The sequence below is a fragment of the Gouania willdenowi genome, chromosome 3 (assembly GCF_900634775.1).
Source record: "Gouania willdenowi chromosome 3, fGouWil2.1, whole genome shotgun sequence".
NCBI lineage: Eukaryota > Metazoa > Chordata > Actinopteri > Blenniiformes > Gobiesocidae > Gouania > Gouania willdenowi.
In genome coordinates this window covers 6,732,298-6,854,587 of record NC_041046.1, presented here as the reverse complement: position 1 = coordinate 6,854,587, position 122,290 = coordinate 6,732,298, and the positions used below count along the sequence as shown (strand labels likewise).

General features: G+C 37.8%; 7 protein-coding genes across 17 annotated transcripts in view; 6 read left to right on the top strand and 1 right to left on the bottom strand.

Annotated features, from left to right (window-relative positions):
* The window catches only part of LOC114459032 (mucin-5AC-like), a 30,000-nt gene extending 29,812 nt beyond the window's left edge, over positions 1-188 (top strand). The window contains exon 29 of the mRNA XM_028441412.1: positions 103-188. Coding sequence (XP_028297213.1) covers positions 103-188 — 86 coding nt within the window. The remainder of the gene's footprint in view (positions 1-102) is intronic.
* A 1,004-nt stretch (positions 189-1,192) lies between these two features.
* Positions 1,193-2,281, top strand: LOC114459009 (mucin-5AC-like; the record flags this gene model as incomplete). Its single annotated transcript, XM_028441402.1, has 1 exon — positions 1,193-2,281. A coding segment is annotated over one exon (1,089 nt), but the record flags the coding sequence as incomplete, so codon positions are not given.
* Positions 2,282-5,543: 3,262 nt separating this feature from the next.
* On the top strand, positions 5,544-27,678 carry LOC114461201 (intestinal mucin-like protein). The gene is made up of 19 exons (XM_028443107.1): positions 5,544-6,643; positions 6,798-7,024; positions 9,164-9,335; positions 9,594-9,838; positions 10,718-10,901; positions 11,614-11,827; positions 13,635-13,807; positions 13,892-13,961; positions 15,560-15,678; positions 15,783-15,814; positions 16,902-17,070; positions 19,586-19,681; positions 19,822-19,862; positions 21,253-21,432; positions 22,833-22,931; positions 24,419-24,547; positions 24,623-24,662; positions 26,899-27,019; positions 27,271-27,678. The coding sequence occupies exons 1-19, from the start codon at positions 5,749-5,751 to the stop codon at positions 27,470-27,472; spliced, it is 3,408 nt and encodes a 1,135-aa protein (XP_028298908.1). The 5' UTR covers positions 5,544-5,748; the 3' UTR covers positions 27,473-27,678.
* A 5,706-nt stretch (positions 27,679-33,384) lies between these two features.
* Positions 33,385-47,940, bottom strand: tollip (toll interacting protein). The gene is made up of 6 exons (XM_028437088.1): positions 47,751-47,940; positions 44,737-44,886; positions 43,350-43,532; positions 36,939-37,091; positions 35,076-35,160; positions 33,385-33,782 (listed from the first exon to the last, which is right to left on the bottom strand). The coding sequence occupies exons 1-6, from the start codon at positions 47,781-47,783 to the stop codon at positions 33,556-33,558; spliced, it is 831 nt and encodes a 276-aa protein (XP_028292889.1). The 5' UTR covers positions 47,784-47,940; the 3' UTR covers positions 33,385-33,555.
* Positions 47,941-49,196: 1,256 nt separating this feature from the next.
* Positions 49,197-58,611, top strand: mtfmt (mitochondrial methionyl-tRNA formyltransferase). 2 transcript variants are annotated; one of them, XM_028440559.1, is made up of 9 exons: positions 49,197-49,504; positions 51,517-51,714; positions 53,708-53,830; positions 55,408-55,510; positions 55,591-55,666; positions 55,750-55,841; positions 55,915-55,993; positions 56,583-56,656; positions 58,271-58,611. In XM_028440559.1, exons 1-9 carry the CDS (start codon positions 49,335-49,337, stop codon positions 58,478-58,480), a joined length of 1,125 nt encoding a protein of 374 aa, XP_028296360.1. In that variant the 5' UTR covers positions 49,197-49,334; the 3' UTR covers positions 58,481-58,611. The 2 variants fall into 2 exon arrangements, with proteins under 2 accessions (XP_028296360.1, XP_028296368.1); XM_028440567.1 differs by having other exon boundaries at positions 56,583-56,651; positions 58,271-58,408.
* A 2,828-nt stretch (positions 58,612-61,439) lies between these two features.
* celf1 (cugbp, Elav-like family member 1) lies at positions 61,440-100,511 on the top strand. Of its 10 annotated transcripts, none has more exons than XM_028476977.1 (17): positions 61,440-61,701; positions 63,489-63,599; positions 68,285-68,472; positions 71,733-71,765; positions 73,467-73,549; positions 75,462-75,510; positions 75,589-75,720; positions 77,901-77,980; positions 79,377-79,538; positions 79,618-79,687; positions 81,045-81,167; positions 81,349-81,465; positions 82,854-83,039; positions 85,406-85,426; positions 88,295-88,438; positions 93,779-93,940; positions 99,757-100,511. In XM_028476977.1, exons 2-16 carry the CDS (start codon positions 63,496-63,498, stop codon positions 93,904-93,906), a joined length of 1,620 nt encoding a protein of 539 aa, XP_028332778.1. In that variant the 5' UTR covers positions 61,440-61,701; positions 63,489-63,495; the 3' UTR covers positions 93,907-93,940; positions 99,757-100,511. The 10 variants fall into 10 exon arrangements, with proteins under 10 accessions (XP_028332778.1, XP_028332765.1, XP_028332771.1 ...); XM_028476964.1 differs by having other exon boundaries at positions 61,444-61,701; positions 75,589-75,723; XM_028476970.1 differs by having other exon boundaries at positions 61,445-61,701; positions 75,589-75,723; positions 81,352-81,465.
* An 11,614-nt stretch (positions 100,512-112,125) lies between these two features.
* On the top strand, positions 112,126-113,485 carry LOC114460208 (gastrula zinc finger protein XlCGF8.2DB-like). Its single transcript, XM_028442221.1, has one exon. The coding sequence runs from the start codon at positions 112,376-112,378 to the stop codon at positions 113,483-113,485; it is 1,110 nt and encodes a 369-aa protein (XP_028298022.1). The 5' UTR covers positions 112,126-112,375.
* Positions 113,486-122,290: the final 8,805 nt, after the last annotated feature.

Sequence of the window (122,290 nt, the reverse complement as noted above, 5' to 3'; positions counted from 1 at the left end):
CAGGAAACAACTGTTGAGTCCAAAACAACACAACCTCATACAGAATTACGACAGGCCCTGTAACAACCTCGACAACTTCTGTTGTTGAAACAACAACTACAGCACCTGGAAGCACAACAACCATAAATAACAGTGACATCAACACCATCAGTCAGCACTACCACAAACTAGCGGACTTCCACTACTAGAGGAACCAAGCTAAACCTGAAGGGACCACAACTTCAGGAAACAACTGTTGAGTCCAAAACAACACAACCTCTTACAGAAATTACGACAGGCCCTGTAAACAACCTCGACAACTCTGTTGTTGAAACAACAACTACAGACCTGGAAGCCACAACAACATTAAACCAGTGACATCAACACCATCAGTCAGCACTACCACAAACTAGAGGACCTTCCACTACTAAAGGAACCACAGCTCAAACTGAAGGGACCACAACTTCAGGAACAACTGTTGAGTCCACAACACACCAAACCTCTTACAGAAATACGACAGGCCCTGTAACAACCTCGACAACTTCTGTTGTTGAAACAACCAACTACAGCTCCTGGAAGCACAACAACCAGCAACTAGCCACATCAACACCATTGTTAGCACTACCACAACTAGAAGACCCTCCACTACAAAGAAATTACGGCTAACCTGAAGGGACCACAACTTCAGGAACAACTGTTGAGTCCAAAACAACACAACCTCTGAAGGAAATTTCCGACGGCCCTGTAAAACAACCTCGACAACTTCTGTTGTTGAAAAAAAAACAATACAGCCCTGGAAGCACAACAACCAGCAAACTAGCCAATCAACACCATCAGTCAGCACTACCACAACTAGAGGGACCCTCCACTACAAAGAAACTACGGCTAAACCTGAACGGGACCACAACTTCAGGAACAACTGTTGAGTCCAAAACAACACAACTCTTACAGAAATTACGACAGGCCCTGTAACAACCTCGACAACTTCTGTTGTTGAAAAAACAACTACAGCTCCTGGAACGCACAACAACCAGCAAACTAGCCACATCAACACCATCTGTTAGCACTACCACAACTAGACCCTCCACTACAAAAGAAACTACGGCTAAACCTGAAGGGACCACAACTTCAGGAACAACTGTTGAGTCCAAAACAACAAACCTCTTACGAAATTTTACGACAGGCCCTGTAACAACCTCGACAACTTCTGTTGTTGAAACAACAACTACAGCCCTGTGAAGCACAACAACCATTAAACCAGTCCACATCAACACCATCTGTTAGCACTACCACAACTAGAAGACCCTCCACTACAAAAGAAACTACGGCTAAACCTGAAGGGACCACAACTTCAGGAACAACTGTTGAGTCCAAAACAACACAACCTCCTAAAGAAATTACGACAGGCCCTGTAACAACCTCGACAATTTCTGTTGTTGAAACAACAACTACAGCACCTGGAAGCACAACAACCATTAAACCAGTGACATCAACACCATCAGTCAGCACTACCACAACTAGAGGACCTTCCACTACTAAAGGAACCACAGCTCAACCTGAAGGGACCACAACTTCAGGAACAACTGTTGAGTCCACAACAACACAACCTCTTACAGAAATTACGACAGGCCCTGTAACAACCTCGACAACTTCTGTTGTTGAAACAACAACTACAGCACCTGGAAGCACAACAACCATTAAACCAGTGACATCAACACCATCAGTCAGCACTACCACAACTAGAGGACCCTCTACTACACAAGAAACTACGGCTGAAACTGAAGGGACCACAACCTCAGGAACAACTGTTGAGTCCAAAACAACACAACCTCCTGAAGAAAGTACTACAGGCCCTGTAACAACCTCGACAACTTCTGTTGTTGAAAAAACAACTACAGCACCTGGAAGCACAACAACCAGCAAACTAGCCACATCAACACCATCTGTTAGCACTACCACAACTAGAAGACCCTCCACTACAAAAGAAACTACGGCTAAAACTGAAGGGACCACAACCTCAGGAACAACTGTTGAGTCCAAAACAACACAACCTCTTACAGAAATTACGACAGGCCCTGTAACAACCTCGACAACTTCTGTTGTTGAAACAACAACTACAGCACCTGGAAGCACAACAACCATTAAACCTAGGACATCAACACCATCAGTCAGCACTACCACAACGAGAGGACCCTCCACTACAAAAGAACTACGGCTAAACCTGAAGGGACCACAACTTCAGGAACAACTGTTGAGTCCAAAACAACACAACCTCTTACAGAAATTACGACAGGCCCTGTAACAACCTCGACAACTTCTGTTGTTGAAACAACAACTACAGCTCCTGGAAGCACAACAACCAGCAAACTAGCCACATCAACACCATCTGTTAGCACTACCACAACTAGAAGACCCTCCACTACAAAAGAAACTACGGCTAAACCTGAAGGGACCACAACTTCAGGAACAACTGTTGAGTCCAAAACAACACAACCTCTTACAGAAATTACGACAGGCCCTGTAACAACCTCGACAACTTCTGTTGTTGAAACAACAACTACAGCACCTGGAAGCACAACAACCATTAAACCAGTGACATCAACACCATCAGTCAGCACTACCACAACTAGAGGACCTTCCACTACTAAAGGAACCACAGCTCAACCTGAAGGGACCACAACTTCAGGAACAACTGTTGAGTCCACAACAACACAACCTCTTACAGAAATTACGACAGGCCCTGTAACAACCTCGACAACTTCTGTTGTTGAAACAACAACTACAGCTCCTGGAAGCACAACAACCAGCAAACTAGCCACATCAACACCATCTGTTAGCACTACCACAACTAGAAGACCCTCCACTACAAAAGAAACTACGGCTAAAACTGAAGGGACCACAACCTTAGGAACAACTGTTGAGTCCAAAACAACACAACCTCATACAGAAATTCCGACAGGCCCTGTAACAACCTCGACAACTTCTGTTGTTGAAACAACAACTACAGCACCTGGAAGCACAACAACCATTAAACCAGTGACATCAACACCATCAGTCAGCACTACCACAACTAGAGGACCCTCCACTACACAAGAAACTACGGCTGAAACTGAAGGGACCACAACCTCAGGAACAACTGTTGAGTCCAAAACAACACAACCTCTTACAGAAATTACGACAGGCCCTGTAACAACCTCGACAACTTCTGTTGTTGAAACAACAACTACAGCTCCTGGAAGCACAACAACCAGCAAACTAGCCACATCAACACCATCTGTTAGCACTACCACAACTAGAAGACCCTCCACTACAAAAGAAACTACGGCTAAACCTGAAGGGACCACAACCTCAGGAACAACTGTTGAGTCCAAAACAACACAACCTCTTACAGAAATTACGACAGGCCCTGTAACAACCTCGACAACTTCTGTTGTTGAAACAACAACTACAGCTCCTGGAAGCACAACAACCATTAAACTAGCCACATCAACACCATCTGTTAGCACTACCACAACTAGAGGACCCTCCACTACAAAAGAAACTACGGCTAAACCTGAAGGGACCACAACTTCAGGAACAACTGTTGAGTCCAAAACAACACAACCTCTTACAGAAATTACGACAGGCCCTGTAACAACCTCGACAACTTCTGTTGTTGAAACAACAACTACAGCACCTGGAAGCACAACAACCATTAAACCAGTGACATCAACACCATCAGTCAGCACTACCACAACTAGAGGACCCTCCACTACAAAAGAAACTACGGCTAAACCTGAAGGGACCACAACTTCAGGAACAACTGTTGAGTCCAAAACAACACAACCTCCTAAAGAAATTACGACAGGCCCTGTAACAACCTCGACAACTTCTGTTGTTGAAACAACAACTACAGCACCTGGAAGCACAACAACCATTAAACTAGTGCACATCAACACCATCAGTCAGCACTACCACAACTAGAGGACCCTCCACTACAAAAGAAACTACGGCTAAACCTGAAGGGACCACAACCTCAGGAACAACTGTTGAGTCCAAAACAACACAACCTCCTGAAGAAATTCCGACAGGCCCTGTAACAACCTCGACAACTTCTGTTGTTGAAAAAACAACTACAGCACCTGAAGCACAACAACCAGCAAAACTAGCCACATCAACACCATCATGTAGCACTACCACAACTAGAAGACCCTCCACTACAAAAGAAACTACGGCTAAACTGAAGGGACCACAACCTCAGGAACAACTGTTGAGTCCAAAACAACACAACCTCTTACAGAAATTACGACAGGCCCTGTAACAACCTCGACAACTTCTGTTGTTGAAACAACAACTACAGCACCTGGAAGCACAACAACCATTAAACTAGTGCACATCAACACCATCAGTCAGCACTACCACAACTAGAGGACCTCCACTACACAAGAAACTACGGCTGAAACTGAAGGGACCACAACCTCAGGAACAACTGTTGAGTCCAAAACAACACAACCTCTTACAGAAATTACGACAGGCCCTGTAACAACCTCGACAACTTCTGTTGTTGAAACAACAGACTACAGCTCCTGGAAGCACAACAACCAGCAAACTAGCCACATCAACACCATCTGTTAGCACTACCACAACTAGAAGGACCCTCCACTACAAAAGAACTACGGCTTAAACCTGAAGGGACCACAACCTTCAGGAACAACTGTTGAGTCCAAAACAACACAACCTCTTACAGAAATTACGACAGGCCCTGTAACAACCTCGACAACTTCTGTTGTTGAAACAACAACTACAGCACCTGGAAGCACAACAACCAGCAAACTAGCCACATCAACACCATCTGTTAGCACTACCACAACTAGAAGACCCTCCACTACAAAAGAAACTACGGCTAAACCTGAAGGGACCACAACTTCAGGAACAACTGTTGAGTCCAAAACAACACAACCTCTTACAGAAATTACGACAGGCCCTGTAACAACCTCGACAACTTCTGTTGTTGTTTCAACAACAACTACAGCACCTGGAAGCACAACAACCATTAAACCAGTGACATCAACACCATCAGTCAGCACTACCACAACTAGAGGACCCTCCACTACACAAGAACTACGGCTGAAACCTGAAGGGACCACAACCTCAGGAACAACTGTTGAGTCCAAAACAACACAACCTCTTACAGAAATTACGACAGGCCCTGTAACAACCTCGACAACTTCTGTTGTTGAAACAACAACTACAGCACCTGGAAGCACAACAACCAGCAAACTAGCCACATCAACACCATCTGTTAGCACTACCACAACTAGAAGACCCTCCACTACAAAAGAAACTACGGCTAAGCTGAAGGGACCACAACCTCAGGAACAACTGTTGAGTCCAAAACAACACAACCTCTTACAGAAATTACGACAGGCCCTGTAACAACCTCGACAACTTCTGTTGTTGAAACAACAACTACAGCACCTGGAAGCACAACAACCATTAAACCAGTGACATCAACACCATCAGTCAGCACTACCACAACTAGAGGACCCTCCACTACACAAGGAAACTACAGGCTAAAACTGAAGGGACCACAACCTCAGAACAACTGTTGAGTCCAAAACAACACAACCTCCTACAGAAATTACGACAGGCCCTGTAACAACCTCGACAACTTCTGTTGTTGAAACAACAACTACAGCTCCTGGAAGCACAACAACCAGCAAACTAGCCACATCAACACCATCTGTTAGCACTACCACAACTAGAAGACCCTCCACTACAAAAGAAACTATGGCTAAACCTGAAGGGACCACAACTTCAGGAACAACTGTTGAGTCCAAAACAACACAACCTCTTACAGAAATTACGACAGGCCCTGTAACAACCTCGACAACTTCTGTTGTTGAAAAAACAACTACAGCACTTGGAAGCACAACAACCATTAAACCAGTGACATCAACACCATCAGTCAGCACTACCACATCTAAAGGACCCTCCACTACTAAAGGAACCACAGCTAAAACTGGAGAGACCACAACTTCAGAAACAACCATTGAGTCCAAAACAACACAACCTCCTAAAGAAATTACTACAGGTCCTGTAACAACCTCGACAACTTCTGTTGTTGAAAAAACAACTACAGTACCTGGAAGCACAACAACCAGCAAACTTGGCACATCAACACCATCTGTTCGCACTACCACAACTAGAGGACCCTCCACTACAAAAAGAACAAAGGCTAAAACTGAAGGGACCACAACCTCAGAAACAACTGTTGAGTCCAAAACAACACAGCCTCCTAAAGAAATTACGACAGGCCCTGTAACAACCTCGACAACTTCTGTGGTTGAAACAACCACTACAGCACCTAGAAGCACCATTGAGTTAAAAACAACAGAGTTGTCAAGTACAATTACACCCTACACAAAAGGATCAACTACCACTACTACACTTGTTACAGAAACAAGCTCAGAAACAACTTTGGGGGTTTTCACGGGCTCTTTGCAGTCATCAACCAGGTTTGCTTTGCCATTAGTAAATGAAACTTCTACTACAGCTACAACCTCGGCCAACAAAACAACTGGTACAACTGTGATTCGTCCTCTTACTAGGATTGTTTTTCCAACCACTGTATCATCATCCACAACCTGTTTCTGTATTGCTAACGGGACATCTCATCATTCTGGTAAGTGAATTTTTTTCTTTTTTTTTAATCTTAAAATATTGTGATAATGAATGCTAAGTATATTATTATCTTAGAACAAAATATTAATTTTAATAATACAATTTATTTTTATTGAATTGTTTTTCTTTTTTTTTTAATTTAATGTTTATCACAGGGGACCTGATATACAACGTCACCGATACCTATGGATGGTGTTACTTTGCATATTGCAATGCATCTTGTCAGACTGAGACAGACCATGGTCCATGCCAAACGATACCAGCAACCACTGCAGGTTCTACAACTACAGTTTTCAGGACTACCACAAAAGTTCCTCTATCAATCCCAGCTCGCCCCCCCACATTTTCCCAAGATTGTAATGATTTGACTCCTCCAAGAAAGGTAATGAATGAATGATATACATTTGTGTGCTTTTTTGCATTAGATTTGTAAAAAAATAAGGAACAATGATTCAAAATCAGTCATCCATAAAACTCTATCAGCAACATTTTGCCCCTGTATAGGTTTATTGTATTATGACTTTTTAATTAAAAAAACCCAGCATGTTTAACAAACACAATTTGTTTTGTTTATTTTATTGTTATTAGAATTTATGTTTTTGTAATTGTTTCTATAGTCATGTTAGGTATAATTATTTGGGTTGCAACATTAGTGGACGTAGTTTTCTATGGTCAACTATAAACAGTTACGTCACATGTGTTAAACTTAAGGGCCGTGGGCCATTCTGGCCCTTTAGAGCATCTATTTTTAACTGCTGGAGAAAGTTTAAAAAAATAAAAAAAGACAAAAACATGAATCAATGTGTAAATGTCCAACTAATTCAACCGTAGATGTCGCAGTCCTTCAAAATACACAAATTGAATGAAACTTATCAAACAGCTCCGTATTTGGCCCCTGAACTAAAATTAGTTTGACACTCTTGAGTTAAGTAAATGTTTTATTAAAAATATATTTAGGCAGCTTTTTTTGAACAGTGACAAGACAAAATCCCAATCCCATGGAATAGTATAAAAGAAACAAAACAAAACAATTACAAAAATACAACTTAAAAACAAAAGCCTCAATTAAAACTGCATTCTAATAGATTTGTTTTGAAGATAATGAGAGAATCCAGGACCTACTTCTAATAAAACAGGTGTTAAGGTACAGGTCAACATTGGAGGCTCCATTTCTGCAAAAACTGGAGGATCCTGAAATGAATATTTTGAAACAATCAGATGTTTTAAACTTAAGGAGTGAGTTTGTGGATGGCCTTAAATGCTTACAGAAATCTTTTGCATTTGATGCAGTGTTTGATTGGGAGCTAGTGTAGTTCCTTGGATAGTGTGGTTTTAGTTCCAATGAGGAGGAGTTGGTTTTATACCTGTGATGTGCACATCTTTATTTGTTTAGACATGAGGTCCCAGAGCAGCCGATTGAATCGAGATTATGATCTTTTGTGTGGGTGAGAAAACAAAAAACCTGAAAGAGTTTATAACAAGGCAAGAAAAATAGTCTCTAGTGAGGGTTAGGCCATAGATTTTCACAATATGTCAACGTCTCCAAGTATTATAGCGGATAACTGTGTGAGAAGAGTGGGCACGCTATGCTTGGAGAAACTGTAGATTGACGTAATGATGGTGGGATTGGTTTCTGGCAGCTGACATACTATACACTTAACCACCCCGGTGTAGTACAATTGTGACTAAGGTGGCGGAGGGGGTCATTTTCTGATTGGGTTTGAACCCAAGGCTATACCTGTCTATGTGTCAAAGGGTTCTTGGGCAAGACACTGAATGGTAGGTTGCTCCCAATAGTCGACTACCGCCCTGCATGCGTTAGCCAACCGAGCCAGGTTGGCTAACGCATGGAGATCCCTTAAGATATTATGTCAAATCATCTGTGACACGTATCCCATTTTGGCCAGGTGTGGACACAAGGTTTATTTGGTCAATGGGCTTTGGAAGCAAACTGGTCTGGTATTCAGAGGTTTCAGTGTGTGTCCCAATGACTCTGTCCTTGTTCTGAGCTCTCAAGTTTTGTATGTTGCTGATAGTGTAGTATTCATAACAATGACAGAGCCTCTGAGAAGAGACCTTGGTAAATGCTATCAGTGTACAATGGTGTCTGGCCTGCTTAGGGCAGTCTGACCAGAACTGACCAGGAGAGATTCTGTAATCACATATCAAAAGGGCTTGGGGAACAGACCGGTCTGGGACTTGGAGGTAAACAAGCCTTCAGTGTGTGTGCCTGAGTGCATCTGCTGCTGTTCAGTGCTCTCAGGGTTATGTATGTAGCTGATAGCGGTAGTCATAACATAGTGGAGCCTCCTCAGGCATAGACCTTGGTGAATGCTATCAGTGTACAATGGTATCCGGCCTGCTTAGGGCAGTCTGACCAGAACTGACCAGGAGAGAGTTCTGTAATTACATATCAATAGTGTTTAATATTGTAATCTTTTTTCTTTTTTACAAAATTGGTTGTAGAAATGTGAAGTATTTCAAACTGAACTTACTACTTGACCCCTATATTCCTTTTCAGAATGGAGAGACCTGGATGATTGATAACTGCACCTCAGCTACATGCCTCAGTGGCAAAGTCAGCATGTTTAATGTTTCCTGTCCCACCACCACTAAACCTATCTGTACCAATGGACGACAACCAGTCGAGGTTACAGATGATAGTGGATGTTGCTCTCGGTATGAATGTGAATGTAAGTAAAAACAAAACAACAACATAGCCTTACATTAACATGCCATTTTGTCTGGAGAAAATTTAGTTTAAAATTTTGGAGAATTTAGTTTAAAAAGGTGTTGTATCAAAGTAATCTGTAATATTGTATCTAATGTGCATTACATTTGAGAATATTGTTACAAATGTGATTCTTTCTTAGATTGTGTTAATATTCAGTGGTACAGTTTTAAGTAACATGTTAAATGTTTCATCACATCCATTTCTTTCTGTCCCATAGGTGTTTGCAGTGTCTGGAGTAAATCCCACTTCTTGACATTTGATGGAAAGACTTACACATTTTCTGAGACCTGCTCTTACTACTTAGTGAAGGAGATTATCACAAAGTATAACCTGACTATAATAGTAAATCATAACTGTGATACTTCAGAGAGCTCCTTCTGCTCCATGGATCTCATTGTTGTGTATAAATCCAGCACCATCAGGTTTAGCCAAATAAAGACTTCAGGAACCGTGGCCAATGCGGTAAGCCAGAGCAAATATGCATTTATTTATTAAAGTGACATGATCGCAAGGCTTAAAGTTACTGTGTTTAAGATTTAGATTCATTAGCGCTATGAACAAGTTGCCGTAGTTACAAAATAGAGCAAATGTAGATTGTAGTTATACCAATAAATGTTAGCATTAATGTAAAACATCATATTGATTAATGAAATATTCCTAGAATTATTGATGATAATGGAATTAACCTGATCTACTATTTGTTTACATTATAAAAATGGATATATATTTATATATCAAAATATATTTTATTAAGTGTGGATTAAAACATGATAAGCCAATGTTATTGTTATTTAGTTATTGTGACATATCCACTATCTTAAACTGAGTAAAATATTTGTTTGTTACAGATACAATTGTTATTACTACTAATTGGTAACTGCACAAAATTTGGATAAACAGACCTAATTATATTTAAAATGGAGTCAACCATTTCTTGAAGTTGGGGTTTTAATAAAAGGCTTATTGTCTATTTGTGAGAGAAATACTGCTAATGTACTGCTGAAATACTGCTGTTATACAGTATATATATATATATATACTACTGCTATACACACACATATATGCATATGTGTATATGTAAATGTATAGACAGTATATCTATATATGTATTATATACAATTTATATAAATTTGTGCTGTACCTTTAGAATTCAAATTTGCAGTCGACTTTTTTGTCAACTGCAAATGTCCTAATTTAAAGGACATCTCAATAAATCTTACTGTTTTTTGTTTTCTGAATAACAACAGAAGGTAATTTGATTAATTTTGATGAAAGAAAAAATAAAATCATATGGTTTAGACTGGTTTAGTTTCTGAATTATTTTGTCTCCATGTCTGGCAGGTCTTTTTGAGTCAAAAACGTATCTACTCTGCAATGGTGAATCCCAACTTCATCTTCACCAGCACCAACTTGGTGATGAACTTGCAGATACCAGAGTTAAACGTTAAAGTAGTCTACCAGGGTTCTTCTTTTAGCATTGATTTACCCTACTCACTCTTCAAAGGAAACACAGAGGGGCAGTGTGGTAAGTTCAAAGAACAACTGGCTCTACATTTTACCCCAATCTCATAAAGAAGCTCAGCAAAGATGAGGATAAACCTGTGATTGGTTGGGAACTAATTTAAAGGACATCTCAATATCTTCAAAGGACGTCTCAATAGCTTGAAAGGACATCTTCATAACTTCAGTAGCACTATTTACTTATTTCCATTACTAACTGTTAATTCATAGAATGTAGGAAATATGTTTTAAAATCAATATCGCAAATGTTAAAAATGGCCAAAAGAAATGTATGTATGTATGTAAGTATGTAAGTATATATATATTAATAGAACTGTGAAGGCTTTAAGGAGGAGTATAATTTATTCAATATCTTAGTTTTCACTTTGTGTTTGAGCAAAACAATTGGAGTTGTACTCTATTACTGCCGACCTATTACCTACAAATTAATAAATTCATTAATCAACAAAATAATTACTTAATTAATCAAATTGCTGTTTTGGATCCTTTGAGTATATTTTCTATTTGTTCTGTATTTTAACAAGATTAAATGCACAGTAAAAAACATAAAATAAAATCGGTTACAGACATACTGTATTTACACGTTACACTGAATGAGTGGTATACAAGAGCAGCTAGTGCACATATTGTGTGAACTTTGCTTGAAAGCTCGATGGTTCACTTCACAGTTCCAAGTTGGTCTCAGAAAGCAGCACTTTCTCCTCTTTCTATTCCAGGCACATGTGACAACTCTCAAGCCAATGACTGCCGTGCTCCAAATGGCCAACTTCAAGACTGTACAGATTCTGCTGGTCAGTGGAAAGTCCCAGATACTTCCTGTGTCATGCCCACAACCGTACCGACTACAGTGGCTTCCAGAACCACCAGTCCACTTCCCTCAACAACACAGACAAGCTGTAAACCAGCTATCTGTGATCTCCTGACCAGCAGGTACACAACATTTACAGAGTGATTGTAAAGAGATTTCATGATCAGAGGCAGGGGGCCTCCGATTTTCTTTCATCTCTGTAAGAAGACGGAAAAAAACAACAAAATGCACATTTTTAAACAAAAAAAAAAGCAATATGACCTGGAAAGGCTGCACATGCATGTGCACAATATAGTGACAATATAACGCATTTACCAGATATTGTTCACCAGAAAAAAAGTGACTGAATGTCTAGAAAGTGTGGCAAACGGACCAATATGTCCAATTTCATCAATAATCTCCAAATCTCGCACTGTGTTACGATTCGAATAGTGATCATGTTATCCTGTGACTGAAAGTGACTGAAGTGTGTTTTTAATGCGTTGTTATGAACAAGCGGTTCAGATCATTATGACTGCATTCAAATCTAAAAAGGCTTTGGTACAAAGACAGGTTTACCTAATGGTTTATCAGTTCAACTCATGGTGATGATTTTACCTGGTAAGAACTGGAAATTAAAGGATACAAATATAATATTTTGGGGCTATATCACACATTTCTATGGTATTCTATCTATAAACAGATAGCTAAGGGTCTAGCATTGTGGCTAACGTTAAGCTCTTATCATTGATGGTTGTAACTTAGTTACTTAGTAATGCATTACTCTGATATGAAGCACTTTTTTCAGTAACGAGCAATCTATTTCGTTAATTTTCCAAACCAGTAATTAAAGTAAAGTTACTTATACAAGTCACTGTGAGTTACAATTTATGTCATTTTCCTATGCGCCATATGTGTCGGGTCAAAAAAGACTGTCTTTATTTCCTATTCTATTAAAAAAAAAGTGTTTATGTTCTTTATTTTTAAAAAAACATGTATGTTATTCAGATAATAGTTTGTCACAAGATCCTTTGTTGACGTTACTGTTAAAAAGGCACTTCCATTAAAGTGAGTTTCAGCAAAACCGGTTCTCATTTTTATGTTGAGGTGGTGGGGGGTAAGGTCGGCAGCTGCTGAGTATAACTAATAAAGTAACTCGTAATCTAAGTGAGTTACTTTTAGAATCATCTAATCAGTAAAGTAGTTGACCCTATTTAAATGTGCCAGAACATGTTTGATTCGATTTCAGGAGGTTTAATAGCCAGTAAAGTCATCTAACAGCAAAAGGTGATGCAAACATGACACAGAAATTGATAAACCCTAAAAAAGGAATTGGGGAACATTTGAAACAGAAAATCGGAACCCCTAGAGCACATGTCAAACTCAAGACCCGAGGGCCAAAGCCGGCCCGCAAGGAGCATCCAATTCAGCCCGCACGAAAACATGAATCATTGTATAATGAAACTCAACAATATTTGCAGGTGCTCAGTTTTCCAAGTGATTATATTGTATGATTGCAGTCATTTCTAATGTTAAACTGTTGAAAAAACTTAAAATCCTTACAAAATCTTTAAATTTTCCTCAAATTATAACATAGTAATTACCTTAATTTAATAGAAATTTATCAAAAGTGAAGCTGTTGGGAGTGATGTGTGTCACTTATTGCTTGGATGTTGTCGGTTTCTTACATTTTTTGTATTTTATGTATATGTAGAAGTGTAAACTTGGGCACAATAATGTTGAAATTACTAATTTTCCCGCATAAAACTTTTGGTCCACATGGGATCAAACTGCTCCGTATTTGGCTCCTGAACTTAAAATGAGTGTGACAGCCCTACCCTACAGGCATATTATGCAATACGCTTTGTTTTTCTCTTTCACCAGGTCAGTGTGTGTGTGCAGGGTTGATGCTTTTCCTGACTTGCTCTTCTTGCTCTTCCTTCCCTTCAGTGTATTTGCACCATGCAATAACGTCATACCTCCAGCACCCTGGATAAAGACCTGTGTATCAGACAGTTGTGACAGCGGTGAGAACTCATGCTCGAGTCTGGAGGCGTATGCCACTCAGTGTTCTTTAGCTGGCATCTGCATTGACTGGAGGAATTCAACCAATGGGTTGTGTGGTGAGATACATCAAATCAATCTGTACAGTTCAGCAGATTTTTAATTCGGGAGAATGGAGATGTAACCGTTCTACTGGTTTTCAGAACACAAATGTCCGGACAACAAAGAGTACAGGGCCTGTGGTCCAACTGTGGAGCCCACATGCAATAACAGGTAAAGTCAATTTTAGTCCTCCATCTACACCTAGAACAGAGGTCACCAACCTTTATCAGTCAAAGAACCATTTGGACCCGTTTCAGGGTTCCTACAGCTTTAGTGAAAATAAATTCAAGACTTTTTATCACCATTTAAAATGACATTTTAAGACCAACTTCACAGTAAACATAATTGTGGGAGAAAAAAATGCCACATCAATTACATAGGGTTAGTGTAATTTTTTTCTAGTGTCTAGTGCAGACGTGCAACTGGCTGCCCCCAAAATAAACACACAAAAATACACAAAACGACAGTAAAATACACAAAAAATAGACTAAAATCCTCAAAATCACTCCAAAAGCAAAAGATGACGACAGAAATAGCCAGAAATCTATGAAACAACAAAAATAAAAATAAAAAATAGAAACCATTAAGAAAAGACAGTCAATTTTTCTTACATTTATGTATTCCCAAGTTGTTTATACATTAAAAAAAGTTACCATTTATTTTGAAATGTGAGACTAATTACAATCATAAAATCATACTTATATGTTAAAATATAAGACTTTTGAAACATTGATTTCAGACATTTTAATGACAATTAAGGCCATATTTTTAGATTCATTAATTTTAATGTCTGTTAAGACTTTTTAGATCCACGGGAACCCTGCATTTCCCACAGAAAAGAAAGCATTAGGAGCCACAAACCCTTTTAACATTTAAAATGAAGATAAAACTGCATTCATTTTTTTTTTTTTACTTTTATACTGTATATAAACAAACAATTGTGTGTTAACTGCTACAGAAAAAAAAATATATGTATATTTTGAACTCCGGAAAAAAAGACTTTCTCCTTCAATAAAATCTGTGTCATTCTTGTATTTAAGAACAAAAAGCCAAACTCCAGTTTTATGGTCACTTAGCAAAAATGTGTGGGTTCGATCCCTGCAACGATACTTTTCTTGAAAATGTTTTGACACCTACTTGAGCTTCAGTATAAAAAAGTAGCCAAAGCTCCTTCATGGGGTATGGGCAGGTGATTCAGTGAGGTTTAGGTTATAAAGACAGTGTTGGAGTCCTACCCGATACACTCTGGATTCCTCTCCAAGTTAAAGTCTGAATTCCCCAAGATGAATAAATACACACACTGCCACAGCAGAGGAATAAAAGAGCCACACGTGGCTCCTGAGCCAAGGGTTGCAGACCTTTGACCTAGAAGATCAGAAACACGCATGCGCACACACACAGACACTAATGGAGAGATATCCCGGATATACTTATCCAGCTTCGGAGTACAGGCCCTTGGAGTCATTTTTGTTCTTGTTTGATTTATTTTAATGTTTTTATTTTCTATATCTGTTGTTGTCTTATGTGTTTTGAGGACATTTGTGTAATTTTGTTCTCCTTTCGTGCAATTTTTTCAATTTTTTTTTTTTTGGGGGGGGGGATAATTTTGTTTCTACTTTGGTCATTTTGTATGTTTACTTTGTGGGCCACACAAGTTTAAACCAAGGGTAGCTTGAATGAAAGTTGTGATCTGTCGTACATGTTGTCAATTCATCATCTTTAATTTGAACCTTGCTCTAATAACCTGTAAATTGTGTTTCTGGAATTAGATACAACACCAAATTCCAGGAGATGTCACAAAAATTCAACGTTAAAGCGGAGGGATGCTTCTGCCCTCAAGGCACTACCCTTTTCAACACGGTCTACGACACATGCGTTACCACTTGTGGTGAGAAAAATTCCACATTTGTGGTAACCAAGAAAAAGTTGTACGACAGGAAACAATTGCCATGTTTTTTTTATACTAACACTCATCCATATGTTGCATTTCAGACTGTGTTGGTCCTGATGGAAAACCCAAACAGGTAAGAACTTTATGCGATGCAGCTCGTCTGTGATGTAAACTAGTGTTTCCAAACCTTTTTTTGCCCCATGTACCCCTTATCCTTTTTTTCATATCATAAATTAGCTCATGTTATTAATTTGGTCTGGTCCAACATTAACCTCACATTCAAGTCTTTTATTTGTTTATTTCAGATGATTTCCCATTTCAAATGATAAACTTCACCATTTTTTACTATTTTTAAGATTTGTGCCACAATATCTAATCGTTAGATGAGGAAAATGTCTGTATATGTACAAAACTTGTCCTAGATTTTTAAAGATTAAATTGACAAATGTTTTTATATACTCTCTAAGATGTGTTCATGTCAGGGTTGAGGTCAATTTAATTTTGCAATTACAATTACGCATTCAATTATCCATGTTCAATTACAACTCACTTATGATTACGGTGACCGGCATTTTTTCCAATTCGATTGAAATTACAATTATTATTTTTCCCCTGAAAGTCGATGACAATTATGTTCTCAATTACTAAAGGTAAACTACAATTCATCACAATTACTGAGCCTTTAATAAATAAGCCTATAAAATGTGACCTTCCTCTTGTGTTAGCTTTCTGTTAGCATCTCTTATGATTACGGGTCAGTTTTGACCCATGTCTTAAATCAGCTGTAAAATACACTAAACATTATCTATCTCTTTGTTTCTCATCTATTGGTTGCCTTGTTAGGCTTCCTAATCAATGAAAATATAGATTTATTATTTTTGGTGTGGACGTCTGAGCCTTTTTTGTGTCAGTATAGCCCTAGATTTCAAATTATTTTTCAAATATTAAAATGTTCCTCATAAAAAAAGCTGAACTACAAATGAAAAAGTCCATTATCTGAACTCAATTACAATTCACTTATGATTACAAGAGCAACAGATTTTTTTAAACTATAATTTCAATTATAATTACGTCATAATTGTAATTAATTATCAGTTACACAATTACAATTATTATTGACCCCAAGCCTGGTTCTAGTACCTCTGGTTTGGAACCACTGGAGTAAATTATGAAAACATGGGCCCTGTGTCTCCATTTTTGTTGTTTTTTCCTGTAACCAGCCTGGTGACCAATGGATGAGTGGTTGTAACAACTGCATATGTGACCAAGATTCCATGAGCGTCCAGTGTAATCCTGTCCAGTGTTCCTCAGTGACCAGCCCTGACTGCAGCCAGCCTGGCCAGCAGCTCGTCAACACAACAAAAGACTGCTGCCCAACACAGACATGTGGTCAGTTCTATGGACACTAATCACATCATAGTAAAGTGATTTTTAACCAGAATTGTTGAGTTGGTGGTACAAGCATGAAATATGAGATGTATGGAGTACCGATATCTCCTACTCAAGTAGAAGTACTGTTACTGGATTGGAATTGTACTCAAGTACAAGTACAAGTAAGACCTACATGCAGTGACGTGCTGTGAGCCCTAGGGTTGGGTAGGCAGGGCGTTGCAAATTGAGACCACCAGTGTCAACACCAATGACAATGTCATATGTTTCTGCTGGCAAGTGTTATTCTAACAAAATCAACATCCTAAACACCATTAAAGAAACATAAACAATTATTTAATATAGCCTCCATACTCTCCCAACAAGATATATCTCCTGACACGGCAGCGCATCCGTTGTTTGTGTTGGAAACACAGAAACACGGAGAAAATGACAACAACAACTCAGAACAGCCTCAGTGAGGAGCATCCACAAAGCCAATCCTTCTTTTCACTGTGAAAAGTACGAAACATTTTCTGACCTTTCCTTTGCTGAAGGTCTGGTAACTCAGGTGTTGGTCTCCCATCTTTTAAAAGCTGTTGTTTTTTCTCAAAAGAAAGTTCCTATATTATCTCTAGCGCTGTCATCCTGCCTGTAGCGTGATCCCACTTCGAGCTAAAGAACGTACAGCGCCCACACTGTATCAATTCACCAATGCACTCTGAACTTACGTATAGCATGTAGCATAGTGCGGTTACATCCAAAGGCAGCGTAGAGAGCTGCCTTTTTACATAAATGATTTCCATATTGGGGAAATTACTGTGCATGCGCAAACACATATAAGCACAGGCTATGGGGCCAGAGGCAGAGCAGCAATATGCCTTTGGGAGGGGGTGTGGCCTCCTCCTGCCTTACTCAGTGCAGTAGTGAAACTTGTGCAGGGTCTCTGCCGTACTAGGAAATAGCGATGTTTAGCCATTTGGGCTATGAAAATCACTGCCTACCTTGGCTACCCTGACTGCAGGTCACTGACAACATGAAATACTGAAGTACAAGTAAAAAATAGCTCAATTAAATAGTACTCAAAATAAAAATTACTAGTTACATATCCCCCCCACCCCCCACCCCCCCTACCACATTTATTTTTGGTAATAAATCTTGCCACTGTTCCCTTGCATACAGTAAACATCTCATGTATAAACTTAAAAAGGAAAAGATCAAATCTCACACAATTGGAACTTAATTTATTCTCCACAAAGGTATCTGTATAAAATAAAAAGTTTGTTAAAATGTACAATTATTTAAAAAAATAAAATGTCACCAATTAATTCAATTAAAAATAAAATAAATTCATGCTCTAAGTATAGCTACATTTATGAACTCTAAAAATGAGGAAAATAACCTCCATTCAACGATGTTTAGGCTCTGTGCATTACATTTAATCTGGTTGGTCGGCTATGATATGATGCATTTGATTGTTGTCTGGTCATTTCATTTTTTTTTTTTTGTTGTTTTACAATGTCTGTCGATCATTTTAAAACAGGAAAAAAAGTAAAATCACAGTTTTAGAAATATAATAAATATACAAGTACCCATAAAAGCAACTCAATTACAATAACATGAGTACTTGTAATCCATTACTTTCACCTCTGGGTATGAATATACTGCAATTCTAATCCTTAAATTTGTCTTTTTATACCAAAAAATATTCGGGGTTTTCATCTTAAGCATTAAATGACAGTGATTGTCCACCTTGTCTGATTCCTTAAAAGCCGGAACTGTTATCTAAAATAAATTCAAATTTTTTGGTAAATAATGATACAATTCTTAGCATTTCATATAGAAATGTATTGGTATTATTTCATGGCGGCAGTCTTGTAAAAATAGCTGTTATGTTAGATTCCTGAAAAGCTAGAAAAGTTTTTGAAATTTAATCAGGAAGGCTTTGCCAAAGAAAAACTAAATGTTCATTCATTAACTGCTCTGCCGCTGCTTGTACAGGAATTTAATCATTATATTGCTGCTGTTTTGGAAAATGTCTGTCATATACATTTTCAGGTGGCTACCACTTTTTTTCTAAAATTGTACTCATTCATAAACATTCATGCAAAATGTCTTGATTGTAAAATCTAATGAACAGTTGTTCAGGCTCATCTGCTCCACTATCATACAGGTATATTATAAGAGGCTACAGCCACAGGAGATTTCTACACCTCAAACTTGTGTCTATTTCTCATTAAAACAATCCTTATTGGAAATGCTTTAACTTTATTGAGGAAGTTTGGGGTCATTATTCTTACTGTCCCAGTCTCACTTCAGTTTACATCATCCTCTCACTGTGAGAAAGCTGAATTTACAGCCTGAACTTAAACAATCATTTAGAAAGTTCTAAACTGTCTTTAATTACAAGTCCTAACTTGTCAGAACCAATTATTCAAACCTTTAAAACAATCAATACTTGCACTTTTTAATATTCTTTGTACTTTTCAAAACTAATCACCCCCATAAAATCACTCCATCTTCTCTTCCTTGTCAGAATGCAACACTGACTTGTGTCCTGGTCCTGTTGTCTGCTCGCTGGGCTTTCAACTCAACATCACCATGGGGGTCTGCTGTCCCACCTATGAGTGCAGTATGTGTGTCCACTCCATTCTGTTGAAGATTAAACATTAAATCTGGAGTTGTTTGTATCTTTGTTCCTATGAGAGTGAGGGATACCTCCACTTACTGATCAAATATCCAATAATAAATGACGTGTTTTTCTTCCTTTAGTTCCAAAACATGTGTGCGTGTGGAATACGACTGAGATTCAGGTAAGCCTAAATTATCCGTCCATGTGTAATGAAATGCGATTATATTGATATGCTATCAATTATATATAACAGGGGTCACCAACCCATCTGAGACTGTGAGCTACTTTAAAGCTACTGAATAGTCCGACGGGCAACCAGTCTAAAAAGCAATTATTAAATATTAAATTCATGTTCCTATTTTACTAGCTCCTAACTCACAACTTTAAATAATTGTAAAACATGTAACATATTTGTAAAATTTTACCATTATGTAATATTTTGCAAAAATCCACAAAAAACCATCTTATCCAATTGTGTGACACCTAAAAACATTTGGCACAATGTTTGAATTGAATTGAATTGAATCCAAAAACATCTAAAGTTCAGCAGTTTGTTATACTACTAAGGCTCTGACTACATGTATCATCTGTATTTATCTGTGTGGGTTTGGTGACGAGAGCTCCTAAAGAGGCCTGAGGGCCCCTCACATGGTCCATATGGGCTACCTGGTGCCCATGGGCAGCATGTTGGAGACCCCTGTTATACAATATCTATATTGTTTTTCTGTTTTTTTTTGTCTGAAAACAAAAATAGAGTCTGACTCAAACTCCTCCCAGTCTTTTAAGAATATATTTTGCTACTGTAATACCCATAGGGATGGGTTAAAGCAGAGAACACATTTTGTGTGGACAAAATTTTCATTAAAGGCACATTTGGAAAAAAAATATCACCAATTTCCTGTTCCTTTCCACTCCATTATCATCAACTGTATCCATGGAAACCCCAGAACAACATTTTTGATGTCAATTCTCTTAAAAAGTCAATGAAGAACATTAGGTATCAGAACAGGAACCATTGAGTTGTAGCTCAGTGTGTGATGGCTGTGAGCAACTTTCATGTTGTCCACTCCACTCCGTTACCACAAAAAGGTAACGGAGTGGAAAGACCTTCATCATTCAACCCCATGTTAAACAAACATTAGGAAGAATTCTGCACTGCTGCTATACTGCTGATACAGCACCGCTAACGTGGAAAATTAAGTGAGCTACTGCAACTTTTAAATTCCAGGATTTTCAACATCCCAAATGTGACCCCTTTTACAAAAATAACAAAGTTGATCTATCTCCCGTTATCCTCCTTATAGTTATTTAAATATATCACCTGCTTACAATAGCTTATTGTAAACAAAACAGAACAATTACATTGTCAAAGTTAGAAAAGCAGTAAAAAACAAAACACTGTGATGATTATTGGAGCTTTAGTCTAAGGCCTTTCAGACAAGTTTCTAAACTATTGTGTAGGTTTCTCTATCAGCTTCCTGCATTCTTTCCCTATTTTCTTGCAAGTAAAGGACTAAATGTATTGGTGCGATTATGTTGTTAAAGTGACTCAGAAAGTGTTTTTTCTGTAGCCCGGGCAGGTGATTCCAACACCAGAAATACCTGTTGGAGGAGTAAAACTATCAAGGATGTCCATAGTTAATGAGCCCAAACCCTGCCACAACTGTCATTGTGGTTCTGAAGTTGATCCAGCCACAAAGCTGAACATCATTGTCAACATTCCAATGGAGTGCAAAACCGACTGCTCTGAAGTAAGTTCATACTGTGTTTAAAAGGATCAAACTTACCTAAACCTATTTTTGTTTCAAAAACACGGTGGCCCGTTAAGTCAAATAAATGTATGTCTTTTGTTTTCTGTCTGCATGTATTGTCAAATCCTTAGTCAGGATAAATGGTACCACAGTGTTTGATGTAGAGTAAATAAGGAATAACAACACATTACATGGACCAAAAAATAGCAGTGCTGTTGCTGCAATAAATAATAAACTGATAGCAAAACATGCAAAAAGTATTATAAAACAAATTTCTTTGACGGTCACTGTAGTGGACAGCTACTAAAAAGTCATTTTCTCTTAACCCTCCTATTATCCTCAAATATTACGAATACATTTTACCCTTGGGGTTAATTTGACCCTTGGGATATTTGCCTCCAGAAAATTATTTTCAGAAAATTGTTGATCAAGTTTTTCTGTCAGACACTTTGTTTATTTGTTGAATACCTTAATAATGAAACTGTGACCTGTTCTCTAGCGCCATCATCAGGCCAATCTTTTCAATTAGAATTAATTTATCTTGAATAGTTTTCATCCAAATCTTCTCAAATGTATTCACACCAACACACAATGAACCATATTGATTGATGTTTCCATTCATAAACATATTTAATTACTTATTTTTATCTCCTTATTGTAACATATTTGGGGATGTTCACTATAAGGTTTCAGACACATTCTCCTCTACGTCACTTTCACTGTGAAAGAGCTGTTCCAAAACCTAATTGAAAGTAAAACTTTACCTTGAGGACATTTTAAAGAGAGAAAGAGACAGCGTGCAGATTGCAATACACAGGCAGACAAGTTTTACACAGCTAAAACAGCTTGGAGTCAAATTGACCCCAGAGGAACACTGATGTGTTCAGCACATTGGAAAAATATAATCATGTTAATGTTAAGCTTAATCAAGTGTACCTATCAAATTAGGAAAAGTCATGAAATGTGAAGCAAATAATAAAGAGTCAACTATTATTTGTTTGAATGATAAACATTAAAAGTGTAAGTAAGTAAAAAATGAGTGTGGATGGCAGATATCCCATAGATTTCTCCACAAATCTGTTTCCAGCAGATCTATTTTGATGATACAGTGCAAAACACACCAAGATTTTCACTCTCCAGAAAGGATGATGCTGGACACATGTGGAAAATCAAATTCTGTTTGGTTTTTTAGTCCATTTGCTGCCATCCACCGATAATGATGTAGACGTATTTACCTTAGAAATTTTAATATATGATCCACCTGCGCATTGAGAGCTGGAGCTCTCTTCAAACAAACACAACAGTTATGCAGATTAATCTGGCCAACACATAAACACTGAAGCTTTAGTTGAATCAGTTCTACTGAGGATGACTTAGTATTATTCTCACTGTGATCGCAGGGCTTTGAATATGTGACGTCACCAGACAAGTGCTGTGGAACGTGTGTTCAGAAGAGCTGTGTTTTTACCGCACCTGACAACAAGACAGTGGTTATCCAGGTCAGTACTGAACCCCTCTAGGATTGGTCATTTACTGCCTAATGTTTGTGTGTAAGTCACATGTGTTTGTGTTGGACTATGGGAGGAAGAAGCTCTGGTAGAATGTGATCTCTGCATAGTAAGACATTCAGTCATTGTTTTTGTTTTGGTGTGATGTCATTGAAACTATGTTTATGTAGGTATGCATGTATTTTAGACGCACGTTACTGTAATTAAGCTGCTTTTTTGGGTACTTGTACTTTTTAAAGTATATTTCTGAATCACTAATTGTACTTGTACTCAAGTACGTTTTTAAAAAAGTAATGTAATTCATTACATTTCTACACCCAACCGTTACTGAGTAAATTATTATTATTATTATTTTGTTTTAAAATGATCAACGGACATTGTGAAACTACAAATAATGAAATATACCTCACAGCAATCAAATGCATTACATCATAGCCGACCAATCAGATTAAACGTAACGCACGGCGCCAAAACATCATTGAATGCTGGTTATTTTCTCAGTTTTAGAGTTCATAAATGTAGCTATACTTAGAACCTGATAATGTATTTATTTGTTCGTTTGTTCTTTTATTTTTTTAAATAATTTAACATTTTGACAAACCTCTTATTTTATACACATGCCTTTGTGGAAAATAAGTTTATACATGTTTACTGTATGCCAGGGAACAGTGGCAAGATTTATTTCCAAAAAATAAATGTGGGGTTGAAAGTAACTAGAAACTTATTTTATTTTATTTATTTTATTGGTTTATTTAACAGGAATAGTGTAATTCAGAAATTTAGAAAATTTACCAGATTTAGCCGGAAGGCTATTTTTCAGGCTACTTTTACTTTGAGTGCTATTTATTTAAGCTACTTTTTACTTGTACTCAGAGGTGAAAGTAACACATTGCTAGTACACATGTTACTGTAATTGAGCTGCTTTTATGGGTACTTGTACTTTTTTTTAGTGTATTTTTAAATCAGTCGTTTTACTTGTACTTAAGTATGTTTTAAAATAAGTGAAGTAATTCATTACATTTCTACACCCTACTGTTACTGAGTAAATTATTTTTTTTGGTTATTAAAAATAATAACGGACATTGAGAAAGTACAAAAAAATGAAATGACCAGACAACAATCAAATGGATCACATCGTAGCCGACCAATCAGATTAAATGTAATGTACGGTACCGAAACAGCATTGAATGGAGGTTATTTTGTCTGTTTTAGAGTTCATAGCTATACTTAGAACATGAGAATTTTTAATTTTGAAATGAATTTGTTGGTGTTATTTTATTTAAAAAATAATTGTACATTTTGATAAACTTTTATTTATACAGATGACTTTGTAGAAAAAAAGTTTATAGATGAGATGTTTACTGTTTACTGATTTATTACCAAAAAACAGTAACTTTCACTTTGAGTAATAGTTATTTCAGCTACTTTTACAGACGGACTGTGTGAGTTGATTTGCTTTGCTTATTTTGTCAAACAAGGTCAACCACACACACAGGTTTCCCACTGACCCATGTGTGGAATACACCTGTGAGAAGGTGGGCATGTCCTTCATCACCAGAGAGATCGTAACTACTTGTCCTGCCTTTCATCCTCTGGACTGTGAGCCTGTGAGTTTACACACACACACACGCACACACACACACACACACACACAGTAATGGGATCCTTCCTTCCCTCTGCAGGGCACTGAGACCACTGATGCCCGGGGTTGCTGCAAGACCTGTGAGTGAAAAAAAACCACCAATAGGAACTCATTTTAGTCAGTGTTCATGATTTGATCAAAGTGTTTCTCTGGGCTCAGATGTTCAAAATCTGATTGGATTTTGGATTATGGAATGGATCAAATCTTAAAAATGGTGTTTCAAAACCAAAAATAGATTCTGATTAAATTACATCAAGTTTTGGTTTTAACATCTAATTCCAATTGGTCAAAGAACATTTATCATGCAGTAAATACACATTTATTTATTGATTGACATTTTTTCAACTGATTTTCAAACCATGAAGTTGAAATTATAGATTACTTCACACTACAGACCAGAGGGGTATTCCATAAAGTGGTTTATGTTCAAACTCTGAGTATGTTCAGGCTCAAATGAGGGAAACTCTGAGTATCTCATTCCTAAACGCCAGGTATGTTCTTCTCTGAGTCTGTTACCCGGGCAACATTGTCCGTGAACTAAACCTGGTCACTGGCAGGTTTTACCAAAGAAACCCTGGGTTTCTACCTGGCTCCGCCCACCTGAACACCATTTCTTAAGACTTTAATAAACCGTAACCACTTTTCTCTGAAACACATTAGTAACATCACACACCACAGACGTGCTCACATCATTACTAATATTATGTTGCTTTACGTTTTTTTTTTTTTTTTTGTGATAAGGGTAATTTTCTTTATAACATTGTAGATGTAGATCATTAAGTGAAAGTCACTGAGAGGTTGATCTGCATTAAAACATTTACTGACGTCTGTAGTAAAGTTCTCTGGATACAAACCTGTGGATAGTATAAAGGAGGAGATGATCATTTAAATAAATCCACTTTTAAGGCTCGATTGTTGTTTTATATTGTTATACAGTTAAATCTGTAGATCACGTATCTTTGAAGGTGTGATGGCGCAGTGAATTGTGATGCTGCTCTTAGAAGCGATGGATCGCGGGTTGGTGTCCTGCTTCAGTGTTTTTTTTATGACATTTTTTAGGACGTTGAGATGACTCTACCAACAATATTACATTAAATATCAATATAATTGATTCGATATCAAGCGGCATTTACTGTCTTCATATCCAGTGTAACAGGAGGACTCTCTATGCAGACATCCTATGCTGCTGACACGTCTCCTCAGACACATTTTATTCATATTATTCACCACTCGTCACGTCACTGAAGAGAGAAAGTGATGAAGTGACCAAAAAGTGTGACTAATTATGGGTGATTTAAGCCACTATAGTCATTGAAGACTGAACACACCTTTAGAACAGGCTCACATTCATCAAACACCGGCTTTTTTCACCCATCAGGGTGAATAATTCACTCTCTTCCGTTTGGTTGTCATGGCAGCTCGAGTAATCTGTGATCCATTGATGATGGCTTACATAAGTAACCCAAGGTTTACATACTCAGGGTTGATTGACCCACTTCATACCAGCTGTAATGGAATCAGATACCCAGAGTTTCCCATCGTGGGGTATGTTGACCCAGAGTTTATGGATAGACTCAGAGTTTGTTAACCCTCCTTTATGGAATACCCTTCAGTAAGGTAGAAACAAAATAATCCTCCCAATTATATCCAAATTAAACAATCAAGTATTAAAATCTAATTAGAAACTTGATATTTACACACATCAAAAAAAAAATCTAAATTAATTTCTGACAATAGCATCCCATACTGCTTGTCCAGTCACTCTCTCATCCTGGTAGAAAGTTAACCCTCATCACAGAGATGGACATTCTGCTTTGTAGCAACATTCAGAAGAAATTGTGTCATTTTTTTATTTTCAAGGTTGAAATTTTAGGTTTGAATTTGAATCACGTGGAATGTGTATTTACATTTTTATTATAATTATAATAATAATTATTTTTATTAATATTATGGGGTAGATATGGTCAAAACATGTGGGAAATGGGGTAAAAAAAAATTTTGTTTCTTCAAATAATTACACTTTCAGTGACTATTCTATCAATTGTAGTTGTTTTTTTTACACACATAGTAGCCTTCAGTGTCATATACTGTACAGTCTAATTTAGAGCACACGTTATCAGCATTCAGTTATCTTGAAAAGTTTGGATTTGGATCGGACTGATCCAATCAGACTTTGCTGAGAACAAATGGGATAAAGGAGGTAACACTGATTACATGTTGCTGAATAGCAAAAGAAGTGATCCATGTTCCACCTGTTGAACAACTGGGCCCTGGTGTTATTTAACACGTGTGTGTGTGTGTGTGTGTTTGTTTCAGGCACTGTGCGGAGTGTGTGTGAGGTGCAGTCGGCGCTGACGGACATTGTTGTGGGAAACTGCAAGAGCAGAAAGAAGGTCAACCTAACATCCTGTGCTGGACACTGTGGAAGTTTGTCCATGTGAGTTTATCACTCCTTCATTTACAGTCAGCACAGAAAGAAAACACAAACTAAATACTGAGCACAACAGAATCTACTGTGTGATAAAATTCATAAAATGTGTAGTTACTGATGCGTCCTATCAGAACCTGCAAAAGGTGATTGGTCAGATTCACCCCAATGGTGAAATTTGTTAAGTAATATTTGAGGATAATAGGATGTTAAATACTTCCTGCTTACAAAGTTCTAACACTCAGCTGATGTCCTTGCAGTTATTCTGCCACAGCCAACGCCATTTTGCATCAATGCGACTGTTGCCAGGAGGACACCACCACCCAGAAGAAGGTGGAGCTATTGTGCAGCGATGGTTCAACCATGCAACATTCCTACATAGCGGTGCAGACCTGCAGATGCATCAAATCTAAATGTGAGTCTGGCACGACGTCCAAACCGTCGCGTAGAAGGAGACGCTGAACAGCTCCACACAGCACCAGCACCAGCCTTGATCCTGACCTGATCCTGACCTGATCCTGACCTGATATTGACCTGATCTTACACCCATCTGTATTTTATAATCCAGTGTCATTTTATATGTCACATTATAGTACTTTGATTCAAACTTTTTTCTCTGCTTAATTTTTCCTGTGATCATAATAAATTAAATATCTGAGCATTACAAATATTTGTGTTAAAGTGTCTTCTCTGTGGGGAATAAAGGACAGAACACAAAGTTTAACTCTGACAAACAATGGTCTAATAATGATAAAAATAATGAAAATAATATTAACTTCTATAACTTTTTTAGCTCGAGTTCCCCTTTCTCTTATTTCTGAATCCAAGCTATCATCTAATGCCTGTCCTATCTATTGGTTACATTATTAGACTTCCTAAACAATGAAAATATAGGTTTTAATATTTTTGATGTGGGCGTCTGAGCCTTTTTTTGTGTCAGTATACCCCTAGATTTCTTTCTTTTTTTAATGGTAAAATGTGTGAAAGCTTGATATAAAACATATTTTAATAATTAACTACGCTACATATGTGTAGAACTGCACATAGAACTGTAACATGGTTCCCCAGTTTTACGTTAAATAATAATTGACAATTTTTTATGGAATTTTCATACTAATTACAATTACAAAATGAATGTTCTAAACTCAATTACAATTTAATTACTATAACGACAGCAACAGATCAACAATTACATTCATGATTATGCCATAATTGTAATTAGTATTAATTACGCAATTACAATTATAATTGACCCCAACCCTGAATAATGATAACATTTTTCAATATTATAATTTGGTAAATAAGTGTTATTAAACGGTATTTAGTGGTTCCCAACCTTTTTTGGATTGTGACCCCATTTTGATATAAAAGATTTCAGGCAGCTCCAAAGACACTTTTGTCTTCTAGAATTAGTTTTTGTTTTACTACGTTACAAATACAGAGCAGCCAGTATTAGTGACAAGCTACACCAGCTCAGATATACAGTATAGAGCATTTTATTCTAAATAGATTTATATTTGAGAACGTGAAAGTATAGTATACATTTAAGATTGTGTTGTTTTAAATCTAAATAATATATTTTTAATCAGCTAATATTTATATTATTATTTTTGATCAATTATTAGATATTTCAGGTGACCCCATTTAAATTCCAGACAACCCCAGATGGGTCACGACCTGAGGGTTGTAAAACACTGATTTATTGCCTCCAGAATAGATTTATTTCTATAGTTTTCATCATTTCCCGCCTGGTGTGGGACCAAACCTGACCTTTGTATTTTCATTTCGTGTTCTCATCAAGATCATTTACATCATCATTATTATGATTATTATTTTTAACTAAACATAAACAATGTTACAATATGTTTCATGCTCACATTTGTTAATTTTCCACTTTCTCTCTCTCTCTCTCTCAAGTACCCCCTGTAGTGCCATTGCGTACCCCTGAGGGTACACTTACCCCCATTTGAGTAACACTGGTCTATTCTACGCATATGGTCAAACAGACTGTATGAATTTCCATAAAAACACTAAGAGAGTATTTCATTTATTGGTGATGTTACCTTTTATTTCTTCATTAAAGAGGCAAATATATAAAATGAGTGGAATATTTGGGAAAAACAATTAAATGGAAAAATAATAATAAAATAACAGAAACAAATTGTTTTTTCAATATACAAGAAAAGCCATCAGTTTTTTCTTCTATAAGTGATAAAATTTAAATTTAATTACAATAACTCCATGATAGATTGGTTGTGTTTTAGGTCGTCAAACATCATTTTAGTTCATTAGTGTCTTGTTTGTATTGTTTTCCATTGATACATCAGAAAAGTGGGAACCCGCAGTTCAGCAGGTGATGGTGAGTCATGAAGCCCCAACAGTTGAGAACCATTAGTCCACTTCATTAAATCAACAATCACACGGCTGCAGTCCAACCATCTCATTAGCAATCTGTTTGAAATTAAAAATATATAAAGTATATGACCTATGGCTGAGAGCAAACTTTGTGAATGACAACAGGAGGAAGGAATAGATGATGGTGAGAGTGCAGTGGAGGAGCATCCATGTTCACCTGGAGGGACCACTGCATGTAGGACCTCATGTTGACCATGGAAAGCTCTACATGACCATGGACCAGCTTTTGACACATTGCATGCTGCATATTTGAGGAAAAACTATGGTTTCCCATTTTCCAAAAACAACTCTAAATCAGTTTGTGAGCAAAAATGTCCAGATGAGTAAAGTTCATTAATCACAAGGTTTCATTTATTCAGGCTTTTTTCAGGAAATTTATTTTGATTTCCTGACATGTTTTGACAGTCAGAAGTGTAAAGTGTACTGATCTATTCTACTCTATAGATGTACTGTTACATGCTCAAGTACAAGTAAGTTACATTAAATAATCAAGTACAAGTAAAAAGTAGCTCCATTAAACAGTACTCAAAGTATAGTTACTTTCACTTCCCACGTTTATTTTTGGTAATAAATCTTGTCACGGTTCCCCTTACATACAGTAAATATCTCATGTAAATTTCAAAAGGAAGAGATGAAATCTACCATGATTGGAACTTTAATTTATTTTTAACACAGACATCTGTATAAAATAAAAGGTTTGTCAAAATGAACAATTCTTTCAAAAAAATAAAATATATAAAATAACACCAATGACTTAAATTAAAATAAATAAATAAAAACTTGCAGGCTATAGCTTTCATTTATTCATTCTAAAACTGAGGAAATAATCTTCATTCAAAGCTGTTTTTGGTGGTTTAATCTGACTGGTCGGCTATGATGTGATGCATTTATTGTCTAGTATATTTAATTTTTTGTAGTTTCACAATGTTTTAAATATTTTAAAACAAGAAAAATAATATTTTACTCAGTAACGGTTGGGTGTAGAAATGTAACAAACTTATTTTACTTTTTTAAATACATACTCAAGTACAAGTAAAATTAATCATTTAGAAATATAGTCAAAAAAGTACAAGTACAGCAACGTGAATACTTATAATCCGGTACACCTCTGTCAACTGCCAATCTTCCTCAGAGGCATCTGCTGATCGCTGTCACTTCTCCTTTTGAATTTTTTGGCCACGCCCCCTGTCGCCCGATGGTCTCTGGAGGAGAGAGGTTAGGGTAACCCTACGACAACCAGAAAGAACTCATAAAGATACATCAAAGCGATCAGCAGACACCTCTGAAGAAGACTGGCAGTTGACAGTCAAAACATGTCAGGAGAGGAATGTAAATTTCCTGAAAGAAGTTGTCTGAATGAATGAAACCATAACATTTTATTCAAAAAAGAAGACAAATGGAAGTTGCTGGAATTAATCACAGATCTGTTTTAATATGTAATGATACACTCCATTGACTGTAATGGGAACAAAGCTTTGTAGCATTATTATGATGCTTTTCTATGTGTTTTGTCTACATCTCTCCTGTTACTGCCAACATTAATTCTCCATTTCCATTTGGACTGCAACAATTCTCCTAAAACAGGATAGTTAGTTACAGAGAAGTTTAACAAATACCTGAACCACTTCAACTTTAAAGTCACGTTTATTTACAAGCTCCTCTGATTAATGGGTTCTTATTTCTCACAAAAGAAAGAATATGTGCTACTAAAACCAACTCTCCTGACTCATAGACAAATAGATTTATATATATATATATTATATACTGTATCACTTTAAACTAGTTTTCCTGCGTGTGCTAACCCAGACTAAATAAACCCCGATGGATCCACTTCTCCAGAAGTCAAACCTGGTTCTCCAGTCCAGACTCGGCTAGTCTGAGTTACACTTTAAACTGAGGCTTAAATAATCCTGCTGTGAGAAATCAGATCTTGGTCCTTTAAACGTTTTATAATAATTTATATAAGCAATGTGACGTTCAATGACAATCATTCATTTCAACACATTTCTAAATATCAAAACCCAGCTTCAATAATTTAGTTTTAATTATACTCAACACTTAGTAATCAATCTAAGGTGGTTCACTCACTGAAAGTTCCTAGAAAACAAAAAACGTAAATCAGTGGAGATCATATACTGTGTGACTAAAGGAAAATAAGTGCCTTAAAAACATTTTTATGACGGGTCACCTTAAATAATGTGATCTTAAACCATATTTTCTTCTTTCCATTACTGTGGTGTGCGTGTGAGCAACGCTTCTTGTTAAAGAATCCTTCACTGTTTTCACAAATGTGGCCTAAAACCTTTGAAATGTACTTATTAGATTTATTTTGCACCATATTCATTTTATTTCCTTTTAAAAATAGGTCTACTTTACAGTTTTAGAGCCTGTGTTCCTCCATCTTGAAATCACATGATTGATGATGTCACACGGCCCCACTGCCTGTAAACGTCCCATTGTTTTCTATTGAAATGAAACGTTCAGCCGGATTTCAGTCAAAATTATAACTGCTGCTGCTTTTGGTTAATCTAAAAAAACAGGAAAAGTTAAAGATGCCAATGTAAACCTCTTATTTACCAAAAAGTTTGCAAGAAAATCACAGACTGCTGAAGGACTCCCACCCAAAATGACTTCCATCTTCAGGATTTGTGTCTCCAACAGTCTGTGATTACTCGCTAACTTCAGCCACCTGAGCGTGTCAGCGCTTTGTTTAGGGAAAGTAGAGGTCCCTTAGAAGAGCTCTTCTTCTCTGCTACATTGTCAACTACTCTCTAAAAAGAGGTTTACATCGGCATCTTTAACTTTTCTTTAATTATTTAGAGCAACCAAAAGCAGCACGAGTTATCATTGTGACTGAAAAAGCTGCTAAATGATCTAAAAAGCTAAATGATCTACAAAGCTGCTAAATGATCTAAAACGCTAAATGATCTACAAAGCTGCTAAATGATCTAAAAAGCTGCTAAATGATCTAAAACGCAGGCTGAATGCTTCACTCCAATAGAAAACAATGGGATGTTTACAGGCAGCAACATAATCAATCACGTGATTTCAAAATAGAGGAACACAGGCCCTAAAAGTGTAAAGTAGTCCCATTTTTAAAAGTTAAATAAATTAATATGGTGCATAATAATGTGTCTTGTTGGACATAGATCTTTTAAAAGGTACATTTCAAAGATTGTATGCCAAACTGTTTAAAACAGTGGAGAATCCATTTGATCAAGTGTGGACTAGAAATGCCAAAACTGACATTCTCAACTAAAACACACTTGTTAATACAATAACATTTATTCACCTCATTCCTGGAGGTGCTGCTGCTGTATATATACACTCACGAGCACAACTTCCTGCAGATCATCAACCATGCTTTACTTTCTAAAACAAGTGTTAGTGGTTATTGATCGTGATAGTAAAGAGGAGAAGTGTACAGCTCATAAATTACAAGCATCTATAATCAGAATAATCGGCTTTAGAAATGATACGATAAAGCCCGACATTTGGATACATTTCTGGCCTTTTCTGGCTAGTGCCATTATTACTTATAAAACTATGGCACGCTGCATTAAAACCACACGTCTCCTTAGCTGAGCTTGTTGTCAAATGTTCCAGGTTAGAAACATCTCACGTAGCCACTGTGAGCAGCTTCTGATTGTGTTTCGTCATCTCACAAATAAGTCTTCTTTTCTCCCTCAGGGGGTCAGTAGCTTCACAAGACGCTAAATAGACATTGACAATAGATGAGCAGGAAGTAACTCAGGATTAGTGCCCCTTCAAAATAAAGGTGCATGAAAAAAAAAAACTTTTAGCATCAACTGTCAGGTGCCACTCAGCAGCTTTAACTGTTGTGTTTATAGATTTTAAAGCAGATAATTTGGTGTGTATTTAAAGGTGAATCAGGTGAAGAATGCTATGGTTCACATATCACAAGCCTACAAGTACTTTTTGTTGGATTATTTTGTTTGTTTCTTGCTTGAAGCACAGGCTGAATGTGAGGAGGTGCCTTTGGCTGCACACACAGAACTTCATCCAAAGTCAGTGGAGGAACGTGTGGATTAGTGATGTTATTCAGTTATTCAGTCTCTGAGAGCAAGCCCGTCATCTTTCAGCGTGCACGTGTATATCTGTGTGTATGTTTACAGCTCCTCTGCCATCTGCAGCAGAGAGTTGATGGCAGCATCTTTGTTGCCCTGTTGAGCCTCCAGCACGGTGTGCACCACTTCCTGGTCCAGGTTGGGGAACATGTCCTGCAGAGCCTTCAGGTCGTCCTCGCTGCACACCTGAGCCTGACCCGCCATAGTAGGCATGGCCATGGGAGGCATCGCCATGGGAACCATGCCCTGGTTATAGACCGCAGGCACTCCTACAAACACAGCAGGACACAGCGCCAGGGTTGGGGTCAATTACAATTATGCCTTCAATTATCCATGTTCAATTACAACTCAATTACAATTACAGTGACCAGCATTTTTCAAAAATATTCACAATATCTGTGGATATCATGAAATAAACTGAGCAACTATGAAGCTGATGAATTTAGTTTGAAATAGTCTTTCTATAAAGCAGTTGATAAGTTGGGTCAGACGATGGAATTTGTAGCAGCGCTTCTAGCCCCGCCTACATCCTGTACCACAGAGAGTGGTTGACTGTCCACTACAATTATTTATCCACTGACTTTGTTCATTTGTCACTCATGGATTTATTCATTTTGTCTCTGAACCCTGTCTGAGTGTCCAGTGTAGACAAGGACTGTTGTCCCTGCTAGCTGCTAGCATTGAGGTGTTAGCTGCTACATGTTTAGCATTGAGTTGCTAGCTGCTACATGTTAGCATTAAAGTTCTAGCTGCTACATGTTTAGCATTGAGGCGCTAGCTGCTACATGTTTAGCATAGAGGCGCTAGCTGCTACATGTTTAGCATTGAGGCGCTAGCTGCTACATGTTTTGCATTGAGGCGCTAGCTGCTACATGTTAACTTTAAAGTGCTAGCTGCTACATGTTTAGCATTGGGGTGCTAGCTGCTACATGTTTAACATTGAGGTGCTAGCTGCTACATGTTTAGCATTGGGGTGCTAGCTGCTACATGTTTAGCATTTAGGTGCTAGGTGCTACATGTTTTGCATTGAGGCGCTAGCTGCTACAGGTTTAGCACTGAAGTGCTAAATGCTACATGTTTAGCATTGAGGCGCTAGCTGAGGCTAGAAAAGCTCTGGTGATCGACAAACTTTCTCTTGCACAATTTGCACTAATGTTGTGCCAATATCAATACTAGTATCGGTAGGGGCCCAATACGGCACTAAAAAGTTCGGTATCGGCACAAGCCGATGCCATTTGCAGCATCAAATTCTTCTTATTTCAAACACAGCGCCTTGTGTTTATCTCTCCCGACTCTCACTGCTGCCCTGATCATCAACAAAATTATTTGCAATTAACACGATACATTCCTAGCCCTAATAAAAATGTTTTTTAGTGTCCAAAACAACAAATTGCTTTTATTAAATCCTTAACTACTCACTGACTAGATATTTTTGCTCATTTAAAAAATGCTGTGGGACTGTGGGTTGACTAAACTAGACTTTTCGGTTAAAAAGAGTTTTATTAGACTTTATTTTTTTAAATCAACATTTTGTGTTATTTGTTAGGTGACCCCGGTCTCACCTGCAATGGGCATGTAGCCAACACCTTGCTGGTAGACAGAGGGCATGAGGACGACAGGCTGAGTCATCATTCCTGCAGGTAGAGACTGACAAAACCACAGAAACAACATGATGGACATCACGTCTCCAAACCTCTGAGCTCTGCTGGTGCTGCTGGAAACACACTTCTTTCCTAATAATATCGTGACGTTTTGTGTTTGTTAATGACAAAGCTTCGTAGTTTCAGACCAACACTAAGATTGAGTTAGTTTTTTAAACCTGGGAGCAGACAGCAGATAATTCCTCCTAATGGAACAATTTGATTTAATGTTCACACATACTAATCACTAATTTGATAATGTCTCTTTTTGAAAAACTACATGATTAAGCTCTTCTACAGTTGGTATTCTATTTCTATTGTTTGTCATTGATACATTAACTACCGATACCTAATGATGTTCTACCGGATTATGTATATATTATTAAACTTAAAGAATACAGATTTAAAAAAGCATCAAATGTTTAATCAGGATGATAAAAAAGAGGATCATTTTAAAGAGATTGCAATGCAATTATGATGGTGACTTCTTTATATGCCTGCTGTGTTTTCTGACTTTGTTTTACAACTAGCATTCATTTCATTAACAGTACGAGCTAAGCCTGTGACAATAACAATTTCTGGACCATAAATTGTCCCACAAATCATAACAAAGCAAGCACACCCTTTCGAATGAAACAAGAACTTTCAGGAATCCCAAATAAATAAACAAAGCAAAAAACTATAAAAACACAGGTCACTACATGAAGTTTAGCGGATGCCCACAAGGCTTCACGGCCGTTGCCGAGTCAGTTCAATGTTTTTATCCTCTAAAGGAAGGGTGTCCAACTCATTTAAGGGCCACATATGACCCAGTTTGACCTTAAGTGGACCGGACCAGAAGAATCCATGTTTTTGTGAAGGAAAAAAGCAACAAATTCAAACAAAATCTTGAATGTTAAGCAATTGGTAAAAATTCCTTGAGTATGCAACAAATTTTCTCAAAATTTGCCAGAATTCTGTGGGAAAATTTAAGGGAATTTTCCAGGTTTTTAAAAATCATTGCAATTTAATATCACTGTAAATAATCAGTGAAGTGCCGTCAGGGTAGGCAAGGTAGGCAGTGCCGACCTAGCCCTAGTGGTCACGGCACGTCACTGTAAATAATATAGCCCTGCAACCCTCATCGTGTTTTATCTGCAACTTTGAGATTTACAGTTTTATTTTGAAAAAATTGCAAATGCAATAATACAAGAAACAATAGATTTGATGCAGATGGTTTCCCTCAAGAAAAAAAGTAAAAAACAGTAATTCCATATATAACTTTATACACACACTTTTTGTGTTTGAAAGGGAGTGGGTCGAAGTATCAACTTTATTATTTATTCTTGGCCTTAAATACAACTTTGGTTTGGTTTGGTATTTTTTCACTTTGAAAATAATCTTCCTGCGGGCTGGACTAGATGCTCTGGTGGGCCGAATTTGGTCCACGGGCCTTGGGTTTGACACATTCTGTATGCTCTGAAGCAGGGCTGTCTAATTTGAGGCCCGCAGGCCAAAATTGGTCCGCAAGTGATTAGTTTTGGCCTGCTGCCCATATTTGAAACTGTTATTTTGATTTTTTGATTTTTAAAAAAGGGTTTATTTTGTAAAGTTATGTTATTGGCATATTTAATTTCATGCTTTGGCCCACGGCCGTCCACCGCGATACATTTCTGACCCTTCAATGAAAAGAATTTGGGCACCTCTGCTCTAAAGTAACATGAGAAGAAGTACATGTGGCTACTGTAAACCATACTGTTCCTGGGGGGGTGCAAAGCAGTGGTCTGTGTGTGTGTGTGTACTCACAGCAAATGACATCACCAGGTTAATCATGCCCTCCTTGTCGTCGCCCTGCCTTCCACTCAGAGTGAACCACTCGTCCACCACGTTGCCCTCTCTCAGACCCTCAGGGATGGCGACATGTGTCCACGCTATCCGATCATCCATGGAGAACGCTCTCTACGCACGCACACAGACATACACACACACGCATACACACACACAAAGTAAAGCTTCTCGTCGGCGTTGCATAGCAGTTGGTAATGCTTACCCTGATCCTCTCTCAATAAGTGAATGGATAGACACAGCGAATGAAATACCTCAAATGGAATACATACTTATTCACTTAATTTACAAATGAATACATTTACAAGGATGTGGACAAAATAGGTCTCCTTTATGGATAAAATGAAAATGACTGAGAATAGCACCAACTGACAAGTAGTTCAGGTTGTCACCCACCATCATTAGATATAGAAAACAGTGAACCTGCCTGTTATTTTGGAATGAATTAATCACCTTAAATCTATCAGAATACCTCTCTATAAAAGTGTAGAATTTTTTTTTTTCTATTCTATTTGTATTTCTTATTTTATACATCCTTGTTTTTTTAAAAAAAAAAAAAAACAACAAGAGGAGTATTGAGGTCTTGTTGAATTTAAAATAGATCAATTTTGTTATGATTGTTTTATGACCAATATGTACAGCAACGAATACAGATGTGAAATGTATGTGTGCACAGTAATAAAAGACGTTGGTAATGCTTAAAGGAGCATAGGGCAGGATCTTGAAATCAGACTCCATAGTGACACCACGGTGGTTAGTGTAACTGCAGTCATCAGCCAAGCCACCGCGGGGGCGCACATCAACTGTATACAGCTGATACTAGAGGATGGATACCCAATCAAACCCTGTCAAGACCCGCGACACCGAACGGGTTGGGTTCAGACAGATATTTAAAACTGGTGGTCGGGTTTGGTCACATAGTGTCATCTGTGCGCAGCGTTCTTCCTTTCCTGCTGCAGCTGCTACAGAGTGCAGCTTAAACTGTAACGGTGAGAGCAGTGATCCGCGGGGCAGGGAGAATAGAGCACAGGACAATTATAAAGGAATGCACCATTGAAACATTCCTTTTTCTACACAATAACATGGATTATCTTTATCTTTGATACATTGATTATGTAAATAGATCCGATGGGTCTCTTGCGTGCACTGCGCCCCTGTTTGTGTTTCACTTTCTCTCGTTACCCGTGCGCTGATCTGATGTTGACATTAATAGTTGTTTGTTAATAAAATCGGTGCTTACTAGGGATGTAAAGATTAATCATAAGGCAGTTAAAAATCGATTCATAGGTATCACGGTTGATATCGATTTTCTGAAAATTGAATCGCAGTACTTTTTTTAACCAGCAGAGGGCGCTTTCCACAAGTGTAGGAGGCGGGCGGAGTCTGCTAATACTTTCTTTCTGGCCGCCTTCTACTCTTAAATATGTTAATAAATGATTCATTACCCCTTTAGCACTGAAAGAATATCTGTAATATTACTTGAATATCTGTAAAAGTCACGTTTTTCTATTAGCTCTGTCTGCTAGCATAGCTTCTCTTCTTCACTGCAAGATAGCTGCATGTCAACCGACCACTGGGTTACCAGCGCCCTCTGCTGGTCCGAACAAATATGACGTAAATTAGTGCAATCACGGTTTTTTTTTTTTAAGTCCAATTGTTAAGGCACAAAATACATTTTCAGTTGCACTTTTAAAAGAAAAAGAACTATTATTCAGTTTTGCATTGTTTATTTTAGAACCAGAATTTAAATTAATAGGCTTAATTTTCATTTGTATTATTCCTTTATTTATTTTATTCAAGATTTATTTTTAGTTAAATTGCATTGTTTTGAATAGTTTATCAAGGAATTCGTTTGACAATGAAAAATAAAAGGAAAATAATACAGTATTTTCTAGTTTTTTTCCCAAAAAAATTTTTGTCTACAGTCTCATTTTGTAAAATAAATCGTGAGGGAATCGTATCGTGAACCCAGTATCGTGAATTGAATCGTATCAGGAGTTGAGTGAATCGTTACATCCCTAGTGCTTACCACTAAAACAAACAAATATGTAATTTTTTTTTAAATTAAAAAAAGAGGTTTTAACTGTCAGGTTGAACTCGGATGAGAAAATGCGGCCCGATCCGGACGCCAACTGTGAAACGGTTATTTATTTACTTGCCATTCATGTGACTGTTTACTGTATGACCTGTGCACAAGCCTCTGCGTACATCTGTGGAACCAAACAGTAATTTATTCCACTGTGCTTGTCATCTTTAAGTCTCTAAACCATCTTCTCATTCTTCTTCATTTCCGGTTTATTTCCAAGCAGTCAAGAATGCACACCAGCATCATTTGCCGTCACATCCGCAAAACTGCGCTGCAGCGCTTGTGGCCACTAGGAGCGCTTAACGTGAAAGTTATAGGTCTAGTGCCCCTAGTGGCCAAAAGTTACACAGTGTGTCTTTAATTCAGCTACTTTTTATTTGTACTTGAGTATTTTATGTGTGAATTACTTGTACTTGAATACAATTCCAGTTTGGTAACATTACTTCTACTTGAGTATTCTGTATATCAGTAGGGGTGTCCCGATCCAATATCAAATATCGGTCTGATATTAACCTGAAAACAAATATCGGATTCAAATTTCCGAAATCTCAGATTTTTTTTTCCCCCCTTAATTTATTTTTAATTTATTTTATTCAATTGTAGAATACTGTAGATATTATGTTCAAGGTTAAAGGTTATGTAACTAATTAGTTAAAAATAAATGGGTCAGTTTTTCTCATACCTACTGTTGCTGACTATTGTTCTCTGTTTGAGTAACATCACTTGATCAAGCCTTTTCTAACATTCCACACTACAAAATAAGTATTATTTCAGAATCAGAATCAGAATCAGAATCAGAAATGTTTTATTTGCCATGTACAGTTTTGAGGACAGTACAAGGAATTTGACTTGGTGGTTGGTGCACAAAACAAGCAACAAAAAGAAATAAAAGAAATAAAAACAGAACAACAAAGCACAACCCAGCAACAATAATAATAATAATAATGATAAATATAAAGGATGAGGGATAAATAAAGGATAGATAGAGAATAAAGGATAAATAGGATAAATATAAATATAAATATATATATATACAGTGCAGCAGGTATCAAGCTGGTGGAGGTGGTGATCGGGTGGGGGGGGGGGGGGTTCAGTGGGTGACTTGGGGTGTGTTCATGTGGATGGTGGCAGAGGGAAAGAAGCTGTTTTTGTGTCTGGAGGTTCTGGTCCTGATGGACCGAAACCTCCTACCAGAAGGGAGAGATTGAAACAGTTTATGACCGGGGTGGGAGGGGTCGGCCACAATCTTTCCTGCACGCCTCAAAATCCTGGAGGCGTACAGGTCCTGGAGGGAGGGCAGATTGCAGCCGATGACCTTCTCTGCAGAGTGGATGATACGCTGCAGTCTGGCCTTGTCCTTGGCCGTAGCTGCAGCGTACCAGATGGTGATGGAGGAGCAGAGGATGGACTGGATGATGGAGCTGTAGAAGTTCACCATCATCTTTGTTGGCAGACTGAACTTCTTCAGCTGCCGCAAAAAGTACATCCTCTGCTGAGCTTTTTTGATAAGGGAGCTGATGTTCAGCTCCCACTTGAGGTCCTGAGTGATGATGGTCCCCAGGAAGCAGAAGTACTCTACAGAGCTCACTGTAGAGTCTCCCAGGGTGAGGGGGGTGAGGGGGGCTGGGTTCTTCCTGAAGTCTGCTATCATCTCCACTGTCTTTAAAGCATTGAGCTCCAGGTTGTTCTGGCTGCACCAGGACACCAGCCGGTCTGTCTCCCACCTGTAGTCGGACTCGTCTCCATCAGCGATGAGACCGATGATGGTCGTGTCGTCTGCAAACTTCAGGAGTTTGACCGACTGGTGAGAGGAGGTGCAGCTGTTGGTGTACAGGGAGAAGAGCAGAGGAGAAAGAACACAGCCCTGAGGAGATCCAGTGCTGATGGTCCGGGGAGCAGAGATGGTTTTTCCCAGCTTCACGTGCTGCTTCCTGTCAGACAGGAAGTCTGTGATCCACCTGCAGGTGGAGTCTGGCACGTTCAGCTGGGAAAGCTTGTCCTGAAGGAGAGCTGGGATTATTGTATTAAAAGCAGAGCTGAAGTCCACAAACAGGATCCTGGCGTAGGAGCCTGGGGAGTCCAGGTGCTGGAGGATGAAGTGGAGAGCCAGGTTTACAGCATCGTCTACTGACCTGTTGGATCTATAGGCAAACTGCAGGGGGTCCAGGTGGGGGTCGGTGATGTCCTTGATGTGGGAGAGCATGAGGCGTTCAAAGGACTTCATGACCACAGATGTCAGAGCGATGGGTCTGTAGTCATTAAGTCCTGTGATCCTCAGCTTTTTAGGGACAGGAACGATGGTGGAGGCCTTAAAACAGGCTGGTACGGTGCATGTCTCCAGTGAGGTGTTAAAAATGTCTGTGAACACTGGAGACAGCTGATCAGCACAGTGCTTCAAGGTAGAGGGAGAGACAGAGTCCGGTCCACAAGCCTTACGGGGGTTTTGTCTCCTGAAAAGTCTATTCACATCTCTCTCTTTGATGGAGAAAGGTGTCTCTGTAGGAGGGGGGGAGGAGGGGGGGAAGATAGGGGAGAGAGCCTCTGTAGGCAGCTGGGGTGAAACTGTAGCTTTGATGTGGGGGGTGAAGGTGTTGGAGTGAGGCTGGTCAGAGGTGTGAGGGGGGTTGGAGTCAGGTCTGTCCCATTGTCTGTCAAATCTACAATAGAACTCATTCAGACTGTTGGCCAGGCAGAGGTCGTTAGCAGCAGCAGGGGCTCTGGGCTTGTAGTTTGTAATTTGCCTGAGCCCTCTCCAGACAGAAGCCGAGTCATTTGCAGAGAACTGATATTGTAGCTTCTCTGAGTACAAACGTTTGGCTTTTCTCACCTCCTTTTCAAACGTGTACTTCGACTCTCTGTACCTGGCTCTGTCTCCACTCCTGAAAGCGACCTCTTTGTCTGTCCTCAGCCCTCTGAGCTTAGCTGTGAACCAGGGTTTGTCATTGTTATAACTCACCCTGGTCTTTGATGGAATACAGCTGTCCTCACAGAAGCTGATGTAGGACGTCACAGCGTCTGTAAACTCATCCAGAGAACTGTTCGCAGACCTGAAAACATCCCAGTCAGTCCAGTCCAAACACTCCTGGAGTTTCTCCACTGCTTCACTGGTCCATTGTTTAGATTCCTTCACCACAGGTTTACAGAGCTTCAGCCTCTGTCTGTATGAAGGAATCAGATGGACCATCAAATGGTCCGATTGGCCCAGTGCAGCACGGGAAACGGCGTGATAAGCACTGCTTAGTGTGGTGTAACAGTGATCCAGTGTCTTCTCCTCTCTGGTCGGACATTTAATTAATTGTCTATATTTGGGGAGCTGGTGTGAGAGGTCCCCTTTATTAAAGTCACCAAGCACAATGATAAAAGAGTCCGGGTAGGTCCGCTCCATGCACAGGATCTGGTCGGCGAGTGTGCGCTGTGCCTCGCGCACATCAGCTGACGGTGGGATGTACACGCCAACCAGGATGAATGAAGCGAACTCACGGGGAGAATAGAAGGGTTTGCTGTTGATAATAAAGGATTCCAGGTGAGGAGAGCAGTGCTGGAGGATCACTGTCACGTCGTTACACCAGTTACTGTTCACATAAAAGCAGATTCCTCCACCTTTCTTCTTCCCGGTGAGCTCCGCGTCTCGGTCCGCTCTGTGAAGTTGGAAGCCGGCCAACTGCAGCGCAGAGTCCGGTACCGCTCCACACAGCCACGTTTCCGTGAAGCACAGAACAGAAGATGAGGAGAAGTCTCTGTTTCTACCCAACAGCAGCTGGAGTTCGTCCACTTTGTTACACAGTGAGCGCACGTTAGAGAGGAATATCCCCGGTAACGGTGTGCGTCGGCCGCGCTGGCGGAGGCGCACAAGCGCACCGGCTCTTTTTCCTCTCCTCCGGCGCTTCACTGCGTGAGCAAAGGTGAGCGCACCTTTGAGTAAAATGTCCAGTAAATCCACAGAGGAAGCGATGAAAGTGGGGAATAAATCTCTCGGGGTTGTTATAGTTATTATTATTATAGTTATTATTATTATTATTTTTTAAAAAGTATATATAATTCATGCTGATATCAGATCAATATCAGTATCGGCCGATACGCAAGGCTGCAATATCGGTATCATATCGGAAATGAAAAAGTTATACCGGGACATCCCTATACATCAGTACTCTTTACACATCCTCTGGATGTTATTGCTCTGTGATTGGTCCAGAAACACAATCTACCAAATCAAATAACGTTAAAATAATCTGAGCAAACAACAGCTGGATTTTTACTTAACACCAATTTAATGAACGACCTCTGACCTCGTCAAAGATCTCCAGGTAGAAGGAGTCCACGCCCGGCGGCACGGTGCACTGGATGACTTTGTTCCAGCGAGGGTTCTTGGCTCCGTTGTGGGCGGTGGGCGTCTCGTAGACGGCATAGCCCAGTCGGATCCTGCAGTACGGATCCATCCGAGTCATGCCGTAGTTCTTCGCCAGTTTAGCCTTCAGAGAAATGCGACAAAGCATTATTCACATGTTGATAACATCTGTCAATCTTTGACAAAATGAGAGTTTCAAACACAACGTAGGATAGAAACCCAAAATAATAAATGATTAAAAAACTTAGTTCCTCATTGTACTTATGTCTACAGTGAAGACAAGGTAGAAAACACAGGCTGAGGCTGTTTCGTAAATGTCATACTAACGTACTACTCACACTAACATACGACTCATACAAACTTTTTATTTATACTAACGCACGACTCGCACTAACGCACGACTCGCACTAACGCACAACTCGCACTAACGTACGACTCATACAAACTTTTTATTTATACTAACGCACAACTCGCACTAACGCACAACTCGCACTAACGCACGACTCGCACTAACGCACGACTCGCACTAACGCACGACTCGCACTAACGTATGACTCGTACAAACTTTTTATTTATACTAACGCACGACTCGCGCTAACGCACGACTCATACAAACTTTTTATTTATACTAACGCACAACTCGCACTAACGCACGACTCGCACTAACGCACGACTCGCACTAACGCACGACTCGCACTAACGTATGACTCGTACAAACTTTTTATTTATACTAACGCACGACTCGCGCTAACGCACGACTCATACAAACTTTTTATTTATACTAACGCGCGACTCGCACTAACGCGCGACTCGCACTAACGCGCGACTCGCAATAACGCACGACTCGCAATAACGCACGACTCGCAATAACGCACGACTCGCAATAACGCACGACTCGCAATAACGCACGACTCGCAATAACGCACGACTCGCAATAACACACGACTCGCAATAACACACGACTCGCAATAACGTACTACGCACACTAACATACTACTCATACTAGGTCTGGTGTCAAAATGAGTATGTAGTGCATTCACATTATGAAAAGATTGAGTATGTAAGCAATACCCAGATGTATACTATATGGGGACATTTTTTTAAGTGTGCACGGTGGGCACACTAGTCATACTCAACTGTCCCATGATGCATTGTGAGCGGAATGTAAAATTATCCTGTGACTGGCTTCAAGCTAAAAATCAGACATCCCTCTTTCAAAATAAAAGCATCTCTTCTTGTCTTCCATTATACACTATTAGTATATAGCAGACAGTATATACTCATTGGGTACTGTAGTGATGTGTGACAGTGAGACTGAGTCTGCAGACCTGGACCACAGTAATGCTGAGTCGGCCCATTGTACCCATGGCTCCTCCGTACTGCAGCTGTCGAGCTGCCTGGGCGTCCATCTGGACCTGCTGCTGCTGGTGGGTGGGAGTGATCCGCAGGAAGTCCTGGGGCAGCTCCCCAATATACACCTGGACACACACACAAATACACACAGTTATGCAAGACTGTCTATGAAACAAAACACAACGTTGGGCGTTTCTACCTTTAGAACTCATGAGACTGTGTAAAAGAGACAATATTTTTCACTCTCTGCACAATTACTTATTAGTTACTTCATATTTTATAAAAATCCCCCCATTAGCCTCATTGGGGGTCCCTGCAAGAACAGTCTATTAGCAAAATAAAACACTTGTACGGTATTGAGAAAAAAAACGTTTAAAAAAATTAAATATAAACATACTTGATTTGTAGTCAAAACAGGTGCAATGACACAAGGTCACAGGTTCAGGATTCAAAAGCATTGGGTTGAACAGCGTTGTTAATCAAATATGTGTCACACTGAACACTGTCATCAGTTCCACACAATCGCACAAGTTTCAAAGCACATTTTGTGAGACGGATATTGAGATTTTGGATCATTTATTTTTTTAATGTAATGTGATAAGTGCATTCTGGACTGAGCCGGCTGCAGTTTATGGAGATTCACATCTTAAACATCAGTGAAAGATGTTAAGTTCAAAATGTAATTTTAAATATAAGTAATACTTAAGTAATTTAAACATACATTTGTATTTGTGATGGAAACTTGGAGCTCCTCAGTAACACTTATGTATTCACAAGTGCAGGTATTTTAAAACTAAACCAACTCTAAGCTAATGGAAGAATGAGTTAAAAATGTTTAGTAAATCTAAGTGAAAGATGTAAAAGCCTGAAATGTATATGTTTCACTATGTAGCTTTTATTTGAATTAATATAACCTTTATTTGTTTGTTTGTTTCTTCATTTTCTTCTTAAAATCTAGTTAGCTTATGACTTATTTATGGTTGACAGTTTGAATGTCCTTACTGTTGTCACTTACATTCATGGTTGAGATTCCCCAGTGTTTCTTTTTTCATTTGTTCAACATGATACCAGTGTGTATTTTGATTTTTTCTGTTGTTTGTATTGAAACAAAGTATAAAAAAACATTGAGGAAATATAAAAAGCACTGGTTTTGAGAAGTAAAAATGAGTGAAAAGAGCAGCAGGAGGAGGTTGTGCTCACTCATGTTCAGAGGTGACAATTACCCAAGTAGTTGGTACTGAACCCAGATGACCATGGTCCCATTGAGGTGTTGTGTGACTGCTTAGAAAAAGTAAACTGCTGGATGGGTGAAAACTTCCTTCAACAAAATCATGACAAGATGGAGGTGATTGTCTTTGGTAACAAGGAAAACAGGACTGCTGTCAGCAAGTATCTTGAGTCTGGATCTTTAAAAGCTAAAGACCAAGTCAAAAACCTTGGTGTTCTGATTGACTCAGATCTTACATTCAGCATCAGATCAAATCTATCACAAAAACATCTTCTACCACCTAAAGAACATCTCCAGAGTGAAAGGTTTAATGGCTCAGAAAGATCAGGAGAAACTGGTCCATGCTTTTATATCCAGCAGACTGGACTATTGTAATGGTCTTCTGACAGGAATCCCCCAAAAGATCATCAAACATCTACAGCTGGTTCAGAACGCTGCAGCTCAGGTCTGAACCAGAACAAAGAGGTCAGAACACATTACTCCAGTTTTAAAATATTTACACTGGCTCCCAGTCAGTCTCAGAATAGACTTTAAGGTTATGCTGCTGGTGTATAAATCTGTGAATGGGTTTGGTCCAGAATACATCAGTGAGATGTTAGTCAGGTATGAACCCAGCAGGTCTCTCAGATCTATGGACACAGGTCAGATAGTGGAGCCCAGAGCTCACAGTAACCATGGTGATGCTGTGTTTAGTTGTTATGCTGCAAAGAAGTGGAACAAACTGCCAGCAGAGCTGAAGTCAGCATCTAATGTGAACATTTTTAAATCAACGTTAAAGGCACTTTTTTCTCTACTGCATATGATTGAGAGGGAGATTTTTGGTCATGTTGTTGATATAAAGTGTTTGTTGTTGATTTTAAATGTTCTTTTTAATTTTAAACAGTTGAATGTTTTATCATGTAAAGCACATTGAGTTGCCCTGTGTATGAAATGCGCTATACAAATAAATTTGCCTTGCCTTAAATAGTTTTATCTGGTAGCTGTACTTTATTTGAGTATTTTGTTTTTTTTTTTGTTTGCCAACTTCTTACTTATTTAAACAAATACCTGTACTTTCTACTCCTTACATTTTTAACATGAACTCGTTACTTTTACCACCTTCACCGATGGCGACACATCGTAAAAAGACGCAAAACGTTGGTAGTTTGAGCTTTTTCCTGTTAGGCAGGTCCTTTCGTTTTATGGTTAACATTTTCAAGTTTTTAAAAATGTTAAACTTAAAGATGCTCTGGGTTTAATTGAGCATTTGCATATGGAATTTGCAGGTTTAAAAGCCTTGTCTTATTATTGAAGGGACATTTGCTTTACTTTTTATACTTACAGTAAGTACATTTAGTAGCATATACTATTTTACTTTTATTCAAGTAAAGGAGCAACTTCAATACTTTTACTTTCACCAGAGTCATTTTTTTTATTCACTTTTACTCTAGTACTGAAGACTAGTCATTTTGCCATCTTTTCTCAGGTTCTGTGTGAGCAAAGACGATCAAATCTAATGGTATAGTATCTAATCAATTCATCCATAACATGTGTTAGCAGGAAGCTAACCTGTCAACCTAACATTTAGCCTCTTATCACGTGTTTACTCAGGGTGTGGTTGTAGAAGGAGGCTGTGTAAAGAGTGAGACAAACTCAGCTGTGTAGGAGCAATGTTACGATTATTAACCAACACAGAGACAAACTATGTGCGTTTATTCCAGTGATGTGTCACTACGGGCAGATCGAACTGTTAACAGCAGCTTGGTTAGCGGAGCTCCTTACCTGTCCTCTCTGAGTGCTGATGGTAGTCGCCATGTCTGTCTGTATGTCTGTCTGTCTGTTGACTTTAATCACAGACGATCACAAACTGAGAGGTTGATGATCGATCCGACACAAATCCAGGAAGTGTTCACGTTTCTCTCTTCTTCTTTTTTTTTTCCTTCTTCTTCTTCTTCTGCTGCTGCTGACTACTTGTTTTCATTCTATCAAACTAATGTAGCACCACCGCCATCTGTTGGTTGTCGCTGCGCCGTTTGATCCAAAAATAAAATACATTTTTACTAAGTGAATTTACTGAAATTATCTGTTAAAAGAGTAGGTTTAAAATGCAAATGGTATATACAACAGCGTATTAGGCAACATTAAAAAAATCGTAATATTTAGAAAATAAAGTTGTAATTAACACTAATATACTGTCAATCTATCCGTACGCAGCGCCCCTCATTGGCCAGTTTAGGTCACGTGAAATGTCAGTCATTGGCCAGTTTAGGTCACGTGACTAAATCTAACCGTAAACCTAACCCTACGTACGTGTTCTTCGGTAAACGTACCAATAGCACCGGGGGTTGTCCGTACGAATCGACACTTTCTTAATTTTATGAGAATAAAGTCGCATTTTAATAAAATCGTAATTTTATGAGATTAAAGTTTTATTATCATAAAAATACAGCTATAATCCTGAAATATTATGACTTTAATCTTGAAATGTTATTTTAATCTCGTAAAAATCAGAATTTTTTTTAGATACAATCAACTTTATTTTCATAAAACTACAACTTTAATGACTTTAATCTCATAATTGTGATTTTAGCGAAATATGACTTCATAATCATGAAATTAAAAATTTATTCTCGAAATGTCATGATTTTAATCTCATAAAATTACGATTTTATTAAAATCCGACTTTTATTCTCATAAAATTACGATTTTACTAAAATACAACTTAATTCTCATAAAAATTACAACTTCATTCTTGAAAGGTTACGACTTGAAATTTGAAATGTTATGACTATAATCTCATAAAATTACGATTTTTTGAGATACAGCTTTTTAAAGAACGACAACTTTAATCTTGAAATGTTATGATTTTAATCTCATAATATTACGATTTTATCAAAATATGACATTTCTTTCATAAATCTACAGCCAATTATTCTCTAAATACTACGACTTTATTCTTAAAATGTTATGTTTTTTTTATTTTTATTTTGAAATGTCATGTTATGACTTAATGCTCGTAAAATTGCGAATTTATTAAAATATGATTTTATTCTCATAAAATTACATCTTCATTTCATTTTTTTATGTGGCCCTAATTCGCCATCATAGATATAGGCCTACTGAGATACATTAAACTTACTATGATCGATTAAAATAACAATGAATTTTTAGCAGTTTTTTTAATGTTCCACTAGGTGGCAGTGTGGTGACCTCACGTGTTTTCGGGTCTGAACGAAGAAGATCCAGTTTGACCTAAACAGAAAAGATGGCGATGCCCGGTGCTTACACCGTGCTTGTGTCAGAGCGACAGCAGCTCCTGGGCTGTTAGCAGAGTTATAAAGTGGACTGTGTGTTGCTAGGACCAGTATGTGGTCCGGTAGCTGGGCGATGAGGGCCTGTGTGAAGGCTCATGGCCGCTTTGGGACGCTGTGCCCGGCCATGAGCTGCAGGAGGATGTCATCTAAAGCCTGGAGGATGTTGTTCTTTGGGACCGATCAGTTTGCTGTGGAGTCTCTGAAGCAGCTCACAGCTAACAGGTAACACACACACACACACACAAACACACACACACACACACACACACACACACACACACACACTCACTCACTCACTCACTCACTCACTCACTCACTCACTCACTCACTCACTCACTCACTCACTCACTCACTCACTCACTAACTAGGGCTGGGCAATATGGACCAAAACATAAGCTCGATACTTTGGGTCAATTTTATTTTTCAGTTAGAATTCAATTATTATACTGACCAGCATTTTTCCAATTACAATTTAAATTACAATAGTTTTTTTATCCTCAGGAATTCAATTGCAATTACATTTTCAGTTACTAAAGCTCAATTACAATGAATCACAATTTCTGAACCTATAATAAATAACCTAATGAAAGCTTTCCTTCCTCTTGTTAGCTTTCTGTTAGCATCTCTCATGATAACGAGTCCTAAATCAGCTGTAAAATACACTACAAACAAATGTATATAATCTAATTTATTTCCTATCTAATGGTTATCTTGGTAGGCTTCCTAATGAATGAAAATATAGGTTTTATATTTTTGTTGTGGACATCCTAACCTTTTTTGAGTCAGTATAGTCCTAGATTAATTTTTTTGAAACAGTATTTTAATAATTGTTAATTACATATGCATAGAACTGTACATAGAACTGTGTAACATGGTTCTCAAGTTTTGTGTTAAATTATAATTGATAATTTTTATAGAATTTTCATGGCATTTACAATTGCAAAGTCAATGGTTTAAACTCAATTACAATTTAATTTTTGATTACAACAGCAACCGATTTAAATTACAATTATAATAAGGCCATAATTGTAATTCATTACGCGATTACAATTATAATTGACCCCAACCCTGGATACTTTTTTCTCAAAATGGCAATATACTATATGAATCTTGATCATTTTAAATCAAAAAAAGTTTTATCAGAAAGACAATACAGGGTTAAATGTGCTGATGATTACTGTTTGTTTGGTTAGCAGAGGAACTGTGAACATTTTAAAAATCTAAAACAATGCTGGATGGATTTGTTTCTCAAAGCATTATATCACATTATGTCACTATTATTTGACAAGTACTGTATATACTCTTTTCTTGTAATTCATTGTTTATAGCAGTTGATTAAGGGCTAGGGCTGGCCGATATGGACCAAAATTCATATCTTGATGTTTTTCTCAAAATACTTTTCTTTTACTAAGAAAGACAATTGTAGGTAAAATCTGCTGAATGAAAATACCACACAGACACATTTATTAACAAACAGCTGCATAATATGTGCCACAGCTTTTTCTCCTTTAAGGGACAGCACGTGCGAGTGAGTTCTGTAGTGTGGCTTGTTTAGGGGAAGTTCTGGGTTAGGATGCAATCAGAAATTAATCTTTTCATGCTGTTCTGAGAACTAGTGAAAGCAGCAACTCCTAAAATGAGTATTTTAATACAAAATAAGCTCTCTCTCTCTCTCTCTCTTTTTCTCTCTCTCTCTCTCTCTCTCTCTCTCTCTCTCTCTCTCTCTCCCTCTCTCTCTCTCTCTCTCTATATATATATATATATATATATATATATATATAGGTGACATTGTAAATATTTTGAATGAAGTTGGACATATTCGTGCAGTTGTTACACTTTGCACACTTACACTTTGTAGACATTCAGTCAACCATTTTTCAGTGAAAACTAGCGTGTAAATACCTGATAATGTCCTAAAACATGCAATAGAGGTTTGTCTGTGTCATGTTGGAAGAGAGAGAGAGAGAGATACCATGAGATCAGCTTTTTTCTGTCCGTTTTCTGCGATCATGGAAAATCCGAGGTTGGAACAAGTTAAGAGTTTCTGCCATGTTCTGATTGCCATTAGCATTGGAGTTTCAGACAGGCCCTAAGGAATGTCACATGACCTTCCTGATGTCTAGCCTAAGATGGATTTATTGTTGCCTTCCTGCTTGTGTCTTTCAGAATAAATCAGTTCCAGTCTTGATTCCATGACTCAGCCTCAGATGAACTATGTTGTTCTTTTGCTGCAGGAACTCCAGTGAGGGACTGGTGGAGACCATTGAAGTGGTCACGCTGTCTGGCGACGTCCCAGTGAAGAGGTTTGCTCTGCAGAACCACCTCCCCCTCCATCGCTGGCCTCTGGGTGACATCACTGGACAGTTTGACGTGGGAGTGGTCGTTTCCTTTGGCTGTTTGCTGCATCAGAGTCTCATCACCAAGTTTCCATTGTAAGAACCTCTCATTGATCTCTAGTGGGGAGATGTAATGGTTCCAGTGTAACCTGTCAGTGCTGGGACAAAAGGAAGCTTTGAAAAACACAGACTTTATTTTACTGATCCACTGTTTTTGATGATGGGATCAAACTACCAACCCCCAACAGCCTAGAAATGACGTAAAAACATGCTCATGTTTTAAAGTCGTCTTTACAGATGATTGATGCAACAAATCTCAGGTGTGTGTGTGTGTGTGTGTGTGTGTGCAGGTGTAGACTCGAGTCACAAATTTGATGAGTTTAGACTCGACTCGACAAAATCAGGAAGAACTTGCAACTCGACTTATACTTGAAAACAAACAAATAATAATAATGACTTAGATTGATATCACACTTTCATTGAGGAGACTCAAAGCGTGTTACAGAAACCATTATTCATTCACACCAGTCACTCACATCCGTCTTACCAGTGATGGTAAGCTACAATGTAGCCACAGCTGCCCTGCAGCAAACTGACAGAAGCGTGGCTGCCATTTTGCACCTACGACCCATTCATATGAGCCAATGTGGGTAAAGTGCCTTGCCCACAACAACAATGACTTGGATAGAGCAGGATTCGAACGTTTAACTCTTCGTTTATTGGATGACCCACTGAGCCAAGTCGCCACAAATGACTCGTGACTTGTGTGTATATATATATATATATATATATAAATAAATAACTAAATGTGCTTTTCATGTTCTGAGAAGTAGTGAAAGCAGCAACTCCTAAAACATGTATTTTAAAACAAAATGAGCTATATATTTATTTATTTATTTTGATGTAGGCGATATTGTCATTTTCTATATCCCCAAAATTGTTGGCTGCTTCGTCTATAAATGCACGGTGAAAATGTAGAGTGAAGTAGACAGTACTGTGACTCAGAGACAGGGGGCAGTGTTCAGCACTAAGGAGACTAGCATTGAGTAAGTGAGAACAAGTAAATGGTAACTAACTGTAATTCAAATACCAACATCATTAACAAGTGGTATGTTTAACAAACTGTCAAATTAAATACTATTTGAAAGATTCTGATTCTAAGTTCTTAAATCCTTAAAAAAGAAAAGAAAAAGTAAGCACATCCATAAAAGTGTCCAGTATGTTTTATGAAAAATAGAGTGCAATCAACGTCCAAGCGATAATGCATTGAGAAGTTAGTAGTTTAACAAGGTCTGATGTAGAGCTGGATGATATATCGAGATTCAAAATATAGTGAGTCTTCTTTTTTGGCGATATAGAAAATTACAGTATTGGCTATGTCATTATATCTAATACATATACATATATATATATATATATATATATATATATATATATATATAGTAGCTCATTTTCTATTAAAATACTTGTTTTAGGAGTTGCTGTTTTCACTACTTTTCAGAACAGCATGAAAAAACACAGTTAGATGAATTTCTGAGTGCAGCCTAACCTAGAGCTTCCCTTAAACAAGACTCACTAGGGAACTCACTCACACGTGCTGTCCTTTACAGGAAAAAAAGCCAAAACTGCAGCTGTTTGTTAATAAATGTGCCTCTGTGGCATGTTTGCATCAGCAAATTTAACCCTGAATTGTCTTTCTGGTCAGATTTCATTTGAATTTGAATTATTGAGATTTATATCTTGTATCACCATTTAATAAAGAAAAATATTGCCCAGCCCTAGTCTGATGTGGTTCACTAACACCTATTGATCAGGCGTTTACGTTCACTGCTATACATATGTTAGCGCAAATAAAGGTTTTTTTTGTTAACAAACATGAGTTAAAAAAAAATGGATTTGGACATTTTTTGGATCAATACAATAATTGCGTGGTGAAATATTTCGATACATCACCGAATTGATTTTTTTCTTACACCCTTACTGTCCACACTTCCTGACACAGTATGCTGCTATGTGATTCTATCCTTTCAGCTGTGTTTCAGTGGAGAATCCTTCTTGTTTAAACACCATCTGTTCTTCTCCTGTGCAGTGGCGTTTTGAATGTCCACCCCAGCCTGCTGCCGCGGTGGCGGGGCCCTGCACCCATCTTTCACACCATCCTTCATGGGGACAGTGTGACGGGCGTCTCCATCATGCTCATCCGTCCCCACAGGTAAACGGAGGGAATAAGTCTCTGTGTTGGTTTGGTGTTATTTTTTTCACTGATACACAGCAGGGTTGAGGTCAATTATAATTGTAATCATGTAATTGATAATTAATTACATGTATGCCATAATTATAATTGTAATTGAAAAAAACCTGTTGCTGTGGTAATCATAATTGGATTGTAATTGAGTTCAGATAATGTACTTTGTAATTGTAATTGGCATGGAAATTCTATTACAACTGTCAATTACAATTGAATTAAGCACAAACCTCTTGAACCATGTTACCGTTTTATGTCTTACACATACGTAGTTAACAATTATTAAAATATGTTTCATAACACGTTTACCTCTCAGTTCTCTTGAGGATCATTTTTACATTTAAAAAATATAAATTCATGGCTATCCTCAGACCCCCACACCAAAAATATTAATATCAATAAGTTTCATTGATTAGGAAGCCTAACAAGGTAACCAAGAGATGAGAATCAAATGACTGTAGATGATAATATATGTATACAATAATATTTTTAATTTATTTTACAACTGATTTAAGACGGGTGAAAACCGACCCGTTATCATAAGACAGAGGTAGGCAACTTTTATCACAGCAAGGCCACAAAAATGTGTTTGTTTGATCGAAGGGTCACATGATCAACATTCATGTCAGCATTTAGAATAATGAGCAATCTGAGCATTAATACAATAAAGAACATAGTTCAACAGAACAACAGTTTTTATAGTAATTTTGTGTATTTTTCTCTCATTCTGTGAATGTTTGTTGTTGTCTTGCTCGTTGTGAGGCATTTTGTGCATTTCTGTGGTCCTTTTGTGTTATTTATGAGTCATATTGTGTATTTGTGCTATCATTTTGAGTTTTTGGGAGTAATGTTTGTGTATTTCTATTATTGTTTTTGCTTGTTTGTTAGTACTGTTGGTTAGTGAAGTCATTTTTCATGTTTTTCTTGCCTTTTGGTGTACTTTTGTTGTCATTTTCTGTAGTAATTTTGTACATTTTTCGGAGTAATTTTGTGTATTGTTGTCGTTTTGTTCATTTTTGTAGTAGTTTTCTGTTTTTCTCTTGTCTTTTACTGTATTTTCCTGCAATGTTTTAATTCTTTATTGTATATTCTTGCTCTTGTTTTGTGTAATTTTCTGTCTTTTTGTACATTTACTTTGGGGGCCGCATAAAATTAGACGGAGGGCCGAATGTGCTCCCCGGGCCGCCAGTTGGCTATGTCTGTCATAAGAGATGCTAACAGAAAGCTAACACAAGAGGAAGGTTATGTTTTATGGGCTTTCTTATTAAAGGCTCAGTAATTGTTATTAAAGGCTCAGTAATTCTGATTAATTGTAATTAAACTTTAGTAATTGAGAACGTAATTGTCATTGACTTTCAGGGGAAAAATAATAATTGTAATTTTAATGGTCATTGGATGAAATGCTGATCACCGTAATCGTAACTGAGTTGTTATTGAATATGGATAATTGAAGGTGTAATTGTAATTGAAAAATGTAATTGACCCCAACCCTAAATCGCACAGACATGAAGAAGTGAACATGGGCTGTCTCTCTCTCTGTGTAGGTTTGACGTGGGTCCCATCCTCAACCAGGAGCTCCATCAGGTCCCACAGAGGTGCACTTCTGAGGAGCTGGGGGCAGTCCTAGCCACTAAGGGGGCCCATCTGGTGAGCCGTGGAAAAAGCAGAGAATTGTGCCCTCAACCTCACACAAACAAGATGCTGATGTGAAACGTGTGTTTTTGCAGCTGATTGATACGCTGAGGACGTTACCTGAGAGAATAGCCAATAAAAGGGAGCAAACACACACACATGCAACATTTGGTTTGTTCGTCTTACACATTAAACACAGTTTTGTCCAACAGTTGTTTTTCCAACTGACCCTTTGATTGTTTTTTGTCCATTAGCTCCAAAGATCAACGATACTCTGAGCTGGGTGGTATGGGAGGAGCAGTCATGTGATCAGATCGATCGTCTTTATCGTGCCATTGGCTTCAGGGTACGGAGTGGAAAACTGATGAACGACTGCTGAATGTAATATAATAAACAACCTCTGTTCTTTGTGTCATCAGTCACCACTGAGGACAACGTGGATGGGAAAGACCATCAAACTTCTGGATTTTGTAGGAAAATGTCACATCTCATTATCAGGTGGATTTTTTATTTTGTAGCGATAACTCTTTGGCATATCTACTTATTTGTATTGCATAATACATCCGAGCAGAGACTTTCTTGCTTCTGAGAAAAGTTAATCAACCATTGTTATGCAATCAATTATTCTTTGAGCTGTCATTCATGCAGTGGTTCTCAAACTTTTTTGCTTTTTAATTTTCAAGCCCCACCTATGCCCATTGCCCCCCAAATAATCCTGAAAAATATCACTTTTTCAAAAGTATTAAACTAATGGAACAAGTAACATAATGTTTCATAATCAAAAAGTAAATTAAACTAATCACCTGCATAAAAAACAAATGTGAAAGTTTGTTTCTTGTTCCGCTCCATGTCACATGTTGCATTTATAATGTCATCTAATAACTTAATGCTCTTTTAATATCTGCTACATTTTTAGAATATTCATTAATATTTTCTTTGTGTGTGGGTGTTTTGTTTAGTGTTAATGATCTTTATTGTCAATGAAAAAAGGCATTTAAGAAGACTGGTATAAAATTGAAAATGTCCTCCTGTTTACTCCGTCCCACACTTTGAGAAGCGCTGCATTAATGACTTCCACTGTGTGCAGATGAGAAGAGGAAAGCCATCCCTGGATCAGTGAGTTACCTGAAGGAATCTAATACTCTGGCTGTCTGCTGTAAGGTTTGTCTAAATCTCCTCTTCTCACTTTATTTATATTAAACAATGACCTACATAATGTAATGTGATAATATTCTGAACGCTGCAATGTTATTTTGTTATATTTATTTTGACTAAACTCTAAAAAATCCTGTTTTGTGGAAAAAGTGGACTCATCATCATCTATCTTTATTTCAGACTTGAAAGTTTATTTTAAAAGCAGATGCAATTAGTATACTCAAGATAAAAGCACATACATATAAAACAGATGAACAATTAATATAAAAGACAACTGTGCCAATGTGACCACAAAGAAGACTGGTAACACACAGAGTTTAGATGCATTAAAGTACTAGTGATGCGTTCTAGTGTTTTTTGTCTGATTTCATCATTTTTAGGCCAGTGTCATGGTCGGAGTTCATATCGTACTGAGATTGTATATGTGCATGCGCACACATCGTACACTACCGAAAAATACATTTTTGCTAAAAAAAATTAATTCATTTTTGTTTATTTTTGTTTTCAAAGTGAACAGATGCATGTTTTATTTGTTTATTGGATTATGTTTGGGTTAGGATTATAATCTCAGTACAGAGGTGAACTCAGACCTTGACACCGGGCTACCAGACTCAAAACGCCACTCACTTTTTTGTTGTTGTTCTTCTTTCTTCTTCTTCTTCTTCTTCTTCTTCTTCTTGTGTACACGAGTTAAAATCGCTACTCTTCTGTTATTCGTGAACTGATTGGGCTGAAATTTGGTGGGTATTCTATGGATGTGTACGCATTGATGCTCGGAGCTCGATTTTTGATTTGGGGCCCAAAAGTAAAAAAAACAAAAACAAAAGTCGATTTCTCATTTATTTGCGGGTCAAATATTGGTTGGTGGTACCGAATCATTGGCACATACCAATATATAAATGGGACTCAGTATCCCGTACGTGACACGTACGGGATACTGATAAAAGAGGGGATTATGCCTTCCACAATTCGATTGTGCAAGGCATAATCCCCTCTTTTTGGCAATTTCCATTAAAGTTGTTTTGGCATTTATTTGTGAGACAAATATTGCGATAGTTGTTGGTACCGAATCATTGATACATACCAATATATGGATGGGGCCCATTACTTCGTATGTGCCATGGGGGCCCCATTTTTTCACTCGGTGGAACCGAGTCGTTTGACTGAATTATGGGTAAAGGTGTACATGCTATTCGGCGTGGAGACGTTCCGCGGGCCTGGCCGTAGTTCATTCGAACTTGTTTCCTCAGAATTGAGTGATTCCATAATTTTTTCCCTCTGCTTGATCTAAGAAAGCAATTGTTATTGACGACCACAAATTTTTTTTTTCTTGATTTCTTTAGTGTTTCTTAAAGCCAAGAATTTGCCATTTTAAATGACTTCATTTTTGTAGCATGTCTGTGATCTACTTTTTTTTCTACAAAATGAAACAACTGAATGAACATTCTCTAAGACTGGTGATTCCATAATTTTTACCAGGGCTTGTAGGAGGGTGAATGTTATTGAGTTATGGATATTTGTTGGAGGTTTGAATGCAGTGAAGCAGTGCAGTTCTGCCTGTGGTTTTTATTTATTTATGTTTATCATATCTTTTGGCTCAAACATTGTTTTGATTTCCAGGACGGCTGGGTCGGCTTTAAAACAGTGCTCCTTAAAAAAAAGCTGACAGCAGCAGATTTCTATAACGGGTACCTGCATCAAATCCTGCAGAAGAAAACTTTTCACGACACAGACGCGATGGGACTGTTTGTGACGAGGAAGGAGGAGCTGGATCTTCATCATCATCATCATCCAGCTGTCAGAGGATTGACTAATATCCCTCAGCAGTAGCAGTGTGAGAACTATCCAGCTGTTCACACGTTACATTTGTCTATTATCAGACATTTGCTTGTACAGTACATTGATTTTAACAATGTATTTTATTGTTGATTTTAAGTAAATGAATGTTTTGCCAAAGATCAGATTTGTATTATGTTTTCATCATTGGATTCAGCTATGTCAGTCTGTCTGTTCATGACTAATACTTTAAACTGTTCAACAATCTTTCTGTTGGAGATTCATTTACATAATCAATTAAAAACCCTCCAAACTTACTGGCATAATCTACCAATTTAATAACAGAAATCCCTTTCAATATGAGTGTAAACGTTCACATTATTTTTAATTATAGCTTGTAGCTGTATCATGTGATTCTGTGAGTGTATCATATCGCACTCCAAAGACTTAAATGATTTGTTTGAATATCTGTAAATGTTCTATTTAAGTTTTGGTCAGGTACTTATTGGGTGTCGGTTGTAAAATTGCGCATGCTAAAATAAACACCAACATTTAGCAACAAACCATGTTTAAAAAAACGGATGTGAAGTATTTAATTTTACATTTGATCAGATTTACAGCAATATTTTTATTTTTTTCTTGTAAAAATATAATCTCAATGTTAAATATCAATCAATCAATCAATCTTTATTTGTATAGCGCCAAATCATAACCAATGGTATCTCAAGACACTTTACAGTAGAGCAGTCTTAAGGACGGACTCTTCATTTTATGGATACACACATATGCATATATACGTATATACACATACATATGTATCCCACACCCAACATGAATTCATCATGGTGGCAAGGAAAACCTTCTGTTAAGCAGCAGGAACCTTGTGTGGATCCCATTCCTATGATGAACAGCCATCCACGTTATGCTAAAATAAATAAATCTAATTGATTACTTTGGTACTTCCGGTGAATTTGCATACTAGCTAAATATTTAATTTCACCCATGACATTTAGATTTAACTTATAAGATTTAGATAAAACATTTAGCATTTAGATTTAATATTGAAAATTTAGATTTAACATTGAAAATTTAGATTTAACATTGTTAAATTTGTGATTTTTTTTCTTCTTATGGAAACATAATATCAAATATTGCTGTAAATTTGGTCAACAGCAACGATGAAAAAATTAGCATACCTTTTTTAAACGTGGGTTGTTGCTAAATATTGGGAAAGGTTGTTGTTTATTTTATTATGTGCAATTTTACAATCGGTACCATAAATACTTTCCAATTTTTTTTTCAAAAAAAGAGGAAATTTTACTTTTTGTAAGGTTTCAAAAATGCACGCACAAATAAAGAGTCATGTGCTGCATTGAGATACAATACTGAGATACCATGACTCAGTATTGTTGAGTCAGGTATTTGGTCCTCAGACTGGACCAGGTCCTCTTTCACCTCTTTGCATAAATTGGTAATCCTCAGTTTTAAATAATGTCACTTTTCTTCAGACATGTAAAGAGTACTGATATATTTTATTCAAGTAGAAGTACTGTTACTTGATTGAAATTGGACTCAAGTACAAGTAAAAAATTGTTCAATTAAATAGTACTCAGTAAAAGTTACTAGTTACTTTCACCCCCCACATTTATTTTGTAATAAATCTTGCCACGGTTCCCTTGCATACAGTAAATATCATACATATACATATAATGTATGAACTTAAAAAGGAAGAGATGAAATCTTGCACAATTGTAACTTAATTTATTTTTCATAAAGGGATCTGTATAAAATAATAAGTTTGTCAAAATGTACAGTTATTTTAAATAAATAAATTACACCAATAAATTCAATTCAAAATTAAAAAAAAGTTACATGCTCTAAATATTCTGTAGCTACATTTCATCTCTAAAACAGTGCCATGCCAAATGTTCCATGTGGATAACAACATATTAGGTAGAAACTACAACCTGAATCCAAGAAAGTGGCTGGACGTTGATCAGAAGTGGCACGAGTAAGAACATATGGATAATGTTCAATGTGCCATGAAACTGAAAAAAAATAATAATTTACTCAGTAATGGTTGGGTGTAGAAATGTTACAAATAACTTCTTTTAAAACGTATTTAAGCACAAGTAAAATTATTGAGTTAGAAATATACTTTAAAAAGTGCAAGCACCTAGGGCTGGGCAGTATATCAAGTATTCTATTTTGTCGATATTGAAAAGTACAATATCACCTATATTAATATACATATTTTTTAGAGCTTCTTTTGTATCAAAATACTTGTTTTAGGAGTCGCTGCTTTCACTACTTCTCATAACAGCATGAGAAGCTCAGATGGATTTCTGAGTGCGTTTTAACACAGACCTTCATCTAAACAGGCCACACTACAGACCTCACTCACACGTGCTGTCCCTTAGAGGAGAAAAAGCGTGGCGCATGTTAATAAATCTGCCTGTGTGGCATTTTGCACCAGCAAATTTAACCCAGAATTGAAATGAATATTGTATATCACCATTTTGAGAAAAGATATTGAGATAGTCGTGGTACCCATAAAAGCAACTCAATTACAGTAATGCTAGTACTTGTTATCCATTACATTCACCTCTGCTTTTCTTGTGGTAAGCACACAAATGCCTCTGTGTCACCTCATTGCCTTATTTAGATAAAATAGAAGAAATATCTGAAATACGTTTGATTCTGACCAAACCAAAGTCTTTACTCCACAGTTTTAACAGGAGAAGGACAAGAAGAGTCACACTGACTGGAATAAACTACAATATCCATCAGCAAGAACAGTAAATTACCCTGAATAGAAAGAACTGCAGAGTTTAGTGTCTCCTGATTGGCTGCCTGTCTTCGGACCGTACCACAATGTGTTCCTCACTTAAGGGACGTTTATCTTGAACTTTTACAATGCTATACGAGAATTAAACAAAAAATAAATAAAAACGTTAACATAAATATTTCAGATAGAATAAAACGGTTGAGTTTTGGCTTTCCAAACCTACAACAGCAGAAAATGTACCCTGAGCTTGTGTTTATTTATGTGACGAACACCCCCGCAACGTCAATATTGAGGAGTGGAAACAGCTGAGCAGCAGACTGCCATTTTACACGGAGACAGTTAAAGTGACATAATATAACTTCTTTTTACGGGCTTTTTTCAGATTATTTTTTACATAGCATAATATCGATAACACCACACCGCTTTGACGCATACAGAGCAGTCTTTTGAATTACATGACAAATTAATGGTGGCGTAGGAAGCACAGGTAAGTTGATTCGAAGTTACTGCTGCAAGCTAACGGAGCTAACGGAGGCTAGGTGCTAGCAGCAGCTGATGATTAGTGCTGCTGCAGCCTGGGGTGGATGATGATGATGATGCGGCACACACACACACACACACACACACACACACACACACACACACACACACACAGTGCAGGGTTATTGAATGAAGACGTGTCATTTATTCTTAGCTGTTTTTGCTTAGGTTAGCCATGATGACGTATATCTGCTCCAATGTTGTTTTGCAGTTCAGTCACATGGTTTCGAGCCTGCGACACTTATTATTTCATATTTATTTACATGCACATTAATGCTCTAATTAACATGCATGGCTGACATGTGACGTCACCACTGTCACATCGCTCAGATAAAGTAATGTTGCAGTGAGAGAAAAGGGTGGAAACTGGCAACCTTATATCGTAAAATCTAACCCAGACATGGCAACATTTTGATCACAGTAAGGGACACAAATATGTCTGTCATATTATCAACATTCATGACTCAGCATTCTGAGCAGCAATACATGAAATGAACAAAAGATTCCCCACTTATTTCTGTTGTTTTGCGTTTCTGAGTCAGTGTGTATATATGTATTTTATCTCATGTTTCCTTGTCGCTTTGTATATTTTTCTTGGAGTTCTGTAAATTTTAGTTACTTTGTTTGTTTTTCTATATTGTATGCATATTGGACTCATTTAGAGTATTATTGTGTAATTTTGTGTGTAATTTAAATATGTTTTTTTAATATTCTCTTATTGTTGTCTGTTTTTGTAGTTTTTTCATGTAGGAAACTGCACAGAATTAGACCAAAGGCCTCACGTGGCCCCCGGCCCTATAATAGTTTTAGTTCATGTTTCGTTGTTGTTGTTGTTTTGTATATTTTTCTGTTGTTTATTTTAGTCATCTTTTAGCTGTTAGAACATCTAATTAGGTCCGCAGAAAAAAGTAAAACTGACAGAAAAAACATATATCATTGTAAAATAATTCAGTTGTAGATATCTCAGCCCCTCAATATATACATGGATATAAATCTACCTCTACAAAATTCCCACGCTTATATCACATGATTAGTCATTTTTTAATCTCAAATTGATGAAAAAACATTTTCGAAATTCAAATTACCTCAAATCGCTTGAATTGTTTGTGTTTGTGTAGATTTTTGTGTTTTTGTCATTTTCAGTTTTATGTATGACATTGTGTGTTTTTGGTGCTATTTTGTGTATTTTTGTTGCCATTTTGTGTGTATTTGTGGACACTGTTCATATTTTGTTGTGATTTCTTGCGTTCTTGGAGGCATTTTGTAGTTTTTGGTGTTTATGTCATTTTCAGTATTTTCTATTAGTTTGTCTACTAAATTAAATAACAGTTGTTCATAATATCAAGGAAATGCAAGTGATTTTTAAGTGTTGAAATTGCTCTTTTTCCTGGTCTGTATTTGGCCCCTGAACTAGACTGAGTTTAAGACCCCTGCCCTACGTAGTCGGCAAATTCAATGGTTGACCAATCCCCGTACAGAAAATAACCGGAGTGCTTTCTATTGACACAGAAAAATAAACATTTTGGAACTTTTTAAGCAGTTTCATCAGTTTTTCAATCATAATAGTCCAGGCTTTACTCTTCATGGGTGTCACTGATCACTGCAGATTAGGAACTGATTACATCCAGTCTTTGTCATATTTAGGAGTGGCTACTAGAGATGTTTTTTATTTGATAATGCATTTTTAAAAACCTGTCTGCTTGTTTTTTTTCTGTTTTTTCGAATTGTTTAAAGGCTCTGGATGGATTGCCTCGATCCCGAAACCCTCTATGTGTCTCCAGAGCAGACCGGACAGCCGATGCTCTCCCTTCCCTCCTCTGAAGTCTCCAGCTTGGTGCTAGAGGGGTAAAGACAGTACACACAGCCATGAATGCAGTGGTACTAATTATTGGCATATTAATGTGTTTCTATGGTTTTGGCCAGAAATTTTTATTTTGGTTCAGACCTACTTCAACTGGTCATTGTAACAAGTGATGACAATAGGCTTGGGCGGTAATATTGTATACCGTGGGGGCCTGAAAATAGCAACGGTATCAGTTTCAACACCATTAAAAAAAAAAAATGCAATGGACTTATATAGGAGGCATGGATTAAATATTAAATATGATTTATTTAATGCCTAAACATGATTCTATGTCCAGGAGCACTTATGTGTTGAACTGGTTGTCGTTACGTGACGGCTCTAGATTACATTCAAATCAGTGTAAATGACACAACTAGAGATGGAAACTTCCGGGTACCTCACGATACGATATGCGATACAAAGCTCACGATAACGATTATTTCCCGATATGACGATACTGCTATTATCGATATATTTGTCAGAAATCAATCTACGATAATCTGACATAACAAGAAAAAAAAGATTAAGTGAAAAAAATAAATTTTTTATTTTATATCTCTGAAAGACAATAAATTGAAAAAGTGTCCTATGAACAGTGACACTATTTTAGTGTAAATTTCTGTAAATAAGTGTCAACATACCAATGTAAATGAATAAGTATCTCCAATAGTGTTCATGTATGTGTAGTTTGTGTGCTCACCGTGTGTGTGTAGTTTGTGTGCTCACTGTGGGGGTGTATAAAGGCCATAGCCGTCATTATTCAGCCCTGGGTCACTTGTGTTTTCACAAACAAACCAGTGTAACATGTTGAAGCACAGGACCCCCCCATGGCCGGAAACTAATTGTTAGTGTGTGCTGTGGCTAGTCCTAGGGATTAGCCTCTGACTGGGGATGACTATTCTCTTCCCTTTTCATTCCCTCTGTCCACTGGACCTTATCACCATCAATCTGACACCATGTTTATCTGACGCTGCAGCAGATCTGCTGGCCTAGGAGAATGTGTACAAAAGCCATGGATCATCAGCATTTTGATTGTGGTGGGCCACATGTTCGTTTCTGCCTCTGGCCCCAGTTATCCCAGCGTCCCTCTGTCCTCGTGATCTCAATGCGGTGTTTAGTCCCTGTACCTGGATAGACTGACGTTCTGCCACTTTGTGTCCGTCACTTGTTTGCTTCTCATCTCTGACTGAAAGTTGTTTTCTTGAGTCAGTTTGTTTGGTGTTTGTAATCCAGGGAAGAGCTATTACCTGTGGATTGGTTTGTAACAGAGCTGCTGTTCTGTGCGTCACCGTTATTCCACCGTTTACCATCTGAAAGTGTACAGTGGAGTTTACCACCATCATCATCATCTGATCACAGTGTCAGTTTAGTTCATTTAACCTAAAGAAGAAAAAGAAGAAGGGGAACTCTTTGCTGTCATGGCTTCTTTCAAGTTGGATTTTCTCCCAGAAATGATGGTGGACCATTGCACCTTGAATTCTAATCCTGTGTAAGTACCTCATTTAATCAGTTTATCAGACTATCCTGTTTCCTGCAAGATTCAACATATATACGAGTTATTTTCAAGAAAAATAAAAACTATTGATTCTAGAAAAATTAGCAAAAGAAACAGCTGCAGAAGTATTAATTCTTAATCCACAGGCAAGATTGTTGTTGTTGTCCTTTTTACTTCATGTTAAAGGCTTGTTTTATTCTTAAATATTAGTTATGTTCCAATGAAAGCTCAATTTGAGAAACTGGGAAAAAAAAAAACTTTAGGAGTAGAATTTGAGTTCACATAAAATTCAACGATATACTTCACTCTTTTTTTTTTTATAAATGATTTGTGTTTGTCATTACATAACAACAGTCTCTTCATGTTGTACACTTAACATTTTTTAAATTGGAAATAATAAAAAGAGAGGGAAACTATCTGAGCTGATCACAAAGTAAAGTAGAGAATTGATGCCAATCCATTGCCTGGTTAGAGCAGCGACAGATTATTAATGGTACACACACACACACACACACACACACACACACACACACACACACACACACACACACACACACACACACACACACACACACACACACACACACACACACACACACACAGTAATTGATTCATTTTTCTTGCTAAAGTTATTTTTTTCTTTGCACTCAAATAACTTTAATAATATAATTCTATAATATGTGACTGCACATTTTATGTTGTTTTGATGAGTTTCGAGGAAGAATAATTTTTCAATGAAGGTTCCATTTTTGTTCCATTTTGTTGGGATGGATGGCCTGAAGTTCTTTGCCTTTCAATGTGTCCAAAGATGTGTGCCACAGTTAATGTCAATGGAATTTGTATAAATTAAGCTCCTAATATAATATCTGTACCGATTGTTACTCATAGTTCCTTCTTCATAGTTTGAAATCACTGAAGGAAAGTCATGTTTATTGTTCCACAGCTGCTGGTCTTACTCCTCCCTCCCCTTTGTGCTCATGAGCCAAAGTGTAAATCTGACATGTTGAAATGTTATCTACAATTCAATATGTGTTTGTTTAGCCAAGGATTTTCACCATCGGCTCCTTGTTTTTGACAGTAAATAATTTTTAAATTTGATATAAGTTTCATTAGACGATTGTTTTGAATTTGGTACTACATAAATTAATATGAATTCAATTGAAATGACTTAGTCAGAAACTGTTACGGGTCAACCTTCAATTTTTTAAATTTGCCGTTAATTTTCTTGGAAAGTTTCCAAATTTGAAGATTCCTGGAATTTTGTGACCTGTTCTAGTTTAAATATGTTTTTTAATTTTATTATTTTAAATGGATGTTCATATTTATGATTAGATATGATGCAGTTCATTTCAATAAAGAAATTAACATACAAAGTTTGTATTTTTGAATATTCCCGAGTTTAAGTTTCCCTGGAAATGTACTGGAAATTTTCCGCCCCTCTCCAACCCTAAGTCAAAGGCAGCCATATTTGATGATAATGGATGGATATATATAGCAAAAAGTAAACACCGTCTATTTGGGTCTTTAATTTTGGTGGGATGTTTGTGTGTAATTGATTTCCACCATGTCACTTTGGAATACATATATTTTTTACATTTAGGGGAGGATTCACTAAAGGTTTAGGGGTAGTAAAACGCGTGCAAACATCACTCCATGCACTAATAAGGGGTACAAACCTTACCTGCGTGTCTTCAGCGTCCATATAGTGTGTTTCCCTCTGATGAATATGTAAAGTCGGCGGATCTCACAAAGAAATGGGAGGGGGAAATGCAAATAAATTAATGCAGTGGACGCAATGCAATTCATCAAACCTGGAACTGTTTGCAATGAATGTTTTATGTGCTAAAAATAGTACGACTGAGCAGAGAAGAAAAAAATGCTCCTATTAACCTTTCTAGTATAAGAAAATAATTTAACTAAAACAATATTCAATATTAACAGCCACTGAATAAGAAAATGCAGAGTAAAGTGTGTGAGGGAGAGAAAAAGGTGGAGTGTGTGGCTGCGGTGCAGAGGATGTTTTGCTCGGAGATCCATGGATGTCACTCCGGAGTTGGACGCACTGCTCCAGGGAGCTCCTGTTTTTCTGTCCATGTTTTGACCCTAAAACTCTCGTGTCGCGTTGCTGCCAGGCTTGAATTAGTTGATCAGCTCCATAATGTACGCAGTGATGGAACAATATTCACAAATGAGCGTGTGTGACAAGCGCTGCTTCGGAGCTCAGACCTGCTCGATCATGGTCAGTAGATCATCTTCAAATGGTGCTGATCGACTGATTGACAGACTCTGTTGCTGCATTACCTCAGATCAGTGGCATAAACAGATCAATAGGATGGTTTCTGTCCAAATCTTCCTGTTTTAAGAGCAAAGACCAAGCAACTACACCAAACTTGCCATATTTTAACCTATTTCAATCACTTTTTCTTGCCACATTTCTCTCCTTTTAATGCATTTTTGCTACATTACTCCCATTTCTCCACTTTCAAAACATTTTTGGCACTTAAAATCCCATTCTATTTCAACCACTTTATTCCACCTAATGTCACATATGTTGACTCATTTTCACTTTTAACCTCTTTTCACCATATTTCATGCTTATTTTTGCCAATTTGACCACGTTTATGATTTGTCATGGACATTATTTGCCAGTTTAAACTAATTGTTCTTACTTTTTAAATTACATTCAGATGAGTAAATAAATGTGGTTATCATAGAACAATGGACCATTATTTTGCTGACTTTATGGATGGGCCCCAAAAAGCGCTCCCCCGTATTCCTCCTTATAAATGGCCCTGTCTCCACATGACTGTTCTTCAATGTTCATGTCTGTGTTCAACCACCAGCTACAGTGGGGGGGTATCCGTTCTCTGGAACCTTTAGTTTGGAGTTTGCAGGCTGAAAAGGTTGAGAACCACTGGTCTAAATACCCTCTCCATCTATCCTTGTAGTGCAGGACTCACCCTAGGCAGAGCGGGCGCGCGCCTATTTACTACAATTAATCTACAGGGGTTTGGAATGTGGAAGGACATTTCAATTTAAGAAGCTTTTAACTTGCATTTAAGGTTATACAAAACTAAAAACAAATCATAAGGGCAGTCGTTCTTTTGCCTAATTGAAATGAGTTGTAAGCACACATGTCATTGTTGCCTTTACGTTTTAGCTCAAACAAATGTTCTTGTTTCTGTCTTGCAGAGGGAAGAAGATGAACGGTTCACTGGACCACCCTGACCAACCAGAGGGTGACGCCATCAAGATGTTTGTGGGGCAGATTCCTCGCTCCTGGTCTGAGGAGCAGCTTCGTGAATTATTCGAGCCTTATGGTGCCGTGTATGAGATCAACGTCCTGAGAGATCGCAGCCAAAACCCACCACAGAGCAAAGGTCAGAAATAACTAATGATAATGATGCCACTGCAGACATTTCATTAAGCTTTAACAGTATAGTTAAAAAAAAGTTTGCGGTTAATGACCTCTATTAGGGATCGACCGGTATGGGTTTTTTAGGGCCGATGCCAATACCGATTTTTTTTTTTTTTTTTTTCATAAGCCTTTGCCGATGACCGATACGGACTGCCAATTTTCTTGAGCCGATATTTGGAGCCGATACTACTTTTGCTCCCTCAATTTACATCATAAAAATTACACAAAGATGATAACAAATGGTACAAGTCTCAATTTAAAAAAAGGAACATGTATTGAAATTAACAAAGGTGAGGGAGAACGACATCAAGTAAAAAATATTGAACAAATAATTAAAACAGTGGATGTAGAACAAGAACAAGTAAAAAGTAGCGAGACATCTCATGAAATATTTTGAAAAAGAACTGTTATAAATATGTTAAAAATAGCTTTGACAAATAAGTTGGCCTGACTGAAGATGTATTTTATTAACAGGATTATTGAGTATAAATACATATAATTATAATATTAAACACAAAAAGCAACCATGAATAATAGTCAATTCCAACACAACCATAGAATATAAATTCGCAGAGAAAATAACGTGAGGTCAGATGCGTATTAAGCAACAAACTGTTCAAGTTTCTGTTCTAAATTACATCAACATTAACAAGAATAAATATTCAAACAAGTTGTAAACTGCTTTTCAAAGTTCAAAACTTCTCAGCGCAGCGCTAAGTGAGAAGCAGAGAGAGAGGGAAAGAAACACACTCGCACACGCCAAACCTCCAGCCAGCTGCTCGTTAACTACAGGTACGACACTACACGTGAACCCACGGAACAACCGCTAAGTTAAACAGTTAGAAGATGCTTTGAAAGTTTAAAACTTGCCTTTGGGATTGAAGTGCTGACTTCACGCTCTGCTGTGGGGGGAGGGGCTCTGCAGCCTCTGTCTCCAGCAACACAGAGCAGCCTGTAGCAGCCGCTCTGTTAATAAAGTTGATTGGCGAATGCAGCAGTGCACATCGGCCGATGCCGATACACGTAAAACACGCAAAAATCGGCCGATTAAATCGGCCGGCCGATGAATCGGTTGCTCACTACTCTATTAATAGCGATGTAAAGATTCATGCAACTCCTGATCCAATTCGATTCACGATACTGGGTTCACGATATGATTCTCTCACTATTTATTTTACAAAATGGGACTGTAGACAAATGATGACTGAAAAATATTCTTTTATTTTTTGGGGGGAAAAAACTATAAAAAAAAAAGATAGTGTTTTCCTTTTATTTTTCATTGTCAAAAGAATCCCTTGATAAACTATTCAAAACAATGCAGTTTAACTACAAATAAATCTTGAATGAAATAAATAAAGGAATAATACAAACGAAGAAGAAGCTTATTCATTTAAATTCTATTTCTATAGTAAACAATGCAAAACTGCATCATAGTTCTTTTTAAAAGTGCAACTGAAAATGTATTTTTAACAGTCATTTCACTGTATTTAGGTCAGATATTTGTTTGGACCAGCAGAGGGCGCTGGTAACCCAGTGGTCGGTTGGCATGCAGATATCTTGCAGTAAAGAAGAGATGCTATGCTAGCAGACAGAGCTAATAAAAAAATGTGACTTTTACAGATATTAACATAATATTACAGATATTTTTTCGGCGCTAAAGGGGTAAGGAATCATTTATGAACATGTTTAAAAGTAGAAGGCGGCCAGAAAGAAAGTATTAGCAGATTCCGCCCGCCGCCAACACTAAAAAAAGTACTGCGATTCAATTTTCACAGTATCGATGTGAATCGTGATACCTATGAATCGATTTTTAACTGCCTTACGATTAATCGTTACATCCCTATCTATTAATGATTGAGTCTGTTCACCCTCAAGAATGCTACGTGATAGTTACAGAAAAATATTTAAAAAATCTTGTTTCTACCATTAAAGTACCTATAACTGTTGATATATTGATCTATTCAACCTTTTCCGAAGGATAGCAAAGACAGAAAACTTGTTTTTTTTAACTTGGATCCACAAAAAGAAAAATTGTCCAATTTTGCAAGACCTCCAGTTGTAATTGCAATTGGAGGGCCACCAGTTCTAATCTAACCTGGTCCATGACTGTGTGATGCTGAACACCTTAACCCCAACTGTTCTTGTTGTACGTTGCTTTGGATGAATGCGTCTGCTAAATGAAATTGCAATCTTGTAATTCATATTCAGTTTGCAGAATAACTTGAGAATCAAGCAGATGCAACTTTTTCTCCGCTTTAACAATAACTACTGACTATCTGTGGTCCAAGGAGCTCCATATGAACATTAAAATTATAAAAATGCACTGAAAATAGGATGAGTTTACCTGCTGTTAAATGAAAGCACAGTCTGACATCTTGCTCCTGGTCTGCATGGACTTGAATTTCGTGCCCACCGGTTCATAATCAAACCGCTAAAGTGGTATTGCTGCAGAGGCTATTGTCTTAAGTTTTGGACTTTTGTCTCGGACAGACGACATCTCGTGGATTTTTTGATGTTGTTCTGGAGGCTGAATGTCTCTGTTTTTAACTCATTCAGTGCCAACCATTTTCAGATTTTCTACCCCCCTCAGTGCCAGCCGTTTTTGAGCATTTTGACTGATTTTAAAGACCCACAGAATATTTTCTACTATGATGATCTGAAATCTGACACCAGATTCTAAAAGATTGAAACCTCTACTTTCATAAAATAAAAAAAACATTTCTTTCTGGCTCGTTTTGTTCTTTTGTAATCAGCTGTTGAATAGAGCAAGTTTTACACATATCTTCAGTTTCAGAGCAAAAAAGCTGAGAAAAAAGCCTTTTTGTAAAAAAAAAACCCTGTCAGTGAATTTTAAGCAATTTTTTTTGCTTTAGTGACAACTCTAACATCTGAACATTGCTTCCTTATATAAAACATTAAAATTGAGTGCAAAATTATTATTTTTTGCTATCTGGTTCAGAGTTGAATGTATTTCTTACTGTATTTTGGCGTTCCTCCAACTTTCTCTCCCGTCAGTCAGCACACGTAACTTCCTCTTCCTCCCCGACATGCAGTGTGTCACTGCTTGCCCCGTTTTTTTTATTGTTTTATCTCACCATCGCCACATTATCCATGAGTTCCACACTTGCTCTGGTCGACTGCTCTGTGTGATGCTGGGAACGTCAAATCTTGTACGTAGCGCCATTTTCTGTCTCATAAACTCCTTTCTTCTCTCCCTCTTAGCTCTGCTGAGCATGGATGATCTCTCATCCAAAGGTGCGCTGCTACCTCCTACATGTCACCTATTATTTTGCTATCTGGCTCACAGGCTGGGGGTATTTTGTATCGAGAGGGTGAGAGAGAGTGAAAAATTAACAAATAAAAGCAACAAAAATATAAAACTAAGGATTTTAAAATTTCTATTGTTAATTAAAAAAATTATCTGTATTAGAACATGAACTGAAAATATATCTTTTCAGAAAGCAAGAAATATGGTGTCATTCCACTTTTTTTACCAAAGATTCTTTAAAATGTGTGTTAACACTCATTCCTTCCATTGTTATGCTCTACAGTTGTTGTTTTTTTTTTTTTTTTTACAGGATTTTGAGCAAAATGTTGTAGTCAGACAAAGGGGGTGCATCGATTGAGAAATGGGGTACTTTAGCTAAACAATTTTGAGAACCAATGTTTTAGATTAGTACGTGTAATGATTATGAGCTTCTAACTCTGTAGGCGTTGTCAGTGTGAGCTAACACTGCAGTGAAGGAGATCTCGCAAGATCCTCTTGTTTCGTCAACCCATTTGCTATATGGTCATTCACTGAAAAGCATATCTTAAGATGGAGATATTAATGTGAAATGATTTTATGGATGCATTATTTAGGGTGTTTAGTTGCTTTCAGCATTAACATGAACAATTAGATTTTAATGTTCACTCACCACTAAGTGGTCATTTTCGCTGACTGTAAAAAACAATGGCGGATGTTTAGTTTGGGGTTTACATCAAAAGACCTGAATCCGGCCAAATTTGAATGTCTGGCAGAGTGAGTTGATATTGCGGCCGGGATACTGAAAACAAACTTAAACAAAAAAGGTGTTAAGCGATTCACGGTCCTTCTTGTCTGGCAAACAAACACAAGAAATCACAGTAAGAATCAAGTTATAACACTTCTATACATCTGTTTATGGGACTCCACATCCCACAATGCAATGCACCAAACTTTTCTGAAATAAAACTTGTACATTTTCTTAATCTATGAGTTAGTAAATATCGTCTCTAGCAGCTTTAAGCTCTAAAAACAACAGGTTAACTTTTAGCATCAACCAAGTGTACAAACTGTGAGATGGAGAAAGAGAAGTGAGGGATATCCAGCTTTTCATCTCTGTGTACAAAGTTGTGGTGATTTAACAACTTAACTATAGAAACGGAACAGCCATGTAATCATGAACAGGTACATTGACATTAAATCTGACGAGAAATGTAAGACGTGACGCGGCTTGGCTTCTCTCATTTTTCAGTTTCATTTTTCACAAGGCCTGGTCCACACACATTCCTTTGTTCCTCAGTGCAGGAGAACAACTCTATATTGACCTATTAGTTCACATTTGATTCGGGACAATTTTGCACACTTTACCACACAGACAATGTTTATTTGATTGTGCTGCTAACTGTTTTGCTTTGTGCATGCTTTATTTACAATAATGAGATGAACATTGTTGTGATCATTTGTTTAAAGTTTATTCATTAAGCTTTACTTTGATTTTTAAATTCATACTTCCCTTGAATTATATCATAAAACTAAACCAAGAGAAAAATACTTGAGAAGAAAGAATTAACATTTATGGGTACAGCATTATAAAATACATCTCTAAACTTACTTGGCTAGTCAGATAATAAACACAATATTTTATTTTTGGAAAAGTAAGATTAAGTCATATCCTCATACAAACATGCTGTTGGTCTGTTGTTTCTTTGTAGGTTGCTGTTTTATTACATACTACACACGCAAGGCAGCGTTAGAAGCCCAGAATGCTCTGCACAACATGAAGATTCTTCCAGGGGTAGGTGTTAGTCATCTTAACCTGTTTTTTTTTCAACTTTATTTGTTCTTTAACAGTGAAAGCTGAAAGCAACCTCTAGTGTTAAAAGCCGGTGTTAGAATTTACAGAAAATAATCGTTGCTTGTCTTCAATCTTTTAACACGTTACAGCCACTAGTTTTTTTTTTTTTTTTTTGTAATGTAATTAAACTTATAGCCACACCGCAGGCTTTGTGACTTAATGATTCCTCAGTCCAATATACAGAACTTGACAGTATCAATGCTCTGAGCGGGGCTTCCCTCTTGAAAGAGGGAGAAGACGGACCATCGTTGGCAGGTCATGTGACCTGGAGAATGCCTGGAGAACGTTTCACTTTACAGCAGTCACGTGACCACAGGCTCTGATATACTCATGGAGCTAAGGCTTTTGCTAGTATTTTTCACTAAGTGGTGCTTTTTGGTCACTCCATTACTTAACGCTCCACTGATGCGATGACCAGGGAACTAGGGCCCTATAAAATCCATTTTATTTTTCCCAAATTCCGTGTTTTCCACTTTAATTCTTTTAATTCCATTTTTTTTTTTTAGAAATATTGATAATTTTTTTAAAGAAATTATATGAGTTTTTAACTGCTGTGAGGAAACACAAAAAAAAACTCATGATTAAACAAAAATGTGTCAAAACTAAAGTAAGATACAATTAAAAGATAAAAGTTGTAGTGACATGGATTATTCTGACTGCTCCTTTTTAATTATTTATATGTCATATAAAGATGTATGAGAGCAACATTAATGTCACCCAATTTCCTCTCCAGGATCAGTGTTCAGTTTACTGAATCTGATCAGGTTTAATAATTAAGTTTTGATCAACTTAGTTTAACCTAATTTAAATTATCCTATCTTCTGTAGCTCTGATGAGATGTTGTTCGAATGCAACATTTTAATAACGTTGCTCCAACTGACTTTTATTTTGTAAACCGGAAGTTCCCACTGAAACGGTTGTACTTGAGGTAGCTTGCTGACCGTGAATGTGTACCAACGACCCACGGACAAAAGGCTGGAATAAAAAGAACTAAATTACAACAATGACTGAGTTATTCTTATATATATATCTTAGTTAACCATACACAACAGTTTGAACACTGAGCAGGTGAAGACGATTAAAGCTGTTCTCATTCTCACGGAGCACCGCTGCGCTACACGAAAAACGGATGGAGCTTTACAGGCACAGCAAAGTTAAACGGGCACTGGTGACTATGTGTTTAGGAGTCAGTGATGATTTGCGTTGGTTTTAGACAGTGTTTTAGGTGGAGTTTAATGCAATCAAGACAGGAGGAAGAAGGACGGTGCACCTAATTAGCGGTCCTCGGAACATTTCCCCATGAAAATGTTCCTTCTCCCACTTTGATTGCGTTTAATGCCGATTCTGTTCATTTCCACGTTTAATCGTTTTCATTGGTCTATTCCATCTGCGATTCCGTTAACGCAGATTTTATAGGGCCCTAGGGAACAGTGTGTGTGTGGGTGTAGAAGCGGTGACAGAGGACTTATCATAGACAGCTCCGCTCTTACGGTTTAAACGATCAACTTACAGAGTTACTCAAGGATGAGTTCACTCAGAATGTAGGCTTATTCAAGAAGTTAACCACTTTAATTTTGCCCCGATAAATTGAGGAAGTGTAATACAGCCGTACAGCACTCCGCAGCAGCCGTCTGCACTGTAGCAGGAGGGAGCAGGAAGGGGCTGCAGGCATTTTACATCCTCCACAATACCTTTAAGAAACTATAATTCTACTCTCGATTATAACATGATCATTTTCAAAAATTAGAGCTTTTCTTGAAAAGCATTATTTAAAATAATTAATTGAAATAATTAGTCATTTCAAATACTAATTATAGTCAAACTCTAATGTGGTGTTTGTCACTGTGTATAGATGCACCACCCAGTCCAAATGAAGCCTGCCGACAGTGAGAAAAATAATGGTAAGAAGACTTAATCACATGAGCTGCTACATTTGTCTCAGATGGACTTTGTTCACTTTGGTAAATGTTGTGTTAAAGCCGTGGAAGATCGCAAGTTATTTATTGGAATGATTTCCAAGAAGTGCAACGAGAACGACATCCGGCTGATGTTCTCGCCCTACGGACAGATCGAGGAGTGTCGCATCCTCAGAGGCCCCGATGGACTGAGCCGTGGTGAGATTGAACTGAATTATCGATTATAAAGTTTATTTATTTATATAACATCTTATTTTACCCAAATGTTTACATTTGTTTTTGTGTTTTTTAATTCTCAACTCTTAAATGTTTATCTTTTGTTTTCCTTTATCATATTTTGGTTTGTATTGGAATTAGCGCTGTAACAATTTGACTCGAATAACGAATCTTTGTTGCTGATTCGATTCAAGGATGATATTGATTACTTTAGAACGATTCGATCTGAAACAATTCAGTGACTTGAAATGGATTCAGTAACTTTTTATCCAAAATAACAATGTAACCAGTGTGAGTGAAATAAATCTGTGGATACTGGACAGTGCAGTTGAGTTTTCATAGATTCCTTTTGTTTCTTGTAAGGGAAGCATTATGAATTAATTATGGACATAAACAAACAAGCACTCCACTCACTCCTAACCAATCTTGTCATTCCATCCTATCTGGTTCTTGTTTTTTTGTTTTTTTTGTGTTTTTGTTTTTTGTTTTTTGTTTTTTTTTTTTTGATTTCTCCTCACCTTGTTGCCTTTATGAATAACATCGCTTTTATTAAAGTAATGTATTTGTTACTGAAATATGCTCAGATCTACTATTGTTAAAATCTGAAATGGATCGAAAATATATCTGTATTTTGTGGAATACCACAAGGTCCTGTAATTGGTCCCAAATTATTTACATTTTTCGTGTAGATTCTACATCATATTTGTGATGTATCAAACCTTTTGAAATTTGTTATGTTTGCTGATGATACAACCATAATTTGTTCTATAAAAAGATTCAGTTAAATTTTGATATGAACAAATTGTGAAATTATCACTCAAAATTGCAAAAACTAAATAATGATTTTTGGAACCAAAAAAGGTTTTGAAGAAATAAAACTTGAAATAAATGGAGATAAAATTGAGCTTGTCGTTGATACCAAATATTTGGGAGTCATAATTGATTCTAAATTATCTTGGAGGCAACACATAAATTATTTAAAGACAAAAATCTCAAAAACATTTGGTGGGTTATATAAAACAAAAGACCTTTATGACCGTTGTTAATGATTTTGTTTTGTTGCAAATAAAATAAAATAAAAATGCACGATTGATAAACAAAGCAGGAAATTATGACCACACACATCCATTATTTGTTAAATTAAAACTTCTGAAATTTAAATCTATTGTTTATTATAAAATAACACAAATAATGTTCAAAGCTAAATTAAATGCTGTTCCAGAAGTCATTAAAAATACTTCTATCTACAGACCAGCAAATACAGCCTCAGGGATCAATGTATATTTATTAGAACAAAAACAAGATTATTTAATGGCGTTAAATTATGGAATAATGTTGATGAAGAAATAAAAATAAGTGACACACTATTTATTTTCAAAAAGAAAATGTCATAATATATTTTAGAAAGTTATGCAAAGCAGTCGTATATTTGTAAGGGTATAAAGTCTACTTTGTTAATTATTGTATTTTATTTTATTGCGTTATTTGAAAAAGGCAACTCAAATGAACTTTGTTGAATGCTTGCATTTCTTTTGTGTGTATTATCTAAGAAATGTAACTTGAATGTAATGATTTATGTTGGGCATAGAAGCATTTTTGCTTCTGCCTGTTTCAGTTTTGTTATATATTTTTAAATTGTGATTTACATTTGAAGATTTTTGTTAGACTGAAACAAATAAAAAACTGAATAAGTTAGAAAATTGGCAAACACTTCACCTGAAGTTTCGTACATAAGGCTGACATTACGCTGTCATTATTCTGACATGACACCTGTCATCAGCATGAATAAGGTGTCATGAAGGCTGCCATTAAGTGTCGTTCATTACCCTAACCCATATCTTCCCTAACCCAACTCGATCCCTCCACCTAACCCAAAAATGCCAATTTAGCGCCAAAGGTGTCATAATTTAGCGAACGACACTTATTGACAACCTTCATGACACCTTATCAATGCTAATGAGAGATAGTGACAGCGTAATGTCAGCCTCATGTATAAAACTTGAAATAAAAAAATTGTGTATAAAATTGTACTAGCTGTCTACAAAAAAAAGTTCAGTCAACATGTTATTGATTATTTAAATCATTGTTTTATTTATTAGATTTTTATGGACTATGTGGATTTAGTTTATGAATCTGACTTGTGTGTGTCACTGTTTCAGGTTGTGCGTTCGTGACATTCACAGCGAGACAAATGGCTCACTCAGCCATCAAGTCAATGCATCAGTCTCAGACAATGGAGGTGAGGTTCATGTGGAAATGAAGTGCAGTTTTTTTTTTTTTGTTTACCAACCACGGTTGGGGTCAGTTCCATTTTTCAATTACAATTCAATTTTTCAATTATTATCAATGCTCAATCAGAACTCAATTACGATTAGGGTGACCGGCATTTTTTCCAATTACAATGGCAATTACAATTCTTTTTTTTCCCCCTGAAAGTCAATCACAATTGTGTTCTCAAGTTAAAATTCAGTTAATCCCAATTACTGAGCCTTTAATAAATAACCCATAAAACATAACCTTCGTCTTTGTTCAGTCTCTGAAATAACTTGCCTGAAAGTTGAAAGGCCTGGACAAAAATAATGGGACACTCCAGGGTTGGGGTCAATTACATTTTTCAGTTACAATTATGTCTTCAATTATCCATGTCCAATTACAACTCAATTATGATTGTAAATGGCATTTTTACAATTAAAATTATTTTTGCCCTGAAAGTAAATTACAATTACATTCTCAATCACTAAAGTTTAATTATAATTGATCACAATTACTGAGCCTGAAATTACTAACCCCATAAAACATTACTTTCTGCTTTTTGTTAGAATCTCTTTATGAAAACAGGACAGTTTTGACCCATGTTTTAAATTAGCTGTAAAATACTATAATCTATTGGTTACCTTGTTAGGCTTCCTTATCAATGAAATAATTGGTTTTGATATTGTTGGTGTGGGCGTCTGAACCTTTTTTCTGTCAGTATACCCTTAGATTTAAATTTTATTTAAAAATGGTAAAATGATCCTCAAGAGAACTGACAGGTAGTGGGAAAATCTGTTATGAAAGTTTTCCAGTTTTACGTTGAATTAAATTGTAATCGACAGATTTTATAGAATTGCCATGCCAATTACAATTAGAAAGTGAATTATCTGAATGACTATAACAGCAATAGATCTTTTCCAATTACAATTATTAATATGTCATAACTGTAATTAATTATCTATTATGCGATTATAATTATAATTGACCCCAACCCTGTACCAAGGTAACCAGTATGTGTGGGACGACCATGGCTCAGTGGTAGAGTGGGTCGTCCAATATTCAAAGGGTTGGGGGTTCGAATTCCGCTTTATCCAAGTCACTGTCGTTGTGTCCTTGGGCAAGGCACTTTAGCCACATTGGTTCGTATGAATTGTGTCTGAATGTTGGTGATGGTGGAGGGGCTGTAGGCGCAAAATGGCAGCCACACTTCTATCAGTATGCCATAGGGCAGCTGTGGCTACATTGTAGCTCACTACCACCGGTATGACTTGTGTGAATAAATAATAATTATATTGAGTCTCCTCGAAAACAACACTATATAAATGTAAGTCATTATTGTGCTAGTCCCGAGAAATATCACAGTGCAGTGTGTTTGTGTCCAGGGGTGTTCGTCTCCTATTGTGGTGAAGTTTGCAGACACACAGAAGGATAAGGAGCAGAAGCGCATGGCCCAGCAGCTGCAGCAGCAGATGCAGCAGCTCAGTGCTGCTTCAATGTGGGGAAACCTAACAGGACTCAACAGTCTGGGCCCTCAGTATCTGGCTGTGAGTGGTTTGTGTGGGATGAGTCTGTTTAGTCATTATAAAACATGTCAGTAGTTTAACCTTCACTGTCTTCTAACAGCTCTATTTGCAGCTACTGCAGCAGTCTGCTTCCACTGGAAATTCACTCAATAACCTGCACCCTGTTTCAGGTACAGACACACACAGATTATGGTTTGTCACAGCATGTGAATTTACACATGAAGACAAAATTGTTGGTACCTCCTCTGCAGATGAAACAAAAATTCACAAAGCAGGGTTCCTGCAGATCCTTAAAAAGTCTTAAAAGGCATTAAATTTATGAATCTAAAAATAAGGCCTTAATTGTCAGTAAAATGTCTTAAATCAATGTTTCAAAAGTCTTACATTTTAATAAATGATTTTACATTTCAAAATATTGACATTTGTTTTGTTTTTTTCAATGTATAAACAACATGGGAAAATGTGAATTTAACGAAAATTTTCTAACAAAAGATTTTCTTAATGGTTTTTATTTTTTGTATTTTTTGTGTTTTTGTAGATTTCTGGCTATTTTTAAAGTCATCTTGTGTTTTTGGAGTGATTATGATATGTGATTATTTTAGTCCGTTTTGTGTGTAGTTTGCACTTTGACAAAATACATTTACATTAATTATTAAAGTGACCCTGTTTGTCATGCTGCATGCACATTTTGACTGATTTACACCATTCAAAGATCAAAATGGTCTGCTGGTTAGTGACAATGATAATATCTAATTTGAAAAATACTAACTCTCTTCCAAATAAGGCTGCAAACCTTGGAGTGCTTGATTTGGTCTGTTAGTGTGTGGCAGCTGCTGCTTATGAACTTTGAAGAAAAACTGCTGTTTTTTTATAGCTTAAAATGTTGCTACACATTTAGCTCAGTGTGATCAGAACCTGCTTCTACCTTCCCTCGAGCAGCCATCAGTGAATCCTGGTTCGAATCTTGCCCTACACAATGTATTTAAATTTTACTCTAAATTTGTAATAAAGTTTTTGTTAAATACTCAATGACTTAACATAATGCTGTTCATTCCCTGCGAGTACCGCCTATAAATATCTAAGCTTTTGGTAATATGTACAAACTTGTGTTCATTGACAATAAACACATAAAGCCAAAGGAGTTGGAAATTCTTTTTCGCATTCCCACTTGCATTGTCGTGGCAATGCAAATTTTTCTTGTTTTGAAGTGTGTTTCAACAGAATTGCTTTTACTAAAATATACCAATGTAACAGGCCTTTTCTTTGGTATTCAGTGTACCATCATTTTTGTCCAGGCCTTTCAATTTCAAGTCATTTCAGAGACCATTGTGGGTACCAACAGTTTAGTCCTCATGTGGCGTCCAACTCTTCTGACTCAGTATCTGAGTTTGGTTATATAACTACAAACAATAAGAATGATACAATTTTTGACCATGTTTAGTCATCACAACTTTAATGTCAGTAATAGAATAGAAAATTGCCTCTTCAAGCTAATAATAAAAGTGTAAATGATGCTTTGTTTCTCAGGCCTCAATGCCATGCAGAACCTGGCTGCTTTGGCAGCAGCAGCATCTGCCTCACAGGCCACGCCCACATGCTCCAGCTCCATGACTACATCGAGCAGCCCACTGAGTGCACTGACGAGCTCAGGTAAGACCTCCCTGATGACCAATGAGATGTTTGGCACAGCATGGCGTCATGGTCACATCTCTGTTCTCAGAAACTGAAACGACTGTTATGAATTTAGAATTGGGAAAAATGCCTCAAAGAATGAAGCATGTATTATTTTATATTAAAAAAGGACATGTTTTAACAGTGACTGTTTCCAAAGCAGGTTCCTCTCCCACCTCCAGCAGCAACTCCTCAGTGAACCCCATGGCTTCTTTAGGGGCCCTGCAGTCGCTGGCTGCTAGTGCTGGAGCTGGACTCAACATGGGCTCCCTGGCAGGTACTACCTGTGCTCACTATTTGTAAGGAGGACAGAAATCAATGTTTACCAACAAGTGTCGCAGTCACCAACGTGGAGTATCTTATAGACGAGGCTAGAACAGATGTCGCAGAATTGCAAACTCAATTTACCAAAAAAAAAGAGTTTGAAGCTTCAAATTCAGCCCTGATCAAGAGTTTATACTAGTGCTGGTTGTCAATGATTAACATTTACAATCTGATGAATTGCATGATTTTCAATCAATTTACAATTATTGCTTTATTTGCCATAGTAAAAGTACATTCACAAAAGCTAGTACAATAAGATACAAAAATAAAGCTAATTACTGCTAAATGAGTTTAATGCATCAGTGTTGTGTTTGAATCAGTGTTTCTCAAATGGGGGTATGTGATGGCACTCCAGGGGGAGAGAGAGTGGAAAATGAACAAAGCAAAGCATTAAAAATAAGATTTATTATTTTAGTTTTTTAGTTAAGACGTTAATGTAAATGATCTTGATTAGAAAATGAACTGAAACTACAAGGGTCAGTTTTAGTCCCACACAAGAGGGGAAATGATAAACTGTAGAAATAAATCTATTCAGGAAGCACTAAATACTGTTTCATTCCACTTATTAACAAAATGAGATTCTTTAAAATGTGTGTTATCACTTATTCATTCCATCATTGTGCTCTATAGTTGTTTTTTCATAGAATTCTGAGCAAAATGTTGTGCTCTGACAAAGGGGGTACTTGGAATCAGAAATAAGAGAAAGAGGTAACTTGAGCCAAAAACACTGATTGAGAAACACTGTTTTAAATGATTCTTAAGACTGTAAACACTCTACATGACAATGGCTGAAAGTACAGTAATTTGAAGAATAAAACATTTTCAGGGGCCCCCCATTGCAACAAAATTTAAACAAAATGGGTAAAAATGTTACCTTTCATTGAAAAAAAAGTCTAAATTGTGATTATTATGCTTTAAAACTTGAAAAAAAAAACATAAAATGTGCAATTACATATTTTTAAAATGGTTATAAAGTCCCTTAAGCGCAAAATCTTTTTAAAACTATTTTTATTGCTTAATGACCCTCGGCCACCCATGCCATGGGCCCCCCAGGTTGGGAACCACTGAGGTATGGTACATTTTGCATTTTGCTGCTTTATGCGAGTCTGGGATTTGGCGATTCTGCGAAGCAATATTTGGACTGTTGTTCTCCATTCAATGTGTCTTGGTATGTTCAGTGCAGCATGGTACATATGAGTTTTAAATGTTAAACGTGCATTAAGATGCGTATAGGCCCAAAGTTAAAACAGTGGAGGATTATTTTAAAGACGTCAAAGTGCTATAACACTGCTACATTATTGATATTTAAATAATGAGCTTGGTTTGGGTCTCCTTGTGCAGGCATGGCAGCGCTGAATGGCAGCCTTGGTTCTGGAGGTCTGTCTAACGGCTCTGGGAACACGATGGAGGCCCTCAGCCAGGCTTACTCAGGCATCCAGCAGTACGCTGCTGCAGCCCTGCCCAACCTCTACAACCAGAGCCTGCTCTCACAGCAGAACGTCTCCGCTGCCGGCAGTCAGAAAGAAGGTATGTGTGCTGGACTGGAGGGTCAGAGATCCATTAACAATCAATGCCCATATAGAACATGGCCCTATCCTTCATAATTTAAAGTGTACCTGTATTTAAAATTTATATTACAAAAAATGTTTAATGTATTACCAATAAACAAAATATGTTCAACTCTTTTTTTGAAAAAAACAAAACAAAAAATACATTAAAAGGACTTTTCAGAATGATTTTATACCTTGGGACATAAGCTATAGAGATCCACCATTTTGGGCAGAATATACGACACATGTTCGTTGATTGGCCTGGCCTGTCGTTTTAAATAAATGCTGCATTGTGGGAGGTACAGGCGCTACAGGTGTCTATATTGTGGGAAGTGTAGTTTTTCTGTTGGCTCTCGGAGCTAAGTAGCAATGTGTATCCACTCCTTCAGTCATAAAAGTGCACCATCCAGGTTGTATGTTAAGAGACAATTAAATATCAACTTTCTCACCATCTATCTGCTTCTTCTATGCGGATCTGCGCTGACTCAGCATGCAGAATTAGCCTAACGGACAGAGCTGTTGTTAGCAGCAGAAACGGGAGTGTAGTTAGGTGTTGGAAGTGTACAATTATGGCTAGCAACTGCGATGAAACCTGCGTGAAAGCATACAGCACATTTGTTTGAAAAGGACAGTGCACATTGATGAACAAATGTAAAAAACTTACATATTGTAAATGCACCAGAAGGAAATAAGAGGGAACAATGTGGTAGGGGTGCGGTTTGTGCCTTGACACCCGCCCATAGTATCCCCTGTAAGCAGAAATGTAGTAGTGCTCTGAACAAGTATGTTTACAAGCTGCATTGAGACTTTCTGGGAAGAAATTCTGTCGGGACTCATTTCAGACGTAACTTTGGCTTGATACCCATTAGCTTAGCTCATTAGCTTAGCCAACAGATCCCTCTCATAGCAGCTCGGCTTGAAGCGGTCCTCGCTAGGGATGTAACGATTCACTCAACTCCCGATACGATTCACGATACTGGGTTCACGATACGATTCTCTCACGATTTATTTTACAAAATGAGACTAGACAAATGACTTTATTTTTTTTGGGGAAAAAAGAAATAGAAAATACTGTATTATTTTCCTTTTATTTTTAATTGTGAAATAATCCCTTGATAAACTATTCAAAATATTGCAATTTAACTAAAAAATAAATCTTGAATGAAATAAATAACGGAATAATACAAATGAAGAAGAAGCCTATTAATTTAAATTCTGGTTCTATAGTAAACAATGCAAAACTGCAAAATAGTTATTTTTCTTTTTAAAAGTGCAACTGAAAATGTATTTTGTGCCTTAACAATTGGACTTTAAAAAAAAACAAAAAAAAACAGTCATTTCACTGATTTACGTCAGATATTTGTTTGGACCAGCAGAGGGCGCTGGTAACCCAGTGGTTGGTTGGCATGCAGCTAATCTAGCAGTGAAGAAGAGATGCTATGCTAGCAGACAGAGAAAATAGAAAAACGTGACTTTTACAGATATTCACGTAATATTACAAATATTCTTTTGGTGCTAAAGGGGTAAGGAATCATTTATTAACATGTAACATTAACATGTAAGAGTAGAAGGCGGCCAGAAAGAAAATAGTAGCAGATTCCCCCCGCCGGTACACTGCTGGACAAGAGAAGGGATAAATATATACCGCCCTCTGCTGTTTAAAAAAAGTACTGCGATTCAATTTTCAAAGTATCGATGTCAATCGTGATACCTATGAATCGATTTTTAACTGCCTTACGATTAATCGTTACATCCCTAGTCCTCACACATCGCCAAATGTCATCTGCACAGAAATTTTTTAAGTGTGTATCCTGTACCGATGATATGGTGCCAATATCTGGATAACTTTGACTTAGTGTCGAATTAGATGCAAAAGAAGTGTTTCTGTGGGTTTTTTCTCCTGTTGTAGCAACCATTGGCTTTACACTGCCATTGTTCAGAAACTGTAGACCAAAAGAACAAGCATAGCAACAGCTAACAGGAAATAGCGAACGTGCGTCATATCCTGTCCAAAATGGCAGCTCTCCATAGTTTATGCCCCAAGGTATAAATTATTTTTTAAAAATTAAAATTTTTTTTTAATAATAATAAAAAAAATGTTAACATATTTTGTTTATTTGTAATACATTAAACACATTTTTTGTTTTATACATTTTCACTACAGGTACACCTTAAGTGATAAAAAAATAGAATTATTCAGACAGGGAAAACTGTAGTGTTATTTAGATGACACTCCCGCAGGTTCACTCTCCACATGTAGATGAGTTAGAAGAGATGTGTGTTCTGTGTTCTAACCTCGCCTTCTGCTAAGGCTTCTGTCTTGTTTTAAATCTGCTGCACCAGCCAGCAACAGACGCAGCACCGGTAAGATTCCCCCTCCCCGTGACATGGCCTCAGATCATCAAGTCGACCGAGCTCAGGCCCCTAACAGAAGGCCGTCTCCTGCCTGTGCCTTAATACCAGCCATACATCCAGTAGTTTCATTCCTGGCATTTCTAACTGCACCATTTCCAGAAAGGTTGGGACACTTTGTGAGACCTCGAAGAACAAATAAATATATTAAAATGCAAATAAGACTAGCTTTGTAAATAAGTTAAAAAAAAAAAAAAAAAAAAGGAATATCATAGGGTTGAACTGAGAAAAGTGATAAAACACTTGCATAACAAATGTGATGATAATATTTGTGTACGTCAGTGGTTCCCAACCTTTTTTGGGGTCGTGACCAGAGACATTTTTTCTATAGAATTAGTTTTTATCATGTTTTTATACAGGATTAGTGCGCAAAGTGACAAGACATGACAGCTTATATATTTTTTTACTGCATTTTATTTTAACTAAATTATATTTGTGAAAGTATAGAATACTTTTGTTTGAGATAATTTGTGGTAAAGACTAATTATTAAATAATGATAATTAAATATTATCTAAACATATGATTTTTATCAGTATATCTTTATCAATTACTAGACATTTCAGGCGACCCCATTTTAATTCCAGGCATGGGGGTCACGACCCCAAGGTTGAAAAACACTAGTTTAAGTAGTAATGATCATTAATTGGATTACAAGGTAAGTAGCCACAGAGCTATTCATTTGATCTGATCAATCCAAATAGGTTTCTTTTACTTGTTAAGAGAAAACTGACCCTAAATCGCATTTAATTTCAGTCGCACTGACTTGAAAAGCTGTGCTGAAGCTGTTATTGTTGTGAATTAGTGAATGAGCTTCATACAGTATCTGGGAAGGTTTGAAATAAATATCTTAACTCAGACAGTCTATCAGAATGATACACATCATACAGAATGTCCCAGCTTTACTGGATATGGGCTCGTTCATACATACATTTTATTTAGTTCATGCAATTTATCTTTCATTGCAATTTATTTTTTTTGCATTTATAAAAAGCTGGATTATGTTTGCAATATCTTGTTACAATAAATTAATAAATGCAAAGGATGTTAAAGTTGCTGGAGACAATGACTTGTATCAGATAAAGACGTAGTGTAGGCCTCGTATACAAGATCATTTACTCACAAATGTAGAAGGTTTGTTTTGATCCCCACTGTCAGCAATCGGTTTATTGATATTGTCTGTGAAGTTTTGTGCTTTGCATTGTAGGATGTGGAGTCCCCTAGATGGATCCATATAAGTGTTTTACTTCATTCTAACTGTGATTTGTTTTTCTTATTTCCAGTAATGCATCATTTTTTAGTTTTTCAAGGTATTCTCTGTGAAATCGCATCACTCCGTGAGACTTTCAGTTATTTTTTGCCTTTTTTGTCTGCTTATGTTGTCAAAAGTTACTTCATGAAGTGCAATCTTTTTGTGACAGCTATGCATGTTTTATACTTACAAAAAATTGAATACTACAGTTATTTTATTGCTTAGTTGTGACCATTTCTAGCCCTTCCTAAGATACAAAAAGAGGGGGGGAGAAACAAGGGAGAGGGAGTTAGAGGGAAGCCATTAGCTGTGCTGAAAGTATAATGTGATGTTACTGTTGTTGTACAATAAAGTGTAATTAGATGTGCCAGTGTAGTGACATGTGGAGAGAATAAAGAGGGTGAAACATCAGACTCTTCAAGTACAATTAAGGGGGATCTGAACAGATGGAGTGAGTGAGACCTATTGGTTGCAGTCTAATGTATCTTTTCATGAGCTTTCCATCAAGAGCTGTTCTGAAGCCCCAGGTGAGCCAGTGCATTCACAAACGATGTGCATGTAAAGGTACGTTTACACTGATCACGCCATGATAAGTCGCTTGATCATTGTCGCGCTTTTTGCTCGCTTCATCGCTCCAGTGACTTGACGACCGGGGAATAGTATGAATGATGTGTCTGCAGAGGCAGCCGCAGCACTGAAAGGGCTGATCGCTTCTTCTACAGCTGCACGTTTACAGCACTTATCATAGATATGGTCACTTGTACTTATGGTTTTACTTCACTTCAAGGTGAACGCATCTCAAGAGCCACTACTGTGGCTGGTCTCACAGGTCTGGGGCAGTGGTCAGACAGTTGATCTCCAAAGTGAAACCAGAGACATTCAGACCTTTTTGTGTAAAAATGAAGTAAAAAAGCATTTATGCATCAGTCTACAAGGACTCCACATCCCACAATACAATTCACAGAACTTTTCTGAAAATAAGAGTGTTTACAGTGGAAGTCATAACAGACAGTATTATCAACCTTCTAATATGTTTGTAAGTGATTTATCTTTGGTTCATTGATATTTGAGGTCTATACCGTGTCTTTTTCTGATAAAAAAAAATGATTGACTCTGACAGCTTTACAGTAAGTAGAGAACAGGTTTGGATGTGACTGGGTAACAGGGAGCACAGACTGATTCTTCATTTGTCCTCGTGGGATTTGTAAGAAAACGTGAGATTCAAACTAATATATGAATGATTGGCTTCTTCTGCTCTGTGTTCCTAAAGAGACAACATTCTTGTGTAAATATGTAAATGACTTTTTTACAGTATTTTATACAGACAGTAAAAAGTTCAACATTAGCTGTAGCACTAGCATGGCTCATGGAACAGGCAGTCTGTGTCTTTGTTTCCCGGTGTCCAAAGATGGAGTGAACAGAATCATCTCCTCCTTCCTGAGCTATTACTATTATTATTATTACTAAGCTTCTTGGTATTCAACCATCTCCATTCTTTAAAAAGAAAGCTTTCTAAACTAAAACAGTATTGGTTTTGCATTATAGTTGAAACCTTTTCATTGACTTGCAGGTCCAGAAGGTGCAAACCTCTTCATTTATCACCTGCCCCAGGAGTTTGGAGACCAGGACCTGCTGCAGATGTTTATGCCCTTTGGAAACGTCATCTCTGCTAAAGTCTTCATTGATAAACAGACAAATCTCAGCAAGTGTTTTGGTAAGTTATGTTTTGTTTTGCCATAAGTTTTTTTTTTTTTTATTTGCAAGTCATAACAATACATACAAACAACTTATAAATCTAATAAAAGAAAAAACAGAAGATGCAACATACACCAAAAGGTAAACAATTCTAGGGGCATTTCCTGAGTGTATTCTCAAGTAATCTAGTTAATTGTTGTTGAACTTGGCATTGCGTCTATGTAGACTGTCCACTTCTGCCAGTTCTTTTCATGGGTATGTCCTTTAAGCTTTAGTTGGTAAGCCAACTTTTCCATCATATAGATGTCCTGGATGATCTCAAACCAGTGCTCTTTCACTGGAGGTTCCACATTATACCAGTTTCTGGTTATAGCTTTTTTGCTTACCATCAATAAAATTTTAATCGGATACCTATCATTAATTTGTACAGCATGTTCAATTATTCCCGATTATGTCTTTTATGGTTGTGTATACCATCTTCCAGAAAGGTTTTAGCTTAACACAACTTCAAAAATGATATGTATGGTTACTGTCTTGATCATTGCACTGTCTCCAACATGGCCAAGGGTTTTTTCACTGCTCTTGATCTGTGGAGCTCTGAAGAATCTAGTTAGATTCTTCCACCCAAACTCTCTCCACATCTGTGAACAAGTGGTAGTGCTTTGAGTCACACACATGTCATACCATTTGTCATCTGAGATCTCTTTGTTTAACTATGATTCCCATTTGTTTTTAATGTATAGTGACGAGTTTGTTCTGTTCTCTCCTAAGTAGGGATGTAACGATTCACTCAACTCCCGATAATATTCGATTCACGATACTGGGTTCACGATACGATTCTCTCACGATTTTTTCATTTGCAAAATGGGACTGTAGACAATTTTTTTTTTTTGGGAAAAAAACTAGAAAATACTGTATTATTTTCCTTTTATTTTTCATTGTCAAAAGAATTCCTTGATAAACTATTCAAAACAATGCAATTTAACTAAAAATAAATCTTGAATTAAATAAATGAAGGAATAATACAAATGAAAATGAAGCCTATTAATTTAAATTCTGGTTCGATAATAAACAATGCAAAACTGCATAATAGTTCTTTTTCTTTTAAAAGTGCAACTGAAAATGTATTTTGTGCCTTAACAATTGGACTTTAGAAAAAAAAAAACGTCATTGCACTGATTTACGTCATATTTGTTTGGACCAGCAGAGGGCGCTGGTAACACAGTGGTCGGTTGGCATGCAGATATTCTAGCAGTGAAGAAGAGAAGCTATGCTAGCAGACAGAGCTAATAGAAAAACGTGACTTTTACAGATATTCAAGTAATATTACAGATATTCTTTCGGTGCTAAAGGGGTAATGAATCATTTATTAACATATTTAAGAGTAGAAGGCAGCCAGAAAGAAAGTATTAGCAAACTTCGCCCGCCGCCAACACTTCCGGATAGCGCCGTCTGCTGGTTAAAAAAAGTACTGCGATTCAATTGTCAGAAAATCGATATCAACCGTGATACCTATGAATCGATTTTTAACTGCCTTGCGATTAATCGTTACATCTCTACTCCTAAGGCTTTGTAGAAAACTGAAATAACCTGAGATTTGCCCTGTTGATAAGAGTCTCCTGTAATTTTGATTATATAGTTCAGTCCAGTTTTAGGATTAATTTTTACCTCTTTCATACAATAGTCTCAGATTTGTAAATATCTGAAGACATCTCTATTTTCTAGTCCAAAATTCCCTTTTAATTCTTGAAAGCTCATGCACTTTCCATCTTTGAGGATGGTACAGAGAGCTGTGCTACCTTTCTCTGTCCATCTTTTGAACCTTAAGTCATGTATACCTGGTAAGAATTTAGGATCATATGCAACCCAAATTAATATTTATCTCTTTGTAAATTATATTTCTTGATTATCTCCTACCAAATGTTCATTTTGAAATGTGTTATCTGGTCTATTCCCAGTTTTATAGTTTCGGTAATTTGTTGCTGCCTAACAGAGCCGGAATTTGTATGTCCATAACTTTAATTTCTACATCTTTCCATCGTGTGTTGCACTCTGATGAGCACTAACAAGTTAAGGGTCTCAGTTGTGCTGCATAAAAATATTCCTGCAGGTTTGGTAAAGACATTCCTCCCTGACTCTTTGGGAGCTGGAGAGTTTTGTGTCTTATTCTAGGTTTTTTGCCATTCAAAAAATTTAATTTGACCTGCGGTATTGTAATGATTGAAACAGGTATAACAGTCTTGGGACAAGATTAATTTTAACTTCCTTGATTCTAGAGCTAAAATCTAAGGGGAAGATTGACCACCTCTGTATATCCTTTTTAATGCTTTGCTCGATGGCATTATAGTTTGCCTCATATATATATATATAGTTTGTCAAAATTCTTAGTTATTGTAACGCCAAGGTATTTTAATGATTTACAGTTCCAGTTCATTCTATACATGTCCTTAGTTTTTGGAGGTGGAGTGTAGTTAAATGTTAGTAACTGAGTTTTTGTAATATTGATCCTATATCCTGAGTAGTGGCCAAACTCCCTAAGAAAGTCCATCAACAAGGGGAATCCTTTGTCTGGAGATTTTAGAAAAATAATTACATCATCTGCAAATAGGCCAATTATATGCTTTTTTTTCCCAATTTTTAATCCCTGTAAATTATCATTCTGTCGGATAGCTTGTGCTAAAGGGTCAATATAAAATGGAAAAAGTGAGGGCTTAAACAATAGCCTTGTTTAGTGCCTCTTTCCAGTATTATTCGATTTGACAGTTCACTTTAATCCTAACAGATGGGTCCTGATTTATGGTCTTAAGCTGTATTGATTTTTTTGTTTAGACCTAATTTGTTGAGTACTAGATATAGAAAGGTCCGACTAACGCTATCAAAAGCCTTTTCTGCATCAAGGTTAATTTATGGAGCTTCAGCCCTATCTTTTTGAATATGGTCAACCATATGAATGTTCTTCTAATGTTATCTTGTGTCTGGCACCCTCTAATGAACCCTGTTTGGTCCTCATCAATTAACTCTGGTGTGAAAATATCAAATCTCTTACTAAGTATTGAGGTAGACATTTTGTAGTCCACATTTAGAATCAAAATTGTTCTAAAGTTGCTACAATGTTCTGTGTCCTTGCCCTCCTTTGGAATTAGTGAAATAATTGCTTCTCACCATGATGGGGGGCTTTTCCCTCTTTCAGGGTCCAATTAAAGGATGTCAAGAGTAGCGGGGTTAGTTCGCTTTTAAATACTTTGTACCACTCGGATGGGAACCCATCACTACCAGGTGACTTATTCGCCTTCAGGCTACCGATTGTATTTCTTCTTTTGTGATTTCAGCCATAAGACTGTTATTCTGCATTTTGCCAATAGATCGTAAGTTGATTATATTGAGGAAATTTCTGATAGTATCTTCACCAGCTTCGGGTGGTTTTGAATATAAATCCTGATAATAGCTTTCAAACACGTTAAGTATTTCTTCTGGGTCGTGCAATAATTGGCGAGTTTTTGGATTTCTTATTTTATAAATTATGTTAATGGACTGGTCTTGTTGTCGTCTTGCAAAAAATGTAGTAGCTTTTTGACCTGACTCATAGTATTTTTTTCTATCTCATCTCTGAGAATATTGTCTATTTCCTCTCTGGGTCTTGGCATTGTTTATGTTGTCTTTCTAATTCCGTCAGGATTCCCATTTGTTGATTATATCTTGCTATTTTGGCCATCTTCTTTGCTGAGGTTAATGCAATCAATCTCCCACGTAGAACAGCTTTTAAGGCATCCCACAATACGACAGGTTCCACCTCACCATTATCATTTTCCTTTATATAGTTTTTGATCTCTGTCCTTGCTTGCGCCACCATTTCCTGTAAACTTGTATTATTTAAACACCTTCAGTTTTGAATGCTATAAGATTAAAAAAAGACTTGAAAAAAACATTTTCTACTCTCCGGAGGTGCATTAACCAGTGTTACCATCTCATTTTGCATCTTTCCTTTAATTAAGATGTACCTTTCATCTTTATCAATAATGTTTTGTCATAAGTTTCATGTATTTTAAGTTGTTTATTAGAGTGTTTGATAAAAAAAAGAAAAAAACAGCAATATCATTGATATCTAATTGAAAAAAATATAATTTACTTCATAAATGTATTCTAATTTAAAATGTATCTGTAAATCAGCATGTGTTTGTGCAGTGTATGCAACCAATGCAGTAAAGGGATTAATTTAACCTCAACTATTCCCACATAGAATCTGTACATTTAATGCAAATGTTGGGTAAAAAAAAAAAAACTTCTGGTTGAAATGTAGATTTGCGGAGATTACAAACAAAATGTTAATTATCTTTAACTGTTTGGTTTGAATTGGCTTGGCTTTGTATATTTAGCCAATAAATTTGAAATAAAGCAACCAGGACCTGTTTTGCTTTAGTTTAATAGGCATCACATCACAATGAGGTCACACACACATTTTATACAGTACCTAAGGAACCATCATTGGTTGGACTGTGAATTGGCCACGGAAAACTGACGAAGACACAGCCACTGCCTCCTGATGCTCAAATCTTAGTGTAACTAAATATTATTTCACAACACACACAAAAATTCCACTTGGGTCAATTGCATTATGAGTAGAGATGCACCGAATTGAATATTCTTGGCCAAAACCTAAAAGGAAGAAATCAAGACATTGAATTGTGGCCGCTCTGTGGAAACGTTAGCCTTTATCCAGACAAGTGTGTGGACGTAATAACGTGGTGTTTAGTCACTTTATTACAACATCCTGTTTCATCCGGGTTGTTTCAATGAGAACAGTGTTTTGGCCAAAACTGAAAATGCAGTTTTGGAATGACATATTGGGACATATTTGGCCTAAAAGGCTCATTTTTGGTTTTTGTACAAAAATATTCAGTGGTCGAGTTTTCGGTGCATCACTAATTAGGAGCTTTGAACACTATTAATTAATAAATATGACAAAGAACGTGACTAAACATGCTGTACTACTGTAACTCATTCTTGATATGTGATTACAGAATCTCTCTTGGTCAGTTCTGGTCAGACTGCCCTAAGCAGGCCAGATACCATAGCATTCACCAAGGCTCTGTCATTGTTATGACTACCACTATCAACAACATACAAACTCTGAGAGCACTGAACAACATCAGATTAATTGAGGCGCACACACTTAAAAGCCTGTTAAATCTCTGAATCCCAGACCGGTCTGCTTCCAAATGACCAAATAAACCTTGTCAGCATCTGACCAGCAACCCTAAAGCTTGACTCCGTCTAATTCATCCAAAACCGTCACAACAATGCTAACGTGTGTTCTTCTTTTATTCACTCTTTGCATTGTGTGTCTGTTCTTGTTCTCCAGGCTTTGTGAGCTATGACAACCCAGTGTCATCACAAGCAGCGATCCAGTCAATGAATGGTTTCCAGATTGGAATGAAAAGACTGAAGGTGCAGCTGAAACGCTCAAAGAATGACAGCAAGCCCTACTGAGGGTGCAGACTTAGTTAGGCAGGGTGCTGTTCTGGTAAGTGGACTCGGTCACTGTGTGGTGGTGAGTGGTCCACTCACGCTCCTGTGTGTGCATTTTACTGTGCTGCTGCTGCTGCTGCTGCTCAGGTGCTGCTGCTGCTGCTCATCGTTAGCTCGGGTCCAGCCGACACACCGAGGCCGGGCCGGAGGCTTTCTGTTTGTTTGTGGTTTACACACTTTCTTTCTTTACTTTTTAACCAAGGGAGAGAAACTGGTGTTAGCGTGGTGTCAATTTGCTGTGATACATATTACACATGATTTGATTGTTTAGATGTGTTGCACATGTACCAGTGGGTGCCAAAGTCCACCTGTCCTCACCTCTCATCCCCCCCCCCCCCCCCCCCCCCCCCCCCCCCCCCCATGTGAAGGCTGCAACAGCTGGAACAGAGTTTAATCCTCACCTACTCCATTTTCACAAAGGTTTGGTTTCCCCTCTTTTAAATGGACCGTTGGTATCACTTAATGGAATATAGACGGTGTGTTTTTGTGTGTGTTTGAGTGTTTCTGTTAAGTTACTCACATTGTGGTGATGTTTGCTGTCACTGACTCACATCCTCCCATTATTCCCTCCCATTAACAGGGACAGGTAGTAGCACCTGAGTCTGTATCACTTTAAAGCACCGCTCACTTCTCTCTATGTAATGTTTTCAGCCTTTAGGGCGTTTTAAGTTCTAGATGTGCTCGTGTCACACTGGGCGAGACCATTCAACACATTTTCTGGAGATGAGGAGAACCTCCTGTGCTGTGGACACTGGACGTGTTTGCAGCTCTTTAATGTGTATCGGGTCCTACATTTAATGTGTTTCTGTGGGCAATAAAACTCACCAGCAGCGACTTTAGCAGTCAATCTAAACTTTTCCCTCAACAATCATTGTAGTGAGGTACATGAAACCAGGTGTTTCAAACCCATCCTTCACCTCCTGACCTGTTTTTCAGCTGCTGATGTGTGGAGGGCTATATCACAATGTCCCCAACTTTGAATCTTATGTTGTTGGAGAATTTTCTTAAAGTGCTCCAGAGAACAACTGGCTGCTGTTTAGCCTCCAGGAAGGAGTTTTTATACGTAGAGCTACAGGAAGCATGAGAGATGTTGAGTTGTATATTCAAACTGTTATGCCTTTTCTATTTTTATAAAGGTTTTATACGCCCCGGAGTGTTGGGGAAGCTATTTATTTCCTAAATTATTTATCTGAAATGAGAAAATGTTGAAAGTCAAATGTGTCGTGGGCAACTCCATTGGATCTTGTGGTGTGTCCAGGCCTTCCACCTGTTCAGTGTTCTTTACATTTCTGTCAGTATGGCATGAACTGTATCTATTTAAATACTAGGTTGTTGTTGTTTTTTTTGTCAAACTCGGTACAAACTTGAATCTGGAGTTTGCTAAACCTCTCCAACCTTTTCATACCTGACAACACATCTGAGCTGTAGTTGTGGCTTTCAAAGAGAAATGCAGCAGATATTCATAAACTGGTTTGGATCTCCATGGAACATGTTCCTGTCACATTTTACTGTGAAATCTGTCTGTGTTCACCATAAAGTTTACACTCGACACTAAGCATTTCTAAAGTAACATTGCTTGTGTTTGTGGTTACACCCTGGGAGAATTTACATATTTACAAACTCAAATGTGTTTTTTTGAAACTGTAAATGTCTCACATGAATATAACAAAGTCCTGTCGGTGAAATCCAATCACAGATTCCTGTTTTAATGGTGTTTTACAAAACCTCTTGGTGTTTGAGGTTTGTTGTGTCCATCATCTACAAAGTTGATGTCTTAAAACTCTAATAAATCACACCTTTTTTCAAAAGTCGATCATACTTTTGTGTCTTAACAAGCAGATGTGAGTAAATCTTTAACGCTTCATCTACGTCAGAGACTCAACACTATTTCTCAGCCTTTGAGGGAGTTTTAAAACTGTTGGCAATCAGCTGAGAGACAGAGTACAATGCAGTTCCAGAGACTAAACACTGGAGACAAACTTATTTGATCAGATAAAGAAACAGTGTAGGCCTCATAGATCAATAAATAAATCCAAGATTATTTGCTTGGGGGAAAAAAAAAAAACATATAAAATACTTAAAATGATGCCCAAGATTCCGTTTTGGTCTCTACTGTAAACACTCCATTTATTGACATTGAGGAAATGTCAATAAATGTATCTATGCATCAGTTTCGTAGACGGATCCATAGAAGTATTTTTATTCCATTTAATTTTGGCCGGATTCTGGTCTTTCTATTTAAGCCCCATAACAAACATCTACCATTGTCTTGCAGCAATTTTCAGTCTGTGAAAACACCAGAAAGTCATTTTTGCAGAGCTTTTGGTGTCAAACACAAGAAAGGAGAGAAAAGCAATTTCAACCTTTTTTTTTTGAGCAAATGATCTTTGTTTTACTGATTTAGGAGACCTATGCTACATCTTTATCTGATTAAAATTGATCTTTTCCAGCAACTTTAAGTCTGTTAATGTCAGTAGGCAGATTTACAAATGCTAGTAAGCTTTTACACTTGTATGTGTACAGAGAAGTCAAAAAAGGTTGCTTTTTTATTTATTTTTCATTCATATACGTATATATACATTAACTTTATTTATTAAAACCAGGAACACAATATTTTGAGGTCGTCAGTGACAGAAAAGGGGAGCTCTTTGAATTATTTCCAAAACTCAGTGATCGTTTTGGCAGCACCAGGAATTTTTATTGGGCCTTTTGATTCATTTTATTTGCCATCATTACATTTTAGACTTTGACAGGGATTCTCCTTGTAATGTTAGCTTGAGCTGCTCTTTATCCTTGTGTTTTTGGATAGTTACTAGCAGCTGCTTGGGCCTGTGCTGAAATATGTGCCTTATGAACATGTACATGTCAAAGTTCACTATCTAAAAGTTTTTCAGCTCATTATTCATCTTAAAGAGACTGTTATGGGATTTTAAAGAGCAGCTTAATGTCATCTCGAATTTATCTGACAAACAAATGCCAATAAAAAGTATCCAACAGGTGTTCAACTTTTATTTTGGCAGAATTCTGTTTGTGCTAGTTTTTCTGTTACTCCAGAACACGTTGATGCTGCCTTTTACATTGATGATTAGCCGGGTCAGTCATTCTCAGTGGAATGGTGAACAACCAGAGGGTTTCTGTTCAATAGAGTTTTATTTGTAACCATAATGTGGTTTATAAGGTTTGATTTTATTTGTGATAAACAGGTAGAGTTGAGTGTGCCTGTCGAAAAAGAATAGTCTCTCATTCAGATTTACTGTAGAAAAAATGTTGGGTTTTCCATCTTTCCAATGCATGTGCCACATTCTCCACGTGCACATCTGTTTATCAGGTGCCCCATTTTTGACGTGCACATCTGTTTATCAGGTGCCCCATTCTACAGGTGCACATCTGTTTCAGGACCTTTAACGGCACCAGAAAAGTTGATCAAACCAAAGTCAGTCGGCTGCACTTTTTAATCCAATTAGTTGAGCCGCACAGAAGTTCACTATTAAAGCTGCAGTATGTAGAATCATGAGACTTATATAGAAACTACCCTCCCCCCTTACCTCCCTGTTTCGAAACTTCGAGCTCTTTGCAACTTTTTTTTTAAATAGAGACAAGTGACAAATGTAGGGACTTTATCTTGTGTTATTGTACAGCCTAGGTTCCCAAAGTGGGGTATGCAATTTTTCATGGGGGTATGTGAATAGAAATTAATAACAGTGTGACAACATTGTAAACTATAATATAATTAGAGCAGCAGTCAGGAGCCTCCATGCATTACCACAAATTAGACATTGGTCTCTGTGAGACTGCCTTCTAGTGGAGAAAGAAAAACAATTTAAATCTCAAAAAGTGAAAATGTGTTGAGAGCTACATTGCTTTGCGCTAGCCAAACGTGCTTGATGGCGCTTGTGAAAGTTAATTTTCAGCTTTGATAAATATGGAAACAAAACATAGAACAAGACTTTGTGTGGAGAACAATTTAAGACTCAGACTCTCTCAAATTCAGCCAAACATTGCATAGTTCTGTGCATCCTCTCAACCTCTCCCTTCTCATTAAAGTTGTAGTGAGTTGTATTTCACAGTTTCGGGCTGATAAATATGTTGTATTACTGCTATATGTTCAATCAACAAATGTTTGGTAGATTTATTTTTCCAAAATAAGAGATTGTTTCTCAAGGAAATGTCAGTAGGCTAAATAAGTAAAAATAAAGTGATCATTCTGAATAAGATGTTTTGTGCTTACAGATCACTATTTTTTTTTTTTTTTAATTATATAAGATTCCTCAACAAGATAGGTAAAATTCAGAGACAAATTTCACCATAGCGATACAATGTATATGACATTACATTATTGTGTTTTTTAAGTGTGCAGGAGTAGTAATTTTTTTTCTGTGATCGTTCACATTACATATTAAATGTGTCTTCAATCAGTTTGGAGAATGAATGGCATGCGACCCTGAAGTGACGCGCATGCGCAAGAGGTCCTAAGGTGACACATGACCCCATGGGTACCTTGGATGTGCTTCTTTTAGGTTTACAAGCAATTTATCCTGTCTGTTATCACTCTCTCTGACTCTGTTTGTGGAACTGTGGGTGGGACATCTGTGAATCCGTTCCCCTCGAACACGGAGTCTTTAGACCAGGGCTGTCAAATAATTTTAGTTCAGCGTCCAAATATGAAGTAGTTTTTTCTTAAGTGGGCTGCAGATTTTAGGAAGCAAATTGAGCAAATTCAACATCAATGTCCCCAAGTTTGCACTTCATATTACATTTATACGTCATGTAAAGTATTTAAGGCAACGACAATATCCAGGCAATAAGTGACAGATATGAGTCCCTGCAGGATTTTCTTTTTTAAATTCCATTGATTTTGTGACCAATTTTTAGTTACTGTAATTTGGGGAAAATATGTAAAATAATTTCAGAAAAAGGTAGCTCATTGAACAATTTGAGATGTAAAATGACTGCAGTCGTGATAAAAGCATAGGAAAATTGCGATCCTCCAAATATTGTGGTTTATTTAAATTTTTTAACATTATTACAACTGAATTATTTGATATTTTAGACAATAATTCTTCTTCACACTGGTCTTCCTTTTTCCTCTGCTTTACCGTGTAACCGTTGTGCCTAATGCCGCAATGGAGACTTTTACTACTGATGGTACTTGAACGCGCATTGACTTCAGTCGTGCAGCCAATAGTAATGCTCAAAATAGCTCATGGAGCACTCTGTAGAAAGAGCTCTGATTGGCTGAAATCTAGCGTCATGCTCCTGAATTTCTAAAGCCTAAATATGAATGTTGTTCCAATACCTTTTTTTTTTTTTTTTTTTGGGCCGATACCGATACCCAGTTGCTAGTGTTGGCCGATGCTGATACTGCAGTGTTTTTAAAAATATGTCACCTGTTTTTTTGCCAAGAATCAGGTCCTCAAATGTGCTGACATTTTCAGAGTGGCAGTATTGGCACAACATTTGTAAATATAAATCCAAGAGAAGGAGAAGATATTCACTGTCCGCTCAGAACACTTTAAATTGTAAGGTGATTATGGATTTTTCACCAAATGACGTCCAAAATAAACTTACATACTGCAGCTTTAATTAGATATTTTACTACTGATGATGATAGTGCATTAAGTCCTTTTACAGTGAAAGGATGGCAATGCTATGATGTAAATGTGAGCTAGTAGCTGTTAGCATGTGTGTGCACAGGCTGATAATCACTTTCATTCTGTGTGCGTGTGTGTGTGTGTGTGTGTGTGTGTGTTCCATTGCTGTTGTTAACCCAGGTTTGTCTCCCTGTTGTCCTTTTCTTTTTGTTTTTTCTAGATCTCTTCCTGTTTGCCCCTAGCATGTTGATGTGGCGTCACTTCATCGTCCAGTCCTTGTCTTCTGCGCTTCTCTGATGCTTCCCATTAGACCTTGTGTTTGATCCTGACCACCAGGAGGTCTTGTTTTATTGTTTTCTTGTTTCCCATGTGTCCCGTGTGCTGCCGACTCGGGCGCTCGAATGACTGCCACTGGAGTTTGTTTAATAACGCTTCAGGCTAAAGGAAAGACTATTTTTCTAGAACTCTCTGTTGAAAGCACTAGATTTTTGCAGTCAGTTTTACATGATCTTTGTTTCCATCTAATGTATCATGTAGCAGTCCTTCCAGTGCCCCGTCCTCTGGGTGTGTGTTTTTGTTGGGGATAAATAAAAAAAGGCTCCTCTTTCTATAGATCTGATTTTGTGTGGTTATCTGCTGTGTGTCTCCTGAGTTCAAGAGGAATTCAATGTGTTGGTTGCAGGTCATTTAAAGTAGAGGTCACTCCTATGGGAATTTTTAATGTGTTTAGGAAACCTGTGTGTGTTTTCTGCTCAAACCTGAGCTGAACGCACACACACAAAGCTTGTTTGCTTTTTATTCTGAGGAATCGGAAAAAATCCAGAGGACGGCCATCTGTTTAGTTTCCCTGGCATGCATATATTTATATATTTTTTATATCTGCACTGAAATTCTTGGCAAAATGTGATACCTTTTTGTGTTAATTTAAAATTGAATAATAAAGTTGTGCCAAACGTTTTGCACAATAACAAGTTACTTCTCTCCGTTCTTTTTTAAATGTATTCTTAACATGAAACACTCCTTACAGCTACATTTAGCACGTACCACTGGCAGGTGATAACTGTCAGATTTACTCACAGTGAATGTTTGTTTGTTTATTAGGATCCATATTAGCTTAAGTATAAGCTATGACCTATTCTTCCTGGGGTCCACAAATTACACAATGACATTGCAATTTATACAATATAAATAATCACATTACACCATAAATGTATTACAATTGGTGTTTGGCACTAAAGATTCTTAATAAATATCTCAAGTGATTTTTTAAAATGATTAAGATTATATTACAAAAACACATTTGTTTTAGAAAGTTTACAGAAAATCCAGAAAAGCATGAATATAGCTTAGTTAAATTTAAGTTTGTGCTTTGTGAACAATGCAATCATGATATTCTTTATTCATGTTACACATTGTTAGCACTCGGCTCATTTACTGTTTTCATCATATACCAAAATCCATTTAAATTGGAAAAACGTTGCTTCTCATGTCAAATATTGTTGTGCCATTAATGTATATTAAGATTAAAAGTACAAAGTCTCTATTAGATTATTTTTTTCAATCAAGTTCCACCACTTTATATACTGTATACTGTATAAGAAAAATGTGTGTGTGATTCTTAAAGGTGCAGTCTGCAACTCTCGGGTCCCTTTCTCCCTCTCCCTCCATGCTGCTCTCTTGCCCTGCCTCCAAACTTTCCAAAGTCCCTTCCTCAAGCTAACGTTAGTCCGACAGCAACATCACAGTAATATAACATGCTCTGTTAAAAGCATATTACTGCAGAGCTTCTCTCTCTCTCTCTGTGCGCACACAGCAGCAGCAGCAACAACACAGTGTCACTTACAGCAGCCTACATGGAGGCCGCTGCATGCACACAAACAACACATGCACTACAGAGTTCTAGTGTAACGATTACAAATCAAACATAATGTAAATCAAGCAGCAGTAATTACTTTTCAAGCAGAAAAGTTACTAATTCCATCTTCTACTCCTCCAGACCAAACACTGCAAAAAAAAAAAAAAAAAAAAAAATGGATGGCACCTCAGCCCCGGGAAAGGGGCGGGACTGTGAGCAACAACTGTCAGATAGTCCATCAAACACAATCCTGGCTCTGATTGATTCTGATTTTTTCACACAAACTACTAGTTTGATGTAAAGCTGTCCTTACATAGTGACAGCTTTAGAAAATATGACAAAAAGTCACTTTAAAATAATTGCAGGCCCCCGGGGGCCCTATTTAAAAAAAAAAAAAAAAGAAGAAAGGGCTCCGAGCGTCTCATCATATTCATTCATACCAAACTGCATTCTGATCGAACAAGAACTAACGTAATGCGCCCCATTTATATATTGGTATGTGCCAATGATTCAGTACCACCAACCATCGTAATATCTGACTTGCAAATAAATGAGAAATCAACTTTATTTTTCACCCCTGGGCCCCAAATTAAAAATCGGGCTGCAAGCGGCGATGCATACACATTTATAGATTATACCTTCCAAATTTCAGCCAGATTCGTTCACGAATAATAGAGAAGTAGTGATTTTAACTAGTGTACACAACAACAACGAAAAGAACAACAAAGTGAGTGGCGTTTTGAGTCCGGTAGCCCGGCCTAAAAAGTAAATCTCCAGCACTTGAAGGGTTCAGTTGTAGAAAGGGGACTGGAATGGTGACATCAGAGAATGATGCTGGATCCCACTTTAATCTGATATAACTCCCTTGGATACAACATCAGTCCATGATGACTCCGAGCGCCAAGCAGTTAGCAAATGATCTTTGTAAATCCTCTTTACTGAAAATTTAGAAGTCATCACAAGTTGGGAAATGTTTCTTTAAGTTAATTAGAATTCATATAAATGGTGTTTAATGTTCACTACCAAATATCTCTACTGCAACACACTTGAGAACAAGTGTGTTAAAAAGCCTAAGTGACACATTAAAAACCATATTGTTAAAAATATGATTACAATATGACAGGTGAGTCAAACTCATTTCAGTTCGGGGGCCAAATACAAAGCGGTTTGACTTCACCTCTTCTAAAAGACGGAATTTAAATAAGGCTGATTGGTCATTGTTTAATTGTATAAGTAATAGGTATATGAACCAAATAGAGATGATAGATCATGTTGATTTGTTTAGTGAAAGTGTTACTATAGTAGATGCAGCAATAGCATCATTTGTAGAGACAAGATCAGGAAACCGGAAGCGGAAGTTGGTTCCTTGGTGGACTGCTGAGTGTACTCAAGCAGTGGGTAGAAGGAATAAGGCTCTTAAAAAGTTTAGGAATTGTTTGAATCTTTTTAAGTGTATTGAGCGTAAAAGAGAGACGGCGAAAGTGAGGAAGATTATAAAGAAAGTTAAAAAGAATTATTGGGAAAAAATGTTGTAACACTAGGGAGACAAACCTCTATAAATGGTGTGTAGGGAGTTGTTAGGAAAATGATACCAAGGAGTTGGAAGATGGCTGTTGTCATTCCAATTAGAAAACCAGGTTAAGACCCCACAGTAGCATCAAATTACAGACCAATTGCATTATCCTCACACCTTGACAAGATAATGGAAAGAATGGTTGTGGAGAGAATACGTTTTCATGTCGAGACACAAAATTGACTTTCCCCATTTCAAAGTGGGTTCAGAAAAGGGAGATCGACTATGGATACAATTATTACATTAGAGAATGATATGCGGTGGTCTCAAATATGTAAAGAAGTAGTTGCTGCAGTGTTTTTCATGTGGAAAAGCATATGATGTGCTTTGGAAGGATGGGATGCTAATTATAATATGGAGGCTTGGAATAGATTGGAAGACGTATAATTGGATTAAGGACTTCCTCAGCAACAGGGAAATTAAAGTAAGGATAAATGGTTGTTTCTCTGACTGCTTACCTGCTTATCTTTTTAAAATTATGATAAATGATATATATGATACTCTTGAGGATAGTATAGGTGAATCACTATTCGCAGATGATGGGCCACTCTGGCAAGGGAAATAATTTTCCAATTACAAAAAGATATCGATGGTGTGGAAGTGTGGGCTGGAAAATGGGGATTCAGGCTCTCAGCAGAAAAAACCAAAGTAATATTTTTCTCGTTTAAGGAAATAGAGGAAAAGTTTAAGTTTAAACTGCATGGTAGGGATCTAAAAAAGGTAAAGTGCGTAAGGTTTCTGGGTATGCATTTTGATTTTAAGCTTACATGGCACAGTCATATTGAAAAACAAATAGATTAATGTAAAAAGGTTGTTAATGTGATTAGATGCTTGTGTAGTAAAGAATGGGGAGCAGATTTGGCCTCAATAGTGGCATCCAAGACTCTGAAACCAGCGAAATCGACAGTCCTCTCCGGAAAATGACATCAAAACGGCGGTTGTAGCCATCCCCATGAAAGGAAACCTTGAGGTGCCCTGGTATAGCGCCTGAGTCCGAAGGGCGTGATAAACGTGGTCAGGTGACGATCAAACTCGCGCAGGGGCACACTATGGTAATCGTTCCAGGCATCAGTGACAATCTTTCAAGTGTCTTTGGGGATATGGCGTGCGAGTTGGAATGGTGACTCAGTGGTAAAAGTCTCACACTGGCAGAACTTGTTGAGAGGCGAGAGGTCCACTGTCCTGCGGGGGGAACCATCATGCTTCCGGGTGACTACCATACAATGGTACCATGTCACAAGTTCACCGTAGGGCACACGTTCAATGACACCAAGGGCCTCAACCCGGAGGAGATCATCATAGACCCTCTGCTGCCAGTGTAGGGGCACGGTCACTGAGGTGTGGCATGCTTTGGGTGCTGCTGTTGGGTCCATGTATATCTCGACAGGCGGCCCCTCCATACATGGCAACGCTCGATGGGGGCAGGTGTTAAATGTATATAAGGCGTATCTCTTGAGCAGCCAACCTTTCATCCGGCCATTATTTTCCGGCGTGCAAGGGAACGGCAGTTCCATGGGCCGTGCTGGTGGGGCTGTACTCTGGGGGCACGAGCATTGGGCAGGATGAGTACTATCCGGGTCAGTGCAGCTGGACTGTGTGGCATTGACAGACAAGGGTTCAGGTGGCAAGAGTGACAGGGCTTTGTCCGTCTATGGACAGAAAGTTCATGGGCAGGAGGCCAAGGTTGAGCAGTGACTCGTAGGAGAGGTACATGGAGTGAATAGAGCTGCTCACGTACACCATGGATCGGCAGGATGTCACTACACCGCTGCTGGGGACCGTCGAGAGCCTGGCAAAAAATTCCCCTTCAATGGCTATAGGGGAGCGGTTTGCGTCTGACAGGCTCAGGCTGATAGGGCACAGATTGTCACGTGAGAAACCACAGGCCAGGAACTCCTCCAGTGACCAAAGGTCCGACTGCGCACCGGTGTCAGCGATGGCGGATACTGTCGCCTGAATGTCAAAGCCCCAGTCACTGGTGCTGCCTCTAACGCCTACCATACTGGTAATTGAGATAGCGATGGGCACTCGGGGTGGTCTCTTAGCCTCGTATGTTTCCACTCACCTTTAGAGAAAATATGGTGCTCGAGCCTGATGGTTGTAGGATCAATTAATGCACACCTGTGAGGTTTAGTATTCCATCCACGAGGCCCCAGTGTGAAGACCTTAAAGGCGCTTTTACAGTCTGGGCATGAGGCCTGCCTTGCCTTATCTGCTGGGGCCGGGGTAGGTGCTGGGTTTGGTGTAGTGCTCAACTGCGGGGCTCTTAGAGAGCGCTGGAACGACGACATGGCTGATAGGGTCGACCCTGGGAGAGCATTACGAGCCATTTTTTTGTTCTCGACAAGCGCAATCACATCATTCACGGGTTTGTTTATCACATCAGGTTTGCCTAGTGTCTCATGGCGTATATCGGAGTCATAAATCCCATTGATAAGAACGTCACGCATAATGTGGTCGGTATGGTCCACGTCCCTACCACACCCACATACTGTGTTCCTGGTGTAACTGGAGCAACTCGATACGCAGGACACTTATAGCCACAGGAATGACCGCTAGTGACCACATGGTGGCGATGAGTTCAGGCAGTGGTCTGAAAGCAGCATTGGAGTTAGCACTAAACAGGCTGTCCCTGAGTTCAGGCCCAAGCGTTGCCTATGCCTGAACCAGCACAAAAAACATCCCAGCGGCGAGTGAACACGTTCCATTCCTCCAATGATATGCCGATGTCAACTTTAGGACAATCAAGCATTGGTCCCTGAGGTAGTGGGGCCCGGGCTTGTGCGGCCATGACAGGTGGAGTCTGAAGGTCGAGACCATGATACATCAGCAGAGCGATGGCGAGGGCCTCAGATACATCTCTCGTCTCAAAAGCGCAGCCAGGGACAGAGCACTCGACGATAACCATGGCTCATTCATGAAGAAATACACTTCTACGCCATTACAACGCCGTTATCGTTACTAAACGTTAAATGTGGTGCGTTACATGTATTGATTGAATACACTGTTATCTGAAAGCACCCACGTCTTCTTACGCAGCTGTAGTGAGGAGGTGGGTTAAAAACAAGGTGAACAATTATGATTGGCTAAGGCGGTGTCATGTTTTATGGTAGCCAATCAGAGCCAGTGTTTTTACACTGTGCCAGCACGAGGAGGTGGGTTAAAAACAAGGTGAGTGATTATGATTGGCTAAGGCGGCGTCATGTGTCATGGTAGCCAATCAGAGCCAGTGTTTGTACACATGTGCCTGCACACACACACACAACACAGACACACAGCAGATTGGATGAAGCAGCAGAGATGGTGAGTGTGGTGCAGTCCGATGAAAAGTTCTCATTTTTAAGGTGGCGATACAAACACTACTTTATATTAATTGTGGTCAAAGACAAGAATGTGCATGTGAAGTGTACATTATATCCATGAGTGAAGACTTTGTCGACATCCGTTGTAAGCAACTCAAATTTAATGAAGCACCTCACGACACAAGCATCTAAAAAATCTGAAATATTTGACATATAGCAACTTTTTTTTTTTTTTTTTTTTTTAACAGTCCTTGGTAATGAGTTACTTTTATTATAGAGTAATTCAGTTACTAACTCAGTTACTTTTTGGAACAAGTAGTAACTATAACTATTTACTTTTTTAAAGTAACGTTCCTAACACTGTTAATGACAGATGAATGAGCCCTGCGAATACAAAAGTGCAGCTAAGCAGAAGCTTATAACTCTTACATAAATCTAAAGCATATACAAGAACATAGAGAACAAATATTAATGAGCAATCTCACATGAAATAAGCGGAATAGCTCACAAACACGTCTTAGCAGGAGGGAAGCAGCAGAAAACAGGGATGCCTCCTGACTAACTCAGACACCAACAAAGCACATGCCAACAGTGGCCTCTAGTGGCTGGTGGTAAACCCTGCAATTAACTGAATAATAAATGTAATGGTTTTACTATGGCCACTAACATATAAAAGAACGTCTTTAGCATTGATAATTATAAGTTTATTAATTTTCATTGATATGAAGTATTGAATGTCCTTCCAAAAGGCTTTAAAAATGAGCAATGAAACATCAGGTGAGTAATTGACTCTATTTCATGATCACAGAATGTACAATTGGGCTCTTCTTTGATGCCAAAATGTTGGAGTGTTTTTTGTTTTTGTTTTTTGTATGGTTTAAATATTATGGATTATTTCAGTACTACTACTCTATTATTGTTATTGCTATTCTTATAAATATCATTATATTCTCATATTGTATTATTATTATAATTTATTAATATTTATATTATAGTTACTGGTAGTCTCATTGTATTATTGTTATTGCTATATTATTATCATTATTTTATATTATATTCTCAACTTACCTTATTATTATTATTATTATTATTATAAATAATAATACATATCGTTTATTATTAATTTGATTGTTTTTATTATTGTTACTGGATTCTTATATTATGTTGTAATTGCTATTATCATTGCTGTATTATTATTATTATTATTATTATTATTATTATTATTATTATTATTATTATATTGCCTTCTTCTTAATATTAATAATAATAATTAATGTTTATTATTAATATTATTGTTTTTATTATTGTTACTGGATTCTTATTATTTTGTTATTGCTATATTCAAGGTGGGGGTGTGGAGATTAAGTGTTGAGTGGTAAAACCAGCATTTTAAACATATCCAAGCACCTTGTATCATAGCTACATGTGTGACGTTTTTTAAAATAAAATAGCTAAACAGTTTGGAATTCGGTTCAAAATTCAGCGAATAATTATACTTAGAGATTGAGAAATACCTCTTTCTGTTGTGATGTCCATGCACCGCTGCCTCCACCACCACCGGCCCAAGATGGCGGCGCTGTTGACGTGTCCCTCCACAGTCGATGTGGCGTCTACGTATATTATGTCTATGGCAGCTTCAACAAATCGGCTTGGTGCGCGGTGGGAAATGTAGAGTGAAGCGGAACTTTTGTGTGGGAGGCGTTCCCCTCAGGTTGGGTTTTACGGTGCAACTTCCTGTTTCCTCTCAAACGCAATCTGATGTGAGTCCATCATCTTCATTGCTTTCACTAAATACTGCATTTTTCAGGTCAGTTCACGCTGAAATGTATCACACTTTCTACAGTAAGGCCGTTATTACCTAATGAGTCATCAGTTTGTTACACGGTTATAGAAGCCACTGGTGATTCTTGGACAATGTTTGGAAATGTGTCGCCGTTGTCATGGTCTGAGTTTACGTCGTACTGAGATCGATTATGAGCATGCGCACTACCGGAAAATGAATTTTTGCTTTTTCCGCTGTGCGTTTTTTTTTTACTTCCGCCGTGCTGTGATTAAAAATTCCGTTTTCATAGACGCCGCATTGACTGTGGAGGGACACGTTAACAGCGCTGCCATCTTGGACCGGTGGCGGCACATGGACATTGAGACAGAAAGAGGTGTGTCTCAGAATTATTCGTTGAATTTTGAACCGATTTCCAAACTGTTTAATTTTCTATAAAGGTCACAGATGTAGCTATGATACAAGGTGCTTGGATAAATTTAAAATGCTGGTTTTACCACTCCACACCTAATCTCCACACCCACATCCTTGAATATTTCAGTTCTTTGGCTACAATAATTAATGATGATGATATAATAGTGATAGTTGTAATAATCGTAATGGGTGTAATAATAATCATAATAATAGCAATAATTTAATAAGAATCCAGTAACAATAATATTAATGATAAACAATATTTAAGCAGTCAGAGACACGGTTCAAGGACAAGGACCATGTCCATGGTCTATAACCTCAGCTCATGATGAACTCCACAGCACTGGTTCGACTGGTGTTGATTCTGGACCAGATAGAGGCAGGCTTTGGCCCTTTGTAATAGAAAACACAGAATCCTTTTTAAGTACATGTTTATATATATTGAGTTGGTTTGTAAATCTATTTTTACTTCGTGTAAATTAAGTTACTTATTCTTTATTCTACAAGGACTTTGGTCATTGTTGAATGTCTACTTGTAAGCACACACATTTATTTAATTTTTTTCAGATAATTTAATTGCTCTTCACATCCACACATTCTGAGTTTAAAACATCAGCATTTGATTTTTTTTCTTCCCCAAGACAGAAACATAACCTGTCCTACTGTAGCACATACTATTAGGTTTGTATTAACCCTTTTTTTTTTATTTTGATACATTTATAGAATTGAAAAGTTAATGCAATACTCGCCTAATGAGTAGGACATTTAAATAGAATGCAATTGAGATTTCCTCAAAGCAGTATTTATTGAAACAAATGAAATGGGAGCAATTGGTAAAAAAAACAAATGTGGGAGTCAATGAGGTGTCGATCTTGTTTTAAAAGACGCAATTCAGAATTATACCAGGGAGCGACCTTTTTATGACATATGGTCTTCTTTTTAAATGGAGCACCAGCATCTAGAGCTGAACCATTGTACTGTTGACAAGATCATCTATTTTCTCTGTTGTTAGACATTGATAGCTACTCTCTGTTTCGATATCATTTGGATCAGAGATAAGCAATGATGGAACTAAATAGGGATGTGCCGATACAACTTTTTCACTTCCGATACAATACAACCTTGAGTATTGACCGATATCGATCTGATACGATATCAGCACGAATCATTCATACTTTTATTACTTGTTTTGTAGTGTGGAATTTTAGAAAAGGCTTGATCAAGTTATGTTACTCAAACGAAGAACAATAGTCAACAACAGTAGGCATGAGAAAACCTGACCCATTTATTATTAACCAATTGGTTACATAAATGTTAACCTTCAACATAATATCGACAGTATTCTACAATTGAATAAATATAATATATATCGGAGATTTTAGATGCAGTCCAATAAAATCCGATATTCGTTTTCTGGCTGATATCAGACCGATATCAATATCGGATCGGGACACCTGCAGAACTAAATCTTTAAATCTAGCTACAGCTTTTCAGACAGTGATCTACTATAGTGTACTCTTCTCTCAGAATTTAGGCAGGCTGATATTTTGAATTCAAAGGATAACAAAAAGTGATCTGAAAGTAAGTAAGTAAGTAGTTTATTTATAAAGCGCTTTTTGCAGATAAAATCACAAAGTGCTGTACAGAGTTGTGGTAAGAGTACAAGTGCAACACAATAGAATAATAAAACAAGAGTGCATAAATATCATAAGAACAGCAACATTAAAAGACGAATAAAAATAAAAATCCAGTTAACTAAAAGCTTTACTGTAAAGTGTAGTCTTCAGCAGTTTTTTAAAAGTGTCCACACAGTTGAGCTCCCTGAGAGACTGGTACAGGTTATTCCAGAGTCTGGGAGCTACAGCCTGGAACACCAGGTCTCCTCTGGTTTTAAATTTAGTTTTTGGGGTCTTTAGGAGACCCTGACCTGAAGACCGAAGGCATCGCCCTGATGAGTAGGGGCACAACAAGTCCGAGATATATTTAGGGGCCTGACCATGTAATGCTCGGAACGTGAGAACTAATATTTTATATTCTATGCGAAACTTAACTGGAAGCCAGTGCAGAGTAGCAAGAATGGGGGTGATGTGGGATGTTCTAGAAGCACCAGTTAAAAGTCTGGCAGCAGCGTTCTGAACGATCTGGAGTCTGTTTAGGGTCGACTTATTAAAACAAGTAAAAACAGAATTACAGTAGTCAATACGAGATGATATAAATGCGTGTATGACCAGTTCCAGATCTGATTTTGATAAAAGATGCCTCACTTTAGAGTAGGATTTTGAGGATACAGTATATTGTCAGGTGATCACTATCTTAACCATTTCTTAGAACGAGATCCAGGGCATGATTAGGATAATGAGTTGGTTTGTTTACATTTTGTGTAAAGCTGATTGAATCTAATAGTGAGGTAAATAATTTATTTAGGCATGAATGTTAAAGTCGCCTGCTATGATAGCTTTATCGGTGCTCAACACCAGATCAGTGAGAAAGTCAGAGAATTCAGAGAGACCCCGCATATGGACTTGGAGGATGGTAAACTATAACCAGTAAGATGGGTTTGTCAATTTTATTTTTGGGAATAAAAATTTCAAGAAAAAGGCATTCGAATGAACTGTGGTTAAGTTTGGTTTTTGGGGTGACTGATAAGCTAGAGTGAAAGATTGCTGCCACTCCCCCTCCCTGACTGCCGTCACGGAGAATATGGTGGTTATCATATCTGGGATGGCTGGCTCCATTAAGAGCAACAAAATGCACTTTACTTTTCTTTTTTTTTTTTAACTAGAATGACCTATAAGTATCTAGTATTTTAGTTCAAGCTTGAAATGGTTGGGTGCGCTTGTTTGCCCATGAAAATTATTTGTTCAGAGACTGAGCGACACTGCCATGTTTTTTTTTTTTTTTTAGATGTTTTGTATTTTTGTGGGTTTTATAGATATATTTTGAATTAAATAAATATAAAATGTACTTTATTGGTACTATATTAACATTGTTTAGAAACAAAATTAGAAGTCAATATGGATGAAAGTCAGTGAAAAGTTTGTTGTTCTCACTAAATGCTGAATTTTTCAGATTGCCCACTTTACTGCTACAGCAGTCCCAGTGCTTGGGAGAGGAGCTAGCAGCGCCGAGACGCTACTGGAAAGAAAAGTAAAGAAAGCAGAAAAAAGGACAGGAGCAGTTCAAACACCGTCACCACTGTGTCTCATGGTTAACCCTGCTGGTAACAAAACTTTCTGCTTCTGAGAGAATTTCAAGTGGATGCTGAAATGAAAATGATCCTTCCTGACTAAAGTATCCACCACAACTTCAATAAACAATTGGGTTCCAACTTCCCAATCTGTTCCAAAAATGGATCCAGCAGAAAAACTTGCGGTGTCTGCCTCCATTCCCAAAGTTCAGCTGCACAGATTACAGGTCCAGCAGCCGTCAGTCACTGATTGTGTTTTCAGTGAGAGGAAGAATGTGGAGCAGCTGCTCCCAGAGCGTCTCCACATAAAGGAGGAACCAGAGATGCTCAGTGAAGGTCAGGAGGAAAACCAGCTTTGTGTGCAGCAGGAGACAAACAGTGCTGCTTGTCCTGTTAAACATGAAGATGAAGAGGAGAAGCCTCAGGTCTCCCAGCTACACTGGAGAGCAAAAACAGAAATTAACATGAAGGAGGAACCTTCAACCTACAGTTTAAATGAATTAATTAAAAGACAAAGTGTGGGAATTAACAGCAAAGGACCAGAAGCAGCCCAGAACCCAGATCCAAGCAGTTTAGTATTACAAGGTCCTGATGGAACGGAAACAGACTCGTCTCAGACAGAAGATAGTAGTGAGGATGATGAAGACTCTGATAGATGGCAGAAACCTCTGTCAGAGTCTGAAACTGATGCTGAACCTGACTTTGACTCCACCAGGAAAAAGAGAAAGATGTCTGACTCTAGGAAAAGTGCTGAAATGGGATGTAAAGCTTTCAAAACACAGATTAGTTCATTTCAACAGATTTGTTCAAAGAAGAAAGGTCAGGTAAAAATGACATCTGAATGTGTGGGTGGTAAGAAAGCATCACTCAGTAAAGCTTTAAAACTACAAATCCACACTAGAGAGAAACCATTCAAATGTGATGTTTGTAGTAAATGTTTTATCCGAAAGGCTTCCTTGCAGCCACACTTGAGAATCCACACAGGAGAGAAACCATTCAAATGTAATGTTTGTAGTAAATGTTTTAACCAAAAGACTTCCCTGCGGTTACACATGAGTATCCACACAGGAGAAAAACCATTCAAATGTACTCTTTGTAGTAAATGTTTTAACCGAAAGGCTTCCCTGCAGTTACACATGAGAATTCACACAGGTGAGAAACCATTCAAATGTGATGTTTGTAGTAAATGTTTTCACCAAAAGGCTTCCCTGCAGATACACTTCAGAAACCACACAGGAGAGAAACCATTCAAATGTGATGTTTGTGGTAAATGTTTTAACCAAAAGGCTTTCCTGCAGTTACACATGACCATCCACACGGGAGAGAAACCATTCAAATGTACTGTTTGTAGTAAATGTTTTAACCAAAAGTCTTCCCTGCAGTTACACATGAGAATCCACACAGGAGAGAAACCATTTGAATGTGAGGTTTGTAGTAAATGTTTTAACCTAAAGTCTAACCTGCTGGTACACATGAGAATTCACTCAGGAGAGAAACCATTCGAATGCGATGTTTGTAGTAAATGTTTTAACCATAAGTATTCCTTAAAGTCACACATGCGAATCCACACCGGAGAGAAACCATACAAATGTGGTGTGTGTTGTAAAGGTTTTGCCCAAAAGTGTTCCCTGCTTTCACACATGAGAATCCACTCAGGAGAGAAACCATTCGAATGCGATGTTTGTAGTAAATGTTTTAACCGAAAGAGCTCCCTGCAGTTACATATGAAAATTCACACAAGAGAAAAACCATTCAAATGTGATGTTTGTTGTAAATGTTTTCCCCGAAATGCTGCCCTGCTTAGACATGTGAAAACGCACAAAGGAGAGAAACCCTAAGAATATGTTTGTTAGAAATTTTTTGAACAACAATGTTGACTCAAGGTCCACAAGTGAATCCACATAAAAGACTTTCAAATGTGATGTTTGTAGTACAGAATAGTTTATTTTATTGTCAAATATGTACCGCTACATACACAAAATTTGTTTTCTGCTTTTAACCCGTCCCTGAGGAGCATTGGGCAGCCATGGTGTAGCGCCCAGGGAGCTGTTGGGTGAAGGGATATCCCACAGTGATGGCCTGGGGGAGGTTTGAACCAGTGGCCCTCTGATTACAAGCCCGCTTCCTTAAAGCTGGGGTTTGTAGAAAGGCGCACCCCTCTTGAACTAGTAACAAATGTATGAACTTTATCTTGTGCTATTGGAGAGTTTTTTCATGTTTTGGAGACGTGAAACATATCACTCGCTGCTGTGAGGGCAGTAAGAGGCTCAGAGTCACAGCTGCTGCTCAAACACAAGCAGCTAAGCAGCAGCTGATCTCAGCTGATCAGAGCAGACACACTCCATCCACACTGCAGATGAATTGGGTCTGTCCTTTCCACCTTAGATCATTTCTCACTCTCTCTCTGACTCGGGGCGGACTGTGCTGACAAAGCGGATTGCTCGCAGTCCACTGCACACACCGACTCTGCGGACAACATTGCTCCTGAACACGTTTGTGCCTTTATTCTGTTGCTTCTTCTCCTCGGTCTTCCTTTTTCCTCCTGATTCGCCATGTAACCCTATGCTAAAAACTGCATTAGAGACTTCAGATGGAATATAATTTGCCATGGGACTGTCCCTACCCTCAGCTCAGGGACGCGGATCAAGTTTTTTTGACCTGTTGGTTGTATGATCTCTGATTGGCTGAAGTCCAGCTTTGGATTACAATATAATAAGATATTTATAGACATTTTACCAAATAAAACCAAAAGAAACTTTCAAACTGCAGCTTTAACCACTATTGTTTTCAACATAATTCTCACCTCGCCAAACATAATCTACTTATGAGAGAAACAGTGGATGTGATGTTTGATCAGAAATCCCTGTCTAAAAGACAATCCCTTTAATTATGATAGTGTGGAAAATACAATTTCTTTGCTGTTGAAATTGTCAGTTTTGTATCCTGTATTTTTTTTCTTAATAATTCATTGTTTTTATTTTTTTTTAGCTAAATAGGTTTAGGTAATTGAAGTGTAGTTAGACTTTTTCAGTATGTTAATAGAGTTTTAGAGTGCAGTTTGTATTCATGATTTGTGTGTAGTTTTTCTTACTGTAAGTATGACTAAATATTTTAGGAAAATAGATTTTCCTTTGAATATTAAAGCCTAATCAGTGTTACTTTTTAAAAATTTGCTCTTAATTTTCCAAATAAATATTATTTGTAAACTAGTTACTAACTGGTAAAAATATTGGGATATGATTGTAAGCAGCGCGCAAACTCGGCATAGTTCCAGTGGTCTATTCTTGTGTCCCGGCTGTTTCCAGGAGAACAGCTTTGAAAACCTGGAAAAGGATGTTGTCCAGCCCAACACAATATAACCAGGAAGTAGGAGCAGTCACGCTCTTCAGTGACATTTCAGGGTCAGCTGAACAGCAGAAATGTATGAGGAAGCATACAAGTTAAATTCAGTGATAGAAACTATATATTTGAAATGAAATCATGCCATTAATGATCCATCTAAATTAAGTAGCTGATAAACCAATTGTGAGAAAATCAATTAGGGCAGAAGAGGAATTTGTTTTTGTGTAAAATGTTTATTATTCCAGATGTATCTTTGTGGGGAGAAATGATGTTTGTAGATCAATGTCCAAGAGAGATGCATTTGTTTGTAGAATTTGGATAGTTTGGAAGGGATTTTTCAATATTATAATTACATAATAGAAGAAAGTTTAAACCTCTTAATTTAGAGAAAACAAATTTTGGAATACAATTCCAAATCTAAGATGGGTTCTTGATGAATTGTTTCATGTATTATTTAAGGTGTAAAAGTCTAAAAAGTTAAGGCCACCCTTATCGTACGAGTTCATTATTACTGTTTTTTTAATATAGTGATTTTATTTCTCCATATTAATTTAAATAGCATCCTATCAATGTCTTTGGAGACCTTTTTATTGACATCAAGAGATGCCTTCAGCTTTAGTCAGTAAAATTCTACCTCTCAATGACAAATCTCTTTGTAGCCATTGACTAAAAATTTTCTGGGCTTTGTCAAAAACTTGAAGTTTTGGTTGCATCTGGTATCTTCATTTTCAGAGATGACAATTCCTAAAGTGATAGTCTTTTACCGGAATATTACAGATGGAAGGGATGTCACAATTTTCAAGAGCAAGTAATTCACATTTCTTTAAATTCAAGCAAAATCCAGATGCAGCAGAGAAATTATTTGTCAAATCAATAGAAATTGGTATCGGACAGATATCTTTTAAAAACAATGTTGTATCATCAGCCAGCTGGCTGATGATAACTTCATTACCTGCTATTGAGATGCCTTTAATTGGACTAAGCTTGAAAGAGTAACTGAGTACAGAGCAGAAAAAGATAAGGTGATACTGGGCATCCCTGCCTGACTCCACATTTTAGGAAGAATGGAGGAGAAGTACCAGCTTGCAATCTGATTGAGCAGTTTCCATTTGTGTACATTGTTTTGATAGCAGTGTTAAAGTATGAGCTGAAATCCAATTTTTCTAAGGCGTGAAATATGAATTTATGTTCAATTGTGTCGAAGGCCTTATACAAGTCTAAAAAGAGTATAAAGCTGTCATTGAATTATAAATCTGAATCAATTAACACTAGAAGTCCCACAGAGGTGTCAAATGAACTTTTTACCTATAAAACCCATAGAGGTGTCATTTGACCCAAAGAGAACACAAAAATTATTTATTTTTAATGACAGTGTGGTGTGAGAAATGTGCAAAAGAACAACTGTGATTTGTTTTCAATGGTTTTTATTTAGAAGAATCTCCTTCATCCTCTTATTGAGACTCGTGACATACTTGGCACTGCCACGGTATCTCTCTCCTACATTTGCCACATGTGTATTTGTGGCAATGAACACATCGCACAGTTGCGCGATTGCTCTTGCAGCAATGGTTGATCTGACACTTAGCCCTTTTCCCAGGGCCAGGTGTAGGCGGTTGTTGTTGGCGCAGTTGCTCTTTGAGTGCCTTCTTTTCACTCACATGAGAGTTAGCCAACTCTCTTGCTAGCTGAACCAGGAAGTCCACCCGTCTCTCCTGCACCCCGGTGCATGCTTGATAAAGCAGATGTGCATTGAGTGCCGCCATGTCGATCATGTTGTAGAACACGGCGACTGGCCATCGCCGTGTTCCTGTGCGCACACTGTACTCCCGCACCATCTGGTCCATCACATCCACTCCGCACTTTGTGGTGTTGTATTGGGTGATGGTGTTTGGCTTCCTTTTGATGGTTTCCTCAGTCTCAACCACGCTGTGCATGCTGCTGAGAATGTAGACGGTCTTTTTTCGTTTGGGCGCATACACCGTCAGCGTGGCACCAGTGGTGGAAAACACCTAAAAAAGAAGAAATTGTTGTTATTATAGCGGTTTTAAACACAATGACACACTCAGAGGTGTTGATGGAATAAAAAAGACCAACAACATACCTGAGTGGTGAATTCCTTGCGGTCCATCTTTCTAGTTGACTGAGGAATTTCCCGGCGAATCTTGTTGACTGTCCCGAGGATGGTGGTTTTCCGGCTGAGCAGTCGTCGTGCAAGTGTCAGTGATGTAAAGAAATTGTCCGTGGTGACCGTCCTGCCTTTGTCCATAAATGGTTCCATCAGCTTCATCACCACACTCTCAGAAAGTCTCTCCTCACTGGGACGACTGGGGTCCTTTCCAAGATATGGGAGGACATTGCAGATGTACTTTGTTTTCAAATCACAAGCCACCCAAAACTTTATGCCAAATTTGTCGGGTTTTGTTGCAATGTACTGCAGGAAACAGCAGCGAGTCTTCGATGGGAAAAGCTGTTCATCAATTGTGATGTGTCGACCAGGGTTGTAGCATGTGATGCAGTTGGTAACAAACGATCCCCACACATCCGAAATTGCAGCAAACTTATCTGTCTGCACTCGCTCACTGCGCGTAAACATGTCATCAAATCGTAGGTGACGCATGATGTCTTGGAAACGGTTTCGTGACATAATTCCAGTGATAAGTGGGTTTCCCAGGCATGCTGACCAGCTGTCACGCAGAGATGGAACCTTGGTCACCCCCCTCAAAATAATAACAGAAATAAATGCCATTAGTTCATGGAGGATCATGAACCAGTCCGTCTGCTCCGTTTGCCGTGCATGCTGAATAGTCCATTCTTGAATGGGACGGAGCATGCCAACAGTAATGAAACAGAGGAAGCTCTGAAGGCGACTCCTGATTCTTCTTCTGGCCTTTGCTGTTGGCTCTCCATCTGCAGCGTACGGTTCCATTGGAGTGAAACGGAGAATTGTACCCACATGTTCTTCATGCCACACTGTGCCCTCTTTCGCCGTCTCTGTGGGCTCACTCTCCAACCGAGCTCTCTTTTCCAGATGAGGAGCAGTCGCGTCATCTGCAATGTGAACAAATTCAAATTATTCTTTTCTTCGGTTTTAAATAAAAATAAAGTCAGGAAATGAAAATAGGATGTTTGGGAAATCTAACCTGAAGACAGCTCAGAGTCCGAATCCGAATTTGGCTGAAGGTTTATGTCCTCCCCATCTGAGTCACAAGGGTTTGCATTGTTCAGGATCAATTCCAACGCTTCTTGAGTGGTAAACCTTCTCTGCATTTTGAGTAGAATAAGTGTGGAGTGTCAGCAGGTGGAAGCAGCCAGCTATTTATTCCCCACAGCACAAAAGGCTGCATGACAACATGGTATTCCAGTGGTGTCCAATTCCGGTCCTCGAGGGCCGCTAATCAGCACACCTTATTCAAATGATCATCCAGCTCTGCAGAAGCCTGATAATCATTTGAACCAGGTGTGTTGGAAGAGGTGACTCTGTTTCTTTCAATGTTTGTAGTCTGTGTTTGTTCTCCCCCAGCATCAAGCAGAACGAGTTAATAAACGGGGCATTGTGACTTTAGCTTCCAGGGCACTTCCCCCTAACATTCCAGACTTCCATTGTTAGAGTCAGGCTCTCCCCCCTGCTGATTTCTCAGGTGATTCATTTACAAATTAATAGAGGCAAATTGTAGCCATCAGAGTCGTCAGTTTGGTCCTAGAGTTCATTTGACCCTGCTCTGGGACTTCTGGGGGGATATAGAAATCCCTGGGACTTCTAGTGTTAAATCAAGAACTAATTTTATATTATTTGAGATATGTCTGTTTCTCGTGAACCTGGATTGAGTTTCATCAATAATGTACTCTAAAACTGTTTTTATTTTTCTAGCAAAAATCAGTGTAAATATTTTATAATCATTTAATAAGAAGATTGGGTGCTATTTGTCAATGAGGAGTAAATCTTTCTTTGGTTTTGGTATTAGGGTTATTAGGCTTTGGGTCAAGGTGGGGGGCTGGGATTCATTACACACACATTCTACAAAAAGGCCAAGGAGGAAGGGTGCAAGTTCTTTAGAGAATGTTTTATAGAAATCAGAAGTGACACCATCCGGCCCTGGACTCTTGTTGGGCTTGAGGCGTTCAATAGCAAAAATAACTTCCTGTAATGTCAGTGGTTTGTCACAAGATTCTTTCAAATCAGTGTTGATCACTTTAGTTTCTGTTAGAGACCCCAAAAAACGATAAGTAGATTCTTCATTATATTTTGATTCATAAAGTTTAAAAATCTGAGCAATATTTTGCTATTTTTTAGGGTCATCTGTAATGTCTTCATTAATATTTAATTTTTGTATTATGTTATTTTTAGCATTGAGTTTTTCAAATTGAAAAAAATAAGCGGTATTTTGCTCCCCTTCCTCCAACCATCTTCTCCTTCTGACAAAAGCGCCCTCTGCCTTAAATTTATAAATGTCATCCAATTTGTTTTGTAGGTCATTTAATTGTTTGTGTTCACTTTCAGTTACACTTCCAGGTTTTTAGCGATGTGATTTTTGAGATTGTCTTCTTCCTCAGCTGTTTTAGCCTTAGTGATCAAAGTTCCATAAGCTTTCATCTTAATTTTATTTGTCATTAATCATTAATGTAAAAAAAAAATGCGACCAGTTAAAATGTTCACTCGCACACACTGAAAACATACCCGCATATGCAACCATTTTGGTCACAGTCTCGAGCCCTGAGTAAGCCTTTAGCATGTCATCTTGGTGAAAGAATCAGTTTTAAGTGTGAGAAGCCACATCAGCGGATGAAGTGTCCATAGGCGACCGATCAAACTGCTCTAAACGAACCTCCTTTCCATCAATAATGACACGTGTACCTGCAAAATGAGCCTTCTTTCCATCTTTCTTTGTTGCTTTGTCATCAGCAATCAAATCTTCAGCAAACCTCAGTCTATTATTTTTGAGGTCGTCGCTCTTTTTTGCCGATTTTTTGTGTATTTGTGAAGCTGATAATAGTCGTCCTGGGCCTGTTTGAAGTCCTCTGGTATCTGCCTAGGTGATGAACAATGTTGATGTCCTCTTTAATTTTTAGTTGTGAGCCAAGACAGCACAGCAGATTTTGATAACCTCTGTTTTCTGGGTTACCTTCAGGGACGCCATGGAGTCTGAGGTTCCATCTCCGTTGATACCTTTCAGCCTCATTGAGCTTAAGTTGCAGTTCTGTTATCTGCTGGCCATATCTTGCACTGGTAGTTTTGACCTCTCTTATATCTGCCTTAAGTGTCTCAACTTCAGCAAATGCGAAGTCAATTGACTTTTTCAGGGCTTCAATGCTTACTGTATTCCTGGTGATCATGCCTTCCAAGTTGTCTGCTCGTTGATTTATTACAGCTACAATATTGGACTTTACCTCTGCTAAAGACATCTCAGCTTTTTGTTTTTTATCTTTTGGCTTGATCAGTGTATCAGAAGCAGAGGCTGGTAGAGGTAGAAGATCAGTATCTTCATTACAAGCTGTGAAATCATGGTCAGTGCTAGCATAAGTAGCTGCAGGGATGCACATGGTAGCAGCTGGAGAGCTTGCTGGAGTCTTATTAGCTTTTAGATGAACTCCAAAATTCATACTCTCTTTATGAGTAGGAGGTGCTTTCTCTTTGCATTTCATCATACCTTGCTCCTGTCGTATTGTGTGCCGTCCACGTCCGTAAAAATTGACAAGCCAGTATTGGAGTGCTGGGAGATGTTCACGCTCTATTTGTAGGCATTTGAAGTAGCATGTAGGGGTCACAGAGTAAAAATGTGGGATAGAGATCCGACAAATTGCTCAGCTACCAAAGTTTGTGTCTATCGTGGTTGCCATCTTGGTCCACTCTCTTTCTTCTTCTTTCATCCCACTGATACAGGGGTTATACTGGCATTTGTAACAGATCCAGGACTCGTTCCAGCAGCTCATCCTGTGATCCTAACTACACTTTGGACACCTCTGTCTCCCTGTCGACAGGACCCAGCACCGATGTTTGAGAATGGAACCAGGTCAGAGCAATGGGGTTAATCCACCAATTACTGCACAATTTGTGATGCCGTGGTTCATGGGGGCTGCACTCATGTCCAAATTTAGTTGAGAAAAAGCTAAATTTGTAGAATGGAGAGCTCAGGTAGAGGCTTTCACGGCAAATTTGCGGTTGACCTCATTTGGAGACATGATTTATTGCTCTGGTTGAGTGATAGAGTCCAGGCGAGGCATTGATGATTTTATAAAAAAGGTTTATTATAAAACTAAATAAAAAAGAGTACAAAGATGGACGAAATTAGTGACCGCCCGGGCGGACGTCCGATGATCGAGTGGCCCACAGTTCTAACTCATCACGTATATTCCCCCTCAGTCCCCCTCCCTCCTCCCCACAGGAGATAAAGAGGACAGAGGAGGTGAAAGAAGAGAGTGAAAAGAGACAGTTTCTTCTTTAGGTCAAAACAGCCAGTTCTCTGGTATCTCCTGATTGTCGTGAGTGTTGGAGGTGTGTACGTGTATGGTGTTTGTGTGTATGAATGGATGTGTATTGGGTGTGTATGTGTGACTATGTGAGTGTGTGTAGGCATGTGAGTGTGTGATGCCTCCGTGTCTGAGGGATAAGATGTGTTTTGGGAAGCTGACCTCGAGAAGAGAGCAGAAAACATGAGACAGCAGAAATGAAAAGTCTCAACTTAAAGCCTTAAAAAGAATAAGGTCTATGAGTAAATATGTTAATAAACATAACTAACAATTTTGCCCTGACAAGGCCATGCTCAGAGCCCAGGGGCTAAGCCAACAACAACAAGCCGACTTTGTTTTAGGTGCATTGGAAGGAGAGCCAAAACGATAAATATTGCTAATAGGTAATGATAAACGGGATACGGGACAAAAAGTTTTAGATTTATTTTTATTCTATCTCTCGGAACCACCATTTACACAACACACACTTCAGGTCCCACACATCACTAGTCCCCCTGGGAACTGGTAACTACCAGCCCATACATTCATGTTGTACATCAGCTCCCAGTACATCTCCCCTCTTTTAGTTGTTTGATTTTTTATGATTTTAATTATTATTTATTAAGGGCTTAACTTAACACACCCCATAAACAACTCTAACATTGCACATGCATAAGGAACATGAAACTTGAATATTCCACATTCCATCAATCACCTTTGTATTATTTCTCTTCTGCCACGTTCCGTCCCGGTAGCTCGCTCTCCACCACTCTCAGTCTCTAACTGCAGGCGCGTAGCATTAGCTTGGCTCCAAACGGGACATACGTGCCTTGCACTCCGCGGGTATTTACACACCC

Coding starts and splice junctions, on each gene's coding strand:
- LOC114461201 (XM_028443107.1), top strand. CDS start 5,749: ATGGCTAAACCTGAAGGGACCACAACTTCAGGAACAACTGTTGAGTCC. Junction 19,863..21,252: donor GGAATACGACTGAGATTCAG/GTAAGCCTAAAT, acceptor TTTTTTCTGTAG/CCCGGGCAGGTGATTCCAAC. Junction 22,932..24,418: donor ACAAGACAGTGGTTATCCAG/GTCAGTACTGAA, acceptor TTGTCAAACAAG/GTCAACCACACACACAGGTT.
- tollip (XM_028437088.1), bottom strand. CDS start 47,783: ATGGCGACTACCATCAGCACTCAGAGAGGACAG. Junction 35,161..36,938: donor ACCTGGTGATGTCATTTGCT/GTGAGTACACAC, acceptor TGGTTTTGTCAG/TCTCTACCTGCAGGAATGAT. Junction 33,783..35,075: donor TGGCTACATGCCCATTGCAG/GTGAGACCGGGG, acceptor CTGTGTTTGTAG/GAGTGCCTGCGGTCTATAAC.
- mtfmt (XM_028440559.1), top strand. CDS start 49,335: ATGTGGTCCGGTAGCTGGGCGATGAGGGCCTGTGTGAAGGCTCATGGC. Junction 55,842..55,914: donor ATCGTGCCATTGGCTTCAGG/GTACGGAGTGGA, acceptor TTGTGTCATCAG/TCACCACTGAGGACAACGTG. Junction 56,657..58,270: donor CTCTGGCTGTCTGCTGTAAG/GTTTGTCTAAAT, acceptor TTTGATTTCCAG/GACGGCTGGGTCGGCTTTAA.
- celf1 (XM_028476964.1), top strand. CDS start 63,496: ATGGATTGCCTCGATCCCGAAACCCTCTATGTGTCTCCAGAGCAGACC. Junction 75,511..75,588: donor CGACAGTGAGAAAAATAATG/GTAAGAAGACTT, acceptor GTTGTGTTAAAG/CCGTGGAAGATCGCAAGTTA. Junction 77,981..79,376: donor ATCAGTCTCAGACAATGGAG/GTGAGGTTCATG, acceptor GTTTGTGTCCAG/GGGTGTTCGTCTCCTATTGT.
- LOC114460208 (XM_028442221.1), top strand. CDS start 112,376: ATGTCTGACTCTAGGAAAAGTGCTGAAATGGGATGTAAAGCTTTCAAA.